General features: G+C 40.6%; 2 protein-coding genes and 1 long non-coding RNA gene across 4 annotated transcripts; all 3 read left to right on the forward strand.

Moving 5' to 3' along the window:
• Window positions 1-12,634: 12,634 nt before the first annotated feature.
• On the forward strand, window positions 12,635-116,370 carry HSD17B12 (hydroxysteroid 17-beta dehydrogenase 12). Of its 2 annotated transcripts, XM_054066730.1 has the most exons (12): window positions 12,635-12,684; window positions 14,316-14,384; window positions 64,743-64,789; window positions 67,911-67,986; window positions 81,567-81,677; window positions 85,657-85,721; window positions 86,756-86,800; window positions 97,637-97,671; window positions 102,422-102,503; window positions 108,389-108,454; window positions 114,122-114,271; window positions 114,466-116,369. In XM_054066730.1, the coding sequence occupies exons 1-12, from the start codon at window positions 12,657-12,659 to the stop codon at window positions 114,568-114,570; spliced, it is 879 nt and encodes a 292-aa protein (XP_053922705.1). In that variant the 5' UTR covers window positions 12,635-12,656; the 3' UTR covers window positions 114,571-116,369. The 2 variants fall into 2 exon arrangements, with proteins under 2 accessions (XP_053922705.1, XP_053922704.1); XM_054066729.1 differs by lacking the exons at window positions 12,635-12,684; window positions 14,316-14,384 and adding an exon at window positions 32,208-32,540 and having other exon boundaries at window positions 114,466-116,370.
• On the forward strand, window positions 17,307-31,179 carry LOC128852218 (uncharacterized). The gene is made up of 3 exons (XR_008449932.1): window positions 17,307-17,339; window positions 26,930-27,098; window positions 28,003-31,179. It is a non-coding gene; the product is annotated as an uncharacterized LOC128852218 (long non-coding RNA).
• Window positions 116,371-117,556: 1,186 nt separating the features above from the next.
• On the forward strand, window positions 117,557-141,552 carry ALKBH3 (alkB homolog 3, alpha-ketoglutarate dependent dioxygenase). Its single transcript, XM_054068849.1, has 9 exons — window positions 117,557-117,652; window positions 120,385-120,497; window positions 121,473-121,507; window positions 123,488-123,535; window positions 125,093-125,196; window positions 127,229-127,317; window positions 130,603-130,812; window positions 136,854-136,952; window positions 137,366-141,552. The coding sequence occupies exons 1-9, from the start codon at window positions 117,607-117,609 to the stop codon at window positions 137,456-137,458; spliced, it is 837 nt and encodes a 278-aa protein (XP_053924824.1). The 5' UTR covers window positions 117,557-117,606; the 3' UTR covers window positions 137,459-141,552.
• Window positions 141,553-144,179: the final 2,627 nt, after the last annotated feature.

Here is a 144,179-nt window from a genome sequence, read left to right on the forward strand (position 1 = left end):
AATTTTAGATGTCTTATTTTAATTTAGTGAGACAATTTTTGGCTCAAAGAAGGGTAATTGTGAATGGAAATCTTATAAAAGCTTTATTTTTGGCAACAGCTTTACAAAACGACACAAGGTGTAGTTTCCAGCACCTTGTGTAGTTTAAAGCTCTTGCTCTGCTGAAAGTGCTCCCGATTTCCTTGGATCAAGCCCATAACTATCTTTGTCACCTCAAATGGAGCCGCCAGTGTCTCTCTCCATAACAAAAACTCTGTTAACCCTTCCCTGCCTGGCACCTTCTCAAAGACTTTCTTTGATTCCAGCAACTGGAAGAACCAGCAGTGGAAAGCTTTGCTGTTTGGTTTGGCTAGTCTTTACCATACAATTCTGATTTAACTCCTTTTTTTTAGGAGAAAGTAAAGGAGTTTTCATCAATTCTACCTCTCTCCTCCCAGCTCAACAGTCTCTGAATTTCCTGGGAAAATTTCTTGCCAGTTTGCTTCTTTTTTAGGGGGGAGAGGGGAAGTCTATGGCTTAACACAATATAGATCAGAGACATCAGGATCACAGGTAAAATAGGAAGAACTACTGATTTTTCACTACTATGTACTAGCAAGAGCGTACTCCACGAAGGCCTGATCCTGACTAACCTTCTGCACCTTTCCGTTACCCTATCTGACACTTGCAGGGTTGGAAGCCGACTTTGAGCCTTGCTTTTGCTTGTGGTCCTCAGCCTCCAGGGGACTGGTGTGCCTGGGACCACACAGGGCTGGGGGGCTCCCCAGTGCCCCGCTCTGTCTCTGCAGTATAGCCCTCTTTTTTGGGTTCAGAGTAATTTTTACATGAGGCTAAACTGCACTGCTCACCGAAGGAGTTTATAGATCCTGGGAGCTAAATTTAAACAATTATTTTCAGATTATTTTGCCTTGTTAAAATAGCTTCTGTAAACACCAGAGCTAAAAATGCTTTCTGTTCTTTACTGAAAAAGTAAGGATTCTCTGCTGGCTACTTGGAGGTTAAATCCCACAACCTCTAGTGAATGTTCATTCATATTAATGAAAATAATCTCAATGAAGTCAGTAGGAACATTTCTGTGGGTCAGGATTATTTCTAGGAGCGATGTTAGCATAATACGGCCCTGGTAGAAACTCCAGTTGATGCTGCTGCAATGCTTCCTCTCTAAGTACCTGACTTTTAGAACTAAGTTTTGAAAGCAGTAAATCAAAAGTAAAAGTTAACAACTTTTAACTGTGTGTTTCCAAGTGCAGTATACATCAAACAACCTTAAGTATTTCAAATGAACTAAAAACCAAGTAATCAAAAAAGTCTTTTAGCTGTAGTTTTGTATGGGTTTCTTTTCTTGGACATTTGGGATCTGCTATAATCAGTTCTACAAAAATGAAAATCTCCAGGACAAGCAGCTTGAATCTTTTAACTAAATGAACAAAATGTTGCAAAGTACTGGAGTTTTTAAAGAAAGAAATTGGCAGTTGGATTTGTAACAATAATTTGCAAATTTAGCTAGGAAACCAGCTTTTTCTTCCAGATAAAGAAGAATCAGAAGTAGCCAGAACATTCAGGAAAGGTAACTATATAAGCTGTTAAAGCTGCTTTGATAACATACTATCTACCACAAATATTATTTTCACATAATCATAAAAAACTTCTTTTCAATATTAAGAAAAATTTCATACAGGTCTTTTGACATCCATAGCTAACATAGGCAAAATACCTATTACCCTTAAATGTTCTGCCTGAAATTATTTCTATCTGGGGGAAAAAAAAAGGGGCTGAGCTTTATATAGCCTTTGTTTATATATATTACATGTTGTGAAAAATTGACATACAGAGACAGATTCTCGGAATTATCTAGCATCCAGACTTGAAGGAAATTAAAAATTAGAATAGATTAAAATTTAGGGAAAACACTACAGTACTTCAGCCATCAGCCAGATAATTTCTGTGGGCAGCTTTTTTTAAAGTGAATATTTATACTAAATAGTATCCAGTTGAAAATTCATTTTCAGGGAAGATATTTTCTTATATTATATTCTGGGAAGTTAGACTCATAATAGCCAAAGTACTACGTGGTATGCAGCTAAATATAAAACAAAGTAAGCTCAGTTATCTCATATAGATATAAATGCAAGTATTTGTAAAATCTGTTTAGAGTTAGGAGGGGCAGGGGTTGTACCTTAATATACAGAGGGAAAAGCCTTAGTGGGAATATTGTATAAATTAGCTAAAATATCAGCTAAATATTTTTTCCTTTTGCTGGATTTATTTCCTAACTGTAATAAAAAAAATACAAATTACCAAATATGTCCAAAGACTAAGCATACCTAATTGTTACCAAATTCATATGGTAAAAGTTAGTAGACAGTTGGATTTTAAATTCCTACAGACTGATCCTGCTTTCCTGAAATCAGTGATAAAATTCCCTTTGGCTTCAAAGGATGCTGAATTTCATGTCAGCTTTTTAAATACAATTTATTAACTCTTCAGTATTTTACTAAAGAATAAAACTTCACTGTTTCTTTAAAATCAAAGTAACAAAATTTTACATTAAAGTCTAAGCAAACAGGGATAGCAAATACTGTAAAAAAAAGCTTTTAGGTGGTTGCTATTATTAACCTTTCAGCTGATAATTTGATAAAAAAAATTCAGTCTTATTTATCTACTGGTTTTTGGTGGTTTGTAGGACTTCGATATTTTATGTTCTCCATTTAACATACAAAGGATCTGAAACAAATAAAGCCCTGCCCTTGCAGAATAAAGGCAGAAATATGTTTTGGCAATTAGAAAAATCAGATCTAGCTGCTCAATCTAAAACTTAATTCCTTAAGTACTGACATTTTAATGTTAGCAATAGAAAATAAAGCAGAGACATGTTTGAATCAAGAATCTTCTTTTAATAAAATGTAGACACTAAAAAAATCTTTATTAGTGACTTTAAATTTGTAGTTTAGTAAATACATTGTTTAAACAGAAGACAGAGAGAAAGAGGTAATTGATAGGATTAAAACTTATAATTTGTACAAAGACAAAATACTTTGGTAAGGACAAAGAAAAGAAGTCAGTTTGGAGTTCATGACTATTGTATGGTTTCCTATTTTTCATACTTATTCATATGACTTAATGACTGAAATATGAGAACCATTACTTGCCTTTACTGAATATATTTCTTTTAAAAAGTTATGCTTTTTCCTCTTTTACGAAAATTGCTGTTGACTTTTCTACAGAGAACCAAAAAAATCAGTAAATTTGATCATAATTCACAAATACTCCTTCCCTTGAAGTAGATTTTTTACTTCAAAATTAATAATAGAAAATTACTTGAACAGATTTTTAAATTTACTGTATGTAAGAAGCTTTTTGAAAGTTACAATATTATCTTACTTGTAACTGACTGCAGCTAGAACACAGCCTTTTTTCAAATTGAATACTGTACATAATAATTAACAAAACATGTGGCTGTAGATACAGTTACAATTATTAGGAACATTAATTTGAATTGTTTAATCTTAGTGGGGAGTTTGTTCTTCCTTAAAGCTTTTAAGCAGTTAGTAATGAAAATAAATTGAGATTAGAAATATCTGTTTCAAATCTTCCTTAAAAACTTTAAAAATGTTTCTAAACCTTTAAGTGTGGTTTCATACATTTTTGCCTATTATGTATAGGTTATTTATAAATCTTCTTACGGTAAAAGATTTCTATTTATAGACAGTTCATATCTCATCAAACCGACTGAGCAGACAGCGTTGCATCGTACTTGTTTGTAAGTTTAACTGAGACTTATTTAATAGAACAATAAACTACATAAATTTTCTACATTAAGTTTTATGTGAATAAAAGCATTTGTAGTAGTTAATATATATATCAGCAGTCCCATACTGATCATGTGTCTGGAAGGTATCTTTTCAGTTCCTACTTAATATTCTTGGAGTTTTTTCCTTTTTTGGCTTCCAGAATTATAAACATGATATCCTTGGTTTTTTAAAATTTATAATAAAGAGTAGTTATTGATTTTGTTTTGACATTGAAAGAAATGACTGACAGAAGAAGATACAGAGCAATTTTGTACAAGCAACTTGAATAACTGAAGTTTTAAAGTCCTTGAAGTAAGGGAAGGACTTAAAAAAATAAAGCAAACAACTCCTCTCATGTTTGCATAAAAATGATTTTAAATATCAGCTACAATTTTTTTAAGAAGGAAAAACAGCTTTTTCTCTTTGGTAATGTATTAAAATTCAAAGAATGCCATTAAAACTCGTGATGAGAGTTCTACCACAGAACCTAGCCTTTCAAAAGATTGGTCAGCTCCTTAAATCCAATTGAAACTACAGTAAAAAATTATGTTTTCATGTACTAGGTAAATCTGAATGTTTACCTTGGAAAAGAATAACTGCACCTATCTGATCAATAGAGACATGAATGCCACCAAAGTGTTTTTTTCAAGGAAAATATTTCCATAAAAGTTTTAAATCAATGGACATCTATTTATAGTGATATTAGTGCTGTACTTAGTACAATAAGCTAGACTTTACAAACCAGATGGAAAGTAGATATAGTATCATATGAAGTGGGAGCGAGCTCAGAAGTGGCTCAGTGGAGTGGCAGCTCATAAATATAAATGTTAGCAACAAAGTCCAACTTCTTTAACTACAGTTTCCACACTACCTTAAATTAGTGTTTGTTAATTGTATGTGTTTCAATGAAATAACGTGCTTTAAAAAGATGTATTAACAAGTTTAAATATGATTATGTTATTAAATACCTCCTTCATTAGAAAGTGAGTTCTGTAAGCCATAGCATAAGCCCAATATGGAAACCAGAATTGATATATTAGTAATATGCTTCATTCTTTATTTATTAATGAACAGTTTTAGAGGTGAACTGTATATTCACCAGAAAAAAATACAAATGCAATTCACCTCTATAACTTTTTTTGAAAATGGTTTGTTCTTTTGTCACACAAATTTTGTGTTATTTTTGCTCTCTAGAAATTAATGACAAAGTTGCTAAAAGGGTCAAACATGCTACCAGTTTGATTTATGTCCGAAAAAAGTTTACCATGATTTTTATATGTCACATTAAAATAAGGCAGATATGGAAGATGGTTTAAAAATTCTCAATAGTGACAATTCAGGTATAAATTATTATAAGAGCAAACAATTATCATGGAATTTGGTATGAGTTTCTTCTGTAGGACACTATAAATATAAGACAAAGTCCTGCAGTTAAATCCTGAATGTAGTATAAGATTAGGCAAGGCAGATACTGCAAGATTTGGAATGGAGTATTTTTGTGGCTGTAATCTTAAAATCAGTGAGGTATCTATATTAGAGGTTTGAATTCTAGTACTTGTTTCTAGTACAGTTTTCTAGATTTCTGTTCTACTTAGTGCTGGTACTTTTGCCACAGTTTTCATTGTTAATGTATTTCAAATAGGAAGACCCAATTGCTTGGTGTCTGGTCTCTAAAAATCCATCCTGTCAGGATGAGAATTGAATTAATATAGCTGTAGTTAACTTTTAAGTTTTCCCTTTCCCCTTTTCTCCCTGGTTAATTTGTGAGAGGGAAAAATAGGACTCAGATTAGTGTAATTTTGAAACTCACGTCAAATCCTGTATTTCTGTAAGACAAATTCAGGGGGTAGTAATGACGTGCTGCTACTGGTACGCATTTTTAACCTAAAATATACCATTAATTAAAATTATTTCACTAAAATAAAATCCATGTAATTCGCCTCAATATTTATTAAAGGTTGCAAATCATTGTTTGAGTTAGTTACTAACTCCTAGTTTTAATGGTCATTATACTTAACGGTATAGAATGCTATTTAAACAATCAGGTCTCATGCTTTTATGATCTAAAGCAACCACTCAAGTGGTCTTCACCACTGTTCTGTTATAATGCAACAAATCTGCATTTTGTGCCATAGGGATCTCGTATTCCACTCTGTGCACAAGGGCATCTAATGGGAGCTGAAAAGAAAGTAGTCAAAATACAAGGATATCTGGATTTAAGTGAGTTAACACCAAACTTATTTGTAAATTGCTGAACTAAACATGTAAAATTTCAATTAATATAAAATCATAGGTGATAAAATGTGAAATTATATGGACTGTCTGATCTGCATAAATCCAGCCAAAAGCTTGTGACTAATAATATTATAGCAGTGACTGGTTGTACTGCAGTCTGACTCCGTATTTAAATGGAGTTTGGAGTAGAGATGTGGATGAATCGAAGGGACAGGTTAAGCTCCGTAGCCAGGAGACGGGTCGGCGTGCCCTCAGAGTTGCTCGATTCTGGGACGGGGACCATTACAGGTCTATTGATACCTGGCTGCATTTTCTCAGCCCTCCAGAAATGTTGGGTCAAGCTTGTTTTTGTAAAAATGATTTGGCTACATTCTCTTGCAGTCGGTTTTAATCAGGTTGTATTATCAGAGTATTTCTGTATATGGTTTTCTATATTTATGAGTTGGATTTCATGATTATTCTATCTGCTTGCTTAAATGGAACTGAAGCTTTAGGAATACAGAGTTATTTTTTTTTTTTCTCCAAGAAAAAAATATTTCTATGTAGAACAAACTCCATATAAAATAGGTGATATGTCACCTAGCTGCTGATGCATTTATTCCTTACCCATATGAGATGAAAGTAACATGAAGCTAAAAGGTATTAATGGCTGCCTTAAACTAACAACTGGTAAAAAGCTTGTGGTTGCTAATAGATTCACTTGCCATCTGTGGGGGCTCCACATGTGCCTCATTTTCAAAATTTTATTAAAATTAAGAATTTTTCTTTATATGAGGGTCATTCTCTGGAATTTAAGAGTTCACTAGTTACACACAGACATGCAACCATAGTGCTGTAAGGGTTGTATTCTTCAACTGTATGGTATACAAGTGATACAGAAGCTCTGAAGTTTCAAAGAAGAAAAAAATCTTAGGTAGGTTGTGTCAATTAAGAATGTTCTCCCTATGTTTAGTTTATTTGAGAAGAGTGACAGTGAAGTTTGAATTAATCTGCTTGAATCTCCTGTTTTGTTTGACTTCATACTCTGGCAGGTAGCTGAGCCCCTTTGTAGAACACAGTAAGACCAGCTTCAAAACCATTATTACGGAAGATACAAAACCTGAGCAGAAATACCTTACCATAACCTACATGAAGTGGCCACTTTGTACTGCTTTGATCAGGAATAAGCACTTGGGCCCACAACCCCTGTGTGCAGATGTGTCTTTAATTAATTGACAATGTGTGGATAAATATCAGGCCCAAAATTTCTTCTTTTGTGCCCTTGCCTTGTCTGATTCCTGATTATGTTAACTGTATTTGGGCAGCTGGAGAAGACTAAGTTGCTATTAGCCATGACTGGAAGTCCTACAGTATTTAGACAAATAATGTAAACCTTTTTTATGAAGTATTCGACCTTTAATGTTGAGGGGCTGCAAAGTCATATAGGACAGTAAGAAACATCCATGGGAAAGACTGACAGGGCCTTATTATTTATAAAAAAATCTGCAGGATCATTAGTGTAATTTTTATAAAGCACTTCAATTTTTTTGTGTGTGTATGAGAAAAGATGAAAGTCACACCCAGAATATTTCTGAAACCAGAACACTGCACTTTCTTTTAACGTAAGTCTATTGTATTTTGTTTTATTCAATTTAATTTGTTATGTCATGCTCGGCACTGCACTACAAGTGTTTGGTGCTAACAAGTGCGCTTTGCTATTTGGGAATGGCTAGACTTGGGTGTCCAGGAAAGAGGTGGCTGTACTGTACGCACAAGTTTAGTTGAACACAGCATGGTTTACAAACCATGAAAATGCATTCTTGAGGACTAGATGTAGTATGTTTTTGGATGGTCCTCCTGAGGATAAAATGGATGTTCTGATTATCCTCTGTTAGTAGATGCTTTCTGACTGTCGTTATGATACAAAGCAAAAATTTCTAGTGAACCGGTTTTGAGCAGAGATTGTCATCTATTATGCTAGCTTGTTAAAAGAGCATGAGAAATAAGGGGTATTTTATCTTTTGTAAGCAATTTAATTTATTATGGTGATTTGAATGTATCCCACTTGCCGAGGTGCTCTGGAATGTCAGATAAAATGTAGAAATAAGTAAAATATATTATTGTCAGATTTGCTGTAGGAGAAATAGCATACCATCTTCCCCAAGGTACAGCTGGGGAAGGACCTTGGGAGCGGGCAAAACTGGTCTAAGCACAGGAAAAGAGAAGGGCTGTTTGGCAGTAAGTTGTTTTCATAGCTGAAGCCCTTGAAAAAGGCAGAGGGAAATAGAGCAAGCTCATCAGCTGTCTCCTTACAAGAAAAAATAAATGACAGGTACCAAGGTCATGATACATTATGAGACAGTCAGGGTCCACAGGATTTTTAGACATGGCTGAGCCCTTCTTCCAGCTGGAGTGTAGTTCTTTCCATTTTCCACTAACTCATTCAGAAGGATGAATGCTTTTGGACTATGAGGATCATGCCCTGCTTTTTAATTGTAGAAGGGTACTGAATATATGGCAAAAAGGTAGTCACTAAATGAAGCCCTGTTTATTGATCAAGTCTGGTAATCTTCTATGAGTTAGCTCATCACTAGGAAAAGTTTTGTATTTCTTTTTTTTTTTAATGTCATAGAGATCGAGTGTTTGGTACCTGTGGTGTTGTTCCTTTTCCCATTAGCAGGCAGTATAGGTACTTCATTTTTTGTGATCTACTCTATGCAATGTCATTATGTCTATTAGTGTACTATGTATCAAACTTCACGAATCTGTGACCTCCTTTTGATTCTATCCCTCTTACTGTCTTCATTTCTTCCCTTTCTTGATAATAGAGACTAAAGCTCTGTAATTGCTGCCTGAAAACTCACTCAGTTTTCCGGGGAGACTGGACTTGCTGCCAGAAAGCCAAGGTAGTTAGCAGCCTAGTGGCTACCCTACATACCTGCAGGAACTTCTCAGTCCCCTGCAATCAGAAACTGAGCTACTGCTGACAAACTGTTTGTTCTAAGACCGCGCATATTGTTGTGTTCTTTTGCAATCCATAGTTTGAGAAACACTTCTTCAGCAGAGGTGACGTTCCCATCTAGCAATGAATTCCCTAGCAGTCCCTAGCAGCACAGTTTTAGAAAGGGACAAAACTAGGTTTGTTAAACCTAAAGGCAGTGAAGGTCTGTTGATAGTGGTAGATTGTATAATTCCATGACAGTGCAAAGTCCATATGATCATCTGAATTACAGCCATCTTTCTCTAATGTTCTTCTTCAAACAAAATTATTCTTGGCAAGAGATTTGGGATGATAGAAAGAGGTTTTGATGTTGTGTGTTTGCTTTGAATTTAAGGAAAAAAATGATTTTTTTTCTCTATGTTGTTTGTATACTGGTTTAGATCTCTTGATCAGCTGGTCTTTAGTTAGATGCTGCTAAAGACTGTACTGGAAATCTGTGGGGTTGCATTACATTGGTTGTTTAAAATAGGGCCAGATTACATTTATAATACCCGTGTTGCAATGTTTACTGTAGCTCTGTCTATCCCCTTGTGCAAACAGTAAGATGTTGTTGGCTCACCGACACAAGTAGGGGTCCTCAATGCAATCGGGATGCTCTCCACAGATCCACAGCCCCAGCAGCTAGCCTGGCTATTGCTGTGTTCCTCTTAGTCTCTGCTGCATGAATACCTCATTGAGTCAGGATCAGGGTAGTCCTTAAGAGATCAGGAAAAAGTAGAGACAGCTGAAGTCTGATGTATTTGAGACTGAACTACAGTGAAAAAGAAGTGAAAAGTTGGTGATCCTAGGCTATGCTCTTTACACCTGTCATAGACACTCTTTGACCTGTTCACATCTCTGGTACTCAATTTAACCTGTCATGACAGTTACTCTCTGGTACAATTATTATTAATAATGAGACTTTTACATAGCACCAGGGGTTATGCCTGATACCTTCCAAAACAGATACATTAATGAGTATTTGTTAATAGTTGCTCTGCACCTTGTTTCCAAGTGGGAAAAGGACAGAGGAGCAGGCTGTCCCATGATAACTTCTTGTACTGCAACAGGATCGGTCAGGAGAGGACTGTGGACCATTAGGAACCCCAAGAACAGACTGCAGAGTCATCCCAGACTGCTGGTGTGGCTAGGCAAGGCAGGTCATGAGGAGTTCCCTTCTTTGTATCTCAGGAATTAGTATAGCATATATATATATAAAGTACCTTTGAAAGAACACCAACCCTCTTTCCATTGTCTTTCTTGTGTAACTGTCTTGTGCCTCTCTGCCACACTAATATTTTGAAGGGTTCATTGATAATACTTCCTATGAGGCCTTAATATCGGAAGACAAGAGATAAATAGCAGTCATGCAGCTAAAATTATCTGGTTAGTTTAAGTAACACAAAAATGTATAGTAAATGTTTATTTAAAAGCCAGGTAAAATACAGGGCAGAATGTTCCAGAAAGAAATAATTTCTACAAGTGCAGCAAGAACAGCATTTAAGAGCAAGGCTAAGTTATGAAACATGTCCTTTAAAGGAACCATTTTGGAGCAGGCCATTATATTTCCCTGTAATTATTTCTCTCATTGGTAATGATCTACCAATATTAATTGATGGATTTCGTGAGTGTCCACTTAAGTTGTGCTTCATCATACTTTAAAGAAGTTCATACAATTCAGAGTTTTTGCCTTAAAAGCTAACACAGTGAAAGCTAGTGGTAGTGAAGTGTCTCTCCCAGGTCACTTCTATTACTGGGGTAGATTCAGCTGTTGGTGAAAGCCTGATGCAAAGTCTGTGGGATAGCTAACTCCTACCAAAACACTGTATCAGCAGCTCCGTTGTACATTACGAAATTAGGGACAAACAAGTCTCAGACACTGCAATTAAGAAAGAGTGAATTTTGGCACATAGGATGAATGTGGCTACCCTGGGACAAAGAGGTAGCATGTTGTGAGTCTGTGAAAGTCAGTGTTGTGGTCATGCTTTCCTATAAAAAGAGTTTTCTGTGACCCCAGTGGTTGTAGTGGCCTGTCTTGTATGGCACTGAAGGGCTTTAAAGGTGCAGCTGACCTAGGTGAGTGAAGAACCCCACTGAACACAGGGAGTATGTGTTTGTATGCTTGAAATTAAGTGTATGTGCATGTCTCATGTTGAATTGTCCTTGAAAACACAAAAGATGTCTTCTGGGAAAAGAGAGGAGGGGGGAGGAAGAGAAGGAAGGTGGAGAGAAATCCTTTGAGAGTGCAGTTACTTCTCTTCTGTGTAGTGGCATCCAGGAAAAGAGGATATAGGAACATGTGCTACAAAGTACTGTGAAAGCTGGTCATGTCTAGATGCATGATGTGATAATGTAAGTTAAGTACCACAGTCTAATCAGATAGAAAAGTGTGTGCCTCTGAAGCAGTCGGGTACATGATCACAGTGCTGTTCCCCATTTTTTATTCACGTTTCATATGGTGAAATAAAACAGTAGGGTAAATAAAACTGAGGTGTAGGTATTGTCGCAGGAGTTGTGTACGTAACCTTTTAAGGTTTAACTTCTGGCATGTGAACAGGACAACAGTTTCTGGAAGCAGGTAGTGACAGTTTCTGTGTATGCTTGTGAGACACCGTTTCTAGAAAGGAAGTTGAAAAAGTGAATGTAGTGCAGCTGCTATAAACTCTTTAAGTCTTTCCATTGAGTCTCAATGTCTTAGAAATCCTTATTGTCCACAAAGACATTAACTGCAGCGCTTTGGTAGCTAGAGGAAGATTTCATTATATGTATATGCACCTGCCTACACATATGTGTGAGTTCACAGCTGCGTCTTGGAGTCTGCACCATAGAGAGGGGAAAGTAATATGGAAGGGAAGATAAAGGTTTTGAAAATATAGACGGAAGCCGAGGTGTTTTTTTTTTTTGCTGTTGATAGTTCTAGTTACTGAAAGCATTGTGGTTTATCCTGAAAAAAAATGAGGGTTACACAAGTATATGCTTTGGAAACTTTGATTAAATGAGGTCCTCGTGCAAGACAGTAATGGTTCTACATTGGTTGGATTGTTTCATATAGCTTGCGCTAGAAATATTTTTTTGCAGTTGGTAGCAGGGAGATGCAGTGTTTCCCTCCCCATGTATACCAAAGTGGACAGATGCCTTCTAATTTCCTACGGCCTATGTTAAGAAGGGTGTTTATCAGTGGTTTAAAAGTATGCAGAAAAGTAAATGCAGGGGCTATTTTTTCCCCTTGAGTCTGCATAGGAAAATAATTGAAGGCAAACATTGTATGTTATAAGGAATATATTGGTCTACATATGGCATTCCTTTGTTGCAGATTACAAACCCAGAGGCCTGATCCTGCTGTCAGTAAAGTTAATGGCCCATTCCTATTGATTTCAGGGTAAGAAAGAGCAGACCACAACCTAGCCCGAGAAAGGTGAAAGCTGCTTCTTTAGAAGGAAGCTGCCCATTACATTTAGGCCCCCCAATTTTTTTTTTATTAGTGCCCTGGGGAAGAGGTGGACATGAATTGTTCATATTTTAAGTGTAATGAGGATTGTTTAAAAATGTAGATGTCTCTTTTAACATTGCTGAACTGAAAATGTAAGAGATTCTGCCAGTGCATGAAAGCGAAACTGGCTGAGAACAAAAGTGAAACCAACAGGCAACTTTCACTCCCCATTCTGAGTGAAATGCAGAAAAGTAAATCCTGTCAAACAGGTGATGCTCAGCAGTAAATTTGAATTTTAAAATTTTCTTTGCTTTTATTAGTGTAGAAAAGTGTTGCTAGTGAGCTAGATAAAGATATCGCTTAGTATATATGTTTTCTCTTGATGGTATCTCTTTAAAAAGTCAGAAGCAGTTAAAAATGTCTCTTTTCTTTCTTTATGATATTAAGGGGTATCTCTATATGTTACCCCCTTTCCCTTTTTCATTCTGTGCATCACAGGCTTGCAAGTCATTTATACTTAGTATGCTGACAGGAGCATGTACCAGAGCAGGACAGGTCTCACTTTGTCTGCAAAAGTATGGGTGACTGTAACCAGCAAGTCCTGAGAGAAGGAAAAAAAGTATGTTTAAAAATATGTGAAAATGATGGTAGAATGTGTTTAATTTGTAAAACACTAAAAAGAAGAGAGACAGTGTAACAAATGGGAGAGAGAGACAGTTATTCCTGCCGGGTCTAATAGGATCAGCAGGAGACAAAGGTACAGAAAAGTTGGCAAAGACCAAACAAAGCAACAGCAGAAGGTAAAAAACAACAAAAAAAAAAGCATAGGATGCCATTGAGAAAAAGAGAAAATGAAGGAAAGAACTGTTTTATGTAACTTAACATTGTGCAAAATGCTTGCTTCGTTCACAGTTGTCAGTGTCTAGGAAATTGGGTGGAAAAATACAGGTGCGGCAACAGTTTGCTAGCATCTAGGCATTATGAGGAGGGTAAAATATGTGGAAGGGGAAGGGTAAAACATGGAAGAAAAAATTTCGACAAAGGCAGATCCTTTTTTTTGAGGGGAGTGGGGAAAAAAAGGTAGTTTAGTCATAAAACTACACCCTACAGTGCTGAGACTTTCTGACCATGACTTACATTGATAATGCTTATTAAATGACAAACTGAAACACGGGGGTTTTTTTTAAATTAAGTAAACTCTGAATTTGTGCTCATTATCTTAATTTTTTCTGCTCTTGCACTTGTTTGAAAAAGTGTAGAGGTTGAAAAAGGGCATAAAAACGATATATAGACAGTGATTTTAGCTGGTATTTTCCTCGCAGATAAAGAGGGGAAGTAGAATTCTCAAAGCTACAGGCCTGTGTAAATTCTGCACTGTCACAAATAAGTACATAATAACACAAATCACAGAAAAATGCGTAAAGTAAACACCGGATTTATCTGACAAAGTATTCAGCTTTTAAAACAGGGGAGAGAAAAGTTGCTGTGGGAAGGAATATCTCAGGACTCTGTCCCTTATGTAAATGGCTTTGAAAAAAAAAAAATTTCAGTAAATGTAAAATAAATTATTTTTTTCTTTTTTAATATAAGATCATACCATTTACAGATTAAATGTTGCTAAAGAGGTGGAGCATGCAGCAGTATACAGGCCTCCAAGAAGTGAAAAGCAGGTCTGGAGAATCTGGTACTTTGATTGTCCATGTATGGAGGTGGATTTTGACATGTATGTATAGCTGGCTTACAAAAACCAGTTTTGAGGCCTCTAATTAGGATGTAATAGGAGTTTTAAAACGCTTTTCAGACAAAGAGATACAAAGCCTTGTGAGGGATGGATAATTTAACTGCTCAGAAATGGGTCTAAACATATAATAATTTAAATCTATTCTCTCTTATGTTATAGGGTGCACGGCACAGTCCCTGCTCTGGACAGAAGGATGGCCGTCCAAGGGAAGCGAGCATCACTTCTCAGGTAAGGTGCTGTTACTGATGGCTTTTGACATAGAGAGAAAATAACTTCTCGTTTTGGATTAAATAATACCTGACCTTTTGGCCTTTTCAGTTTTGGAGTTTATTGACATTTCAGACAAAGACAAATATTTTTGTTTTATTTTGAGAGAGGTGAGGAGGCAAAGTGTTGTGAGGGAGGGCAGTTAATGCTAAGTCCTTCTGAAGTACAGTTGGTTGCAGGAGAACAGCAGTGCTGACAGTGGTATACTGGATGTTCCCATTTAAAGATGTAAATGATAGGATGTTATAAAAAGATAGATGTATTTGTGAGCTGTGATGTGTGTTTCAGTTCACCTCGTATTCGAACGGCAAATAGATTGGAAGTGGATGCTATAATCGATGGCTGGTCAAAGACAGGGCTAAAAAAATAGTTCTTTCTAATTGTATGTGGCTTTATTGCATTGACAAATATATTTGAAGTGGTAGCAATTAAAAATAGTCTGTTTTGATTAAGTTGAAGGAATGATACTTGTTTTTAAAGCAGGCTGGTTAATTAAGCAAGAGTCAGTAAATGGCATGAAGGTATAGATAGGATGCTTTTTGAGAAAATGCAGTTCTTTGTGGTCAAATTAGTCAGAAAGTAAAATTTCCTGCTCAGGAAAGAGGCTATATTTCTGAGATATTGTGTACTTTGTGTAAGCTTATTATACACCAATGGAGAGAGGAGCTGTGTTAAAGTATTGGACTTGCTGTTGTATGACAGTACTTCACTTGTTCTTTCTGTTTTGAATTGTTGATTCAAATTTGATAATTTAGGCAAGAGACAAATGTAAATTCCATTCACCAAATGGGATGTTTGTAGCATTTAAGAAAGAGAGAAATTAAAAATGGTTAGAAGTCTCTAAAATCTATAATGTTGTTCTGTAGCTTTTTAAAAGTAAAAATGCAAATAATAATAATTTCACTGGCAAAATAATATACAATATATTATAACAATATAAACTGCTGTTAGAAGAGCTTTGAAATAAGCATTATGTGAAGATAGCTAGCTAGGATTTTGCAGTATTTTTCTTCCTCTAATCTCCCTCCTTTTTGTCAAGGAAAACTAAAAGATTTTTTTCAAATACAAAAGGAATAAACAAATAAAATTGGAATGGAACATTATGCTTGATATTTGGTGAAATTTGTTTTCTTTTAAATAGTTTTGTTTTTAAATGTAAGTGCTGTGAAATAGTTCAGATCTCAAAGTTTGTGGGGAGAAAATGTTTTAGCATCTTTGTTCATACCTGAGGAATTAATTTTAGAAGTCCATTTTCCCTGTTTGCAAAATAAATTTTTATTAGATCTGTGTATTTGGTTCAAGACTTTAAATTGCTTAATTAGGTTATACTGAAATTCTAAGTGATTTAAAAGAAGGATTATGGTAATATGACAAAACATAACACTATTTTCTTTGAAATCCTTAAATAAAGCCCTTTTAACATGTCAATGTAAAAAACCTATAAATTTAGGGTGTTAAAATTGTGCAAAATATAAAAAGGCCGAGTTGATAATGGAATGTATAATCTTGTACCAGTGAGCAGGGATTTTGTAGGTACGTCTGGAACATGGGAGGAGGTAATTTACACCTTCAGTTTGGTTTTGAGCATTTCTCTTGTGGTATTGTTCTTTTTAAGACTTTATTATATATATGTAAAATACTTCTAAAATGTTTGTGGTTGATTTGTAAAGAGAAAATTTAGAGAAAGAACTTACAGTGTAGGTGCGCTAAGCTAGATAGTAATTGATTGTGTTTTCCCAGGAAATTCTGAAAAATATTCCACAGTAAAAATTGCCACAGTAAGGAATAAATTCTGAATAATTGTATTTGTGCCATTTGGAATAGCGTGGCTGTGCATTGTCTTTAAAAACCTCCTGTAAGTGTCTGAAAAACAGTACAACATAAAAAGGCTTTCCAATTGTGTTTTCTCTAGATAAAGCTGTTGGCTTGCAGGCTGATTTAAGGGACAAGGTATTAAAAAATAAACTTAAAAAACCCCCAGCTATATATGTGCTTTTCTCGTCGATAAGTTTGTTCTTTTTTAAAAAAGGGAAATGTATATGTATTTCTTTCCTCTGTGTTGTTTATGGTCTGAAATAAATAATAAATCTGTAGTGATTTATATTCTAAAAAGAGATATTTGTATGAAAAATTCGGCAGCAGGTTTGCTTTACATAGTGTTTTTGTTTTGGAGAAATAGCAGAATGTTTCTGGATATTTGCATTTGTTTCAGAGGTTGGAGCATAAGCCAGGTTTCTGTGTAGTCTGTCAGGCAGTTACACGTCTGAGCATGTTACAGTTTGTGGCATTACAAATAGAGCCATTCGACTCGTATTTGCTGCACAGGGCTTTCATTAAAAATATTGCCAATAAACCAGCAGTGTTGGGGTGAGCCCCGGGGGCTACACTGAGCTGCCGAGGGGGTACGCTGAGACCCAGTGGGTTTTGCTCTGAGATGCTGCTTCTGCATGAGCCTGTGCTGCTTGCCCCGTCCCTCTCGATTACTTTAGGGATGGATTCTGAGTCGCAGAGGTGTTTTTTAGGTTGCAGCAGGTTTGCTGTGTGCTTATCACCTGCTGCGCAGTGCGGGGCAGGAGCTGAGACAGAGGCGCTGAGCACCTGTAGGAAGAAGCATGGGGAGGAGGACAGGACACGAGTGGGATGAGTTTTCCCCTCCACTGTCACTCGGGATAACCCAGCATTCCCTGGTAACTTTGTCCCAAAGTTTTCTGAAGGTTCTCAGGCTGCTTTGGAGTTGATTGACTTGCTGCAATTTCACTTTTGAAACAAAAACAATGATAATATTAGTAATACACACACACAAACGCACTCACACGCACACTCCCCCCAAGCAGTTGGAAGAAGTTATTTCTCGTGCTTTCTATGAGCTGGCATCACCACGGTGACAAACAGCAGCGCTCGGGATCACGGACACGGGTCAGAGATGCTCTTTGGGCCGGGCCGGGGCACTGGCTGTTGGGGGGGGGAGTGGCGCACAGAGGGTTAACGCGCCGTGGGGCACGCTGGGAGTTGTAGGCGGTGCGGCGCGGGGCACGCCGGGAGCTGTAGGCGGCGCCAGCAACCACGCCGGGCCTCCCCGAGCGGCCTGAGGCGGGGTTCGACCCTTCTTCCTACGGGGATCCCGGGGCGGAGACTGAGGCGAAAGTTTGGGCCGGTGCCTGCCGCCCCGCGCCTCGGGGCCGTGCGATTCGGACAGCCCCGAGGCGCGGGGCGACGGGAACAGGCCTACCGGGGCCTTCTCGTGGGAAGAGGACATCGTCCACCTTTCCTTTTGGGGCTTTTTTTGATGTGAAAGGGGAGGAATTGAGATGCACGAAGGTGCTGAAGGGATGGAGGGACAGGCTGTGGAGGTGAACAGGTAGTCTGCCTGATAGGAAGGTACTTTGTGCCCTCCCGGCTTCGTTCTCAGAGGGAAAATATTGTTAATTTAAAAATATTGTTAATTTAATTGATGCTAAAAGCGTGCCCAGAGTGCAAAACCAGCTTGTTGTTAAACGTGCTGATGTTTTAACATGCCTCCAGGCAATTAACAAATTCCTTTACTTCATGTGGGAAAGGAATGGCAAGTAGTAGTATGTGAAATAAATCATAGAATCGTAGAATCATAGGCTCATGGAGTTACAGAATCATAGAATAGTTTGAGTTGGACGGGTCCTTAAAGGTCACCCAGTTTTAACTCCCCTGCAATGGGCAGGGACACCTCCCACCAGATCAGGCTGCCCAAGGCCCCATCCAACCTGGCCTTGAACGCCTCCACAGATGGGGCATCCACAGCTTCCCTAGGCAACCTGTGCCCGTGCCTTACCACCTTATTCTTCCTTATAGCTCGTCACCATCCTCACTGTAAAGAAATTCTTCCTTATGTCTAGTCTAAATCAGTCTGAAGTGAGTTTTGTACATTTTGTTTGGTTTCTTTTCTGACTTCATTACTTTTTGAAGGCAAATCTTGAATGGTAGTGGTACCAAGCATCAGCAGCTGAACTCAGGTCTGAGTGTGCTTAACTTCTCATGGAAATGGAAGGATTTTTGTTGAGTAATATCTTCTTCTTGGTAGTAGTGATCCTCTTGAAATGTAAAAGAAAGCATTATTTGTTAACTGATAAATCAAGATGTGCAATAACACTATTGAGATCAAACAGAAAGGGGTAGTATGCCATAATAGATTTGATTTCTATTGCACATGTTGCAGTTTCTGAGAGGAGAGGTGTATGAGGAGCATCACAAACATTTTTGTATTTATGTCAGAAGGCACATTGGATCTTGCCAGTGATCATCACCTGAAATACAGTCTTTAAAGTACACACAGATGGGTGTAATTCTTGGAAGAGAGATAGCAAAGGAATGTTTTTTTGCTTTGTTTTGTTTTGTTTCAGGAAGATATTCTTCTAGTGCAGGAAAAAAGTTTTGCTTATAAAAGAAATTGTTGGGTAGAGACAAGAAAGGGATAAGTGTCAAAATGCCTACTGTATAACCCTTGGTGGTTTGGACTTGCAGGGTTAAGCTGTTGAAGATGAGTTGAGATACAGAATCAGCAAGTCCGGACAAAATAAAATATAAAAATTCAAGACAAGGAAAATGTGAATAATGTGCTGTAATGTGTTTCAAACTTATTAGCATGTGGCCTACTCTATTCCCATCTGAAAAGGACCATTGCTTTTCCATTTCTTCAACAAGGACTTAATTTTACTGTATTCTGTTTTCTTATTTCGGTGGCAATGGAAGTGAATTACCACAATTAATACAAATACCCCCTTCCTGAAAATATACAATCTAACTTCAAATGCAGTGGAAGCTACATCTAAAGAGGAATAAATAGTTGAGGGTACCCAATGGAGAGGTAGTATTTGTGATACGTATGATCTAATCTGATATCCATAGTACAGTCATCTGTAGAATGGTTTTTGAAGAACAAAATAAAACATGGAGAAAAAAGAAAGGTGTGATGAAGTGCAGCATGGTTTTAGCAAAATCATACTGTGCCAGACTAACTTGTTACCTTATTCTAGGACTTCCTACATGGAGGAAATACAGTAGATTTAATGCGTTTCATTGTCAGGAATGTATTTGATATTGTACCACGTGAGGAAATTATGTAAAACGTAATTAATCCAGATTTTCTCCATTGTAAGATGGCTTGGGAATGAACTGACAGATGACAGGTGAAAAGAGAGTGTGCTGATGGAAAGGAGGCTGTGAACTGGATTTTTCAACAACTTTTGGGAATACTTCAATTTTTTCCATAGTGACACTAGTGGAAAAGTAGAATTGCAATGATAAAATCTTGCAACACAAAACTGGTGGACTGTATCAGTAGAGGAGAATTGGAATATCCATATACCAAAAAGATGAATCAAAACTGAGATTAATAGGATTAGATGAGATTTGGTGATGCAAATAGAGGCTAATCACAGTTTGTCCTAGAAGAGCTCATCTCTTCACTGGTGAATTGATAGCCAATGTAGTTGTCAGCAGCAGAATGATGGCATACTGCTAAGTAATGTGGCTGAGAAAATTAAAAAGATGGTATCCTAGAATGTATTAGGGGAGGTATTTTCCGTATTTATAGAAAATATTAATGTCAAAGTATATGACATTAGTGAGACTTTATCTGGAGCCCAAAACATTCAGATAAATAGATTCAGACAGGTAGGTGGAACAGATGCAGAAAAGGACCACATGGATATTAAGAGGAATAGAGAGACTTTATGAAAAGATACAAAAGTAACGATTACACACTTTTTAGGCAGGGAAGGAAATAATTCTGTGAGCTCAAGATTAGAGTAAACAAGGAAAACAAATGCATATAAAGGGGGTAGTGAGCACAGTTTGTTGAGAACCATGGGAAGAGTTCTAACTGTTAGACCACTGATGTTCTGGAGTCGTTTCAGATGAGAAAGATGTTTACATTTATTTTAAAATGAAGTTTGATACATTCAGAAAAAAACATCAATGTTTGGTTCTGAGTAGTAGTGGGGAATTTGACTTGGGAATCCTGGATATCCCGTCCGTTACATCTGCATTCTTGTGTATTGGTAACACGGATTCTGAGATGGATATGTACATTTACAGTGGGTCCATTCTGAAAGTGCTGCTGGCTTTTGTCATCTTAATTTCCCTTTCCATTAGTAAAGTTCTTTTGTTTGGGCCCCTTTCTAGAAGCAGAGTAGTTTGGTCATATTCGCTATCAACTGCTTTGTCACTTGCACAGTCTGAATTGTGCTGGCGGAAGAGAAGCAATATTCTTTACCTCACTAGCTTTAACCTTGGGAGTACACAAACTGTATGCTTTGGATACCATGATTGAAAGTGTATTCACAAAGCACTGCCTGACTTCTTGTCCCTGAATAAACTATTTGTAGAAATCTTCATGGAACAATTTTTAGGAAAGTATTGAAATAAAAAAGTTAGTCATCTAGGGCAAGAGATTATTGCATTCTGAAATGTATGTATAATCAGCTCCCTTGGGATGTTACCTGAGACCTGTATCATTTTTTTTACCTTTTAGACTGTATAGTTTTTACATACAGCACTTGATGCAGCCCTGAAAAATTAACAGAAGAAGCTTAAAATTAAAGAACATTGCTTTTCTATGAGGCTGCCATACTCCAGGCAGACATTTGAGGTTTTTACTTGGCATTTTTGCTATTTAGGAAATCTCTGCAAAGCAGGGAGTTAAGTAATCATTGCTCAGCAATCCATTTTAATTTCATTTTTCAATCTGCAACTGTTGCAGGTTATTCAAAGAGAAAGAATTTGTTTTGAGGAGGTAACTTCCTATTCAGTGGTCAACAGAAAGTTAAGTGATGGAATCAATCTAATCATCAGTGTATACGTTAAATGCTACTGGTGGCACTTTCACTAGTTGCTGAAGCAGAGGAGTAAATGGGTTATAAGGATTAAACTTCCATCATCCTCCTAGATGTGAACAAGTCATGTGAAATGGAAGGCTCATTTGGTAGGAAGACTTGGAAGACAAAAGACTTGGAAGACAAAAAAAAGAAATATATATTATCTCCAAATGGTTTCTAGCACATTTTTTCTATAATAGTGGGATGTGAGCTACAGACAGAATCTCAAAGCTTATGGGACAGAAATGTAACCGTAAAGTGATTCTGTGAGTATGGAATGAAACACGCTTAGTCTTTATTTAACCTGGATTCCTGAAAAATGTTTTTCTCTTCCATCATAAGCCTGATTCTTCAAAGAAAATAATTCCTATTCATAGCAGATGCTTTATCTTATTCTTTATTTGACCTTTTTGAATTGGAAAGAAGTCCTGGACTTTCCCACTGGAATGGCGGGAAGACAGTGTTAGGACTACAGCAAAGGAAAATTTTCTGACCTGACCATGTCATCCTACAAGGCTTTCCACCGCAAAAAAGAGACACATCAACTAGTGTCACCATTTTTTTGTTTTCTTATGCCATATTATGCCTCTTGAAATACTGCTGATTCAGGGAGCCAATTTATGGAAGTGAGAAGCGTTCAGGTTGATAATTACATTTTCATGAATTACTAACAAGAGCAAACCAGCTAATATTTTAATAATAACATAAACAAGGTGTTAGTGCTGTTATTAAGGTGGACAAATTGATTCTTTTGCTGGTTTTATATAAACGAGTCTAGGAGTTTATATAATGTGTATTTCTATATACTCATGTGCATATGTATATATAAACACATACACCTTTGCTGCACATGCTGGCCGATGAGCATATGAAAGTACTGGGAACTTATACACTGAACAAAGTCAAAGTATGCCAAAGCTTGGTTTGGTGGCAGTAGTCTGGAAAAGGGATTGTTCACTGCACCCTGCAGCAACATTTCTGCGTTGTTTTTTTCTAAAGTGGTGGTGGTGTTTGGTTGGGTTTAATTATTATTATTAGGAATGCTTTGAAGATAGCTCACTGCTGCTTTAAATCTTCCAATTTTCATTGATGAGGGATAGTGAATTACACCCCTGAACAGATGGCCTTCTGGATGGAGACATAATTATGGTGTCTTTGGCCTTATATAATTTACTTCCTCTTATTCCCAGAAAACAAAACAATAAATGAACAACCAAACAGTCAAAGGAGAGGAAACCATAAACTCCTCAATAAGTTCCTCCCATAGTAAAAAAAAAACAAAAAAAACACCTTGTGCAAATCCTGCGATGGAAGGAAATGCCATCTCTTGTTTTCTGCATTGTCTTCATATACAGAAACTTCTCTCAAAATTTAATCAAAGCAGAATAACTAAGAAGTAAGTAGGATAAAACTATTGTTTGTACTTGTTTCAGAGTGGTGATTCTCATTTCTGTCTCAAGTGTTTCTGTGGAAGGAGAGTCCAAATGATTGCTTCTGTTCTTATTGCAGTATTCAGGTAGATGACAACTTGGTTTAAATTATGAGGATAAAATGAGTTTTGCTCTCCCACTATCAAGCGCAAAGAAACACCTAGTTAGAGAAGCCAGACCTCACCTCTTTGAGTAAAGCAATGTTTTGCTACCAGAAATTCTCCCAACATAATATCAACCTTTAATGCCTCTACCATCCAGAAAATCAAGTTTCCCTCTTGGCATCTAAAGATAAAGCTTAGGCTGTCCAAATCACCTGATGAGGTATCATCTAACTGTGAGAAGTTCTCAGTTCCTGCCCCTAAATTTCTCTGCCTGCCAAGGTCCTAGTGACCTCTGTGCTGGTGAGCAGTGTCTTTTCACTGGGCTGTACGAGTGTGGCACTCCCCCACCAGTGCTAGCGGGGGTCTTTCCTGCCAGGTCTCCCAAAGCAGATCTGCTGTGACTGGGCTGCACAGAGACACACTGTGCATCGGTGGTCTGGTGGTTGAAATGTGTGAGACATCGAAACCTGGAGTTCAAATCCCATGCCTGCCTCGGCAGATACATCTCGTAAGAGCTCATGCTTCATTCCACTCAGGACCACTGAGGTAGTTAGAGAAGACAGGTATGGAATAAGTGTGCATGTTGGAAGAACTGCTACTGTTTGCGCAGGAGAGAGTGCAGTGCCATATTGCTAAAGCTGATGGTTAGGACAACCATTTGCGATGATGGGTACTTGGGATCCAAGTCCTTGTTGTAGTGGGGTGCAATATGCAATTCTGGGAATGACTGAATCTTCCAAGGTGTTTTTAAAATGCCAGCTTTAATAGTTAAAACTTTAATGGTAGAACTCTTTAGGAAGTGTGGAAGCCAGGCATTTTAGAGAATGAGAATTTGAAGGAAAAAAAAAAAGAAACAGAAGCATAATTAGGTGCTAAAGATAGGAAACTGAGATTTTTTTACTCTCAACTTCTGTCCCTAGGTATGGATAGGTAAGGTCCTAGTTGAACTCTCTACCCTCAGATTTCCTCATATGCAAACTAGGCATGATATATCATAATAAATGGGCATTCTTCAAAGCATAATTCATGTTCACGAAATACCAGGAGTGGTCAAGACAAAGTCTTATAGAAGTACCAGGTTATGGCAGGGGCACTAGAAGTGACAAGTCGATCTTTAAGGAGACACTCGAAGAAGACAGATTTTTTTTAAAAAGGATATGGTGGCAGATCTAGTCCACTGTGATATGGAAGAGGTAAAGTAGTTATCTGGAAGAGAGGAAATGTTGCACGATTCCTGTCCCATGGATATGAACCAGCTTGGGCTAGGTGGACTGTCTCAGGAATGCATTGGAAGAGGATGGAGAGACGGTTATAGACACAGTCTCACATTCAATGTATTCTACAAAAAGCATGCAGTTGAAGGGGGTTGAGTGTATGTGGTGCAGTGCAGTGGATGAACAGTAGGTTATAGATGAGACTACAGAGGCTTATTCTCAAGTGTGGCCCATCATCTGCGTCTGAAAAGTAAACGCATTATGCAGGATGGCACTCAGTGTTGGCAGTGGCGTGAGGGACACGCATTCCTGAACTTTGTTCATTTTATGTGGACAAGTATCTGTATAGCTTATCTACGGTTATGAAACTAGGTAGCAGGGACATCAAGGATTAAACAATGAGAACACAGTATTGAACACAAGCTCAAAATCAATACATTTCAGTGGGCTGTAGGATTGAAGAAGGTCAATCTTCTGTTGCTATAGCCCATATTATGTCTCTCCCCTAAACACATGCTGCACTTGGATTAGAAATATTTTTTAAGAAGTACTTGATTTCCTGCATTGCTGTTAATTAAAAAGACTTTTTATACATGTCCTACTCAAGTCTTTCCTTGGTTTGTAAGATGAGAGGATCTGGAGCTCCCCATTGTAGTAATTTCTGATAATTCTAGTGGAGAATGGCAACAAAAGAGGAATTTTGAGATTTTAAAAGACAACACCTGTTATTCCACAGGAGATAAAAGTGAAAAATGCCTTTATAAAGTACTAGAAGTTTGTAGTGCCATTTGCATTGTTTGCTATTCTTCTTGAGGGGGGTTGAATGGAACTTCTCATAAAGAGCAGTGTGCATCTGCACAGCATGTTGATTTACAGCCTGTAGGCTCACGAGTTAATATGCCAACTACTGTCTTGCTTTAAGTTCTGTTTAGATTCCATTGCTACATTTGCCTTGTTGTTGAGAAATTTGGGACTTTAATCCCTGAAGCAGAAAGACAGATTGCTGACACCCAAGGTTTATTTGAGAAAAAAGGAGTTACAGAGTGTGGTAACCTATAATGCCTGGATGACACAGTTTGAAAGCTGAGACTTTTTTTTCAAAGCTGGCTTTTGTTTGCAGGTTCCTGTCCTGCAAATGTAGTTGTAGTTCTACATCCATAGAAACTATAGTCACAAGTGTGCAATTGCAGGACGAGAGACACAGAAATAAAAATTTGTGCTTTGCTTGCTTATTTATTATGGCACTTAATGGTATCAGCTCCATCCCTTTCTCTCGGCCTGCTGCTGTCTGGCTCACTTGCACCTGTGAGCTTTGCAGAGCAGGGATGATTTGCTCTCCTGTGGTTGTTCAGTACCTGGGTGAGTTGGGTACCCCTTCTTCATGGGTAGCGAGGTGCTTTGTGTCAGGCCCACAGAAGCACTAGAAGGGCTTACAGCCAGGTAGCTGCTGTTGTCAAGGCCCAAGCCTAAAACATAGATCCCCAAGTTCCTGCTTACTGGGGCACATGCCAGGACCAAGGAGGGTTACATAAATGCCTGCTTCCAGAGTTGTCCAAATACACTGCTTTAACATATGCTTAAGATTTATGCACAGGATGGGGCTGAGAATGCCTGCCACAGTGCCGCACCCCATCCAATTCAGCCAGCTTTTCCTCCCATCACTGGGAGAAAACCCAGTTATTCTGTGAGCTGTGCAATAGCTCCAAACAAGAACACCTCACCCAGCACGTCTGTGCCGTGCTGTTAAGACACTTTGCTGGTACAAGCCCTTTCAGGCAGAAGAGGGAAAGCTATTTTCCTGAGTTCCTGAGTGGGTGCCAGATAGTGTGTGAACTTGGAGAGGTACCATAACCCCTTCCAGAGGATGGAATAAGTGCCTAAGAAAATGCTTAGGATTGGGAATTTCACACAAGGTATCTTGCTTCATCCCAGTGTTAAGATCCAGTGCTGTTTGAGATGTCTTGAGAGATTTATTGGCACATCCATCTGGTTTCTGAAGAGTTCTTCACAGGACGGACAGGGTACTCTTAGGTACTCTGCTTTTTGCCTTCTCTGTGCGCCGAGGCAGGGTGTCTTAATTTGGGGCCATGCATTTAGGCAAAGACACACTGCAGTGCTCAGCACCGCAATAGCCAGGCCCTTTATTGAATCTGGCCTCACTGCAATAAATGTGAGTAATGCTAAGAGAGGCATGAGAGCAGAATGACTGTACAGGAGAGAGAGCTGCACTTGACTTGCTAGAATGAAAAACATATTTGTAAAGGGATAAAATTAGTGCTGGGTACAAGAATGCCATTTAATGAAACAAATGACTACACCTCTTCTCAGTGGCAGGAAAAGTGTGACACATCACAGATAACCAGCAGTCTCCCATCCTACTCAGGGCTGCTACAGAGTAAATGGTGCTGCTGGCTGAGCTAACCAGGCTGGAGGGAGGAGTTGATCCCATTGCTGAGGCGTCCTGAGTGCTGAGACCCCATGCCACACGCCTCACTGTTGGTGCAGTGAGTGACTGGCTTTGGTTCTGATCTGCGAGCTTTAAGGGGTGCTGGCAGAGCAGGGCAGCAGGGAGGATATATGCGTGACAGATGGGAATGTGGTCACGCTGAGATGTGTGATTGCTTGTGAGGTGCTTATGGCGGCAGAGTCACACAAAAACTTAGTAATAAAAATTGAATGTCTCTTATTGGATTCTCTTTTATCCCCTATTAGTTGAATTTTATTTCTCCTCTCTGCTGTATTTTTCATTTCTTTATGTTGCCTCTTCATGTCTTCACTGTAGTTCTATATTCTTATTTTTTTGTTCTTTTTTTCCCATGTTTACTGTTGCTTTTTCACTCCTGCATGTCTTTACTTCTTTAGCTTTCCTAAATACTTTCTCTTTTGTTTCTCTTGTGATCTGCCATACAGTTTGGCCACCTTCCACCTGATGGAGCAATGTAGCAGAGTGGTGTGTTGACTTAGCCTTGTGTCACCACCCTGCCTGAACCAGATTGCATCTGCAGTCTTCTGGAACTGACTACATGCCTAAACTCATAAAAGATGCTGTGGAAACGTGGATCTCTGGGGCCTTGGCAAGGTATCCTCATATACATGTGTGTGCATGTTAATGTGTGAGTACATTCCAAGTGCCTGTCTCTTCCATCAGCTCAACTGGGCTTTGCGGCAGCTAATGGGAAATAGAAACAGACCTGAAAAATCCATGGGAAGACTGGGATTAACCCTGAAAAGGGGGCTATGCCTGTTGCCTGGGAATGTGTGATGACCGTAAGTGAGAGATCCAAAACCCCTCACTTGACCTTTGTATAATTCTTTCTGTTCCAGTGAGAGTCCCTTTCCCTGCCTGTGACTCATCTTATTCTAAATGTAGACTATAAGCCTCTCAGAGGACTGCCTTTCTCTCTGAACAGAGTAGCATAAAGGATAGCAATGCTGTTGAATAACTAGTATTATTTTTTAACACAAAAAACTTGAGGACTGCCTTGCTGTATCTGTGCTTCTCTGTCAAGGGATTTATCAGTTCCCCAGGAGAACAATGGAGCAGATTCTGTCCTGACCTGCAACAAGAATGTTGTTCAGACAAGAGGTCTCAGGAGCAGCACAACTGCAGTACAGTGGGCAGTAGACATTATAAGAAAAGATAGGTAGGCTCTGACAAAGGCCCATGGATCTTCTATAGCACCCACATACTTCCCTCCCTATTTCTGATCCATTTGCAATTGGCAGCATCCTGTTCTAACTGCAGTGTGACTTATATGGACATCAAGTAGGATGCTGCCTGTTCCCTACAGCAGGTTACTCAACACCCTTCTTTACTCCAGCCTCTACATATTCTGTCCAGCAGCCCAGTCCACTTTTGTTCTTGACATTTAGTGATGCTGGTGATCATACCGTTGCCTTCCATCCCTCACTTCAGCTCTTGTTTTGTCTTTGACTTGCAGCAGATCTTACTAGAGCCAAATTGAATCATTTTCTCTTTTCAGATGCTTTTGCCATAGCCTGTCTCTATTGCCTGGTCCTCAGGAAGAAAAAGAAGTGAAAATCAGCCATGTGTCATTATCCTGCAAACAGTTTGAAAACCGCTTTGACAGCCAATAGAAGAAAATAGCGTAATGTAGCCACAGCAAACATGTCGTCTTTCTAACAGTTTGCAATCGCAGTATGATCCCAGTGAGGAGTGGTGCTCGAAGCTCCCTCTGATTACCTGTGTTCTTTTCTCTTACTGTAACAACATTGGTTTTTTCCAACACACAAGTGTTCATGCAAAAATGCCAAGATTCTCCATGAAGATTAATCAAGCAGGTTTACAAATTACAGAAAGACTGATATGGAACAAAAAGAAAAATTAAATATTGCAGGAATATTGCACTCCCTTGTAATCAAAGTCATGTCTTTGGCTGGTGTTATGTAGGATACACAAGCCTTGGTGAGGCTTACGAGTACTTTTCTAGTGCAAAGTTAGCCCTAGCAAATCACCCTATTCTAAAAATGGTGGCCAGTAAGCAATAGGCGAGCATGCTCTTGGGGGAGAAAACAGGAAGAAAACTTGGTGAAAGCTTGGTCTTCTACGGTCCTGCTTTTCACAATTGAGTGATTGATAAACAAAAGGGAAAAAAAAAAAAAGTTGAGCTAAATCACCACAAGGATGGATGCGTCCTGTTGTGAAACCAGTGACCTGCTCCTTCTCATTACATCTGATACAACTGCTCTATGACAAAGATTAATTTCTAAAAATGAACTATAAATCTATAGGCCAGCAGTGAGACAGTGACTTGAGAAATTTTTCGTTGTAAAGAGCCTGGTAGTTTGATGCCTTTAATCTGCATCACTGCAGACAGTGTATTGTTGAATCCAATGAGGTTTGAATCCCATGATGAATTTAATTGTTTTCCACAAGTAGGTTATGAACAGAAACCTTTGATTTCTATTAATGATGTATCTTCAAGTGAAAAGCTATTTTGTTTCTATATATGTATTTAATAAAAGGAAATGTATCAAACATTTATTTTTATTAAACTAATAAGACAGATAAAGCTGTCAAAGCATATTTTCATTTAATTTCTTTGGTCTTATTTCCCTTAGTATACATGAAAGATCATTAAGTGCAGTCTCATGTATCTCAGGACGCACAGTTCATTGCATCAGGTAGTTGATCTTATTCCTAAATAAGAGCTTTGAGGCTGCAATAGTCTTTGTAACTGCATCCACATGGCATCATAACTGGATTAAGACTTCAAGGTGCCACATTCGGAGCATGGCTTACCTGTTGCATTTAGGGTAGCACCTAATACAAGATCTTTCCAAGCTCCGAAAAATATAGTCCCGGTGTTGAGGAGCTCATGCCTAATGAAAGACAAGCAGGAAAAGGTTAGGGATCATGGAACAGGACAAGAAGAGAGAAATGAAATGGAGCTTATTTAGTAGTCTGCAGAAGTGGGATCTGTAGAAGGAAGCTGGATCTGAAGTGTGATAGGGTTTGGCAGGTGACTTCCTGGAGTCTGCATCCTGCATAAACATGGCACGTGGGAAATAGGCTAAAGGAGTGGGATGAGGGTAACTGGCCAATGACTGCAGCCTGTGGGCAGTGCTTTAGCAAAGGCAAAGAGAGCATGGAAATCTGGAGGGTCCTGAAAGCTGCCTTGTGGCAAAACTACATGTAGAGACTTGAACATGAGTGCCACCAGCTAGAATAGCTGTGGCTGCAGCTGGAGGGGCAGTGAGGGAAAGAGCAACGTAACAAACTTGGTGGACAAGGAAGATGAACTCTGTGACTGCTTAGGTTTTAGCTGGAATTGTTGGTGGATATCTGGGAAGGCTGAAGTAGGCTGTCCTAGGTGTCAGGGCATCATGGAGGGAGCATGAAGTCTGAAGCAGAGTGGAGCTTTGATGGAGATTGTAGCAGTAGTGTCTGGATTTGGGTAGAGTTTTGGGTATGACCTGGCTTCCAAGACAGGGGAGAAAGGAAAGCCAGAATATAAAACTACACTCTATGCTAGCCATCATTAAGGACTCAGATGTGGACCTCTGGAAATATTGATGTAGAGAAGGTTTCTTACTGCTCGTGAAGAGGTTATTGTCAAATAAATAGTGTAAAAGGCTTGCTTTCTAGAAAAAGATTTGGACTTTGAGAGTTGCAAAAGTCCGTCTTTAAGAACAAACTGTTTCGTCTTCCATGGCTGGTGGACTTTCCTGGTGTGCTGGTTGACCCACACACCGCACAAAGTCACTATTGATTTTCCGACTTCCTCAGCCACTCTGGGCCTTTCAGCTGCTTCAGGGAGTATTCACCTCTCTCAGGGCTTCAGCCTCCCACAGGCTCCAGGCTGGCATCCATGGAGAGGTGGAGGGAACCGTGGGGTGTTCAGTGGGGTGCAGCTGTCACAGCCCTTGCTGGTAGCTGGACGCAGCAGAGCTCTGTGCTCTTCTCTGGCACTGCAGGGGGATGTCTCCTACTCCCCGCAGGCCGAGGTATTTCTGCCTCATCAGGGGTGGGGCTGTGGAGTGGTGTCCAGCGGAGTGGCCACAGGCAGCGGGGCAGAGGATCCCTGGCGGGACAGCAGGTGGGCAGCTGAAGTGACAGGGCCTGATGGACAGGACTGAAATGATATGGGTGACCCATGGATGATTTGTTTTCCATTGCTGTGTGCATTGCTTGGTCTGTAACTTTCCACGTAGCTGTCATTAATAAAGCTGTGCTGTACTATTGCTAATACATAGATGCATGAGTGTTTCATTATAAGTAGAATTGCGCTGTGTGAAAGAGAGAGGAGCTGGACAGGAATGTTGAGTTTCTACCGCCCCTGAGCTTAAAGATAAGAAATATCTGGCTGCTTCCTCCTCTCCTCTCCTGGCACCTTGGCCATGTTCAGGGGAGTGTGTGGGGGGAGTAAACAGCTGGGGCCAGCCTCCACTTTTTGGGGCAATGTAATTTGTTTGTTCAATGGTATAAAGGCTAAGCCCCTCACAGAGAGGGTTTGGAGAACTCAGTCGGAGGTGGACACACTAAGTGGGTTTCCCAATTGCCTTTTTCTGAATCCTCACTGCAAAAAAGAAAGGGGTCCCCCGCAACTGCAGATCTGGATGATGTTAAAGCAGTTGGTGATGTATTTCTCTTAATCACTGCACTTATTCTCTTATGGTAATGATTGGACATGTTGCCTTTACAAGCTGTTACTGTCAATTCATGATCCATCACTAGTAATTGTTTATCTTCTTTCTTGCTGTAATAACTTGAGTAAAACTTGATTTCACAGAGTTTGGGCCTTTATGATGTTTTTTTGCTAAAGGCTCCTGAGTATTTGAGAGTTTGGGGCTCTCAGAACAGTTTATTTTTCTAAGAGCTCCTTGATTTCACAGAGTATTTGAGAGTTTGGGGGCTTTTATGTACTCTGATGTCATGGGATGTGTCCCTACCCATCACAGGAGGGTTGGAACTATATGATCATAGAATAGTTTGGTTTGGAAGGGACCTGAAAGATCATCCAGTTCCAACACCCTGTCATGGCCAGGGACACCTCCCACTAGATCAGGCTGCCCAAGGCACCATCTGGCCTGGCCTTGAACCCTTCAGGGATGGGGCATCTATAGCTTCCCTGGGCAACCTGTTCCAGTGCCTCACCACCCTCATCGTGAAGGAATTCTTCCTTATGCCTAGTATAAACCTGCCCCTCTCCAGTTTATACCCATTGCCCCTAGTGCTATCACTACATGCCTTTGTAAAAAGTCCCTCCCCAGCTTTCCTGTAGCCTCTTCAGGTACTGGAAGGTCGCTATAAGGTCTCGGAGCCTTCTCTTCTCCAGGCTGAACTACCCCAACTCTTTCAGCCTGTCAAATCAGCCTGATCTTTTAAGGTCCCTTCCAACCCAAACCATTCTACGAATCTGATTCCTGCTGAAAGCCCCCCTTGCGGTACAAAAACGGCTGGGACGGCCGGTGACCGCGGGGGGAGCCGAGGGACGCGCTCTCGGGCGGGAGGTGGAGCCCGAGCATTTTATGAATGGGCTCATATGACGTCAGCAGGGGGCGGGACGAGAGGCGCCTTGTCAGCGCGGCCAATCAGCGCGCAGGGGCCGCGCTCCGGCCAATTGGAGCGAGGCGGCGGAGCCCGGCCACGTGGGGCGCAGCCCGCAAGTAGTACGGGGGCGCGCGGCCGCCCGCTCCCGGCCCCGCCCCCCCTCCGCTCCCTCACGGCGTGGCGGGGCCGGGGGCGGGCGGGGCCGGGCGCGTTGCCGGGTTACGCGGAGGCCGAGCGGCCGCTCAGCCAATGGCGGCGTGGCGGGGGCCGGCGCAGTGACGGCTTGCGGGTCGGCGGTGGCCGGGAGGGCTCATTTCCGCCGCGGCCGCCTCCGCAGCATGGTAGCTCCCGCCGCGCTCCCGGCCGCCGGTCTCCTCTATTGGGTGGGCGCGCTGGGCGCCCTTTACGCGGCGGCCCTGACCTCGTACCGCCTGCTGGCCGGGCTCCGCGTTTGGGCGCTGGGGGGCGGTGGCGGCTCCGTGGGGCCGGCCTTGGGCGCCTGGGCAGGTGAGTGCGGCGGCCTCGGGAGCGCCGAAAGTTGAGGGGTGGGAGGGGGGCGCCGGTTTGAGCCCGCGGCGCGCGCGCGCCCCCTCAGGGAGGCCTCCGCGCGCGCCCCCGCGCTGCTGACGTCACGGCGCGGGGGTGGCGTGCGCGCGTCCTCTCCCCTCCCTCCCGTCCCGTCCCGAAGGGGCGCGCGATCCCGTCTGGGAATGGATACGTGGGTGATAATTGGGAGTTGCAGGAAGGTAGCGATACGTAATCCCACGTGCTTCGGGCAAGTTACATGTAAATGGGCAAGGTTTTCCAGCTAGAGAAGGGGTACGCCTGTTAAAAGACGTGGTTGGCAGAGGAAACCGAAAGGCTCTTGGACTTTCTGGTGTTGGTTTTGACTGTATTACTGCGTTATTGATTCCCTTCTGACCTGTGGTGCCTAACAGAAGCATAGTGTAATTAGGGCTGGAAGGATCCTTAAAGATCACCCAGTTCCAACCCCCCTGCCGTGGGCAGGGACACATCTCACTAGCTCAGGCTGCCCAAGGTGCCATCCAACCTGGCCTTGAACACCTCTAGGGATGGGGCATCCACAACTTCCCTGGGCAACCTGTGCCCGTGTCTCACCACTCTCATGGTGAAGAAATTCTTCCTTATATCAAGCTTAAATCTGTCCCTCTCCAGTTTATACCCGTCCCCCCGGTCCTATCTCCACAAGCCTTTATGAATAGTCCCTCTCCAGCTTTCTTGTAGGCCCCTTTCAGGTGCTGGAAGTCTTGGTGGCCACTTAAACTTCTTCTGCCTTGTTTCAAATATGGAAATTGCAGCGCTTGAGCCAAATGCCAGCTTATTACCTGGAACTGCAAACTATAGATGACAGATCTTCCCTCAGTCACATGCTCAAATGTCTTGTGAACAGGAAACTGCAGATGCCCTCTGTCACTGTTTCATACAAGTGCAGGCACTTATGTGTGGCACATGCTGCTCACGAAAATGCCTTTTTCTCTTTGCTATGGTCATGATCCTCAAGGCATGGAGGAAGAGGAGCGTTGGCAGTGCAGCTAAATTCCCTGTCTTTACTACTGCTGTGAGGTGAGAGCACTGCTGCAGTGTCAAGGAGGGTTAGAGAAATAGGATTGTGGTGCCTGCTGACTTGGACCTGAGCTGCCACTGTAGACAGACATGTGGCCATTGTCAGCTAGCTGTTGTACACCCTCTTTGTGCTACTAACGATGAAGAGATGCTGCTTTACTGCTGGAGCTGTAGTCTCCAGCTGAAATGGAGAGAGGTTTTCTCAGTCTGAATAAGCCCTGGTATGGTTTGCCCTGAAGTGCATTGTGGCACCAGCAATAGGCTTGGGAGGCTCTGTTTTCTCTCCTCCTGGAAAGGAGGATGAAGATGTGGCTGGGTCACTTTGAGAATTAGTCAATTACTAAGTCATACTGTGGGAACAAGTCTGTTTTCTTCTCTCCTGGTGTTTTAAAAACCAGCGGGCTTGATGCGGATAAGCTGCTGTGATTACTGTAGCAATGCATTCTTTCCACTGCACAACTAGAAAGCCCTTACAAGGCCATTTGTAAAGACTTCTTACTGTACTTTTCTGCCTGACTGAAATTGAGTTGCAGATTCTTCCCTTGTTTTCTTTATGTGTTTTTGCTTGCTTATATGCCATTCCTTCTGTCTATGCTTTGTTTAATTTGCTGGTATTTAGAAGAAGCAGATGTGAGGAGGAACAACTACACGAGCTGATAAAGTACTCTGAGAAAATTAAATTTGTGCTACTTTAAATAGCAGTCACTTTGACCAAGTTAATTTTTCTACAGTGACACTTATGTGTAAAGGTCTGTATGTGGCTTTTCTGGTTTTCTCTCCCAATAACTTGCATCTGGCTTCATTTTGGGTACTGTGTGGTGATGGACATTGAGTGGAAGTTGTCTCAATGTGGGTTTTCTGGGTGCATCTTGAGAGAGAAAACAGTGAAAATTCCTTGATCAACAGCTGTGTACTTTTAGTGTGCCTCACCAATTGGTAACAGAAAATAAACAGCCCCCTTGCTTGGAAAACAGTTTAGCTAAATAAACCACACACTTGACATGAGCAGAGCACCAAAGAGTTATTCTAAAATCACCAAGAATATACCAAAGATGTGGCTATTCCCCTGCCTTCCTCTAGATGGGCAAATCTGTTGGCAGCGCCTGTAGTTGTGATCCATAATGGTGTTTCTCCTTAGGTTGGATGAGAGTGTCCCTTTGATGGTGATGGCAGGCAGCCACTTCACTACCATTGACAGTTGGGTGTATTCTGGAGTGCAGAGTGTCTGGAGCAGGAAACTGCTGCTGTCACAGATCCCACTTGGAGAGTTGCCATATCTCCCGTTTTAGGAAGCCACCTCTTTTTCTGGAAAAGACAAAATCTTTTTTCTTCCTCTTCCCTTCAGTAACTTGGTGAAATGAAGTAAAAATTCTACAGTAATTCAGACTAGGAAGAACCTCAGGAGGCCTCTGGTTCAACCTCCTGCTCGGAGCAGGGTGGTCAGCTCTAAGATCAGACCAGTTTGATATATGAAAATAATCAACTTATATTCAAAATGCACTGGCTCTACAAGTTGAAATGATCTGATGCTCTAAAACTTCGAAGATCTCGATCATGCTAGATACTTAAATCTTTCTTTTTTCTGGGCTCAAAATTGCAAATATTATAACGAGAAATTTTTTTTTTTCCCCGATTTGCTGTAACTCAGGTGATGTGTTAACTGGAAACAAAGTTTATTTTGTGTAATTGGCCATGTGACACGCCAAGAAAAGTCATGTTTTCTTTCAAGCCTCACAGTAGCTTAGAAAAGGGTCCATTTCTTCCCCTAGTGTCTTTGATGCGTGGTTGAATAATCGCACATTTAGTGATTACAACATGTCTGATAGAGATGATGCTTTCTCATGTGGTGAATACAGCTGTACAGTTGTATTTGGGCCAACAAACGATTGTGAAGATGAGTTTGCCTTAATTAAGCTTCTTGGGAGTTTATTCATTAACATGCAAAAATAACTAAATGTGGGCAATTTGCTCTAGTTTTCTTAAAAAAGAAACTGTAAGCGGTTATTAATCAGGATAATGCTTTTGACTGCCTCTAACTTTCTGTAATTTGGTTTTAGACAAAACCCCTTTATTCAGTCTTAAACTTTTTCCTGTGTAAATGTTTAACAATAAATTCTTTCATCAGCAGCAAAGCTGGGTGAATGCTATGTGCCTGTTCTTGTTGGCTGTTTTTTTAACTTAACATGGGCCATGTTTGACTAGGCATAGTCCAGCACCTAAAAATAGTGATTTGTATACCAGAGCCACTAAGGGAGACATGGAAAATGTGTGTAACTGGGTATCCCAGCAGCGGAGTGGGTGCTTATTTGTGTCTTTACAATCATGTCTTTTAAAAACTAAGAATATGTTGGGTGATTCCCAAATTTTTCTTGGCCAGGAAGGCCAGCATAATAACAAAATCTAAATCGAACCTTAACAATTATTTATTGGATTAATAAGATGTGGTACTTGTACAAAGAGGAAGAAGTGACAAGCTGGGTTTTGTTTGTGAATAGGTTGAGTTAGATTCCATCTGTAAGATAACGCTTCCTGTGGTCCCTAGAAACAGCATCTTTAAAATACTCTCATCCTTATGAATTTCTTAGAACAACCTTAATGAAATAAGATGGATGATAAATTATTTTAGTGACAACTTAACTTCAGATAAAGGACTTTGACTTTAGGGCTGACCACGTGGTAGCTTGTTGGTAACTGAGCAGCTTTCACATGCAATATCAATTCTCAAGCTATTTAGCATCAAGTGAAATAGTTGTTACCTGAAGGCTTTTTTGTTCTCTGCAAAAAAAATTTCCATCCCTGTTGCAAAAATGAGTGCTATCTTGCTTTGCAGATGTTTGGCAATGTGCAGTGGTAGTTGACCACATCACAAATCACTGTTGCAGATCAAAAGAGTCCACCTAGTGCAGTCTTAGAATCATTTGTTTGGAAAAGACCTTTGAGATTGAGTCCAGCCATACCTCTCCACTACTAAACCATATGTCTGAGCACCTCATCTACCCATCTTTTAAATACCTCCAGGGGTGGTGACTCAACCACCTCCCTGGGCAGCCTCTTCCAGTGCCTGATAATCCTTTCCTTGAAGAAATTTTTCCTGATGTCTGATCTGAACCTTCCCTGGTGCAGATTGAGGCCATTTCCTCTCATCCTATCACTAGTTACTTGGGCCGACACCCACCTCACTACAATCTCCTTTCAGGCAGTTGTAGACAGTGATAAGATCTCCCCTCAGCCTACTTTTCTTCAGGTTGAACAACCCCAGTTCTCAGCCGCTCCTCATAAGACTTGTTCTCCAGCCCCTTCACCAGCTTCACTGCCCTTCTCTGGATGTGCTCCAGCACCTCGATATCTTTCTTGTAGTGAGTGGCACAAAGCTGGACACAGTATTAGAGGTGCAGCCTCACCAATGCCGAGTACAGTGTGTGATGAGGGTATAGTTAACTGGGCAGCAAAGGGAGTTCAACCTCTCTTTGTGCTGCTCACTCTGCAGGATGTGAGAGGGAGGCTCTGTGCAACTCCCTGTTTTCCAATGCACCTGAGTGCTTGGCTGGTGGGTGCAGAGATTTGGGAAGATATTTTGGTTATCTTTTATTCTTTATCAGAATCGCGTATTCAGGGATTTACTGTCTTTAGCACTTTAGATCCTTGGTGAGAGTTTTCTGGTCTTGTTCTCAGTTCTGGGTGCTACACAAACAGTTCTATCCTTGTATGAAATAAAGCATGACACTCAGAAAACCAAAAATTACCATTAAGAGCATGTGAAAATTTCTAGCTCTTGATCATGACAGCTCAAGTCAAACTTGCAGCCTGAACGTGGAGCATATATTGTTTTCTTCTATGACTGTTAGCAAAGTGCTTCTGAAGGGTTCCTGTCTGAACTTCCCAAAAGTGCTCTTCCTCCAGTGCGTACAGCTTTTTCTTTTCCTATATACCATGTAACATTTTCCAATATTCACCCTAATTTTTTTCTGGTAAAAAAATTAGCTGTCTTCCTTTAGTCAGCAATCCTATTTGTAGCATGTGGTTTGGGTGACAGTGTGTCCCTCCAGCCTGCTCTTTGTTGGATTAAGCAAGCCTTTTCTTCCAGAGCAACCTAGGAGAGCTGGGATCTCTGACCCATCCGCCCTAGGCTCTGCAGCTTGCACTGTGTGGTACTGTGGGCTGCAACTCCTTTTAAGATGTTGCAACTCTTACTAGAGAACCTCCCCGACTCTTTATTTTTTTACATAGGCTGCTGCTACTAGTGTATAAAATTAGTTTTGCTTCCTGAACGGTATAAAGAAGTGAACCACCCTCTACTCTGTTCTCTACAGTTTTGCTGTCTTTCTAGTTCTTGGTTGCTTCTTTCAGGTGTTTTCTTTTGCACGTGATATTACCGACTGTTTAAAATACCTGTTTAGTAGGATTGCTCAACACTTGTTGTTTTAAGTTCTCCTTGTGCTCTCTGTTCAGAAGAGGAGAGGGAGAGCAAATGCTTAAAGCCCAGAAGTCCAAAGTCCCATCTCTGATTCTGCTGTGTCTTTGCTGATGGGCTTCAGCATTTCAATTCTGGCATGTGTCAGCACCTGTTGAGACTAAATATGTATGTGTGGGCACCACCAACCTCAGTCAGGCTCATAGTCTTCAGCTTTAGAGTTTGATTTGGTGTGAACACTTCCATTCTCCTGTTTTTGAGAGGTGTTTAATTTCTCAAGAGAAATTCCAGGTGTGTTAGTTAGTAAGGCAGAGCTAATGTTACTGTGAAACTTGAATCTGAATATGAACAGGCCTTGCTGTGTTTAACCTGCATGTGAAGGAGAGTTAAATGCTGCAGTATGGTCTCTCCATCTCCAAACCAAAAGCTTATGGTGAGTGGAGGCCAGATGCTGTTTGCATTAAGGTGAAAGGAATACCCATCTCTGATAAACAGCATGAGACAGAAATACTTGAAAATTTATTAGCCCAGGAGATGAATAGCTCTGTTATTTTAAGCTAGCCCATTCTCTCAGCCTTCTGTGTATTTTAGAACAGGAATACTTGTAATGGAAACCAGTTACTTAAAATTACAGAATTTATGCAAAGATGTAATCTAGAGTCGTAACTTGCTCCAGTTTATTTCTGTCACTTTTTTTTGGCCAATGTATTTCCCTCACCTTTGGGAAGGTTCCTTGTGAAGTGTCCTGGTGAGTGCAAGGAAAGGCCTTGTGGTGGAATGAGGAGCACAGAAGTGTCTCCAGTAAAGAAGTCTAGCTGGCACTGTGGTGGGTGTTAGAGCCAGCTGGGCAAATGCATTCCTGTGTAAGACACAGGTGAGCTAGCAGGAGGGTCCTGCTGGTGTGAGGGCAGAGCTGAGAGTGGAGTTTGAGGAGAACTGCAGTAGTTCACCACCTGGAAACTATTTTTTGGTGGGTGGGGAAAACATGTGGCTGTTCGTGGTCTTACAAATATTTTCATTCCTAATCCCTAGTGTTGGGAAGAGCACCTTTGCTACAGAAGGGATGACAGTAAGAAAATATCGTAATTACTTTAACAGAAATGCCAAATGATTCTTGAGGCTTGTATATGAACACAAATGTAGGATAAACAGTGTAGCTAGTGGATAAAAGCATCACATGTTCCGTTGGGCTTGCATGGTTTAATCACTTGCCTGGCTAGACTAAGAGTTGCTGCTTGTAACTTCAGGTGACTTCTGTTGCTGACCTATATTGATAGGCTTTAGGAAACCTGTGTTCCTAGAGTAAAGCAAAATGTTTTTCAGATTGAGTACATTAATGTCTGAAAATGCTAGAATTATGGCTACTTGACTTTCTTCCCCTGTAGTACCATTAATTGCACAAAAGGGTTCTTCCTTAAGTCTGCTGGTTTTTGACTCCTGATTATTTAACCTTAATGTATTTTTTTTCCCAAAATTTGTGCAACTTCCCCGATTCCTGGAGTTGGAGTCTAGAGCAGTACACCATCACCGGCTGTGTGAGTCATCAGCAGAGCTGAAATTCTGATCCACAATATAAGCTTGCAATATATTTATTTTATATGCATATTATATAAACTGGAAAAGAGCTGTATGCAGTATTTCCTGCTGAGGTTCTAATTTACTCCCCTGCCCTCAGCAACAGATGGTGACACCTAAAATCCTGAGATTTAGTAGTAGGTTTTGAAAGAAAGCAGATTATGTCGCGATTATATAGCAGTTCTTAAAACTGGAGATGAGATGTCTAGAAGTAGAGCCTCAGGGAAACCAGTGCTTGTCCCTTTGTTTCTTGTGCTACTTTTTTTGTTTTTATGTCGCCCTCCCTTCTTCTTTGTCTTCTGAGGGTTCTCTCATGTACTTCTATGCTGACTCAGTTGCTTGTCCCAAAGAGGGTGGAAGACAGCTCTGTGGCTCAGGTTGAGGCATGTGTTGAGTCTGTGTATGTGCAGTACTTTCTCTTAGGTTGACTGTGCAGGATTTGGTTTTGTTTGATTGGGGTTTTTTTAACTATTTTTTTCCTGCCTCCTCCTAATTTTCTCCTCTTAAGTAATTGTGAGCCATGATGTCCTAAGAGGGTATATTACATCAGTCGTGCCAGTAGGGACAGTGGCATTTCTGATTCTTGAGGAGCCCTGTGCTTACTGGACAGGGCAGAGCAGAGGTGAAGAACTTGGCTCTAGGGATGTTAATAACAAGGAATTTCTAGACTGTTTTCAGGTTAGAAGACTACCACAGTAGCAGAAAGGGTAAAAACTGTAATGAGAAAAGGTGTCATGGTTTAGCCCCACCCAACTAAATTTTGGCAGCTTAAAAACCTTGCAGTTGAGCTTCCGAAATCCTTCTCCCCTCAACCCCTGATGAAATGGAAATGAGAGGAAAAAGGCTTACAGGTTGGAAACTAAAACTACAGCTTTAATGAAATGATAATGAAAATAATCAGAAAGTAATAAAATATATACAAATATATGAGATCGTGCTCCTAGCCCTCCCCTCGATGACTGTACATCACCAGAAATGCTGCAGAGCAGGAACAAGGGAATGGGTTCGTGGCTGGGAGGGAGCTGGACTTGGGAACTGGATTCATGAACACAGCGATCTGGGATGAGGAGCAACCAAACAGATGAGGTCCTCACTGGAAGTCAGCCATTGCAGAAGAGAGCGAGACCTTCATGATCTCTGTTTTATACTGAGTATGACGTATATGGGATGGAATACTGTCGGTCAGTTCAGGGTCACCTGCTCTATTTGCCCCTCCTCACAGGTGGGGCTCCTTTCTGCCAGCTTGAGGATGGCCTTGATTAAGTATAAGCATTGGCTTTTTTGCATACCAATGCTCTGTGATATCACTTCATAGAAGAATACTATCTCAAAAACATGCCCTTAGCTTTCAGAAAATGAAGTTACTTACAGCAACTGAGTTAGTCACAAAACTGACTCTTAATTTACCTCAAACTACTATAGAAGGTGAATGAGAGGCCTGGGATAAGCTCAATGGGGTAAAGGGTTTTGTTGTTGAGGGGAAGAAACTGTGGTGCATACCAGAGAGCCTGGTGTCCTTTCAACATCTCTAGTCCCTACTTTTAGATGAAGAGAATAGTGGAGATATGCAGCAGTATTCGTAGTTATGGAAAGCAGAAGGCAGAGGACTGCTGCTTCTCAGCCAACACTTGCTTATGGTTGTACACCACTCTTCTCCATACTGGGCCTCACTACTGGTTCCTTGTTCCAACAAGTTCCAGTTTCATGTTCCTTGTCTGTGTTAATCGAATCTGTTTCTCTAAATTTCTTCCCTCCTATCTCTTCTTAAGCCTGTGGTTGACCAATTTCTGTGGGCTTCAGCCTCTCTGCTTCCTTCTCCAGCATTCTAATCCTGCCAGTAAAGGCATTTGATCTATGAACTCATTATTCACTAAGTTTTCATATTTTTTTTTGTGAAAGAGTTTGTATGACCAGTATTCCTGGTGTCTGAATCCTATCTGCCACAGGAGCTTTCCATCTCTAGAGCGCAGTTGAGTAGAGGTGATTTAGAGCAGCCTGCTAAATGTTGAATAAGGTGAGAGTTAGGATGTTCTGGCATTTGTTCCTGCCCTCAGGTGTCCTGTATGTCCATGCCACGGTTTGTCTGGTGTGGCAGAAGGGGATGTGTGTTCCAATCAACTTGCAGTTGTGCTTGAAGGCAAGTTACCTGTCTTAATACAAACTCTTTATCTCGGTCTCTTTGTCCTGGTAGTCGCAATTCTGTTTTCAGATCTATGTAAAAACTTTTGGAGTTCCACAGCTTTGTGTTGGTTCCTAGATTCTGATATTAAGGTTGTCTATTTGCTTTACTGGTTCTTCACCTTTGCTATTTTTTTGCCAATTCTATATGTGGACTGAGTATTCACACTAACCTGCAGGGCCTCGTTCATGTTCCTTTGCACTGGAATCGGTTTACTGCCTCTCTCATGCAATGTCAGCTTATAAATGAGATACCATCAGAGAAGACAAGAAGACTGAGCGTGTGGTTTTACATCGTGGCTTTCTGATCTAATTGCTTGGTGTGGGGAGAAAAGAAGGTAGATGGAAAGCTTTTCTGCTCTGCAGCGATCCAGTTAAGGAGTCTGCCATGCAGAAAAATAGTCGCTTTTGACTCCTTATGCTCCTTAGTCTGCTTTGGTATGGGTCAAATGAGTTCCAGTGCTGGTGCAGCAGAAGGGAAACTCAAAGTATCATAGAATTGTTTAGGTTGGAATAGACCTGTAAGGTCATCAAGTCCAACCCTTAACCTAGCACTACCAAGCATGAAATTCTATGTTGAGGATACATTTAAGCCCAGTGGTCAGCTTGAGTTGCTCAGAAACCACGCTGCTGCCAAAATAATTTCTTCTACTCTAGTCGTTGGCTGTGGCCTCTCACTGTGTTGCGTCTAGTCAATGGATGATGGTGATGTGAGTGAGGTCTGCTCGCTGTCATGGCTGACAACTGACTTTGCAAGAAAGACCAGCTGCAGGGTTAGCTGCATGAGCTTACTGATTTGCCTGAAAAGCAGTTGGTGAACAGACACTGGGGATGCAGGTTGGGTGACATCCTGCAGCTACACTGGCTTAAACTAAAAGTCTGGTTTTGGTTCTGTTGCTTGAATCCGCCTTGATGGGCTATTCCAAAGTCTCGTTTTGCCTGGTTCTGCGTAGGTCATGGTGGGTGGCATGTACACAGTACTGTTGGGGGTGTGTTGAGACGCTTGATTGTGAGTTGCAGAGTACAGTTTTGGAGGTCCTTGCTAACAAGTTTTAACATGTGCCTTTCCTTTTCAAAGACAAGGATAATGGCCTTATATTGATTTCCTAGTTATGGAATTAATTTTAAGAATTAAAACTCTTCCTCTTTTACACAGTAGGTTTTAATACTCTGAACTTCCTGTGGACTTATCCCTGGGGACGGACCAATTGTATTTGGCTATATTTTAAACTGTAATTGTGGTAACTGAAATATCGATGTTTTACTCTGTTTGTAAACAGAGGGGTGGGTAGATGTAGAAATCTGTTAATGCAGAAGTCATTTTGAGTAAAATTTCCTGGCTTACGAAGAAGTGGATTTTCAAGCTGCCAGCTCTGCAGAATTGTGGTAGGGATCTCATCCCAGCTGTTTTCATTACTTCTATGCTGTCTCTGGTTGTGGTTATAATCAAAGTGTGGAAGTTCTGATATGAAACATTTCCTTTCCAACGTATGACAATATTGTATTTGTTCAGAGAAGTGTTTGTGTTACATACCAGGATAGACTAGCTTGTTTTGGGCACTGTTACTGTCTCCTTGCAGCTTTGCTTCCCCCCAACTTGCTTTCAGGACAAATTCTGTACAAATGGTGGAAGTAGATAGATATGAGTAAGAATATATCCAATTTAATAAATGCATACTGTTTTAACGTAGTCTTTACTGTAGAAGTTACTTTAAAAACTGAAAATATAAACCCGTATTTTTGGGAGAATTAGTAGTGACATGCATCTAAGCGAGGGGTGCTGATCATACTTTTAATGCTCAGTCTTGTCCTGCTCTTACTAGCAGTTGCCTGCTCTTACTAGCAGTTGCCTGCTCTTACTAGCAGTTGCCTGCCTTACTAGCTCTGGATTTTCTGCAGTCTGAAGTCTTACCCATATTTCTAAAATTTGGAGCAGTGATTATGATCTTAAGACCACTTGATTTCTTTTTTTCTCCTTAAGGTGTCTTTAGTACCTTTGCAGGCTACTTCCTCTAGCCACAATGGCCATTTTTAGTGTGAATGATGTTCCTAAATTCAGTAATGCATTTATTTGCAGGTGGGTGGATTGCTCTGCCTCCTAACAGTGACCAGACCAGCCTACACTGTGCCCCATCTGGCCAGTATTCAGAGTGTTAACACCCGTGTACATGTCCTGTTGCTTGTAGGAGAGCAGTATTTTGGCGAGGTGGCCCTGGCTTTCTGACCATATTGTAAGAAAGGTTTATGGGACCTGAAGGAGAGTGGCAGAGTTGCTGGAACAGCTCCTGTTGGCAGGGGAGACTTTGTGCTATTTTGAGGGGTCTCCTGAGAGGGAGGTTAGAAGGACCTCGTAATAAAGCTGTTTTGGCAGGCTGCTGGTCTAGAGCTGCCAAGATAAGTCTATGCAGAGGTGGTAAGAGCGATCTCCTTTGCTCTTCCTAGTGTCTGACTTCTAAAGGAAGGTTTTTTCTTGGACCAGAGAGAGAAGTTGAATAAGAAGTCCCCAGTACTGCTCAGAGGGGAGGTGAGGGAAGACTACTGGAAGTCTTTCTGTTGGTTGTTTGTCTAGTGGAAGCTGTAAAACTTTCTTAACCAGAAGTCCTTGAAGTTGAGGTGTGAGACCTGCAAGGATGGGATGTCAAAAAGGAAGGAAAGCAGCAAATAGTGAAGGAAGGGTGGGGCAGAAGGTTCATAAAGTCAAACCAGAGGAGCGTAGCCTATTGTGGGTGCTGCTCCCCAGAGCATCCAGGCTGTTGGTAGATGCTGTAAAGGGCCCGAAGAGAGCCGCGATACGTACGGGGCGAGGGCTGCCGGGGCAGGCGGGTCCCCTCGCGCGTGTGGGACCGACGCTGCCGCGGCGCCGCAGCTCCCCCTGCCGGCCGCTGCCCGCGGGCGCCGCTCCCCCGGCCCGCAGCGACCCGGCGGTTCGCCGCCCCCGCGCATCCCATCGATCGTAGCCGAAGCGTTTAAGGAGGCTTGGTGTGAGCCTCGCTTCCCTCGGAAAATCCGGGGAGTTTTCCACCGGGGAAGGTGCTGCGAGTTTTCGAGGGCTCAGAGCGGAGATGCAGAAGGCGTCAGTGGCTGTTTCTTTATTTAGAACCGGGAAGGGAAAGACGTTGCTGCCCGAGCTGTTCCTTCAATCTTTAATGCAAGCACCTATTGCAAAACAGTGCCGATACGAATAAAACAACCGAGGACTTCTAAATCGCTTTGGCAGAAGAGCCTCCCTAATGCTCAGTAATAATTCATTGAGGGCATTTCTCATGAGACAGCTGTAACCTTCCAAATTGATTAACTTGGGTGTGTTAACATCATTCACACACACACGCTTCTTCCCCCAGCCCCCCCTCCTGTTCTCTCCGGGTAGAATACCCAATTAAAGCAAATGTAATTAAAGAGTGTAGCATGGAAGGGACCTCTGTGGAACAATAATTACCAAATATGCTCATTTTAGCTAAAAAACCCTATCCAACTATGTGGTTTTTGAGGCCAAAAAATACAGACTAGTCTCCAGATGTGACCGGTTTCCAGCACTGCATCATTGTCTTTCAGCTCTAAGCGACCCTCTTTTTTATGAATGGTAGGTTTTGCTCAATTGAAGACGACGAGTCTGTTCTCTGTTCCTTCTTAAAGTCTGTGGGCTAGAGGGTGCTGCTGAGCACTTGAGTAATCTTCCAGACAATGCGGAGAAGGAGAAAGACTTTTCAAAAGGTGTGGTTTGAGCTTGTTTAAGCTTCTGTTTGAGAACTGCAGTGCACAAAAGAAAGTTAATTGGATGACTTCTAATTTAAACAAAATTGCACTTCTCTACGTGCTTCTAGTGCATGGGCTAGAACGTACGGTACAGACTTTAAACAAAATATTGCAGAGATGTATTGCATACTTGTTGTAGGTAGGATATCTTTTGAAGATAAAGTTTAATGCTTTTTCAGGAACTTTTGGCTTTGTCTTTTTTTTTGTATGAACAATCTATTTGAATAGATTGCTCCCCATCATAATTGGGTAACTTCCAAAGACTCTAAAATATTAATACTTCTTGTGTTACTCCTCTACACTTTTAAGAGTTGCCTTTATAACACCTCAGCAGCTGAATTAAGAATTGCCAGCTACATCAGCTTTTATCTGTGCTTGTCTTTGCATCTTTTTAACAGCGCATTGTCTACTAAATACACTCCTAAAGCCATCTTGTATCTGACAACACATAAGACACTATTTCTAGTTTGACTGAGAGGGCTCTACTTTTAACAGAAAGAACAGTCTTATTTAGAGTGAGAGGTTATAAAAGGTTTAGAACCATTCCTAGCATAGCGTAAACATGCTCGCTGGCTTCTCGTGGATCTTGGAGTGCGTGCAGTCGTGCTTGAACCTGTGAGAGGGGGCACCCTGGGGGTGTTTTCTTCTCTCCCCAGAAGTACTACTTTAACAGTTGGTTTGAGCAAGATTGTACAGATACTTCGTTTCAGACTAGTGAGGGAGAAACAGTCATATTTGATGTTGTTTTGCATCTTGTGTAGCAACAAGCAGCTTAAATGGTTTAGTCCATGGGTTTGTTTATTTTTTTGGAATTGGGAACTGAAGATTTGGATGACCTGAAGTTTTGGAGCTTTTCATTTGGTGGGAATAGAAGCATAACCTTTTACTGGAAGATACAGTAATGTCTCTGAGCATGAAGATATTGCCTCTCACTTAATGTTTGCTACTTTAAGAAGCAGTCTAGGCTAGTTAGTGCTCTAAACACTTCAATTTTATTATCTAATTTAAGTGCTGGAGACTCTTACCTGTAAGTGGTCATGTTGGTTATGTTAAAGACCCTGATCTTGCGTTCCACAGTTGTCATCCTGCCACCTTCACAGGGCCTTGTAAAATACTCTGTGTGACACTCGCTGTACTGCTGTTTTGGGGCTTCAGATATGAAGGTCTCTGTGCTTCAACTTTCCTACTTCTGTGCAGGTTGCAGGGTTTGGGCATGAGTCTTCTTGCTACTTCAGCTGTTCTGCAGGATCCTTATTTTCATACCTCTGTCCCTGTAGAGCAAATGCTAACTTCTCAGTATACAGCTTATTTTAATGTTATGTCTAGCTAAAATGAATAAACTGTCACGAGGTATCCCCTCAGCCTCCTTTTCTCCAGGTTGAACAACCCCAGTTCCCTCAGCTGCTCCTCATAAGGCTTGTTCTCCGGTCCCTTCACCAGCTTCATTGCCCTTCTCTGGACGCACTCCAGCATCTTGATGTCTGTCTGGTAGGAATGGGTTCAAAACTGAACACAACATTCGAGGTACAGCCTCACCAGTGCTGAGTACGAGGGTAAAATCCCATCTCAGGTCCTGCTGGCCATGCTATTTCTGATACAAGCCAAGATGCTATTGGCCTTCTTGGCCACCTGGGCACACTGCTGCCTCACGTTCAGTTTGCTCTCAACCAGCACCCCCAGGTCCTTCTCTGCCAGGCAACATTCTAGCCACTCTTCCCCAAGCCTGTAGTGTTGCACAGGGTTTTTGTGTCCCAAGTGCAGGGGTCTGCATTTGGCCTTGTTAAACCTCATCCCGTTGGCCTCAGCCCACTGATCTAGCCTGTTCAGATCCCTCTGTAGAGCCTCTCTGTCCTCAATCAGATCGACGCTTCTGCCCGGCTTTGTGTCATCTGTGAACTTGCTAAGGGTGCATTCAGTCCCCTCATCCAGATCATTAATAAAGATATTGAACAGAACTGGACCCAACACCGAGCTCTCCGTAACAGCAGTTGTGACTTGCCTCCAACTGGATTCAACTCTATTTACCACCACTAATTTAATTCCCCATTCTGTATGTAGCTTCTGAATGAATCTCTCCAAGTCTTGCTGCTTGTTGGCCAGATACTTTGTTCCCCAAATAACCTGCAGATGTTACAAATTCTATGTGTGTTGTTTTCCCCATGCTTATGTTTGAGGGGGAGGAGTAAGTATGTTGTGTGGATAGTAGGGAGGCAGAACTTGACTGCCTCAAATAAGTAATAAAGAGTTGTCAAGCTTTCTATTTCTTTCTGTCTTGCATGGTACGTGACATGATGAGAACTCATGAGGAAGACAAGATCTTGGAAATATCTTACGAAAAAGCAAATGTTTTTGCTGTGGTCACATCCGTCTTTACACCTGCTCTCTCCTGATCTATTATGCACTGTAGGAGCTGAGGTGTAAAACTTTGAATAAATGTTAATGCTGCTAATGCTAACTGCAGGCTTTAAGATGCCAGTTGACTTGTGCTTAAGTTGGTTTTTGTTTTTTTGACTGATTAAAAAAAAAAAATTAAGCCTGGAACATAATCAGGATGTTAATGCAGTATTTAAATAGATCATGAGAACAAAGGTTTGGAAATAGAAAAACAGTAAAACCTAACCCAAATGTGAGCTGTTATACTTACATAATACATGTAGGGGAATTCCTGAGCCCTAAAGGCTGGCCATGACTGATAAATGGATGATCTGAAATAGTAGGTAAAAGCTGCTATGTATACCCTGCATGCGTTAAGCAAAGGAATCAAACTCTGTACAGCAGCAGATTGGGCTCATGGATTTACCAATATATTGTGCCTGTCACCACACATTCGAAACAGTATGTGATATTGTTTCTTTAACGGCTCTTCCATGTCACCTTCTCCCATAGGCCTCTGGAGATCAGAAGTCAAAGGAAATAGTTTTGTTGCGTAGTTCTAACTTAAGGAATACCCCTGTTATTTTGGAGGAGAGAGTGGGTGGAATTTGAACCTATAAGGGGTCAGTGGAAAACTTAGTAGTAAGCTTGAATCTGCTATGTGGCAGTCCAGTTGGCCATTGTAAGACCTAAGGGGCTGAAAAATTCCGATACTGTTTTAAAAATAATTTGAAATAGCCCTAGGATCTCTGAAACTTCTAATTTTTAGCTGTTGAAACAGTCACATAACAGAAAGGCCTTAACAGTTGTCAGTTACATACAAGAACTTTTTAAAAGATCTCCAAGAATGGAAAGAACTTTGGGAAGGATGATATGTTGTGTTAGCTTTGTGGGCTTTTCAGTGTCTTCACAGATATTCAGCAAGGAAACCAAGCTGCTTTGTATTTCAATAGAAAATCAAGGGGTCAGAAAAGGCCTGTACAGTGTTGTTTAACTTTTTTTGTCATGCACAGTGCAGGGCAGATGTTTTTGCTGAAGGACATATATGTATTTTTTTTCTCTTCATGTGTGAAATCTGACTCTTTCTTGGAAGGTACAGCTTGAAAAAGGGTGACTTCTGTGGGTAATGTGCTGGTGCAGAGAATGGGAAGGTGACAATGCAGATATTAGGTACAAGATATTAGGTATCTTGTAACATGTTTTAATATGGCTTGAGCTCTTCATTGAAAGGTTCTGGGAGAGCCCTTGCAGCTATTGCATCACTTGCCAAAAATAGCATCTTTACTGCATAAGGCAGCCTGTCTGCAGTTTGGGTAGGCTTGAGAAATTAGTGCTTCTTGTGAATGATGTTCAGTCATTTTTGCTTCTCAGTTAAGCAGGTTTTTAGTCTAAATTTTGAGGCAGAATGAAGAAATAGTTTTATTTTTTGTCTCTGAGGGTGGGGTGAGTTTGAAAATAGCAGTGTCCACAGTTCTGTCTGCAGCGTGATTCTAAAAATATGTTTTAAAGGTTATTGAAATTACAATTTAAAGACACTGATATGTCTGTTCTTATATTGTAATTGTCTGGGGAATGGAAGAAAAAAAATTGCTTTGTTCAACATGAGATAGTCTGCTATTCTCATCAGTCATTTAATATTTAGGAGTGTTTTTTTTTTTTAAAAAAAAATTGCAGTTATACAATGCCAGTGAAGTATAACGCTAATCTGAATTCTTATTAAAAAAAAAAACCACAAGACCCAAATGTCTTCCCTTAAAAATATGTTTTACTGTGGGTTTTCCCCCCCTCTTCTCATTCTGAAATCTTAGTCAAGATGTACCAGCAAGGGAGTGTGTTTGTATTCCAGTGGTGTTGCTGAACCAGACAGGTCTGCAGCGCAGCATTTTATTTTTAGACTCTAGGTTGCCATTTTTATCTTGTAAAAAATATTCATCAGTGTCTGGGTGACAGGCCATCAGTTTTTATAAATGTGTCAGACCACGTTTTTTCCACCTCTGTCCCCTCCTTCTCCTTTTGTGTCCCGCTGTATACATTTCTTTTTTGGGGAGAGAGGGAATGAAGGTGTGGATTTTAATTCATGCATTAGATTTTTCCAATTCACAGATCTTTAGCATCGCACAGTTCATTCATCTTCTGTACTTGGCTGCTTAACGCAGCTTTGCTTATTGTCTGCAGTGGGTGAACTGTTCTGGTGCATAGAGCTGGAGGCACAGGAAGGGGCCAAATGCATTTGCTGCTGGACTGATTGCCTCACCTGCCCTTTCTCTGCTTACTTTCAAAATACCCTGTTGTGGCAGTGCCACTGAGAAATAGTTTGATGTATGATTTTGGGGTACGTGCAGGTATAAAATCTTTTCCCAGAGAAGGTATTGAAGACATCTTTGCAATAAATTTATATAGGTCAGCTGACTTCTAAAAATAGAAGTGGGGAAATCTCTTATGGTCTGAGATACTGAGAAGTGGCTCGTGCACGGTGGCAGGGGCTCCAAGCCCACGCAATGTTGGAATGATGAGGCAGTAACTCTCACTGAGTGTGAATCACAAAGCGTGAATCAGCAGCTGCCCTATATGTGTGTGGAAAGCCTGAGGGTTACTCCTGGAGCCCTTGGAGAGCCATCTAGATTGGCAGGGAACTCATCATGGACTACTGTCACCAGAATATTTGGTATTGCTGCTGGCCCCTTCCTTTTTCCCCTGAACCCAAACATGGCAATCGTGCTGTGGCGCTGATGGGAGCTTGCTTTTAAGTGACTCTTAGCTGCTTTTGCTGTTGTTGGAGAAGAGCTGTTGCTTGTGAGAGTTGACAAGCAGGAACAACTCACTGCTGGAGCAGAGTTTGCTCATGCCCAAGCAGACCTGCCTAGGAGGACGATGGGTTGCATAACAGTCTAGCTGTGGTCTAGCTCTGTGCTGAAGTTTTGCCTGGGTGGTGGGAGATGTAGCATCTCAAATGCTAAAAGAGGACAGAGGGAAACAAGTGCAAATGGTGCAAATGCTCTGTCAGTAGTTGAAGGTCTGGGTCAACTTGGTCCTAATCAGTTTTGATTTATTTATACTTCTAAAAACTTTCAAAGTCTTGGGAGCACTGGTGCCTGAGATCACTCACTGGGGCAGGCCCAGACTTAACTGCTATGATCAGTAATGATGGGTATTTGCAAATGTAAGAGCAATAAAATGATTAGGATGGTTGGTTACCAATACTTCTGGTTTACAAGTGCAGATTTGACATGCCTACACTGTATATACACGTGTTAAGCATTCTTTAAGGGGGGGGAAATTGAATTTTGATTTCATTTGGAGAGGCGCTGTAGATTGAGATCTTGCTAAAGAGGGTTCTCGGGTACAATCACGCACCTTTTGTGTATGGGAATACGATATACTGAGCATGTGGTGTGACTTCACTAGTATTTCCTATAACTTTTAAAAAATAGCTTATCGAAGATACACTTCATCAGTTGTGTATCTGCTGCAGGACATAATGTAACGCTATACCTTTCTTAGGGTTAAAACTTGTTTTTCCTTCTACACAGATGGGTAGCTGCCCTGATTTATAGTAGAACTCTTGCTTTTTTTTGAATATTAGGGTTTGTAAGCCCTAGGAAAGTGACCTTGTAGAAACAAGTACAGTGGTAGTTGGTATTCCAGAATCATAGAATCACTAGGTTGGAAAAGACCTCTTAGATCATTGAATCCAACCATTCCTATCTGCCACTAAACCATGTCCTTGAGTACCTCATCTACCTGTGTTTTAAATACCTCCAGGAATGGTGACTCAATGACCTCCCTGGGCAGCCTCTGCCAGTGCCCGATGACCCTTTCTGTGAAAATTTTTTTCCTCATATCCAGTCTGGACCTCCCCTGGTGCAGCTTGAGGGCACTCCCCCTTGTCCTATCACCTGTCACTTGGGAGAAGAGGCCAGCTCCCTCCTCTTTAAAACCTCCTTTCAGGTAATTGTAGAGTGTGATAAGGTCTCCCCTCAGCCTCCTCTTCTCCAGGCTAAAGAACCCCAGTTCCCTCAGCTGCTCCTCATAACACTTGTTCTCCAGCCCCTTCACCAGCCTTGTTGCTCTTCTCTGAGCATGCTCCAGAGCCTCAACATCCTTCTTGTAGTGAAGGGCCCAGAAGAAATTAACTCGAGTATTTCAGTTTTTTCATCTGTTTCGACTATGATGAGTTTTTGAAACCATTTTATAAATAAGAGGTTTAAGGATTGGTGGCTGGACCTAAAATGGCTTACTGTTGTGAAGGATGATGATATTTGGGTTAAATGAATGTTACAGGAGAAAGCAGATAACTCGGAAGTTGTGCTAGTGACTGCTTGAAGTGAGCACAGGCCTGGTGGGGCTGGTCTGAGCGAGAGTGAAAAGGCTTGTCCACATGTGGGGCTGCTCATGTGTGCCTTCAGTGGGAAGGTGCAACAGTGGCCAGGTTCATCCATGCAGACCTACGTTAGCTAGTAAACCCTGTTCTGGCCAATAAAAGGCCCAGGAGCTTGGTGCAGATCTGTGGTTCCAACGCAGCCAGACTATTCCTAGTTGGGGTATTTGTAGCAATTTGGCAGCAGGTAGGGTGGACCCAGCCTGGCTCCCACCTGGGACTAGGTTGGCTATCAGTTTTCCTTCCCAGGGGCTGTGCTGCAAGTTGGTTTATTGCTTGGATGCAGTGCTGTGTGAATTTGTGAGTCCAAGGCATTCCTTGCCTCTCCAGGAGGCTAAAAGGCTCCTTATAGAGACAGCTAGGGATTCTGTGGGAGATGAGTTGGGTCTGAATGGGCTCATGAGCTGAAAGCTGACAGGCTGTGTTATGTAAGAGTATACCCATGGGAGTATCCATAGCTCAATCTCTTCTCGGAGACTTACCTACCTGTCTTTCCAAGAGAATGTTTTATCTTGTATACAGTGATGCTTGTTGCAGATTTAGATGTTACAAATGTTTATTATCTTTGGCACAAGGCAGGGTGCTGATGAGGGTGGTGAAGAAATGTCTGAGCAGTTCTGTGGCTTGGGGTTCATTGGAGCTGGAAGTTACAAAGAAAAGTCAGTTTCCACCGTGTCAGTTTTCTTAGTCTTTCTGTGCTTTCCAGTTTGCCAGTTTTTGGTGTATTGTTGGTGCATTGAAATGCTATTCTGTAACTTGCATTCAAAATGAAGATTTTAATTCTGGACAAAGGGAAGGAGCATGATTTTTCTAGTAGGTGGAGTATATTTAGATATTTTTAGTATTTTAAATGTACTTAATTTTCTAATTCATTTGCTATCTGCAAACTTGTAGTCCAAAGAGATTCTGATAGAAGCTTTCATCAGAGAGTTGGCTGAATGTCTAATCTTACAAGTTTTGTTATATCTGTTAGACTTATGTATTTAATAAATATATAAAAAAACTCGAAAATCCACAATTTCAATTTAAAGGACAGAGAGAAAGTTAAGCAGCGTGATCAGAGTCATTGCTTACCATAATGAGGAGATGGTGGAGAAAGCACCAAATCCCAAACTAGAAGATCTGTTTCAAAAAGAACGGGAGGAGAGGGTAGTGTTCCATGCAAGATGCAGTTCTGCTGTGTAGCTTTCTGCTACAGTCTGTATGAGGTACTAAAGGCTTACATGGTTTAAAAAAAAATACTGTAAAAGATCTTGGTAGCTTTCTCTCCTGTGAGTTTGTCCAAAATAACTAGCTGTAGTCATCAAATTGTGGAGCTGCAAGCTGGAGACGGGAAGAGTATCTTGGAGAGGTATCTCAGTGTGCTTGACTTCTTAAGTTCTTCCCTCAGTACCTATTACTGATTGCTACCAGAGACTAACTCTTGTGTTAGCTGGATCTCTGTTCTTAGTTGGAAGGTCTAATCTTATGATAAAAATGTTAGACTAGGAAAGAGCTTGTCTACACTCTTTCCGCTTCTCTTCCAATATAGATAGTTGGATGTGTGCAAATGGGAAACAGGAGAGTGATGACAGGCTGTTTTAGTTAAGTTAGGTGTTTTTGTTTTTGTTTTTGTTTTTGTTTTTTTTTCCTCTAATGACCTGATGTGTTGGGATGTGCCATGCCCGTTCTGAGTGATGAGTTATGCTTGAAATGTACCCAAACCTTCATTTAAAAATTTCTTCAAGGCTTTGCTTTGTATAATTCTAAGTAGTTCATGTCCTGGTCATGAAGCTGTGAAAGGTCAATCAGTGTTTCAAAGGTGTAGAGAAAAGGTTGTGGTTAGCACTGCATCTTGGGTTCTCTTGACATGTATAACAAAAAAAATATGGACTTTCATGTCCATAGTCTGATCTTAAAAACCTGTCAGAAGGTGCTATTGCTGCTTTTTATGCCTCAAATGTCTTTGGAGATTGGTGTCCTCACTTTGAATATGGAAGTGCTTGAGTAAAATGATTTTATTATCAACACAATAGGGGATTCTAGAGGGAATCCCTTCCTGGTTCAGGTCGTCTTCATGGAACTGGAGTTGGAGTCTCTGTTCTGTTAGAACCACTGTTCCTTTGCGTATCATGTAATTTGTGTCTCATCTCTAGCTGCAACTAGCCTCTCTCTCCTGAAGAGATGAGCAGAGACACTCGGGAAATCAAGTTGTGTTGAGGTGGGGCGGGGGAAAAGGGAGAATTTCTCTGAAGCCCTCTGACAACCTGAGGAAGCCTAAGAAGCATGTGATCAATAGAATGTATCAAACCCAATCAACAAATTACATCAGGCTTATTGTATTTCTCATTTTCCTTCTGATTCATTAAATGGATAGTACTGAACAGATTCTTCTTGCAAGTTTGTGGTTCTGGTTCCAGAGTTATCTGTCTTGTCCTGCACTACTGTCTTTCATCTCAGAGCTCCTCCAGCAGGTCAGGTTCCTTACCTTTACTGTACTCTTGAAAGTCGGAAACAGATGTTTTTCTTCTTTGAAATATTCTAATTTCCAGTCTTAATTGTGACCAGCTTGTATTTTCTGCCCAGTGTTAATTCGAGTTTTTGCTTTTCTAGTGGTCACACTACATGAAGTTATGAGGAGCAAACAAAACCCTTTTAAACTCATGTCCCAAAACAGGTAACTCTTAATCCTTTTAGCAGTCTTTCTTTTGCAGCTGTTCCCATTTAAATTACTTAATGTAGTATTACTTTCTATTACTATGGGAAGCAACTCAGTGGATGCAAAGAGGTTATAAGATTGTCTTTATTGCTGCATTAGAATGGCATTTTATAGTCCATTTTATGTTCAGCCACTGTGCTGCAGGTACCTTTCTTTTTAATTCCTTACAATGGTCACCTCAACCTCAAGCAAAGTTGGTTTCAAGTGCATGTCTTGACATCTGGTACCACCATAATATCCAGCAATATTATGGTTTTATTACTCTGGTTTGTAAAACTATCTGATTCTTTGTGGTGTGATGCTGTGATCCTTTTCAGCAGCTAGGTTGTCTGAGGTTCATGAAGCATTCTGTCTTTGTGCAATTGTCACCTGTAACAATGCTGAACAGGTTTTATGCTGAGATCAGTTCCTGAGGAGTGTGACTAGTAATTTATTTTAACCTGATAAAGTTCCATTTTTTTGGTCTGAATGGCTGTAGATGCCTCCCCAGTGTCAGGCAGGTTTGGATGGTATTCTAAGATTCTTATGTTTTGTCCTGGTCACCTTCACGCTCATAGTTTCTTATGATCATAGAAAATGATTTTCATTTGCTTTTTAGGCCTGGAACATTATTCTTATGTAAACTGATCACACTTTTAAAAAAACTTGGCTCAGTTTCCCTTTTGATTAAAAATGGATCTAGTGCTGCTTCTTATCCCAGTCCTACCCCTTTTTTTTTCAGTGCTTGGGATTATTCTGACACTTTGCATAGCTTTGGCTTGAAAGGAACATGCCCATAGCTTGCCAATATCATTTGTTATCCTCTTCTAGTCACACGTTTTATGTTGACTTGATTTTATTTTTCTGTCTGTTGCCAGTATATAATGAAAGAGGGAAAAAAATCTGCATTTTCTTCTAGTGACTTCTTATATAGAGCTGCCTTTCAGCCTTGCAGGCTCCAAAACTAGAGGTCCTTCTAGTGGCTGTATAGTTCCTTCTCAGAAATGCAGCTTTACCTGCATGTGTTTCCAGTGGCAAACACACTAGAAGCCTTCAGATGATGCTAGTCCCAAGCTAGTACCTGAAGTACCTCAAGGGGCCTGCAAGAAAGCTGAGGAGTGACTTTTTACAAAGGCATGTAGTGATAGGACTAGGGGGAATTCCTTTAAATTGGAGAGGGGCAGATTTCAACTAGACATAAGGAGGAATTTCTTCACAATGAGGGTGGTGAGGCACTGGCACAGGTTGCCCAGGGAAGTTGTGGCTGCCTCATCCCTGGAGGTGTTCAAGGCCAGGTTGGATGGAGCCTTGGGCAGCCTGATCTAGTGGGATGTCCCCGCCCATGGCAGGGGGGTTGGAACTGGATGATCTTTAACCTCCCTTCCAGCTCAAAGTATTCTATGATTCTATCTGATCTTCAAAATTTTCCTGTTCATACTCACTCTCTCCTAAACGCAGGATGATTTGAATGACCTCTGTGCGTGTGCTCTCTTGGCCTGATCATGCTTGCAGTGACAGTCAGCATCTGTGATGTATTTCACAAATACTTGCAAATGAGAGCTTGGTTTTGCTGAATATTAATACTATGCAATAAGTTTTTTGGTGATTTCTTGCTAACCACAGGGCAGCTCTAGTTTTGCTTTATGCTAACTCAACTCTAAACAGATTTGGGCAGATCATCTGAACTACTTACTGGCTATTGCCGAAGTTAAGTTCAGAGCACTTTTGGGATCACTTGACACTTTCTGGATCAAAAGCCCAGAAAGCAGTAAAGTTCTTAAATTTGTAACAGGATGGTGGGGGCTTCTAAATGCAGGAGACAGTATGATGAAATTCCCCTTCTCCTCCCAGCCTATCTAGAACACAGCTGCCCTTGACTAATGGGAGAAAAAGACCTCAGGGGAAAGATTTGAGCATGAACGGGTTAAAGACGGCCACTCTGGAACTAGGAGAGCTCACATACAGCCGGTTGGAACTCATACTGATTAAGTGTTGCCTGTGATTTTCACAAAGTCTTCGGTATGGTTTTCTTGTTGATATTTCTAGACTGCCTGTAGCTCTCGCATCTGAAGAAACCTTGAGTGCACTGCCCAAAATCCTTTCTTGCTGTAGTTCTGGGTTTAATAGGAACTCGTCAGTGCTGTGATATTTATAGAATATTTTCCTACCCACAATTCTGGCTCCTAGGCACAAGCTGTGTTACCAAGTAAGTGTTTGGTTCTGGGAACTGAACCTTTTCCTGTAGCCTGTCTTTTCAAAGCCTGACCGTTAGGTGTTAGCTCCTTTGTGCAGGAAAAAAAAAACCCTCTATATGAAAGAAAATATGCAGGATTTCTAGGATTTCATCATGGGTACAGATGATCTTCCTGATGAGGCTTCATTTGTCAGCAAGTTAATTTGAGAATAGAAGTGGAGATTGTCTTATTTTTGCATAGAGTTTTCTTTTTTTATTTAATAAAAATGCAGGCAGTTACCGCTGTCTTATTAACTTGCAGCCTGCATGCTTATCTTCTTTGTTCTTTGTTAAATATGAGCTGGCATGTGTTAGACTGCGTTAGCGTTCACTCCTTGGGACTTCAGTGGTTTCTAAATTTGGCATTGCTAAGCCGGTGCCCTGTTAGCTTGAATCAATTTGGGCTGCTATTTTTAGCAACAAAAGGGAATTGAAATAGCAATTTTCTTTCCATGTAATAGATCCCCAAGAGGAATACTGATGTAAGCTCTCTGTCATCCCATATTCTCCCCCTCCCCAAAAGCACTCAGACGAAAGGCAGCTGTCACGGTTTGCGGCTGTATTAATCTTTAATCAATCGAGTGTTTTCTGCATTCAGGTGTTCAGGGAAAAAAAGGGTCACGATGAGGATCTGCCTAGAATAACTAAGCACTCGTGCATGGTTTGTGCAGTCAGAATGTGTGGGTAATGGCAGGGATATAGCAGCTAAAAATAGTGTTTGCTTCCAGTGGTTCTCCAGTCTATTTCTGATGCTTGATTTTGATAAGGTTGATTGGACTCTTACTAAAAATAGCCGTTCCTAGCAAGCTGAGGACAAAAAGTAGAATATTTTTAACTAGCACAGACTAAAGTACTTTTTGTTGGCTGGAGATAATCTAGAAGCCTGGTATTGGTCAAATGCCAGTGATTTATATAAAAATCTGTAATAAATGAAGCACTGCTTGGTGCCATACAGGGATTGTCTTCGCTTCCCTTGCCAGCTTTTGTTTTCTTCAGAAGCTGTCATATTCTTAATATAGCCTTTGCGTTTCGTAGCAGAAGAATCTCGAGTCTTCAGTTATTTATTTGTTGTACTTTAAACCTATGCTAAGATTAGCTCTGCTGTGAAGTTTCTCTTAACTGTATTGCTTTAAAAAAACTCCTAGTTTCTTCTTTCTATTGATGTCTGCTACAACTGGGCACTGTGCTGTGATGGACCCTCACTCCTATCTGGATTCTGTTTTGTGGGACAGAGATGGTTCTTCTGTGTGAATGGAGGATGTAGCTGAAAGGCTAGCCCTGCAGTGGCCATTTTGGCAACGAATTTGACAACCACTCAGGGGATCAGAAATGCACTTGAGCTGCCCTCCTTGAGATCTGCTTGTTAGCTTAATTCTTTTTTTTTTTTTTTTTTTTTGGCAGGAAGTGTATAGGTATTCCCAAATTGCTGGATACACATCTTTCTGGAAGGAATAACATTGTTAACAGCTTGAGTAGGTAGTGATGTGCATGGGTGCATCTGCAGTACTTTGAAGGATTGTCTAAAACCTGATAGTTTTCGTAATGAAAAGAGGAAAATAGCAGAACTTAAATGAATTTGTAGTTAGAAGAGGCTAGTAGAGAAAATGCATAATAGTTGTTAGCTTCGTTGCGCAGGTAGTCAGAGTAGTGCAAGGACTACGCCTGTTGCTGTTTGCTAGCAGCAACAGGGATAAAAGTATTTCGTGCTGTATCTCCATTAGGCATCTCAAAAGCTTATTTTGCCATGGCAAATATGTGTTTGTATCTGAAGGCAGGCTTGATCTTTGAGCTTTGTCTTCACTCTAGTCTAACCTTGAGCTGAAGAGTAGCAAATCTATAATCTTATTTCAATGTGATTGCTCTGCAGGACTGTGGTAGAATTTTCTATGCTTGCTGTTACTCCTTCTCCTTGTGTCAATTCCTGTCCTTGCTCCTGTCATGAGATTAGATGATTTCTACATTGTGCTTTACTGCACCATTCTTTTGTTTTAAGATGTCCTGGCTGCATAAGAAGCAGATAAAAATGTTCTTTCTGGGACTTGAATATTCAGTTCATTCACAAAATGGATTGCTGTGGTCTTCTGGGTGCTGCATTTGCCTGGCTGTAGAATGGTAGCCCCCTTTTTTGAGAGCAGGGGTGATGGGTATTTTCTAGGTGACCTCTTTATTTGGGAAGGTTGGTGGATGTTATTCTTATAAGCAGAAAGAACACGTGAGTTCCCTGCACTGCTGGTGGTATCTTATCCCATGCACATTTAGCCATGAGCTGTGGGATTTCTGAAGGATGCAGGTGCTAACGGAAGCATTTGCATATTCACCCCTCTGTAAGCCTTCTGGACAAGTGAGCCTCTAAAGTCATGTGCCTCTGGACATCTTAATCTTCTAGGCTAAAGTCTCCAGTTACACAATGTGGTTCATAGACTTTGTCTATGGCTTTTGTAATAACAGGAAAGCTGTTCACTTTTAGTGAAAAAACACACATCTCACTTACTGCTGAGTTCATTTAACTTCGCTCTGTGTTTGTCAGGGGTTGCCTTATGTTTGGTACTGGACAAGAAATTACATCAATCCTTATGAGCTGCACTGTATGCCAGGTGTATGTGACAAAAGCTGTGAAACAGTGTGAAACATAGGAGATAAAGTGGCTAGGTGGTGCATTAGTGAGCTGCATGTTTGAGTAACTAGTCCAGTAGTAGAGGCTGTGGTGGATTTCTGTGTATCTGTATATTAAATTGAAGAGGTCATTGTAAGAGGTCATAGATGTATAAGTAAACTTAAAGCAGGAGTTGAAACAGTGGGGTTTTTTCCTCTTTATTTTTCTTCCCTCCTCACACCATGTAGGAATAAAAGTTCTGGCACAGCCTTTAGGGCAAAGACACTATACTGCTCTAAGGTGGAGATTTTAGGGATTTATGGAAATGATTGCATGGTGCTTTAAGGATAGTAGTGTAGTTAAATATTTAAATGCTGATCTGAGTTCTTGTGCAGGTGACTTGTACATATGCAATGGCAGTTGAAATATCTATAGCCTACATATGGCATAACCTCCTCCAGCGATGTGAGCAGATGATGCCCCATACTGCTTCCTTTGTTTGAAGCCCTTAATTCTGCATTGGAAGTTTCTCTTTGCATGCTTACACTTTATTAAGGCTGTATCCAACGCACTGGTAGGTTATAAGTGACTTTGAACCTATCTGGTGTACGCTAGTGTCTAGCGTGAATGTTGATATTAAGTGTTTTACCAGCTTTCTTTCCCACTAATAGTCTGACATTTTGAACGGTATAGGATCATTTGGAATAAGACTGTTCTTACACAGCTGAAGTGAAAGCTGAGGTGAGAGGATAAAATACGTATACAATCCTTTATAGTAAAAATTATGCTAGTCTTAACCTATCAAGAAAGTGTTGTTACATACAGGAGCAGGAGATGCTCCTTTCAGTGTGCTGGACTTAATAGCGCCCCAGACTATGTGGACTCGGACTCGGAACGGGAGTCTTTGGGCAGGTTTTTCAGAACTGAGAAAAGATGTAGTCTTGCATGTGTTAGCTCTGTACTTACACATTTCCTAGTTTCAAAAAAATATGTCTTGAGATGGGCACCTTTTCTGGATGCACTCTAATTATTCTGTGAGATACTTTGTGTCCAGAGCTGCTGAACTCTGGCTACTGGTAACTTCTTGGGTTAGAATATCTGCAGCCCAATGTGAGTGCATATATTGATTTATTAAGAGTGAGCTGTCTTCAGAGTATGTCATGTTACTGGATGCCTTTCTGTGTTTTTCTTCTTTTCCTCTACAGCTCCAAAAGTCAGGGGAAGATGGATTTTGAATTCTATGCCTAAAATCAGTCAGTGCTTTGATACTGTCTTCCATTCAGGCAAACTTCTATTCAGTGGACTCGCATATGAGCTGCCTGGGTACTCTTCTCTGTTCTGTTCTGGAGACAGCAGATGGATGAAGTGGGAAGCTACTACAGTTAGTCTGACTACTGAGTAAATGTGTATAATCACACTTACTTCTTGTAGAAACAATAACTTATTCCTATCCTACTTGCTTTGCCTTCTTTACGCTCTGCCAACTGCAGTCACTTTGTAATTTTTGTTGGAAAGCAGTTTGTAGAAGAAATAGAATTTAAAAGCTTACTCCACGCTTGGAGTTAAACTAGCTTCAGCACATCAAGTTGATAGTAAAAACTTAGTTAAATTGGCACAGCTTTGGAGTGGTTAAAACTGCAACACTCGGCTCTGGAGTGTAAGCTAGAAATGAACCTAATCAATATGAAAATTGCAAGTGCCTTGCTAAGGCACAAGTCTTAGCAAAGCCTCTTTTTCTATCATTCTCCCCTTCCCCATAGCATATAGGCTTCAGGTGATCCAAAACGTGGAGGAAGATAGGGTGGTTGAATCTTGACTTTTGTGTTATTTATCCGATTAGTTCCTTTTACCTCACCTCTTTTCCTTGCTTTTACAACATAAGGTCTAAGTATTGCTCTCTGCTCTAGCAGGTATCTATCTGGGCAGCTTTCCTGACACACCAAAACTGTTCACTAGGATCCCATAAAAGGGCAGTAACCACAGCTCCCTGCTGAACTGGGTGCTACTGCTCAGCAGCAGGACAGATCTGCATTAGAGCATGTTTCCCATTGCAGTCTTCTGGTGCCAAACTCAATAGCCGTTGCACCGGTGCAGCCATTGATGGGAAGCCCATTTGCTTAGAATGGATGAGGGCTGAGCCAGGTGGCTTCTCTTGAAGGGCCTTGGGTAGATAAGTGTGAAAAAGATGTTTTTTAGGTTATATGTGGGGAAAGCAGTCCTTGCACTGTGTGGAGCACGGAGCAGGAGACATAGTTATCCTTCTCAAAGTGGAGCCACTAATAAAATGATGGTATTAGTGCCTTCTTGTGAGAATGGTATTTCCTTTCTTGCTAAGAAAAACTAGCTGTGTTCTCTATTCTGATAGCTATGCATTTACCTACAGCAGAGGCAAAACGATGGTGTATCAGCTAGGTGCTTGTTTATGTAGGTGATGGCTCAAGAACTTTTGTCTTGGTGGATTTTTGTTACGCTTTTCATCACTTACCTATATCAGATTTGTTTAAATCTCTCAAGTCTGTTATGGAGTGTACTTTAACCTCTGGGCTATGGGTTATTTTGATTTGAAGTAGGCCTGAAAAGGGAGGAACCATCCTGTTACTCATACTTCAGTTAAAGTCCCTGATCTTCAGCTTCTTAAGCCTCATGCTTCAGCCGCTTCTGTTACAATTTACCTAAGCACAGTGGATTCAATAAATGAGGTAAATACCCTTGACTGAAATTGTGCTTGTGCTTTACTAAGCCTTTAAAGTGCTACAGAGTCCCTGCCTTATGGAGCATTCACTCTCGGCTGTAGTTGTTAGAAGCTGAACGACTCACAGTGTCAGAAAACAGTATTTTGAAATGCTGAGCTTGTTATCTGAGAATAAAACCATTAAGTCCATGAATTTTGAGTTGGAAGGAGGAGAAATGATCTATAAGTGTTATAGGGAATGGCTGTTATTTAGGTTATAATGAAAGGAACAACCCCTTTCTCAGAGTCACTAGAGTTGAATATTTTCCAGATAGGGTCGATTTAGAACAAGTCCAGCTACTATGGTAAGCCTAACAGGGCGTGGTACTGGTACAGGTTTTTGCTTTGCTCTTGTTTGTTTCATTGTTTTGCTGAAGCAGTAATGAATTTTGTGATAACGCATAATGTGAAACCCAAGATCAGCAAGGCTGTAACTGAAGCTTCTTAGTCCTTGAACTGAAGGGATGACACCATCCTACAGGACTGTGATGCTGTCTGGCTAAATGTATTGGTACAAGCTTGATTACAGGCAAGTGTACTCTTGGGAATGTATTCTTGATTTCTTCCCCAAGGTCTCCTTTTTTTCATCCCTTGGACCCTGCTTGACCTTTCTATATGTGGACTTTTTTTGTTTTTTGTAAACTATTACTCAAACTTCCCTAATTGTGGCTGGATAGGAAATGGCAAAATGGTGTGACACAGACACCCGGTTTTCCCAGTAAAATTCACTGGAACAGCGCAGCATTTGGAACTCTAGCTGGAGCATCCTATATGTGCAGTATGTGTTAGTGTGCTGATGGTACCATCCTGCATATCCTTATCACACTGAAGCTAGGCACCTTGCAAATAAGCCTTGAAATCAGGGAAGGGATAAATGTGTATGTACCTTCATCTAACTGAATTCGGGTGCGTGACTGGATCTTTCATTCTTAGCCTGTTATTGGACTGTTGGCTGGCCATTTAAACTCAATTAGGACCTTTGCTGGTGGCTTCATAACTTATTATGTCCACTTATTTACAGGTAGCAGGCACAGAAACTGAAATGGTTACAGCATTTTCTAGCAGTTATTACTCAAACATAAATATTCTGGCTGCCGTTTGCATGCCAACTGGGTGGTCTGCAAGCAGTGACTAATCAAGTCATCTGCAAACACGTCTCCTTCTGGTGCCCTGAAGAGAAGTTATTGTTGAATCCCACTGCTGGACAATATCTCCATCTGCTGTTTCACTCAGGTAGAGATTGACCTGAGAGTTGAACCAATGCTCTGTTTGATTTCCTGAAACATTAAACAAGCCAAATTATTTGGACATGCCTACATTCAGGGATAAGCAGTGGAAATGCAAACTGAGCTGTTCTGACATAAGGCCAAAGAGAAAAATCTTGTGTATTGTGTAGCCGCTTGGAGGGTGAGAGCAGAGACTGATGAATGAGTGGAGAGCTAAATGAGTAAGGATTTTGAGGTGTAGGCATTGGGTTTGATGAGAAGAAAGAGCTGAGAGAAGGTGGTGCTCAATCTGCTTGCTTAAAACATTGTTGGAGAAGTAGATTCTGGGTGGAGAAATTGCTGTTTAGTGAGGAAACTGAGATGATCAGCTACTGGTGTTGTGAGAGCCCTGGAATAATCTGTCAAAGAAATGGCATATTGAGTCACTCAGAGATTCTCTGTGTGTGGAAAAGAATCCTAGAAAGGCTTGAGGCTTGACACATGTACCAGTCACCCACAGGTGAAGAATTTTAAGCTCTAGAAGCCCAGCTTGCAACTGATGGCTGCATCAGTTACTCATACCTGCTGCTAGTAAGAACAGTGGTCATGGGGATCTGAAGTCTGTTGGAGAGTTACTAGCAGAGGCTTGTCCTAAAATGTTTGTTTTATTGGATGCTCACAGGCATTAAGATATTTTTCTTTTTTTACCGTATACTGAAAACTAACTTGAGAGCTGGTTTACTTATCATAACTGAGCTGGTTTTATTTAAGTGAGTTAGAAATCTCTCTTAGTCTGCAAAGCTTCTGAAGAAGTGATGTGGGCCAGAGGACTGGTAGGAGAATGGATGCTGAACATGGTGCTTAAAATAACTGTTAGGCTCATAATTTCTTTTCTTCCTCTCCTTTCTTACACTTGGACACGTCTTTTGGCTGGAATAAGTACTTTCAAGGCCTACTAATGGACACTTATTGCAGTTATTTCTATGAAGCAACTAGTGTGTTTCTCTTTCTTTTACAGTGGTCACAGGAGCTACTGATGGGATTGGAAAAGCCTATGCAGAAGAGGTAAGAATTCTTATCACTTGGAAGTGTATCTCGATCCTTGGCAAGATGTCATGCTGTCTCAACTCTGTCAGGCAGCAGGTCATATCTCCTCATCTTAACACAGATATTTAAGGAGAAAGAGATCTCTTGCCTTGGCTCCCTCAGATGACCAGCCAAAAATCATACCCCTTTTTTAGTTTTCTGTATTTGGGAATTCTATTTTCAGCCCTTACAAATAAAAATGGAAGGACAGGGTAACTTTTGTAGTTACAACCGTTTTAACTTTCTCAACCCTTGGTATTTCATTTCAGCATTTCCAGGCTCTGCCTAAATGGCATTTCTAGCTGTCTGTCTTATGTTCCAGTTATTCCCTATAGTTCCTGAATTCTCTGAAGCTGGATTTTACCTCTATCTCTTTTACTATACTTTTGCTCTTAATGGATATGCGGGCTCCAAATATGGTAGTGAAATGTATTGCTTAAGATGGAAAGGGCCTGTTAATATGGGGCAATTTAGCCTTTAAGCCCAGAGAACATCATGACAAATAGTGCTGACTCCAACAATTTATAGCAAAAATAACTTTCCAGTATCAGTACCAAAATGAGCCTGTCTGTACTCATTTGTGTGTTCTCTGAAACACCATCATGACTTTGTGTGAGATGATCAGCAGTGAAAGCTTCCCCCCTTCTGGAATTTTTTGTTCTGCAGAGTTCACAGGAAGAACAGTGTTCATCTTTACAAGTAGTCTTTACACTTCAAATTTCCCTTCCATCTGTACACAATACCCTGTTACCTGCACCCGTAGCCCCCAAATCCCTGCTTTGCAGAAAGTAGCCCCTTGTCCTACTGGACCCAGGTAGGAGGAGCTGGCTGTAGGAGAAATTAAGCTTTATGCCAGCAGCTCCTGATTCTGATGGCGAGCTAACAGCTCATACATGCCAAATATCCCAGATCCACAGCACTGAAGCAAATGATACACCACTTAAATTTAACTGCCTAGAGCAAGTGGAAGGAGGTTATTGTGCCCAGGGCATACCCTTATCAGGAGGAAGTCCTCTGGTGTAGGAGATGCCTTCTGAACATCGTGGAAGATTACTTTCAGGGTCTGTATGTTAGGTTATCATGTAAGTGAAGCTATGGCTTGCTTTGTGTTCTCCAGGTGTCTCTGAGAACCAGGCTGCCTTCAAACACAGATGTGTGCTGCTGGCAGACCCCTGTATGCAAACTCCTGTTAGGAAAGCTGATCATAAACATGAAATCTTGACGGATCCTGTATCAGTTTCTCTGGTGTAGCTGCTGTAGGTGCAGAGCATCCCAAAAGCACCCTGGAGAGTACAAATACTCATTCCTGGGCTACAGAGTAAAACACATTCCTATTTCTTTTTTTTTTTTTTTTTTAAATGTTTATTTATTTAGAATAAAACACATATCCACCCTTTGACAGTTTATGTGGATGAAGTCAAGTATGAATGCAGGGTGAAATGACTGAAAAGACTTCACAGTCTTTCAATTACCTCTAGAGATGCCTTCGTAAGACCACCAGTGGAGGCTTGATGTTCTACAAGAAATTCCCATCAGGTTACTATAAATGCCACTGGCACACAGGTACTTGGGCAGTGATGGCTCTGATTATAATCACACAGATTAATTCCTCCTCTTTGGAGGAGTTTGTGAGAAATGCAACTGTGTTTTGGATCGCCTCTTTGAAAGTTTGACATGGTCACCAGTAAGTGAGGAAAGAACGCTACAAGTTAATAGATTCTCTGGTTGTACTTTGCTTTGTTGGTTACTTTCCCACCTTTCCAAGCAAAGAGCCATTCTTACACTTTTGACTCTGGCAGCATTAAGATCTTTATCAGTGTTGAACAAAGAATAGGCTTTTCATCACTAGACCACCCTGTCATGAAAGGTAGTATCATAGTAAATACAAATTTTCTTCTCTATCTGGGTAATGCTCAGCCACTCTTTGATTCTAGAGCTGCGCAATTTTTTCAGTTTTGTTTTTTTTTTTTCTTTTAAAGCCTATGATCAGGAATCGCTATTTGTCACCTCTCTCTTGCTGTCTGCTGTTTGCTTTTGCAAATCAGGAGTTAAACTTAATCTCAGGTATATCTGTATGCTACTGATAAACTAGAGGTGGTGATACTGCTGTATACTCTGCACATCTGCTTAGTGTTTCTTCTGCCTAGAGATCACGCATAGGAGTGAAGTATGGAGTTCACTGACAAGCTTTGTTATACTCTCTGAAGAAGTGTTCTTGATTTGCATACTTCTGCTAGAAAGGCAGATGAGATTAAGTCACTTTAAGTTGTCACTGTACTGTGGTTTTGGGATTTTTTTTTTTTATTTAAGACCCATTCTCATCTGCTTCCCAAGGCAGTGAACGGGTTTTATGGAAGCAATGAGAACTTAATGTGAGTGTTAAATGTCTGAAGGGTAGTGTCACTATCAACTGTGTATATACTGTTTTTACTTTTCATTGGAACAGGGCTCTGTAATAGTGACAAACTTTGTTTTTGTTGCAGAGTAATTCAGATATGTAGCTGTCTTTCTGCAGACACTTTTAAATGGTGTTGTTAGATCATGCTGCAAACTTGTAGTGATAGGTCCAATTTGTTGACCAGGATATGCTCTGGCCACAGCTTAAGTTGCACAACTTCCCTAAAAGAAATGCATGAGTAATTAATCCATGATTAATACAAAATGAGAGTTGAGCCTGACTACAGGAAGCAAGTATTGAGTGCTGGGGTAATTTTGCAACATGGTTATTTGTGACCATGTATATATCTTAATGAAGTTTAATGTGCCAAGTTATGGATAATAACTACGTTGCTCTGACTTGCAAAGGTGGTGTAAAAGTTCTGTAAAATATCTGCTCTTGGTTTTCTATTTTTTTAAGTGTGTCTACGCACCTGTATTGAATAACTGAGAAGATAATAAATTCATTGTGAGGGCAATTGAGTAAGAAACAGCATGGAAGTATTTGTCCTGGTTTACTGCTTCGTATCTCTATTTAAAATTGTAATTTTTTTCAAACTTATTAGTCATATTGTTGTGATGTTTGACTAATTATGCAATTCCTTTGGCTAAAACACTAACCTTAAAGTGATTTATGGTTGTCTCTGTTTTTGTTTTGTTGCAGTTAGCAAGACGTGGAATGAAGGTGGCTCTGATCAGTAGGTCAAAAGAAAAGCTGGACCAGGTTGCTAGTGAAATAAGTGAGTTGAAAACATTTTCCCTAAACTTCACAGGCATGCTTACAAATAAATGCAATTGCACGTGATTTTCATACATCCTAGTATATACAGCTTTAATTCTGTAAGAGATTTGTTCTTGTGCACCGTGCAAGTGTTACAGATACAAGTGGAAAAGATCTTACAGATTCACAGGTGTTCATATTTAACTTCTGACAACAGTAGAGCCTAGTTCTGGAATGAGCACTCAGACTGTTAGTCTTCCGTAAGAACAGCTTACCAGGTCAGACCAAAATAACACCTATTCTCATAGTAAGTATCTAAAATCAGAATTAGGATTAAAACATGTAGGCATTACTTCATCTGAATATTCCTTCAATTGAAGCAAGTTTGATTTCATGGGCTTCAGCCATAAGGGTGGTTTCTTTGTAACCTGAAGTTGTTGAAAACATTCTTTGTTACTCCTTGTATTACCCAGTGTGCAAATTTGTTCCAGGTAACTTCTTCCTCTCCCTCCTCCCCAGCTTTTTGGAGTGACAAGTGTGCATGGTCATAGGAATACAGAGAATGAGTTAATGTGTTTAAGTATGTCTATGAGGGATTGTTTCTTCAGTAAGTGCATAGTAAATGGCTGCAGTGCAAAAAGAAGAGAACAATTTAAGTATTCTGATCACAAATATAAAATGGATATCTGTGTGGGGTCAGTTAGGAGAAAGCTTCCTCAGGTCTCTTGCTGATAAATGATTTTCCAATCAGAGCAAAGTAGAACCGTAACACACAAGAATTCCTCTTATAATCTATATCTGCTTCATTAAGGCAGATTTAATGCAAGGTTATTATTTTATGCAGAGTATGTCAAGATAAAGCGAGAAATGTAGATGTGTGTAGGGGTTTTTGATAAGCAGGAGTGGGAGCTGCGTACTGTAAAGCAGGTTTCTCAGCACAATGATGTTGGGTAAAGACACCTTTAAAGACTGTTTCTAGTTTACCCCCCCCCCCTTGCTTTGTCTAGACTGTCCTAAGATGATTTGTGTATATAATGCAGATTTCTTTCAGAGGTCAGAAATGTATGATTTTGGCTTGAGTTTGTCAAAACTTTTAATAAATTTGTTAGTGCCACCACTTTATAGTAAAGCATAACCTATAACTCAAGCCTCATTGAACGGTCCTATACTAAGTTGTAAGGGGCTGCTTAGTGAATATAAACATGACTAAAAGACTCAAAGACTTATTGCAAAACAGAAGGCATACAATTCTGTTGATGTAAATGCCGCTGTCTCTGATTTTTGGTGTCTGATGTAAGATGCCACACAAAACTGTTCTCTAGATATAAAAGTCTTCTTTTCTATGTGTACATTTAGTTGGTAGAGAGCATTTCTTCGTAGAGCGAAGATGGCATCAAGTCCTGTCTTCTGCTTGTTTGGAAGTAATTGTCATTGTTTCCTAGTATGAAGCATGTAAGAATGTCGTGGTAGTGTCTGGACATGCCTGCAATACTCTAGTCAATACAGTCACATTGTAAATTAAACAGTGAAGGTGTCACTGCTCTGGTAACCTGTGTGAGTACTGAAGCTTACTGCAAAGATTTACAGCAGTTGCAACAAGGTGATCTTTTTGATGGTTCACTGCAGCGGCTGGATGGTAGTTTGCTGCATATGTGGGCGTATGCAATCGTGTTTCTTACTCTGCTGTATAAAGCTGTTAAGTAGAAGTGTAACTGATAGAAGTATCTTGTTCTGGAATCAAACGCGTAAGCATGAAGTGACAAGCTTCCTGAAAGTGGTCATAGTCCTTTCTGTACCAGTCTGGAAATATCTTCCTCCTTTGGAATTAAGCACGATGCTGACAAGGGAGATAAATCTACAGCTGTGAGCTTTCAGCACTTACACAGTAGCTGCTGGGGGAATTTTTTCAGATTAAAAAAATAAGTACTTGTACCTGTGCAGAGCAGCTTGTAATACCTAATTACCGTTAGGCCTCACCCAAACATTTTTCTGCTTTCTTTCCAAAATTGTTCTGAAATGAGGTGACTCATGCTGGATTTTCAGAACATTTCTTTTGACAACACTGAGATACCGAAATGAATACCTTGGTCATTGTGGCATATGCTGAAGGATTTAGAGTAGGCTTCATGTTCAAGCAAGCCTATGTTGCAATTTCAGATCCTGCTAGGCTTTAGCCAGACAGAATTCTCTTGTATTCAGGCTCTTATAGTCTCTTCTCTTTCTTCAGATGTTGTTCTAGATAAGATAGGTGATTTAGAGCTAAGGCTGTAACTACTTGGGCGTTTCCCTTGCGAGCTCCTAAGGTAGCTTTAAACTTCTTTATGGTAGTCCCGCAATTGTCCTTCATATTAAGATGAGCTTGCTTCTCTTGAGAAATGACCCTTAATCACTTTAAAGAAGAATGGCTATTTGACTATTTCCAGTTTTTTGAATTATATAAGCCCTGCATGTTTTCTGTTCCTCCCTCATTTTCACGGATCAGTCCTGCTCATCCTAGTGAATGGATAGATGCCCTCTGCCACAAATAATGAGAAGGCTTTTGGGGATTGGGTATGTTCATTCTGTTTCAGAAGAGTCTTTTCTTGTGCTCTTAGGATATACTTATACATAGATATCACTAAAAATATAAAATGCAAGTTGTGTAACTGTCATCTTCAGGGAGGTACTGATATGTCTTTCTGAATGTTAAATGCCAGCTGACCTGGATCTGATATTTTTGCCTTTCTGTGCACATTAAGCTGGCTGTGCTGATGTTACGGGAAGGCCGTATGTTCTGGACTTGTGGCTCAGTTTGAGCAACAAAAATTAGTAGATTAAATACAAGTAGTTAAAGACTCTAGAAGACTTTTTTGATGTGTCTTCAAGCATGTCGTAAAGCTGAACTTTTTGTCAGACTGCTTAGGCGTTGTGTAGGATTTGCCATGAAAGGGAAATTCTACTTTGTGCTCCCTAAGAAGCAGAGCATAGGCCACTGACTGAAGAAAGAAATTTGTATTTCCTCTTCAGCAGTCATGGACCACCTTTGCATGGAATAGGTTTTATGGAAACATATTTAATGCTTTAAGTTTTCATGCACAAATATTGACTACTAGGATCACTGTACGAAATCCCTTGTCTAGCTTAGCTCATACTGCATCGCTGTTCCAGTAACTTTTGAAAGTGTCTGTTGTATTACATTGTTAAATGCTTTCAAAGGTTCAGGGAGGATCAGAAAGAAAACTTCTCTGTAAATGGAGACAGTTATTTGAATGACATGTAACAAAGCTGTTCCCTGGTTTGCTTTATTTAATAATTAGTGTAGTCCAAGGCATCTCAGGTGCTCTATGCCAGCAGTTGGTTCAAGAGCCATGTATTTGCTAGCAGAAAAGATTCAGTTACTGCACTGCTGCCAATACATATGTTCTTCTCAAGACTGCTCAGAACTTTTGTGTAAAAACTTGTTTCCTAGGGCCTGCAATATGGAGAATGTAGTGAAAACCAGTCAAGCAGGGAAAACACTTTAAAAGAGAACTCGCCTGCAGGGAAATTGTCAAAAGAAAAATTCGGTATTGGTGTAAATTATTAGCTGGTGGTTTCACAGGACGGGTGATGGAGTTGTACATGAGCTGTAGGAGGCAAGAAAAAACAGTTGTAGCTAAGTAGCGTTCCTACTTGCAGGTGTAACTACCTAGTTACTTGCAGATAAGTGCATATAAAAGTGACGTGGGAGATTTTGTTTGTCATCAGTTACTATGTAATTTCAAAACATTTTAATAATAAGTTCCCCTTTACTGCTTTAAAGTTGGTGGTTGTTATTATTGCATACACCCAGGTGATAATATTCCTAAGAAACAGTTTGGACTGAAAAAAAATTTTTTTCTCAATGTTTTCTCACAAATGATCATTTAAGTGGAGTATGTTGTCTTTTAAGCCTGTAGTATTGTTTAAGAACTGGCATCCAAAACTTAAATTAAATTCTGCTACATGTGTTTCTTTAAGAAAATATAAGCTTTTGCAATTAAAATATGTATAGCAGACTACTTACTTCCAATAAGTTTCCTGAGCTTGGTGTGTTGTGTTCCTGAAGTTGTGTGGTCACTGTAGTTTCATCTTGAGCTACTCTCTAACCCTTAGATTTTTAGATAACATCATAAACTAAGAGCTGTCATGTTAGGCTTGGACTCTATCCTGTTCTCACTACTCTGGCTTGATTTGTGAGTACAAGAAAGAAATGGGCTGTGGTGCCAAAATCAGAAATGTTCCTTCTCCATTTCCTGGGCAGGTGCGTTTTGCAGCTTTCTCCTGCTTTCTTGGTAACAAGGTAGTGAGGAGCATTTTGAAGCAGATCTGATGCTGACCACTGTGCTCCTGCTTCAGCTGTTACCATGACCTACTGCTACAATTGGCAAATGCACGCCAGGATCTGTCTCCTGCAGATGCTCAGCCACACCTTCCTGGGAGCACTTTGCCCTATAATCTCTGCCCTGTCATTTGCATTTCCTCCTCCCTACTCCCCGATAAATCCTCCTTGCATTTTGAATTTGGCAGGTTAGAATATTTGCTTTTAGTAGAGGAGGTGGAAATGCAGACAAACTTGGTGAGGACGAATACTTCGTCTTCTTACTTGTCTTACATAGAAATGACAGGGTTCCCTTTCCTGAGCTTAACTTGAAGGCTAACTGAACCAAGCAGTTCCTTTGACCTTTTATGATCTATTTCGAGGTAAATTAATGTTTGCAGCCTTCCATCATCTGAGCCAGGTTCAGCTTGACATACTTGAACTCCCTCTATATGTCTTGGACTTGACGAAGTGACTTCAAATATTTTGGACTTGTTTTGATGCACCTGAAGTCATGTTTCACATAAAGAAGTAGAATAAGGATCTTTGATTCAAAATGAGCTCTCATTTTTCTTCTCTGAAGAAAGTTTTCCTTGGATGAAGTGAAGAAATATCTCGTGGTTTTGCATGGAATGGTGTTGCTGCTGACTAAAGGAGCAGTTGTCAGACACTGTAGAGAGCTGATGGAGGATTCAAGGCGAATTGATTTTTATTGATTTGTCAATAAATTAAATAGATGAACCCTGAACACAATCAACAGAGAATGTAATAAACATAAAGTAGTTGGGAAGGTAGTTTATTTTAAACTTTTTTTTCCTTAAGAAACATCCTGCGTTTGTGGTTTGGGTTCTGCCCTCCATCCCCCCTTAATCCCTCTGTTTTATCTTCTTCTCTTGCATTTTCTCAGAAAAAATTTGCCCAGATTAATTTGAAGAAACTGAGAAAATGCCTAGAGAGAAACACTTGACAGATATCCTGTAAGCTGCAGGCTGCAGTCTTAGGACTATCTTACCCTTTAGGAGAATTTTGAGGCAGTAACAAGGTAGGATGAGCCACGAGTGAAATGTTCTGCAGGTGACTATTGACATCCTTGCAAAAAGAATTCATTTACCTATCAACACAGACCACGTGATCGTAGTTGCTTTTAAGGGTGAAAATCAGTTTAAGAAAGTTTAGTGGTCACTGCTATGAGTAGCAGTAAGCGATCTAGCAAGTTCTAGCAGTGTTTTTTCACACCTGGCAAGACGGAGTTATCCTCTTCCAGAAGGAAGGATTGGAAGCATGTTTGCTGAGAGCCTCACTGCCAGAGTGTTTCTATGCAGTATTTGTTATGTTGTGTTGGTAATTTGTAAATGTAAAAAGTCCAGGAGAAGAAATGTAAAGGTTATTTAAATGTGAATTAGGTGCTCTGGGTTTCCTTTTCTGAATATAAATGACAGCAGAATTAGCCACTGCTCAGACACTGTGTATTGTGTCTGTAGGTTCAAGACTAACTTTGGGGCCTAATGGTTTCCTGAATCTTCATATTTTACAGGCTAGACAATTGGATCAATGGCACAGATGACTTACGCTCTACTTTTGCAGACACAGACTGAAGGACCAGGAATTGTTATTCCTCCAAACATTCAGGGTCACTGCTACCTCCACCTGGCAGTAGTTGGGTGGGAGAATAGATTGCATTTTCTTTAATAAACAATAACTTAATGCTTGTCTCTGCTAACAACCTGTTTGTAACATGAGCTTTTGTGGATACCAAAAACCAAGAACCTTTGTGCTAGTCTCCGGGCCATTACACATCTTTTGTTAACATCAAAGCTGCAGTATATTGCTGTCCACTTTCAATATAAAATAAACTTGAGTACTACGTGAAAAATGAGTATTTGCTTGTTTTCACCGAGTGAAAGTCCATTTTGCAAATGTAGTTTAAGGCAATTGTTAGAAGCTCAATAGGCCAGAGACTTAAAGCCGGGCCTTTAAAGAGGCTGTGCAAGGAGTAGGGTCTCTCTGACACAAGAAAAGGACTGGATGATGCAGATGGTGCTGTCGTCCTGCTCCAACTTCATTCTATGAATGTATATTTTACTATCTTGTCACTTACTTAGCAAAATGAGTTCCATTACACTAGGCCCTTTCTATCTGTCAAAGCTGCGAAAATCCCCAATAGACTCCTCTGCTGAGGAAATGGTTATAATCACTTTTATGTTTTTTCAGGAGTATGTTATAGTAAGGAAAATAATTGATGGTAGTTAGTAACTCTTCATAGAGAAAGGAAACTCAATTGATCTGTTTTTTCACAACAAATTCTTCAAAAAAAGATCCACGAATATGAAAATCATTTAAAAAATGGTGCAACGACTGGATACAAGTGTGTTTGTGTAACTCCTCAGGACTGAACTGGATACTATACTACATTATGCATTAGATATGGACTAATTAACAATGTGTTTTTCCTTACAAGTAACACTTTGGAGAACCCTGAAAAGTGTCATCTTCTGACTACAGCAAACACTTTTCTGTTGAGGCTGGATGCAGGTGAAACTCAAGGGTAGAAAAAAATAGTGCCGAATTAACCTGGGAGCTCGTTTGACTTTGTTTTAATTCATGTACAGTAACTTACTTAAATGTCTTGAAATTTACTTGAGAGCAAGGGCGCAATTTTTTTATTGATCCATACATACTGTGATATCTTTAAGTTTCTGTAAGTGACTCTTAAATTCTAGCCATTCTGGAATTCAGTCTGTTGAATTTAAATCTGAAAAAAAGTTTGTCGTTTGCTTTCTTTCTTTTTTTTTTTTTAGATTACTATTATAATAGTTATAGGGTTGAAGCATTTAGACTTCTGTTTGCAAAAAGTGATGAAAAATTAATGTTTACATATATATACATATCATGTGTACACATTGTCACAGTCGGGCAATAATAATGACATTAGGGAAAACTAAATATTACAGGAAGTATTGGAAATAGTCCATATGCCCTTTGTAAAATGAGTTAGTGAACTAAAAATAGCTTTTTTTCACACTGTGTGAAGGCTGGTACCAATGATGAATATCAAAAAAAAAGCCTTGGGGAAGGTTGCAAATAGCATCAGGGAAAGAGAAAAGAAGGAGTGAGAGTTTGCAATGCTGCCTGTCACACAATACTAACCTTCTCACACTTCATGTTGTACTCATCTCAAACAGCTCGGGATGGCATCCTAACAAATCCTTTGTGCAGCTTCAGTCATGGTGGATATTTTGAGGTAGCAATGAGGAAAACCACACAAGGGCAAAACAATGTTATTCTTGAAAGGCAGGACTCCTGACTTGCATGGAGTGGGTTGCACGTGCACTGTCTGTTGATGTCTCTCCTGTCTAGCACTGATGTGGCGTTCTGGAGTTGGGGGGGTGTGTGGTGAGCATCAAAGCTGTGCTTGCCTTACTGCCTGAAATAATGTCAACGTTTGAAAACACTGCAGTGACTCTGTGCAGCACCCCTGTCTGCGAGGCTCTGCAGCTGTCTTTACAGGCTGCTTCATTTTGTGTTTTTAGTTAGTGTTGTAATTAGGACAAGCTTGATTTAGGAAAGCTTCCAATGTTGAGCATAATATTTGGGTGAATGGGCTTATTGATTGATCCTGTGTGTTGCTAAGAATGTTTTTCTGACTTGGTAAGTGTATCTTAGAAGCTGTGATATATTTTGGCTTAATGAGAGTCGGAGAGGAGCAAATGGAGGCAAGTATTAATAAAGCTAAAGCGTGTTTTCTTCCTATGTTTTGTAGTAGCAGTACTGCCTGTACACATTAAAAACTTAAATGTACCCTGCAGTTCAAAGATTTGTGGTCCTGGGCTTAGAGATCCATCTTCTGCTGTGTTATTTTTGAAAGCTGAGAATTGAGGCATTGACTTGTGTATGTGTGTGTATATTAAAATTTAAAGCTGTTTAACAGAATTGTAACATTTTTAATTAGATCTGGCCTTTTTTACCCATTCTATACTTCTGTGATTAGATTTTTCACTATTTTTAAGGAAATTGTAGCTATGAAATTACATGTACAGCTAGTGTAGTATATAAGGAATTCCCTGGCAGTGTTGCATATGTAGTTGAATGGAAGGAATCGGAACCTAATCATTAGTGCTTCATCAAATTTGCATACGCATGTGCTTTTAAAAAAGTGTTGAAACATAGCAAGTTCTGTTAAATTGTAGGCAGGCATCTTGTTATGCTATGCAGAAACAGACACAGTTGTAGCATTCCTACCTTCCAGGGTTTGGAACAGAGTTTTCTTTTAGCTACAACTTCAACTTTTGTTATTCCTTAGGTTACCAGTAGTGCAATTCAGAGCATTATAGAAATGCCTAAAACTTACTTATGGTAAAAATCCTGTTGTATCTGTTGCTGCTGCTTCCTTTCTGAATACTCATATTCTCCTGCATGGGGTCTCTGCCATGCAGCATCCTTCTGTTTGAGGGTTCAACACTGACCCTCCCTGATTGCCTGTGCTGCCCTCCAGGCCCTGGTCCTCCCTTGTTCTCTCTTCAACAGAAATAAGAAGTGTGAAATAATAAGTGAATCTGTCATTCAGGACAAGGACTGATACAGCGATACAAATGGGAACTCTCACCCCCTCAGAAAGCCTTTTAAGTATTGTGTTTGGATGTTGGAATTAAAATATAAATAAAACACGTGTGCTAAGAAGAGTCCAGGTGTTTTGCTTGTTTGCCTTTTCTCCTTCTGTTACCTGTGTTACTGGAATCTGATTCCTGAAGAGTATTGCAGGTTGTTCCTTAGGGTTTCTGCTTTTTCCTAATAATTATCTATATGCTACTCTGGTGATTCTGTATTTCACTGTCACTGATTCAGGGGAGAAAAGGTTTCCATCTCATTTTACATTTCTTTCTCAATATCTTGGACTTCATTGAGTAACTTAGAACTGTAATTAACAGCTGGTCTCTATTCTGCTGAAAGGCAAAGCTTATTCCCAGGTGCTTAAGCCCCTACGAAATTATCAGAAAAAGCTAGCTCTTGTTATACCCGGCTGACTTTAACATGCTTCTATATGGTGAACATGATAAGTGCATAATAACAATCTGCTGTCACCAGTCTGAAAATATTTAGTCCTTCTGGAAAACAGATTCCAGTGATGACACTCGATGTGCTGACTCTGAACTCTGAAAGTCCCAATTTGGAGAAGTTCCCAAAATGGTTGTCTCTCCCTTGAAAGAATCCTAAGACTTTGCAGAGCTATCTGCAGCCACTCTGTCGTCTTAAATTTTGCTTCATCTCTGCCCTGCATAGATACAGTACTAAAAGCAGGAGGTTTTCATGTTTTGCTTTCATCTCTCAGCTTCTTACCCTTTATTGAAAGGTTACAAACTCTTTCTGGAGGCTGGTTGATGGATTAGGGTGAGTTTTGCCACTGCAGCGACACTGGAAAGTTGACATCTTTATTTGTGGATGTATCCAAATCTGCTTTTTTAAACAATTTTTTTTCCCCCCTGTGTGATGAGGAATGGAAAGGTTTTTTTTCTACTGGTTCACTTGCACTTCTGGCCATGCTGAGGCTAAAGACCAAGCAAGACAACTTTTTTTTTTTTGTTTTTCTAAGCAGTTACTTTATACCACATCACTGTGGTGGTGATATTTATGTGAGGCTTGGAACGTGAAGTGATGGAATGCTTCAGTTTTAGCAAGAGGTTTTAGATTTACTCTCCCTGAGCATGAAGTAACTGTTCCCAGTGCCTGCTTACAGTGTGGGCCTTGTGTCCTGAACCTCTGTGTTGCAAAGGTGACTGGATTTGTTTCAACATGCATGGTGCAAATTCAAGCTGTTTTAGCCAACTACTTTCAAATGAGTGGTGCAAGTACTAATATTTTTTTTTTTATTATGGATGGTGATCATCTAGTTTTCCTGTTCCCCAGCAAGATTTTGTACCAAAGACCACTTTAACACTGACACTGCTTCTGTCAGGTAAACCAAGCTACTTATGCTGACCATGTGTTTGTTTGCTTTCACATCTAAGAACCTATCTCTGGGGTAACCTTCTTCTTAGCCCAATTTATCAAAGTCTGGAAACTTCACTTCTGTAGCATTTTCTTAGCCTGCCAACCAAGATTTCGGTTTAGGAGGGCTGCTGCTTTGAATTACTTGAAAGTTTCCAGAAAACTAAATTTGAAGGTGCTTAACTCTTAGCCACTTCACAGTTCTTTATTAGTCTTTATTTATGGTGTAGCTCACTGTAGTTTCTGACTTCCCGCTATTATTATTATTTTTTTTTAAATTCTAATTTCATCCTTTTTTCTGGTATTCTAGGTAATGCAGTCCCGTTTTACACCTGAATCTTTTTAGTAGCAAGATGTGTCCTGGTTTGCCTATTCATTCAGACTGGTGTTTTCTTTGTGTAACAAGACACCGCATACGTTTCCTATAAGTCAGACATCTCTGTGGCCTTTGGAGTTTATTAAGTGTTTGCTTTACCTAGTGAGGTGATAAGTAACCATCTTGTAGATGAGAAATCAGGTAAGTGTTGTGTTTCTTTGGCTGTTGCTTGGGATGGTGCTGATGTGCTTTCTGCTGCTGATTTGTCCTTTTTCAACCTTTGTCTTCAGTTCTCTGCTGCTCCACAGCTGCCTGCTTGCTGAAGTGCATGATTTCCAGCTCCACAAGTCTCTCTTCCTTGAGGATTACTTCCTTGCCCAGACACCCCCTTACTTACTGTGGCTGAAGCATCTTTTATGATTTTGCTGGCTTGAAATTAACTTAATTTGGCATCTGGAGGTACTGTGTGGTAGAACTGGGAGTCTCCTTTGGGTCTCTTGGGCTTAATCTATTCTTTAGCAGCCTTTGTGCTTGCATTTGTAAGTAAGCACTAGTGTCACATCCATGTAAGAGTAGATATTCTTTTCCTGCAAGCTGTTGATGACTTAATTCGTGTATGAATGCACAAGTATCCTTTTGATAAACTTCCTGAACTTGACAGTTCAGTTCCTAATTTTTAAAATGTTAAACTGAGTTGCTAATAAAGTTTATTTGCAAGAGCTTCCATGAACTTAAACGATGTCTGTATGAAAATTAAAAACCAGGGTTTAGGAACACTATTGGGATCTGGACATACAGTATAATACGTAATTTTATTTTGAAGTGCGAGAATATGTAAAAGTTTATCTTAGTGGAGACCCATTAGAAAGGAAGGTGTAGGATAGATGTGGCTTTTCCTGTCTCCATTCCACATTCCTTGTGCTTGTGAAATTCAATGAGGTAAGATTTGTAAAGTTGAAAGCGGCAGGTTCAAATTCTGAAAAATCTAGAAGATACTTGAGATCTCTGACATGCAGAGGAAACTGGAAAGATGGACGTGAGAACAAGTAAATGTTAACATCTTAATGTGCTGTGGCTCAAAACTGAGAAGTAAGGAAAGCAAGTTACCTCTTCAATCTTAGCGACCGAATATCAGTGCAGTATCAACCAGCGCATAATGACAGGAATGGGAAAGAAAAAAATATTGTTATGAGATATGACTGAGGAGGAAGAGACGGCAGTTCAAAAACCTTGTATTAGGCAGAATAATCAGAATAGATCTAGGTACACCAATTTGAAATCTGGTGAGTTCTACTCTTGGCAGGTACAAAAGCAAAAAATGTGGCAGTGACAAGGTGGTGTGGGTGCTGGAAATGTGTAAAGGTTTGTAGTGATTGTGCTCATTCTTTCCGTATCCCTGTCGTGGTTTCAAAAGCCTTCAGAGATAAACAGTAACAAACCTCATGAAGAATGTTTCTTATAAAAGGGCCAGTACCAACTGAGAAAATTTGTGAGAAGTGTTAGTCTTTTGAACAGCTCATGTTTTGTGAAGCATCGAAGTGGCAGTGAAGACAGCTGCAGATCCCGTAAACCAGTTAAAAATGGCATGTGTGTAGAAGTGTGCAGCTTGGGCTTTGCCCACCTAGTCCACTTGCACATATTAGATGTGCCTCTAATGCTGTCTTTAGTTCAGTGTCCTGTAAGACCTCAAACATGAATGCTAAATATTAGAACAGCTGTGTTCGAAAATAGACTGTTTCTATCCCCACAATGTGGAACTTGATTTTCTTCTGACGCGATCACAAGACTGCCGCTGCAGTAGGGGCTTAATGCTATTTACGTCGTCATTTGACATAGCAACATCTCTCGGGGGATTTTTAAACAATGCAGCTGTTCAGGAGAGATGGAGAGGTTGAGGGTGGGGAGAGGGAAAAGGAGGAGAAATAATTTCATCTGCCATTAGGGAAGGTGGGGGAGGGGAGGCAGCCAGCAAACCAGTGAGTTCAGTAGATTCATGATTCTGCATGAATGGACGGCAGGATCATGGGACTTGCAGCTTTCTCTTGAATGGGAAAGAGCATCATGGGAATCTGGCTGCTTCTAATCTTTTTGTGAATGATTCTTTAACATGGCACTGCTTTTATGAATGGTTCTGGGGTCAAAGTGCTGTAAAACCCTTGTCAAGCTGTATAGAGGTTCCTTAAAGAATAAGGAATGCTTGGATGGGAATTGGATGCAGCAAAACACAGCAGTGCTGTAATGTTAAGCTACTGTTGTACTCTTTTGAAGTCTGAGAGGACGTTGTACAGTTTTTAATTCAGTGTAATTAATTTAGCTTGATGGAAGCAGAATTGCTTTTTATATGAAGTACTTTTAATACTTCCTTTCTTTTTCTATTTCAAAATGTACCTGGCTACATGTATTTTTCCTGTTCTGTTAAGGGTGGAGATGGTAGCATGTAAGAACAGTTCTGAAATTACTAAACTTGAAGTTCTGCTCCTCTTGCTCACCCATGTGTTCCTGTTTTGATTTAAATTCAAATTACTAAATATTCTAAAGGTTTTATGGCACTAGAAGTGAGAATAGAAAGAAAGGCCAGTAAAGAATCTTTTTTTTTGGTCTGAAGCAACTCAATTACGATTTGACTTAAGTTGGAAAAAAGTGTTCTACTTGAATACTTTTGTGTATGTACATTCTCAGATTTTGGCATTGTTTTGATTCTGTGCAAACCTATATGACTTGTTTTCTTGCCATCATCATCCCTTACAAACAAAATGCTGAATCATTTGAGAATTTCGTCTTGACACAAGTAGTTTAATGTCACAGACTTCTTGTACAGGTGATGTTAAAATATAAGCATTCCTGTTGCAGAGACGAAAATGTTCATGTGTAATGTTCTCTACTTAACATAATGTTTTGTAAAACCATAATAACTTATGTATTCTTAATATCTGAATGATAATTCAACTATTTCAAACTTAAACTTTTAAATTTTTTTTTCTAGATGAGAAATACAAAGTCGAAACAAAAGTCATTGTGGCAGACTTTGGAGAGAGAGAAGATATCTACAGTAGAATCAAAGCAGGATTGGAAGGCCTGGAGATCGGTGTTTTAGGTTTGTATCTGATATTTCTAAGTCTTTCCTAGTGATGTTTCATCTTGACATGCCTGCTAACTTTTTCGCATAGGGAGGTGTATTGAAACCAGTTCACAGAATTTTGTTTGCCTGACTATGTCACTGCCTGCTGGATATGTTTCTTTAGCCTCCTGATATGCTATCTGAGATGATGCTTGCACGTGTGTCTAGGCTGCAGGAACTGTGATGCTTATTGATTTTTTTTTTTTTGATGTGTTATTCTGTGATTGTTAAAGGCTTTTTGTCTTGTGACTGAATGCACGGTGACTTGACCTAAGCAAGCTCCACATACTTAGGCTCAGCTTAGCAGCAGAGCCCTCTGGGAGAAATGATAAATTTTAATTACAGATATGTTAAAATTTTATAATTACAATATAGCACCAGGTAAGTGGCTCCTGCTTCAAAATTCTTAAGCGTCTTCTGGTCATGTTGGTAAGCTGCAGTTCTTTTGCTGATAGCAGCACCATGTGTTCAAAGTATGGTTTGTGATATTACAGAAGTGACAGTGGTGTAGTAGTCCTTGAAAAGGCAAGGTGGTCCATCGAGTTACTTTGTCTAATGTAGAACTAAGGTGATTTCAAGGTGCACAAGCTAAGAGTTTAAAGATAACAGCAATTTTCCTGAATAATTTCTGAACAGTGGGGTAAAGGCAGTTTCTTATCAGTTTTCTAGTTCTTTCTTGAAAAGCACATATACCTCTGCTTATATTCTGTGTTTCTACAGTTTCTTAATATGGGGATGAGAACCTGTGATGGTTAAACATAACGCATGAAGCTATTAAAGTTGCATGGCTTGGGCATCTACTGGTATACATCATGTGATAAAGCACTTCTCACTACAAAACTCATTAGATTAAACTGATGTGCAGTATTAGGAGCTAGAACTGTTTTTTAAAAGCGTATTTCAAAAGAAATTCATTATACACATGATATAGTATATGAGCTTTGTTTCAAGTAGATGAATCTTGTTTTATGTCTGCCAGTAATGCCTAAGAAAATAGCGTATATCAAAACTCAATTGAAAAATAACATTAAAAGATAAATCCCAGAATGTTCCCTAATACTTCTGACAGATTTGAGTACATGCAGCTCACAACATCCACTATTTAATTGCTATAAAAACTCAAATCCATTGGAGTAACTGCAACTGCCAAGAATGTTTTGTGTAAAGAGTAGTTGTGACAAAACTGTGGATGTCTTGCTTTTTTTTTTTTTTGAAGGAAACAAGTTCCAAAGAAACTTTGAAGATTAAAATTAACATCTGCTCTAATCTGTACTGTCAAAATCAACTCAAGGATTGTAAGGCTTGCAAGCTGTCTGTCATATAGCAATTATTGCAGAATAGTACATCACTTAAATGTCTCAAACTAGAAAACCTTTTATTGCTTGAGATACATAGCCACACTGTAAGGGGTTTTGTTGTTTCTTACACTGGTTATGGTGGTGCATGAGATAACAGAAATCTGACTCTCTGTAGTCCTGCTTGGGATGGGCATTAAATGCCATGTGAATGTTTCACACTTTCTGTAAGCTTATTACAGGAAAACAGGCGCTTTCCTCAAACAGAGCTTTGGCATGAGTACCTTAACTAAAAAATAGCGACTGAGTTCTCTAGCTGAGTTCCTTCACTTTTTTTTCTCGCAGGTATTGCCAGTGCAGGTTTACAGGCATCTCTTTTCTAAATGATCACTAGTAGTTTTAGTAGATCTTGTGCTGGAGATCATCAGATTACATGATACATAGTTTTTTTTCTTTTCCACAGGTATAGCTGTATAAATAGAATATTTGCCAATGTAATTTTTCAATACACAGGATGGCCACTCCAGATAGACAATATCTTAATTTTTTAATGACAATTAATTTTATGCTTTAGTGCCTTGTATTTTAAATTATGTGTAAGTTGTTGCAAACTGGGATATAGCTGTTGCTGATCTGCGTTTTTCATGTATGTGAGAGGGGAAATGCTGGGTTTAAATGAGAACATTCTTAAGGGATAAGTTCTCAGGTTCCAGTATCATCTTCTTTCAGGTGTCATCTGGAACAATAGGTGTGAGAAGGGCTGGTAGTGCAGCGTAGTTGTTAGTAATTGATCCTGCTTAATTTTTTACTTCATACTTATGGACACAGGGGTCTTCACACGTTCTGCTCAGGATTGAGCTTCTGATTACATAGCTGCACAGATTCTAACTGAAGTACTTACAGATTGAAATCCTTGTAAACTTACTTGGAAGCTTCTTCTCACCCACATATGAAGGCTAAAAGAGTTTGCATAATGTTTTGCTGTGTGTTCAAAACAGCGTCTGTCAGTGACTTTGAACATGTGCTAGCTACAGCAATATGCTAAACAAGCAGAGGTGGGAAATCTTTCTTTTACCATTCTTAAATGGAGTTTGATCTTAAAAGGAGTTTGATCTGGACAGTGTGTGTACCTGTTATCCAGAATTCTCTAGGTAAAATATGCCTGTGCAAACTGGAAACTGATTTTTTTTTTTTTTTTTTTTTTTTTTTTTAGTATTCTGTTCCAAAATGCTGCAAAGTATGATCTGGTATAAAATGATTGCTGGAAGTGCAAGTGTACGAACCCAGTGTAAGGGATGTGCTTTTTGTGTGACTGTTTCTGGAGCATGAATCACATAAATATTTGAAATTTGGGCAGAGTAACCAAGGTTTGTTCCCAAACCATGCCATAGTTTGTAGCCACAATCCTTTCCAGAGAGATGGATTGAAATAGCTTATTTTAGGATGAAAAGAAGGGAAAAATCTGGCTCCCTCTGGCAATAGCATGACTGGACCTTCTTCCTTTTAAAAAAACTTATCTCTTTCTAAATATAGCAAATGTCTGCTCAGAATTTGCCAGATCCATGTTCTCTTCAATTCCTGTATTTTTAAAGGTTACCTAAAAGTTAAAAAACTTGAAACACATAGCAAAACTAATGAACTAGGGGTTTCTATAACTACACAAAGATCTGGACTTTAGAGCTGTTATTCCAGGGAATCTCTGAATGAAGTCTGTGTGCACTTTGCCAGACTCTCTCCTGCGTGTTTCCTGCATGTCCTGCATCCCTGTTGATGCTCAAATATATTTCAGGTTGGGTGTTAAAATGGTAGCTTTTGGTATGGGTGTAAGAGCTATTTTTTTTATGGGTTTTTAAGGCATTAGTACCTTCAGAGGGTGCGATACCCCCATAGACTCCTGCCCTGGAGGTGTGCTGTGCCGTAAAGCACACGGAGCACTTGGGGATTCTCTGGAGTGTAAGCTGCTATATAAATATAAAATGTTGCCACAGCAACCAAATGTCACACGATTCGCTTGCGTAAGATGAACAACAGATCCTTAGGAAACGGAGATCCCATTTGCTTTCCGTGAGATACGCTTTATTGAGTTGGAGGCAATGGAGGCTGCAGGGCAGCGCTGTTTTCTGATGCTATTAGAAGTTTTCCCCTACTTTGTGCTGAGATTTGAGAATGGGTGAGAGGATAAAACCTTGCTGGTCCGAAGTGTAGGAAAAAAACGTTTAATTAATCCATTGGCATGGTTAATTATAGATGCGGGGAGGGTTTGGCGGCTGTCGGAGCTGGGGGCCGGCCCGCTGCTGCCCCCTGCCGGCCGCCTCCTGTCGGAGCTCGGGTGTCCATTCCGTTTCTGCGGCGCCGCAGCGATGTGGCACGGGGTGCGCTGACATTCGTAAAGGAGGGAGTGTGCTTCCCTCGCGCTGCGAAAAACGGTGGAAGTTGGGTAATACGTGCTAAATGTGCCTGGCTTTTAGCAAATGGAGAATTGACAACATTTACTTGTGTGGCCAAGTCCAGTTGTGTGTGTGTCCAGGTGTATTTACAGCTACAGAAACTTGGCTAAAGGGGTCAGAATAATGTAACGTTTCATGAGAATTGCTTGAAAACTGTCATTAATCAGAGCGTGAGAAATTGCATCTAATTAAAGCTTCGTGCTTTTGTTTCAGTCAACAATGTGGGAATTTCATATGTTTATCCTGAATATTTTCTTGATGTCCCAGACCTGGATAAAGTAAGTGCTTTGGTGATACTTCCTAGTGTTCTCATTTTTACCACTAAATGCTTAATGGATACGGCAAAAGTATTTAGGCTGGTTAAGGTACTCGCCTAACGAGTTTTCCTGATTACAATTATGGGTTAAAAAAACCAAAAAATCTACATAAGCAACATAACTCAATTCAGATGTTAGCCTAATTTTTGTGGTTGTTTGTACTTAGTCTTCCCTGTTTCTTCATTTTGCATTTCTATTTCGGACAGATGCTCTGTGGTCAATATCTAAATTGCAGTCCTATCTGTGGTTGCATCTGGTGGCTGTTCTTGAGCTGCTTTAGCTTGTGGGAAGGTTCTTACGTGACTGAAGGGAAAGGAAAGGAAGCAAGCAACTTCATGAATGGAAGCTGCATGTTCCATAACACTGTTATGAAACTTAAATATGACAGTTCTAGACAGTTTGTAATGTAAGGACAGTCTTGGTTGCATTGAGCACTTTAAAAACTGACTATGAACGCTTTCACTAATGCATTATTTTGTTTCCAAAATCCCTGTAGCTAACTGTATTCACTGTGGGTTATGCTTTCCGCTTAAGTATTGATAAATGTATCTGGGGTTTGGTTGACCTTCAATAAAGCCTCACAGTATTTGGCAAAACCCATCATTTTTTACCTGATAAATAAGCTTTAAGTCACAAAAACACTGTTATGAAATGGTGAAGAGGAAAATACAGACATTAATAAATTCTGATCTTTTAGACATATTCATAAACTGAAGTTTATAAATATTGCAAATTATGTACAGTGTCAACATGATACATCTGTGGTGTTTTTTATTGGTACTAGTCCTTAATCAGAGGCAAAACTTCACCAAAAGGAAGTCACAGACTTTGCTTTGAAATTCTGTCACTGCTTCTGATACTTCAGCAGGAAGACATGGGGTTAAGGTGGATGTATAAATGTAAGGCTTAATTTATCCTGGCACTTGTAATCCAGAGGGTGTGTAAATACTGATCACAGAACTTGAAACAAAACTCAAAACTTTGTTTTCTTGTAGACAATCGACAAAATGGTCAACATTAACGTCATGGCTGTTTGTAAGGTAAGTTCCTCCAACACTTGTTCCTAGTCTTAATTCAAAACCACTAAACAATTAAGTTGTCTGAAGGAATTACTTTCACCTACTGGACGACAGGTTCATTCTTCATCTTGGAGTAACACAGAGGTTATGATTGTTGTGTGAAATACCATTTGTTGTAAAGATACCTGTTAGTTAGAAGACGAAGGTATGTATGCAAAACAATTTAAGGCTTCTTTATGCTTGTCTTTCTAGTCCTTCTTGTAAATTCATTCTTCTCCCTGTTATCTGTGTTGGAGTAGGCAAGAAACTTGTCTTTAAATACGTAAGGGTTTTTTTTTTTGTACACTGATGAGAAGACATGTAATGATTTTCTCCAAAATATATAAGCAAGAAAGAAAACCAAGCTCACAGAACAGTGCATTAACTTTTGAGGTCAAGTTATCTTCTGTTTTTGATATTTAAACTGAAGTATTTATTGTGAAGAAATTAACCTGACTTCAGGCTAAAACATATGGTTGTTCCACTGTTTGTTAACATCAGACCCATTCAAAAATCAGATATCCTTCATAGTATTTCAAAGCTTAAAAGGGGCAGAGGGAATAGCAGCTGCTTACAACATACAGGAAGTCAATTAGTGCATTAGCAGTGAGTGCTGAGGAGACTTGTTGCGATTATTCACTGCCAAACCTTAACTTTCTCTTCTCGTGCATAAAACACCCCCTTGGATCTCTACTAGCTGAGTGTTAACCTTTTGCCACAAAGCCAGAATATTAGGTGCTTCAAAGATGGCTTGAAAGATTTTACTTTCTTGCAGTTGTTCTGATTAGCTTAAGTATTAAATTAATCTGCTACAGTGCTCTCTGTAGGTGTTTTGTTTCCGTATGAGGAGGCACAGAGCACCTTAGAACAATGCTTCTGTAAGATTTTCACACCTTATCAAAACATAGGTTAACAGTGAAAATGCAACCTTTGTGTGACTCAGTGGGATTTTTAATGTCAGCTTGCTGCTTCCTGCTCTCACTTTCATGTGTGTTTTATTTAACATTTTAGAAATACTTGCTGCAATGTTAGAAATGCTACAACAGTGGGTTTTCAGAAACTTTTCACCTTGAAAATGACTGCTAACCTGACAAACACTGATTTTTAGTTGACCTAGGATTATGGTGCGTGGTGTCTTGTTGCATTCCTGCAAGGTCTTCATCAGAGAAGCCAGTTATTAATGGGAACCTTTGAAAGTTTCTCTTATGGAAGTCATTTAACAGCCTTTTTTTTTTTTTTTTCTAATACTAGCACAGCTACTGCAAGTGTAAAAGTGGAGAAGTATTTTAATGCATAGACCTTTTAGCTAGAAATTGGTGTAATTGGAAGAATGCCTTTTTGAAGATGTCACATCTGTGCTATGCCAGCAGAGGGAGTGCACTATTCAGTGATTAAAAAATTTGGGAGTTAGTCTTTCTGGAAGCATTTTGTTAGAATAGAAGTTACAGGTGAACTACTTTAACACGTATTGCTGAAGATGTAGGCTAGAATAATAATTGAGGTCTAGTTTAACTTGGTATACACCTAAAATTCCAGAGATGCATCCAGATTATATTGACTTCTGAAATAAATGAGTACTGTTTTGTCACTTGATTATTCTTGTTTATAATCAGTGGTGGTCAACAATTTAACAAAATAGTCATAGAATTTCATGTAAAATCTGCATTATGTCACCTTCTTCACTAATGTGGTTCTTCTAATGTGATTGCTTTTCATGTGTAAAAATTTACTGAATGTCTACTGTCGGTGTGTTAATAATAGTTTTCTTTCTGTTTGAAAGTTTGGTTTTTTTCTTGACTGTTAAAAGCTCCTGTTACTGGGTGTAATCAATTTGAGTATAAGCTTCCAGGCTTGAAATGTTTCCTCCTGCAGGATCCAGTTTTTCAACAGTGAGCATGCCAGATACTTACCGTTTTGGGGAGAGCAACCTCCTCTAGTGAAAGATATCTCTGCCCATGGCAAGTGGGGTGGAACTAGATAATCTTCCAACTCAAACCATTTTATGAGAGGATTTCATCACAAGTAGTTTTTCAGGAGAACCCATTAGAATGAGACACTCATGTTAGGAAAGAATAATTTTAAGAAAAGTCTATGTCCTTTCACTTAAATTTTTGGTATGTAATTAAATTTTTGGTATGTAAGGTATGAATATTTAGTTCAGTGTTTCAGGCTGATAAGAACTTTTATCCAGGGGTATAAGTTAATTTAGAAAAATAATAATATTCTCTCTTCTTACCTGATAAAAAAAAAACCCATGAAGTTTAGGATGGAAGAGAGCACCAAGTCCTTAAGCAAGGAGATGAAGGTCTGCTGAAATGGTGAAGGTACAGGAGAGACAAAGCAGGTTTTGCTGGTATCCATTCAGGCTCTGCCCACAGTGTCTCCAAGTCCTTGTCAGAAGTGTTTCATAACCATTCTAGTGTTACATTCTGGAGCATTGCCATCCACTTCCTTGCCTTTGGGACAAAACGTCCTCAATGCTCAAAAGGTAGTGATATCTCTTGTCTTATTGGTAATCTGTACTATGTGCCATCAGCAACACCTCTGTTGGACACCGTAACTCTTCTGGCACATGTGTTAAATAACTCCACATCAGTTCTGGCTGAAACATTCCTTAGGCTTGAAGTAGGAAAGTCAAAATATTCAGCACAGTTTGATTCTGCAGGACCATTGAGGTCTCTTTTGTTGCCACAAGTACAGGCATTTTTGAAGGGTAATGCTCATCTCTTACCTTTTGATCCATCTTTTTCTTTGTCGGGCAGCTCATTGGATTTCTTAGGGGATATGCAGCATGTGAGAAGGAGTATGCTGAGAGATAAGACCCCATCTTCACCTCACAGGATAAGTTTGGCCTGCTTAGTCCTGCTGTTCAATACTTTTCCAAACCATGAAGAATCTAACACTACAAAATTTTCTATAATTACAAAATTTTCTCTAATGTTTGAGAGCTTGTTTCCTGTCAGAGCTTTTAAACATGTTTTTTTTTTTTCCCAAATCCTATTCCATCTGACTACCTCCATCCTGTCCTTATAGCAATGCTGGTTTAGGTCACCCGTGAACCTCACAGTGGTGCAATTTTGGAGCTCGATCAGTTTGTCATAGTGTTGTGATTACAGTGATGTGCCTTCAAAGCAGCCTGTACACTGCTGAAGACAAGCTACATCGGACTATGCAAAACATGTTGGAAGTCTCACATATTGTAAAATACTGAAACCCAAGCAAACACTGCTCTCCGCTCCCTAAAGACAGTAGGTTAGTTTCAAACACTGGAAAATGTCACATTTTTATGGTGATATGCAGTGCAGACTTATTCTGTTCTTCATGTAATATACAAAACAAGAAGTGCCTTGGGTCATGATGATGCCATGAACAGAATAAAGACTTTTTGTTTGCGACATTTTCTCAGGAAAGCTTCACTTAATGCAGCCTTATACAAAGATTGAATTGACAGATACATGAGGAGGAAGATGGAGTAGTATGCAAAGTTCCATGGTTCCTCTCATAACCTCATCTCAAGATTCTGGAGGTATTTAAAAAGCAGAACTTTTCTTTAATTATTGTTAAAGAGTTTAGGGGGAAAAAAACCTCAACAACAAAACTCATACCTGATACAAAATTGAAAGGGTAAGAAGAAGCTAGTGTGTTTGAGAAGGAAGGGAAATAAGTCTTTTGCAGACCTGTGTGTAGAAAGAAGAAAAGCCGGGAAGCAGTAGTCCTGCAAGACAGTAGTAAATGACATCTCTCTCTTCTGAGTGTTCAGATGGGCTGGTGCAGCCTAATACCACCTCTGTAGAGGTACCTTACCAGAAGTCAGTTGATGGTTGCTTGTGCCCTGCTAGAACCATATGTGAATTTTTGCTTTTGCTGTTTATTGGAGAGAATCATAGTAAGTAGCCCATAATTCTGAGCAAAGTGGCAACACTGACTTGTGAGAGGGTATCAGTCTGTGTGTGTATTCCAGTCTAGTCAAGAGGTTTCTTTGCACTTTTATTCAAAGTCATAATCAAAGGAAGGGATGACTTCTTAGCTAAGTCCATAATATAAGTTTATAACAGAGAGGGACAGTTGCCAATGCTTGGAAGAGGAGTAAGTGTTCCATGAAGCTGGTCATGAACATCATTCAGATGGTTCAGAGGGAGAAATTAGATGCTGATTTTCCCACGTTGAGCCTGAAAATATGATAAATAGGAAGCTGAAATACAGGAAATGTAGCTGTGATAAATATTTTTCAGCAATAGTCAGGGTAGTGTGTGTGATTTTTCTTCAAAGTACAAGCAACTTGGGGAAATTTAAGGAATCCTGGAGTTTTGTGGCTTTTTGTGTATTTGGGGTTGAAACAAATACATATTCCACATCTTGAAAAGAAAGTTCAGCCTTATTATTTGAGTAGTCTTTTTCCTACTTAAAGTTGGGGCAGAAGGATGTTTATTTTGAGAGCTTTTTCCTTGGGATCTGGACTCTTAAATTTGTTGCTCTAAATAGGGAAAACTTTCTCTCCTAAAAATGTTGCTCAGAGGGAAGTCACTGGCAAGGAACAGGGCTTGCAACATGTTAAGTTTGTAGTTCCCATTTTATGTCTCGTGCCTCTTTCTGGTTACTGACCTTGCCACATGGGTTATTGCAGGATTTTCTGTTGAATTGTTCTCAGATTTACTTGCTTGTTTCCACAAATATGAATAATTCTTGTTCATCTTGTGGTATGAGCTTCTTTAAGAACTTAGTGTTTGAAAAGAGATACGTTACAGAAACTTAATAGTAGATGCTGAGGAGAGGTTTCTTGGTGAATTTTACAACCGATGCATGAGTACAGTTCCTTAGTTCTTTCAGTACCAGGTTTGAAGATGAGTTGCATAGGCACAGTATTAGTTAACTATTTGTTAAACAGCTAGTGCATTTGTGAACTTGTGTGAACCCTCTGCCCAGGCATTACGAATTATCTTATGGTATCAGTGATAGCTTTTACATGCATGTGTGCACGACAGGGAACTGCCAATCTTGAAAAAGGTATGCTGATTTGAGTTTCTTGTTTCCTCCCAGATTGGGGAGTGAGATCTGAAGGAAGCTTCTTGGCTGCATAACAAATTAGAAATTTTGTCCAAGTTCTCTAGCTTCAGCCTTTATTGTACTTGCATAGGCTTAATTACAGATCATTATACTTTTTGGAAGCAGAAAAGAGTGACTTGTAGTCATCACATCTTGCCATAGAATGATTTCTCTTTGAATATATAACTGTAGTATTAAGTCTCTGGCTTTGGATAATTGTAGCCCGTGATTTGTGAAGAATGACCTTGAATGCCTCAGCTTTTCCTACTGTATTTTAGCAATCTGAGTGCATATCACTTGAAAAGTATTCAAAATTTTACAAATTATTATTTCACTAAGCTCTACTCCTGAGCTATTGCTTGGGTTGGACTGAGAAAAGACTACAACTCAGTGATCACTAAGAATGGGAGACTTTTCTGAAGAAAAAAACTCTGGAAGTGCATGGTTATAACTTCTACTACATTTGTTAGTCCTCTAATAGGAGCTTTTAAGTGCAGTGCCTTTTTTAGAACAAGTCTTCCCATATGGCTGTGCATTTTTTTATATGCAAGTAGAAATCTCTGCTTCTTTAGGCTAAAACTGGTGCTCTTTTTTCCAAATATTAGAAAGTAGAAGACAGATCTGGTAAGGAAGAGTGTGCAATGCAACCAATACTTGCCAATCATGTAATAAATGCATTGGTAGCTATATGGACATCAATAAATGCCAACTGCCTGTAAAAGATTAATGGAATAGTCTGTAATGAGTCTCTACCTTAAGTTAACAATTTGCCGTGAGCATAGAATCATAAAGGTTGGAAAATACCTCTAACATCATCAATTCCAACTGTCAGCCCAACACTGTCATGCCTACTAAACTGTCCTGTAGTGCCACATCTACAAGTTTTTTGCAAACCTCCCCCGGGATGGTGGCTCCACCACTTGCCTGGGCAGCCTGTTCCAATGCTTCACCACTCTTTCAGTAAAGAAATTTTTCGTAATACACAATCTAAACCTCCCTTGATGCATCTTGAGGCCATATTATTTTGTCCTATCACCTATTATTTGATTGAAGAGACCAGCACCTACCCCACTACAATCTACTTTCAGGTAGTTTTAGAAAGCCTTAAGGTGATTCCTCAGCCTCCTCTTCTCCAGGCTAAACAGTCCTTGAACTTAGGAGCTGGGGGGTTAGGTGTAAAAGAAGTGAACTTGAAAATAATGCAGTTCTCAAAGCCAAAGGTACTATACCCCAAACTCAGTGGTAACGTTATATGTATATATAAAACCATTCCAAACCAAACAACCGAAAAACCTCATTGACTTCAGTTTCATGATTCTGTGCTAAATGTAACTTTTTGCCAGACTACCTAAAATACAAAGGATTAACAGCTTATGAAGTCAAGGAGGCTGCTCTGAGCAAGTTTCTCAGATACAGGCAGACATACATGTTCTTACTCTGCTGTAATGCAAATTTTTAGAAAGAAGAAACAGTTTGCTTTGGATGAACTGGCAGTTTTAGAATCATAGAATGGAATCATAGAATGGTTTGACTTGGAAGGGACCTTAAAGATCATCCAGCTCCAGCCTCCCACTAGATCCGGCTGCCTAAGGCCCCATCCAGCCTGGCCTCGAACACCTCCAAGGATGGGGAATCCACGACTTTCCTGGGCAACCTGTTCCAGTGCCTCGCCACTCTCATAGTGAAGCAATTCTTCCTCATGTCTAGTCTAAATCTGCCCCTCTCCAGTTTATACCCATTGCCCCCAGTCCTATCACTACAAGCATCTGTAAACAGCCCCTCCCCAGCTTTACTGTAGCCCTTTCAGGTACTGGAAGATCGCTATAAGATCTCCTCGGAGCCTTCTCTTCTCCAAGCTGAACAAGTCTCAGCCTGTCCTCGTATGGGAGATGCTCCAGCCCTCTGATCATCTTTGTAGCCCTCCTCTGGACCTGTTCCAACAGCTCCATATCCTTCTTATGCTTAGGATTCCAGAACTGGACACAGTATTCCAGATGATGTCTTCCAAGAGAGGAATAGAGGGGCAGAATCGCTTCCCTTGACCTGCTGGCCACACTTCTTTTGATGCAGCTGGCCTTCTGGGCTGCAAGGTTGCCTTCAGAGAAAGAAACACTACCATAGAGCGCTCTAACATCCTACATACCATTCCTATAAACCCAGAGTTGCAATGCTTTGGCCTTTATACACACTACAGAACTGGCTATCTCTAAATAAGACCTAGCTAAAATTCAGATTATCTTGGAGATATTTATTCAATTCTAGATGTTTATAGAACTGCCTTTTTTATAGTGGCATGTCTGAGATTATAGCTGTTGAAGACGAGAGTGTTAACAAGTTTCGCTTTTTTGGATAAAGATCAGCACATACGGACGCTGTTATTAGTGGCAAAACTGTATAGGTTGTTTTATTTGAATTAATGTTGGGAATATTTTACAGGTGTGTACAATGTATAAATTTGCCAGGCCTGAATACGGTAGCAGAATGCCCTGTGACCATTTTTTAAATTGTGCTCTTGTACTGCTAGAACAGTCTGACAGTGGACTTGGCTAGGTACGGTGATGCTGAGTCAGAGAGTTGCCTTCTGTTGCTTTATTTTTTAAGAAAAACAGTATTTTTTTCTGTACATAAAGATACCGACTGTTTCTCTTTTGCACATCACAAGATGTAAAGATGAGATAGGAAAAGCAGTTTTCCCCTATTTCACAGATTTGAAGTGCCCTCCAATTATTAATTTTAATGGAAACAAATAGAAGCAATGTAGAGTATGAAATCCAGTTTTGTCATCAGTGTATTTTGGGGGCAGGCAGAGGCAAATTGACTACCTGTCCAGCTGAGCTTGAGAAACACTGTTTAACACAGCTGGTGGGGAGGGACTTCTTGATTTCTACCTAAATTGTGTACTTGTTACATCTCAGCTGTCAATGACTTCATAGGTTTTTATTAAATTTATTTAAGTCAAACAAATATTGAAACACATTTTTGTGTGCTCCTGTTTTGGGTATCAGTTGTAACCAGCAGGTTTGTTATATGCTGTTAGAGCTGCATGTACATTGCAATTAGGGTTTAGACCATGACTGCATTTGTGTGGATTTATGACAAAGTTTTAACATGGGATACCCTCTCCATTGCAAAGGGAGATCCTGTACTGTTTTTTCAGACCATTTATGGGTTGCCTAAGGGAAGGCAATTTCAATCCACATCCATGTCTCAGTGAGATGACGTACAGATGACACTGCCCTGAGAGACAAATGGTATGCTGCTTTTTGCCAAGGGATCAGTGGCAGAGATCATAAAGCTTGCACCGCATAAAAGATCTGCCAGTCTTGAACTAGTCTTAAAATCAGCCCAAATCAGTCTCTATTCTTGAACAGAGGAAAAAAATAGCTTCTACATGGCTATTAGTGTATGAAAAAGCTCACGTATACTTAGACTTAATGTTAGAGGGTTTTTTTGAAGTTGCATCATATCTGTTTAGCTCAGTGATGTTTACCAAATCTGAATATTTAGTTTGACTCCTGGGGCAGTGCTGAGAGTTAAATATGTCAACTGCTGACTTCATGAAAGTAAGGTCTTTTCAGCTCTTGCTTGTACGGTTCCATATTGGAGCTGTCATGCAGCATAGCTGATGGCAGGATCTATTCTAAGTGAGAAATGCCAATAAAATACGAAACACAGCCCTTCTCTACCACTTTCTTTGTGTGTCAACTGCGATCAACTGAAATTTTTCCTTTTGTGATTTTTCTCCTTTATTCCTGAAAGTGTATGATTTGTACTGTAAAAATGAAAATAAAAAACCACAAACCACAATTCAGCCACATGTAAGGGCTAATGCATGGTAATATGAATAGCTTGCTACAATAAGATTTGTTTCTTTGTGATAAAAGTGCATACAGGTGTTGTGCTCCTGTGTATGCTGATTTCTTTGTGTGTGTGTGTGTGTGAACACATGAAACTACTCACACTACTCAAACGTTTCCTGTTTTAAGCTGTAAAGGTAATTTGGTATCATTGGAAGTGCCGTTGCACTTTGGTGCCATTAATATTTTATTATTTCTCATTGTTCTCAAGAACTTTGTTGGCACACCTTTTAAAGATGTGAAAAGTGGTAACAATTTCTGTTCCTTGCTTGATCTGTCTCTGGTGTCAGTGAGGTGACATTTATTAACAGAGTTGATTGGGGTCTGGTTGGGTAGTTTCTGGTACAAGCTGAACTTCGATGACATTACTTCTTAAAGGCAGAAATTTTGGATTTAAATTGTATTTTAGGATGATAGTAATTAGCATTAGGAAAATATACTGTTTCACACTAAATAAAAATTTGTCAAAGTTTGGATCAAAGCTTGATTTGTTTCCCTCATCAGAACTGCTCTATGTGCAATTGGGAAGCTTATTTTAGGATTATTGCTTTGGAGAATCCTTCAACCAGGTTGCAAATAGATTGCTCAGTGTCATAATGAAGGCAGGAGGTTTGCCAGGCTACTTTCCTTGTGAGGGTGTAGGCTCTGCAGCATGAAAACATCTGTGTAATTAGCAAAAAGTGTTTCAGGGTCCTAAATGTTTTTTGTAGGAAACTTTTCTTCACTGGTTCTGTCCAGTGCTCTTGCTGTTCCACAATTTATTTTAACTTAAAATCTGAAGTTCCATAAGCCTAGCTCAAATGAGCTAGGGAAGAATGGCTGGAGAGCTGCACAGAAGAGAAGGACCTGGGGGTGCTGGTTGACAGCCGACTGAACATGAGCCAGCAGTGTGCCCAGGTGGCCAAGAAGGCCAATGGCATCTTGGCTTGTATCAGAAATGGGGTCACCAGCAGGTCCAGGGAGGTTATTCTCCCTCTGTACTCGGCACTGGTGAGACCGCACCTCGAATACTGTGTTCAGTTCTGGGCCCCTCACCACAAGAAGGATGTTGAGGCTCTGGAGCGTGTCCAGAGAAGAGCAACAAAGCTGGTGAGGGGGCTGGAGAACAAGTCTTATGAGGAGCGGCTGAGAGAGCTGCGGTTGTTTAGCCTTGAGAAGAGGAGGCTGAGGGGAGACCTTATTACTCTCTACAACTACCTGAAAGGAGGTTGTGGAGAGGAGGGAGCTGGCCTCTTCTCCCAAGTGACAGGGGACAGGACTAGAGGGAATGGCCTGAAGCTCCGTCAGGGGAGGTTCAGGTTGGATATCAGAAAAAAATTCTTCACAGTAAGAGTCATTGGGTACTGGAACAGGCTGCCCAGGGAGGTGGTCGAGTCGCCTTCCCTGGAGGTGTTTAAGGAACGGGTGGATGAAGTACTTAGGGACATGGTTTAGGGAGTGTTAGGAACGGTTGGACTCGATGATCCAATGGGTCCTTTCCAACCTTGTGATTCTGTGATTCTGTGATTCTGTGAAATGCATTGGATATTGTCTTGAGTCTTGGCACAGGTGGTAAATTTAGTCAATCTCGAGTGAGATAGATGCTCTTTGTGAGGAAAGATCATACATGTACCGTAGTACTCTGGTGTTTTAATGTTCTGCAGAGGCTGTGAATGCTGCAGAGTGGATTTTTGCTCACTCTTATTGTACTTATGCTACTAGCTGGACAGGTTCACCAGATTCTGTGCGCACACTACTTGACAAGTTATCCAGGTAGAACAAAAACAAACTGCCTACGCAAAGTATGGTCTCCGCTTTCCCAAACTGTAACTGGGGTGGAGGGGGTGGCAGCTGCTTCTGGGGGGAAGGGAGGCTTCCCTCGGTCTCTGGCTGTCTGGTGTCTGCATTCTCAGCCATCATGAATGTTTTCCTTTTGCAGATGACACGATTGGTGTTGCCCGGCATGCTGGAAAGGTGAGTCACGCTAACACTATCCAGACAAAGTCGTCATTATTTATAGGGGAGAATCCTTTCTTGAAAAATTCATTACTGTGACTAATCGGCCTAGACTCCATGTTTTAATGGCAGAGTAATGCTGGGTGAGTCACGCTGATGGTGCATGAATCATCAGATGGTGGAAGCCTTTTCTACTTGATTCCCTTTTTATTTTTCCTCTCCTTTCTCCACTGTTGTGGTGATTCCTTTTAGAACAGAATTAAAAAGCCCGTCTGACTCATCAGCACTAACTCAACAACCTGCTATTCTGAGGGGGTGGTTACAGTTCCTGGGAATAACCTTCTTAAGGCTATTTCTCTAAATCATTGTAAGTAAAATGGATGCAAAGAATATGTTCTCATTATACAGTAGGAGGTATATTCAGGAAAGTCTGTAATCATTTGGGGAAGTAGAATTGGAGACCAGCTCTTTAAATAAGAGTTAATGCACACCACTATTGCTGCGAAGACATGTACTGACTTCCTAGCTAGCTCCTAGGTGAAAATAAAATGTGCACAGTTTCCATGTAGTCTCTGCAGGCTGCTTTCTAGCTGATGTTGATTGTCCAAGGCTGTCTGCCATCTCTGTGGTACTAACCCTGGCTTGCTGGGGATTGCCCTACATCAGGTCTGAGCTACGCTCATAATACGGAGGAAAGCTGTAGAACCATGCATGACAGTCACTGTGGTATTGCCTCTAGACAAATCCTGTAGGAGGAGTGCATATACATGGTAAACTTTCAAATCTGACAGATTAAGAAAAAAATGGGTATTTCAGATATCATCCCACTATCAGGGAGTCTTCATTGCTGATCAGGATTCAATTATTCAAGTGTTGCACAGATGCAGAGCAAATGTTTTGCATCTAAATCAAAGTTTAGTGGGTACAAACTGTCAGAGCTAGTGGTCAATATGACAGTCTGTGTCTAGCACATGAGGGTTATGGTGAGATTTGATTTTTAGTTAAATAGGAGATAAGGAGTTGTTTATTTAAAGTAAAGAAACTTGAATTGGAAAAGAAGACCCAAGACGGAGCTCTGGGGTCAGGGCATAATATTTCCCAATTATGCTGGCGTAGAGGATGAGCATTATAGCACAGTGATGGTAACTACTTAGGGTTTGTAAATCAAAAGTTACTCTTTGCTCATTTACTGTTATTGAAGATAAAGCCTCTTGTGAACCACCACCCTCTGAAGATGCCAATATGACCAAAGCCATTGTGCTTTCTAAGAATTTAATATTGTTTTGTTATCAATGTTTGGAACTTCGAAGCTCTAACAATTTCTTGCCTCCGTTTATTTGTCTAAAGAGATGTTGTAGTTATCCATTTGGCAGAATTGATCTCTTCAGCTTCTTACAACAGAATGTTATATGCTTTATTCATAGAATAGCCTGTGTATGTTTTTCTGTTATGTATGAACCTGGGTAAGATGATTTGAATGAAAGACAGCAAACCAGGATTCTGCTGACTTCTGTTTCTGACTGTCCTTGAGTGCACTATGTCATGCTTCTTCTCACTTTTCATAACTACATGGTTACCTCAGGAATCTCAAAGATAAATCTTCGGGAAGAAGCTTGGCAAGAAAAAGTTATAGTGGTTGAAAAAAAAAAAAAGTACACATATTGAACTCCTGTGTGTGAGCAGCCACATTGTATGACTCTTCGTATGAATAAAGGCCTTGGTTTCTGTCCCAGGAAAAATATTTTAAAAAGCTTCCATTTTCTGTTTGGTTTTTTGAAGTCAGGTGCATTTCCAGTGCACTGAAGCAATGTCTGCAGCCGCTGACTCCTGCAAAATCATAGCTCACAGGCCATTAACACTGCTAAGAGTCTGTAATCACAGGAGGACATGACTGTCCAGCAAATCCAAGAGCATGAATGCATAATAGCTGTACTTGGCTGTTCTTTGGGCCAACCATAAATTTTTCATACGGAATTGCGAGTTAGGGAAAAGGGCTCCAGGCTCTAAGAATAAAACAAGAATAGGGATCCCATCATTATTTCTCACTTGTTCAAGAAGACTAGCATGTTGAGTGGATAGATGCGACATAGAATGCTGTAACGTCTTGCAGATATATTATGTACTTTTGTGCATTTGAGTGTTGTTTTTATAGCAATATATTACAAGACAAATACAGAAATAGAGCAGAGTTTGTATGCTTTGCATCCAGGTCTGCAAGGAGAAAACACAACCACATCTTGACATGTCTGTTATTTTTTTATTTATAATAAACATAGCAGCATTAGATGAATGCTTTTTCGTGAACCCTGCTGCGGCTCCTCTCCCATGCTCTGTACACTTAGTGACGATTTATAATCTGTGGCTTCCTACTACACTTCGATGAGCAGTTCCTCTGTAAATTTTCAGGTTACCCTCTAATGTGGAAGACTCATAGAACTGAAAATCAAGGCCTGATATCTTCGAGAACAAAACAAATAATAACATCAAGAATCAGTTGACTGTTTCTAGACAAATATCAAACTATGGTATTTATTGCCAGGGAAGTAGCAAGTGCATAATTACATTACAGAGGAAGCTTGCTCTTTCCACTTGGTGTGCAGCTGGAGCAGGCACTGGTTGCCACAGCAACAGGGAGATGGCTAAATATAGCCTCCTCAGCACTGGACCACTTAAGGTAGAATGATGGGGAGGTGTGAGGGTGTAGGCCTGGCTCTCTTCATCTTGGCCAACTTTTTTTTTTTTTTCATAAGTGCACAGTTGAGTTGGATGGACCCAAAATTTCTTTTTGCTGCACTGGTGCTTGTGTAGTTCTTCAGATCCCTCCTTAAAAATATTACTTCTCCAATTCTTCTAAGTAGCAGTATTGTAATTGGAGTAATTGGAATTGTTCCCCTTACATGCGTGCGAATATTTCTTTTGTGTTCTGAGGGGATAAATCAAGATCTTGATCTCTGTCATTCAGTAGTCTGTATACTCTTATTGTGGCTGCTCTTAATAGTCTTATAAATTGAACCAGTCTTTTCACCTTATTGGTGTATCGAGGTGGTTTTTTTCCTCCTTTTCCTCCTTACTTAAATCATCAGGTTCTTAATGTTTCTGCCCTATGCTTGGAGGGATAAGTGTTCCGTAGACTGTAATACAAGGTTTTGGTGGGGGTAGATCTGTCTCTGCTGTTCCCACCATCTTGTGATTCGGCTGGTTTTGGTGATGGCTGCACAAATGAGAAGTCCTCGTGGACTTGGCTCAGGTTTTCCAGGGAGTGGGTAGTTTCCAGTCCTGCAAGGTTTGTGATTAATTCATGTTATTTTCTTTAGTATGCATTGTTGGTTTAGTTAATATTGATTTTTTTTTTATCTGCCATTCTGTAGTCTGTTCATATAAGTCTGAGGTCTTTAAAAAGTTCCTCCTAGCATTCTCCAATCTGATAATCTCTTAAAAACTGCACTAATACTCATTTCACCGTTAATCCCCATTTGACCTCGTGAATAAATGTCACAAGCACCACCTGTCTTGATATGAAAAACTTCTGGCAGCCACTGTTAACCTTTTGCTGTCGCAAAAATTCTTGATTAATTTGTGGTCTTCTTTTCATACTGCATATTTTGATCTTCATTACTACTTTATTTCACCAACCAAGCCTTGCAGATAACTCCTGAAAAATACAACAGACTTTGGCAAAGGTGTTTGAAATCCTGAATGACTGGAATGATTCTTTTTTTGTCGTGTTAGCCATCTCATTTCCAGAGGTGAATCAATCACAGATCTAATTTACACTTTGTATCACGGCAGAAGCCATGTTGGTTTGAATCTGTTGTCACAATTTTCAGAGTTATGTAATTTTAATTTTTAAGGGTCATTTAAGCTCAGCTGTTTGTTTTCAAGAGGAAGACTTAAATCATTGTGGTAGCAGCAGCATAGGGTATATGTGAATCTGCAGGAGCTGAGCTGCATGTTGCCTACCTGTGTGCATGTTCTCGTACTGCACTAAACACCACATACTTTGTGGTACGCTCAGGTAAACTGGCTTCTCTTTACTACAGGGTAAGAAGAAACAGAGGCGCATCTTTCATTGTGTTGGACTGCCTGATAGCACCTTCTAACAGTGTACTTGCCCTGATTTGCCTGAAGCTTTTGGAACTACTTCTTCTTTCTGCCTAGCACTAAATAATATGTCCATTTTTGTAGATAAAGCTAGTCACAGAAATGGACATACTCAAAATCGGTCAAGGAGTTTTACTTTTTGTGCTACCTGTATATGCTTTAGAAGTGCTTGTCAGAGCAGGTGGTAGCTAATTTCAGACTAGTACCCTTATCTAAATATTGTTGTAGAATGCTTTCACTGTTACTGCTACACAAATGCAAAACAACTCTTATTTTCAGTAGTCATCCACTGAATGTCTCCCATACTATTTTAAAAGACTTCTGTATTTGAGCAGTAGATTCAGATATTTTCTATCTTGAAGATCCATCATGAAGTAATATTCAGAAGATGAAAGGGAAGATCAAAGTGTAAACTATGTATATGTATAGAGCATTCTCGTGCTGTATTGACCTCGTTCCTGCTCTATACTAGCTGTTTGAATACTTATATTGTGCTTAAGTTCATATTTGTAAATTTTAATTTAGGACTTGGTTGGTTATTTTAAATATATCTTAATCTCACTCAGTTGCATCCTAAAGGTTTTCTTTAGGCTTGCTTGCAGTAATTTTCTGAAACATGAAAGACCTTTCCTTTATTTCATAATAACATATCTTCACTGCCTTTCAGATCAAAGGGGGTAATCCTGAATATTTCCTCAGCTGCTGGAATGTATCCAACCCCATTGCTGACTCTTTACTCCGCAACCAAGGCAAGTGCTCTTTTCCACACTGAAATCAAGTGTCAAACATAAGCCAGCACTACAGGAATAAATGTTTTTGTGTCCATCTAGTGGTGCTTTCATGAACTGAGTTTCTAACTTAAATTTTTCCAATACTCGAAGCTGGAAGGTAGAGAAAAAAATTAATGCAAGGCGTTTACTGGCATGGAAACTACTATTCTATGTATTTCATCCTGCATTTTACTTGGAAAAGGATGCTAGTGTACCAGGCAAGCTTAGCATGAAGTTGAGAAAGGACATTGACTTAATTTAACAGACTTTCTTATCTTGACTTTGAAACTTTTTTTCCCTAATCTTACTGAAGATGTGTATCTTCAATATATATGTATATGTATGTATTTAAGTAGGACTCTCCTGGTGCTTGCTGGAAACAAACATTTGCCCTCCTTTTGTATTAGTTGCCTTAAGTTTAGCATTTCAGATAAGAGAAATGATAGAGCTCTAGGGTCTCATCATCACCAAATAGTCGATTTCCCTTGATCTGCTAACCATACATTCTGCTAATCATAGAATAGTTTAGGTTGGAAAGGACCTTAAAGATCATCTAGTTTCAACCTCCCTGCCATGGACACCTCCCACTAGATCAGGCTGCCCAAGGCCCCACCCAGCTTAGCCTTGAACACCTCTAAGGATGGGGAATCCACAACTTCCCTGGGCAACCTGTTCCAGTACCTCACCACTCTCATGGTGAAGAAATTCTTCCTGATGTCTAGTCTAAATCTGCCCCTCTCTAGTTTATACCCATTGCCCCTAGTCCTATCACTGCAAGCCTCTGTGAACAGTTCCTCCCCAGCTTTCTTGTAGGTCCCCTTCAGGTACTGGAATGTTGCTATAAGATCTCCTCGGAGCCATCTCTTTTCCAGGCTGAACAACCCCAACTTTCTCAGCCTGTCCTCATATGGGAGGTGCTCCAGCCCTGTGATTATCTTTGTAGTCCTCCTCTGGACCCATTCCAGTAGTTCCATATCCTTATGTTGAAGATTCCAGAACTGGACACAGTACTCCAGATGAAATGCTAATGTGGCCAACTATGTCATTTGATGCTCTTGTAGTGAGTGGATTATCAGCTTATTTCTCCCTGACAGCCACCACAAATTCCAGGTTCTTTGCAGCAGGGCTGCTACTTGACCAAAATTAAGGCATGTCATTATCCCACTCTCTATGCAGAACTTTGCACTTCACTCTGTGCCAGTCAAGAAATCTCATGATGTTTAACAATAATCAAACAGTAACAGTTTATCGGAGTCTCTCTGGACTGAAGCTCTGGCATGTCAGTCACTCCATCTAATGTCATCTGCAAATTTGCTGAGGGTGTGCTCTGTGTCACTATCTACATTATTGATAGGACGTACTGAAGAATAAGGGCTGGATTGATCCCATGGGTTTCTCTGCTTGTTACCAATCAGCTGTCAAGCTTTTGATCATGGCCCTTTGAGCCTGGTGGTCCAGCCAGGTTTCTGGCCAGCTCTTGTCTGGCCAACAGTTTGTTCTTTCAGCATGTATCTGTTTGGCTTCCAAATGAGAATGCTGCAGAAGATCGTGTCAAAAGCTTTACTGAAGTGAAAAATATATGCACACACATATAGTTAAATGCATTAAAAATTTGTTTCTGTCATCTACAATGCTACTCCACTCCATTGTAGAAAGCAGTTTTGTTGGTCAAACATGATTTGCTCTTGGTAAATCTGCTGATTGTTTCTGATGTATCTTCTTGTCCTTTATGTGCTTGGAAATTAACTCTCTGATCTTTCCACAAACTGAGTTAAAGCTGATGGGATCATTCTTGCCTTTTTGAGGAGGCATGTATTAACCCTCTTACAGTTGTCCCCCAGTTTCCATAGTTTCTCAGGTACTATAGGTAGTAGACTGGTACATATACAGACTAGTTCTTTCATCTGTCTTGAGTGACTCTGTGGTGGCTCCATAGATTTGAATACATCAGGCTTCTCTGAGTAGTTCCTGAGTTGTTGCTGCCTCTGCTTATCTCTTTCATTAAACAAGTCTCGTGTATTGCAGGGGCATCCGAGCAGGCTTTAACTGTGCAAAAGCAAGAGAAATGTTGAATACTTTCCTCTGTCCTTTATCTATAGGTTGTCTCCCTCATCTATCAACACTGTCATTTCTGTGAAGTTCCTCTTGAAACTAGCGTACCTTTAGTACCCTTTACTGCTATCCTTAATGTCCTCTGCTAGCGTTTCCCTAGCTCCGTTTTTGTTCCTAAGTACCCAATAATATTATATGTTTCTCTTTTGTTACTTATCCTTATTTCTGTCTCTCATGTGATCATCTTTAGTTCATCAAGAAGCTCCCCACTTAGCCAAACACTCCTTTTACTGAAGTTTCCTGTTCTCTTCCACAATAGGCTGTTTATTTTACCAGTTAGTAAGTTACTAGTCTAGATCTACATTTCGTGTTAAATTTATCTGCTCTGGTTTCTCTTTGTGTTACTGGGACAGTTTTGTCTTTCTGCAGCTGGTCATGTTTTTTTTCCTGAAGATACTTACAGAGGCTTCTAAAATTTTCACGTAAAATGTCTCCAGTTAACGCTGTAAAGACAGGACATGGGTACGCAGTATGAAACCAAAGTATACGGGATCAAACTAAATGCATGACACCTTTACACTGGGATTAAAGCACTATGACGCTACAGCTTTTTCAGGTGCACCTGGTAATTACCCTAAATATTTCAAGAATTTCACAGTCTAGGCAGAACCTTAACAGGATGGAGAAACCTTCAGTAGTGTCATTCATGTCAGAATGTCCTTCCTCTAGACTCTCGGTAATGACTTCATATTTCCTGAAAGGAATTGATGTATGGTATTTTATTCATACCAAAGGAGGGGATATTTAAGTTAAGAAATCATGACAGCATGAATTAGTTTTATCTGCTAAAACTTGCTCATGAAATATCTGTTTTCTCAGGACACAGTTCTTTGTTTTAATACAAAAGGTCACTTTTGTATTGGCAGTGCCATCAGCTTTATGTAATAAATTGAGTTTCTGATTTTAGGGATAATATGTCTTGCACTGCTTCAGTTAGTCATTTTTTTTTCTATGAGAATCTCAACTATTTCCAGCTCTCCCCCTACAAAACTCAATTACAGGTTAAGTAATCTGCCTCTTCTCAGCACTGCTCATTTTCTACCACAGCAAGATTAGTAAGCATGAAAGTAAGTCCCCTGATGTAGCTATAGAAAGACTGTATCTGCAATTTCTAGGGATTTTCTTTATAGAGGGGGTTTAAAGCATAGTATCCTTCAGGTCTAAGTCAATGGCTTTCGCTAATTACCAGGAACAAATGCAGTCCAAGTCTTTAACCTTCCCATGGAGAATTCTCTATTTTACAATGAAACAAGACATTTTAATGGAATCATAGCCCTATTTTTGACAGGCTTACCTATCTACCTGCATTAATACTAATTAGAAGTGAAATACAATTACCCTCCCGTCTCTGGCATTTAACTTCGTCACTGAATATTCAAGAAGTTGTTTTCTTAATGCCATGTTTATCTGTTTATATAGGGGATGCTTAATTAGATTATATTCTTAAGACTGTCTGAGGTTAGAGGCTACTGGGGTGCTTGAGGATTTGGAAGTTTGGAATAAATTCTTTAAGACGAAAAACTTCAAAGTTTATCTGTATAGTGAAAGTTGTTTTTTCTTGTTGTGTGTAATGAACACACTCTTTATTGCAAGCTTTTTGCAACCAATAGAGGTGACAATCTCTACAGACTGTCTCTCCATATTTGGAGTAGTAACTGATTTTAGGACTCTGACACGTGGAAGTATTTATAAATTTCAATGATCAAAGCCCTTTGATTAAGACAAAATAGGTGGTAATTTATTTTTAATAGATTATTGACATACTCTGTGCAGTTATCTCACCTACATCTGACAGCTGTGTTCAGGGACTGCACTGAACTGCATCTCTATGTAAGTGCTTTAGTGTTGCAATAGCACAACTAGCTGCCTTGAATCATTGCTGATAGGCCTGATTTTCAGAGACGTGTTGGGTATTGGATTTCATTATGATCTTGGAGAAAAGGGAGAAGGAAAGAACAGTTGGGCAGAAGATAAGCTTTTTTGGTTTAATGAGCCTCCTTATACCTTGCACATACAACTTGACGATGGAGAATAAAAGGACCCATCTGCTACACGGCAAACTAGTTTTCTTGCAGACCTTGTGTGTGCTCAGAAAAGTATCTATAGGAGGTCTGGCACAAAAAAGACTGTGTCTGTAAGTCTTTTTATTTAACAAACTAAGAAAATCAACGATGATTGCCTTTAAAATAGTTCCCTTCTGAGTTGACACAGAGTTGCGTACGGTGCTACCAACATTCAAAGCAATTCCACAAATCCGTTTATGAAAGGCTGTTGAGGATCTCCCAGTTTTGCTTTCACATTTTCTACCAACAACAAGTAAGTTTTTTGAGCACTAACTTGATCTTTGGGATCTCTTCACTGTAAGCCTCAGTCAATAATTGAAAAGTTTCTGTCATGGATTTCTTCAGTTTCACAGGAAGCTTGATGTTAACTCGCTGCTCACTCTTGCACACTGATATTTTCTCACTGAGGGTAAGAAAACGTCTGTATTTGAACACACGTCCACTCATAGTGAGGGAAGTAATTGGTTTGAGCCTTGTCTTGCTGTGACAGGTTAGAACATATTCTATAACCATTCCTTCGCCTCTCCCCTCCCACTCTTGTTTTCCAAGCTATAGGGTTTGTTTCAAGCTTTTTGTGGCAGACCTCATAGTATATACTCCAGTAGCATGGGAGTGTTTCTTTTGCTTCTAGTTTAGACTGAATTCAGCAGGATGACCTTAGTAGGAAAAAACACTGAGCACTGAAAGCTTTAAGCTCTGATTTTAGTTAGGACTTAGGTTAATCAGTGACGTGGTCAGCAAAGGAAAGCTATAAAGCAGGTACAGTACTAGAGCTTTGCTGGTTGTTTTGAAACTGGTCTGAAGCAATTGCTTCCTAAATACTTGAATTTATTTAGTATTTATTTTAGCTTCAAGCATGGATAAGATAGTTTGAAGGTATTCAGTTCATCCTACTGAGCTGTATTGTTTCACTGAAACAAGAAACCATAGGCGAACCTGACATTGTTTCTCACTGAACTACAGGAAGAAAAAGTGGAAAGGTGGTTTAGAAGAACTCTGTGAGCGGGAATGTATGCTGGTTTGAACTGCTGAGTAGCCTTGGGCTGTTAGTACAATACTTTGGCATAGTTATGGAGGCAGCTGTGTCAGATGTGAGGACACCTTGAAGGCAGGTACAAGCATCCACCTTTTAAGCCCTTCTACTTCTTCCTGTAAACTTTTAGTCTTGCAATTTCTAAAACTTCCAAAGTTTAGAAGAGCAGCTGTGGAGGTGGACTTTATGACTAGGAAGAAGTATTGCCATAGGGTAGAATTTTTTAAAAATGTAAAGGCAGACGGCAAAGTATTCAAACGCTATGTTTAAAAAACCATGCAGAAGAGAAACCTACTTAAATCACTTGTAAAAAAAAGAAGTCTAAGGAGATGACGTAAGTAGTACACAATGTGAACATACGAAGTCTTATTTTCCTTTTTTAACTAAGTTTTATTTAAGAAATCTGGTTTCTTCTACGTTAAAAAGACTATTATTCAGTTAGATTGAGCCTCACTTCTGTAAAAATGCTTTGTAAGCATAGGATTTCTGTTCAGATGGCATTGCTCTAATATGCAAAGTTTCTTTGAAAAATCTAAGTTTTTTCACTTTGAAAGCAGAGACTATAAAGAGTAATTCAAATATGCTTACAAACCCCTCAAAATTATAGTGTCCATTTTAATGTGTAGCATGCTGCATGTTTCCCTTCTTTTCTCTAGGCTTTTGTGGATTACTTCTCCCGAGGCCTTCATGCAGAATACAAGAGCAAGGGCATCATTGTGCAGGTGAGTAGAGTTTGTTTCATGTAAGTGTGGTTACCACAGCAACACTGGTGTCTTGGCAACAAAAGGGAATCGGCGTATTCTCTTATTCATGAATACATGACGCAGATTGAGGATTTCCTTTGATCCCATTAGCAGCTTTCTTAAGTTACTCTGAAACAATGCATCTTGAAGCAAAAAAAAACATGGAGAGGTGGGCGGGGAAGGGTACCGGCTTTCCATATTACTAATGAGTCTTGCTTTTCCCCCTATTTGTTTACCTACCATAGTTTTAATTATTTTTGATGGGGCATAAAAGCAAACTAAGCCAGTTTCTCGCTGGCTATGTGATTTTGCTGTAATATCTCTTCTCACATACTTTTAGTGTTTGCTTCTGAAACATAGCTGGAATTTCCAGCTTTCATTGTAAACAGAGCTTTGCTTATTACACTTGCTCTCCAGAGCAATAGTCTGTTTGATAAAAGTGGTACAAGATCTTACAATGCTCTCTTCACAGTACAGGGTTGGGTTTTTTTTACATTCAGTTAGGGATCTTACAAACAGGACTAGCCTGACATGCCTGTCACCTCCTTATTTCGAATGGTGATTCTCAAAACGATCTGAGCTGCTGAGGCCTTATGAGGAGTAAGGCACAAAACTGACTGCCTTATTTGTTTAATCATTAAGCCTGAAAACACAACTTTTGGTACTGGCTAAAACCAGAGAAATTGTTGCCAACTTAGAGCTGTGTTACCTTTTTGACACGTTAGATTCCGCCACCTGCCCTTTTTAAGCATATTTAGTAAAACAAGAACTTATCACCAGGAAATATCCTGCAGTTACTAGTATCATGTCCTGTCTCAGTTCCTGATATAAGATTGTGTTAAGAAAAAAGGCAGTTGCTGGGTGAGCTATTCCCATGTAGTCACTGACCCTTTAATAGGAACCCTATTTAAACCTTACTCTAAACACCTTAAGGTATGCTGTTTATCTTGGAGTCTGTTGGCAGTGGAGAAGAAGCTAGCAAAGGGGGTCCACTGAAAGCATTGTAACTGCTGTTGTTATACACCTTCTTGAGGATGGAGTAGATGACATTAGTTTCACACTAGTAACAGATTAAAACTTGCTGTACAGCTCCCAAAGCATAACTTCTCGGAGTGCTCAATGCTGTGCCCTAGCACTCTGGGATGTACCTTCCGCTACACCAATGTGCAGCAAGGAAAGATGCATAAAAAAGTAGCACACAGGTACATGTTCAGGGTGGTTTTGTGTATGCTTTCAGTTCCTGAAGTGGATTAAGCTGGAGTAATGTTATTTTTTTATGTCTCCTCCCAGGGGTTTCCAACCCTTTCTCTGGGTTCAGCCCCAAACTGTCCTTCAATGGGTCAATTTTTACCACACTGCAAGTTCCTCAATCCTTCCTTTTCACTTTTACCCTTCTATAATACTTCTGTCTACCCAGTGCTTCTGAAATCGTATTACTTGCAGATGTATCTTCATTATCAGACAGCTGTTCTTCCAATCCATTTCATCCATGTGCAGTGTGGCGCTCTTTATTCTATGCTTACACTCTCCAAATGAGACTGAAGGAACTGGTGCAGTATTTCTTTCTTACATGAGTAGTACGAAGTCTTCTGATGGGATTTCTTTCCTGCTCAAGCCTATCTACAAACTGCAAAGCATGGGGTCCTTCAACACACAGCTTCACTGGCAACAGAGCTGGGTCTGGTATTTGTGTGTGTGTTCCAATACAATGTCTAAGCTCTTGCTCTGTTTTCTGGTGCTCACTCAGTTGAAGTTGCTGGTAAGTTACCTGTAACAAGAGGTGGAAGGACGAGTGTCAGGGGTCAGGTGTTAGGGAGGCTACTTCTCCAGAACACTTTATAGGTAATAAAGGGTCCACTGGGAAGGTGATGCAACCAGCAGCCCAGATGAAGTGCCTCTACACTAACACGCGAAGCTTGGGTAACAAGCGGGAGGAGCTGGAAGCTACCATGCTACTAGAAAGCTATAATCAAGTTGCCATCACAGAAACATGGTGGGATGAATCCCATGAGTGGAATGCGGCTATTGATGGCTACAGAAGGGACAGACCAGAAAGGAGGGGTGGAGGCGTTGCCCTCTAACTCAGGAAAGGGATAGAATGTGAAGAGCTGTCACTGAAGCGTAGCCACAAACAGGTTTGAAAGCTTGTGGGTCAAAATTAAAGACAGAAGAACTAATGAGAACCTTGTGGTTGGTGTATACCACAGGCCACCCCATTAGGGAAAGACAACTGATGAAGTCTTCTTCCTCCAGCTACAGGAGGCTTCACGCTCGTAAGCTCTCATCCTGCTTGGGGACTTCAACCACCCTGACATACGCTGGAGAGGTAGCACAGCAAGCTGTAGGCAATTCAGGAGAGTCCTGGAGTGCATCAAAGATAATTTCTTAGTCCCGCTGATAGAGACCCCCACACAAGGAGAAGCAATACTGGACCTTATGGTCACCAGTACAAGCAAACTTATCACTGACATTAGGATTGGAGGCAGCCTGGGCTGCAGTGAGCATGCACTGGTGGAGTTCAAGGTCCGGAGGGATATCGGACAGGTGACGAGTATAGTCAGGACACTAGATTTCAGGAAAGCAGACTTCCAGCTCTTCAAGGAATTACTCAGTAAGACCCCCTGGGACATGGTCCTCTGAGACAAGGGAGCAGAACAGAGCTGGAAAATATTTAAGGAAGCTTTCCACAGGGCAGAAGAGCACTCAGTTCCCATATATAGAAGATGAGGCAGGAAAGGGAAGAGACTGGCATGGCTGAGTTGAGACCTGCTGGTTAAACCAAAAAAAGAAGGAGAAACTGCACAGGCAGTGTAAGCAGGGACAGGCAACCTGGGACGTGTATAGAGACGCTGCCTGGTTGTGTAGGGATGAAGTCCGGAAGGCCAAGGCGCAGCTGGAGCTGAACTTGGCAAGGGAAGTAAAGACTAAAGAGGAGGGCTTTTACAGGTACATCAATCTAAAGAGGAAGATCAAAGAGAACATACCCCCACTGATGGTTGGAAATGGAGATCACATATCAGTGGATGAAGAGAAGACTGAGGTACTTAACAACTGTTTTTGCCTCAGTCTTCACCGATAACTGCTCTCCTTGCCCCTCCTGGGTCATGGGACAGCAAGATGGTGACCGGAGGGTAAAACCTCTCCCACAGTAGAGGAGGATCTGGTTCGTGACCACCTGAGGAACCTAAACATATATATGGGACCTGATGTGATGCATCCCAAAGTCCTGAGGAAACTGGCAGATGTGGTTGCCAAGCCGCTCAATGTTATTTGAAAAGTCATGGCAGTCAGGAAAATGTTATCTATCTAGAGTTCTGTAAAGCCTTTGAGGTCGTCTCCCACAAAATCCTTCTCTCTAAATTGGAGAGATATGGATTTGATGGGTGGACAGTAAGGTGGATAAGAAACTGGTTGGATGGTCGGATTCAAAGAGTAGCGGTCAGTGGCTCAAAGTCCAGATGGAGATCCGTGATGAGTGGTGTCCCTCAGGTCCGTACTGGGACCGGTGCTGTTCAATATCTTGAATTGCTGAGAGAGTTGGGGTTGTCCAGCCTGGAGAAGGCTCCGAGGAGACCTTGTAGTGACCTTCCAGTACCTGAAGAGGGCTACAGAAAGCTGGAGAGGGACTGTTTACAAAGGCTTGTTGTGTTGCTTGCAGGCAAAAGAAGTGTTACATCTTTGAGATGTGGTGTTCCTACGTGCATTTGTAACCAGGCAGTTTCTTACTCCCCAAAGTTTACTTAAATAGTAAAGAGAGGAAAACTGAGGAGGAGGGGGTACTGCTCATTTATATAGAGTACCTGTTGAAACAGCAAAGGTAAATAGCCTAGTAACTCGTGCTTGGCTAAGGGCATTAAACAGTATGAATGTAGATAGGATGCAGAAGATGTTCTAGCTTTTGGTTATGGAAAGTGTCTTACTTTTTTAACATTATAAACAAATGAAGAATTAAATCTGTCTTTCTGTATCAACAATTATATTTTCCTGTATGAAACTTAACAGGTTGTGGAAGCTGTCTTTTTGTAACTGCCATGTTGGCTAGGTGTGCTGAATTCCTGACAGCACTGCGGTTTTGTCCCTAAATGTAGACAGTGAATTGCCATTCTGAGTTATGTGGGCCTGATGCCCAACAGCTGTTACAGCTTCAGTTTGTTATGCTAATTTTATTGCAGTCCATGTCCTTGTTTTGTTCCAGTTGAAGTCATTATAAACCACTAATGAATTTTACAAGCATCTTCCTGTGAATACTAGCTGACGAATCTTCTTCAAGCCCTTAGGAAGACTGCATCTCCTTTAGACTCTTTGAAGTTCATCTCTCTGACCTTCAGAAATGTAGCACTTTTAATTCCAGATTTGCAGTTCAAGTTGAGATCACAATTTAAACCAGTTAACTTTTACAGTGCCAATACCTGCAGAGCAGCACTGAGTGAAAAGCAGAAGCACAGTACCAGTGATATTTTACCTATTTCTGAAGTTCAGCTTAAGGTATATTAGCTTTGCTCAAGTGGATTGCCTTCTCCATGGGAAGCTTAGTTTCAATAGTGCACAGTGCTTTTATTGCAATGCAGACATCTTTAGATTAAAAATACATTCTTTCTGGCTGACAGACCTGGTTAATTTTACAGAAGCAGCACAGTAATAACATAGATTAAAATTTTGTGTGTGTTTAAACAGAGAGAAGGAGATAGGCAAAAAGAAAAGGAAAGAGAAGGAAAACAAGAAGGATTTATCTCAAGACTTTTTTGGAAAAATCTCTCCCTGAAAGGTTTCTGCAGACTTTTGTGAAACTTTTCCTCTTAGAATATATGTCTAAAAATGTTTCTTCATTCTTTACCCCTTTTTTAACTTCAGTCACTATTGACTTTTTCGCTATATAATTAATTACAATTTGTAGTAAAAGTAGAGCAGTGAAAAATTCCAGTACCTTTTTCTTCTTCCATATCCACTATAAAAAAATATCAGGTCACAGGATCATGGAAGTGTTTGTCTGAAGGGATCTCTAGAACTAGTTTTGTAGTCTAACGTTGAGTTGTCCTAGTGTTAGCAGTGAGAATGCTGCTAACACAAAGTCACAGGCTAGTGGTGGCTTTATCCAGCCAAATGTTGAAAACCTTCAAGGACAGGGTTGCCGTGACCTCTGTGGACAACCTGTTGCACTGTTCTTCTAGCAAATGAATAAGCTTGGAATTACTTTTGTTTTTTTAAAATGCCAAACTAGAGATTCAGTTTAGTAATGTATTCGGAAAAATGGATGAGGAGCTGGAGCAGAAACTAGGTACTTATGGTGTTATAGTCACAGAATGAGTAGTTTTCTTATCTAAGCATTTATAGCTTTTGGCAACTTCAAAAGCAATGGTAACCACTTATGAAATTTAGGTCTTCATAGTTTTCCTTTTCATTTGAAAGTGGACTCATGCAATAGGTTTTTGAAAGTCCTATTTGAAAGTCCTACCCTTCAAATCCAAATATAGCCCACAGGATATATGATTGAAAATGTGTTCGGTATTGCACAGTGTGGTCTTATAACCAGAATCAAAGGAGGGTAGCTTAGGCTAGAATTCAGTATACAGTTTGTGATTTCCAGTGATGCATCTGTAAGTTAATCTGAAAGTGTTCTCCACTTAACATGATCTTTTGTACTTACAGAGTGTTCTGCCTTACTATGTGGCAACTAAAATGTCCAAAATCCGCAAGGCAACCTTTGATAAGCCCAGTCCTGAAACGTATGTCCGAGCCGCCTTAGGCACGGTAGGCCTGCAGTCCCAGACCAACGGGTGCTTACCCCATGCACTCATGGTAAGTCACCTTGGAAAAGGTGGAGTGTCCTGTGTATATATGTTTATGGAAGAAGAATAATGAATAATTTAGAATATGAAATATCTTTATTCTTTACCTTCTAATCATAACTTGGTAGTATGTGCGTGTGTGCTGGTAACTGTTCGATTTCACATAGTACAGGGTATATGTTATACATATTTTTTCTTTTATAGGGATGGATCTTCTCTCTTCTGCCTACACCTGCTGTCATTAATTTACTCATGAAAACAAACAAACAAATACGGGCTCGTTATTTGAAAAAAATGAAGGAGAAGTAAGTTGGAGGCAACTCGATCTTGGAGCCTGGGACTCCTGCAAGTTCCATGCCCGCTCTGCAGCACTGAGTAGACCTAATGTTTTAAACATCTCCAGTCATAGGTGTACTTTCTAACAAGCAAAACAGTCTTGTTTTGAGTATACAGGTGAAACGGGACTGTTGACTTCTAGTACTGATTTTAAAATAGGCTTTATTTGTTTATAGCTATTATGAGGGAGGAAATGCTTTGGACTAAAATTGCACTGTGCTTTAAGGAATGCTTACATGGACTTGATCAGATACCATGCTGTTGAGGAACAGCTTGGTTATATAGCGTCCATCACATCTGTGTATTGTGTGCGTGGGTGACAGGCAGAAAAATTGTAGTTCTCACTGGAGAACTGGACTTTCTCACTGGAGTTTCTGGATAGGTGGGGAGGAGAGGGAGCATATTTATTTAAAAAGGTAGCCTAGGGCTATTGGAGAATATAATTTTTCCCCAGCTCAGGTTTTGATACTTGCAAGGATTCTGCATTGTCAATCAGCTCATGCGTGCTCCCCTGCTTTACATGGTCCAGTGTGATTTTTGGTTATGAATTTGAGGGACATGGGCCAAAATCCCAAATGAGTGTCATTGCTTATCTATAAATATATACATAAAATGACATTGCAGAAAGCATTTAAATTCTTGGTACTTCAATATGGGTTCTAACTTTTCAGTAATATGTAATCTATAAGATTTGTAATAACATTTTTAAAAGTTCAGTGCCTGATCTTTGTAATAGGTGGTGATAACACAATGTAGATAAATGTCACAAGTTGTGTTATGTGCTAGTTGCGATGTAAAAGATAATGGACGCTTTAAATGCAGAGCTTGAAATGATTTACTCTCCTTGTTAGCAATGATAGTTAAATTCTTTTCAAAGTATGTATTTGTCTTTTTGGCGAGGCCCTTTGAAATGTAGATACTGAAGATTCTGAGACGGCTTTAAAAATGAGAACCAGTAAACTTGTTAAAAGTAGAATATTTTAAATTTAATTGTGTTTAAGTGATTCATTTTGTGGTTCTGTTGCAAAATGGGAGTGTTCCAGTGAGGCTGAAGTTGCCCAACTTCAGGAGACAGTGATCAGAGTATATGAAAAGTCTGCACTGCTGTTGTCTGTATTTACCTACTCTTTATTTAAAAGATTTTTGGATTCTAACATTCCTTTTATAAATGTAGAATGTACTGAAACTTACAAGGCAAATCAAATTGCAAGCAGCTACCAATTGTTTTCTGTGGTAACTGCCTGTGGTTGAAGAGTGGAGGCTCTTTTCTGTCCTTGAAAGAGTAATTTCAAGCTCTGATTTTGAAGTAAAATATGCTGTACTGAGACATGGTTTGGGGCTAACATTTCTGTACATTGAAAAATCCTGAATACCGATGCAATGGTGCTGATCAAATCTGAGAATGCAGATCCTATCCCATAGTTTTCTTAATTTTTGGAACAGGGGTGGTGAACTCGGTGGTGTTAGTTCTCTAAGAGCACGTGACTTGGTTTACTCTGGATCTGATGTGGAAGCATTGGACTAAACAATATGTATAGTTTTGACTTTGTAAAACAAATTAAATTGAATTTACTCTGAATCTTTACTGTGTTGGGGTTTTTCCTTAATGTTTGCCTGTACACTCAAATGCTTGATTGTCCTTTCTCGTATATAATAATGCAGTGGAAATTACTGTATTTTTACATGCCAAAACCAAAGCTTTTATTAATGTGTTTTCCTGGCTGTTCTCTCTTTTACTGTGCTGATATTTCAAATCACTGGAACACAAAATAAACTCCTAATTAGAACTATAAAGCTATTAAGAAGAAATAGTTCTTTCCAAATAACTGTTTTCTAACTATTGAAGGTGGTTGGAAGAACATGCCTGAGCAGAATTCCATACCGGCTGCGTTCTGCTCCTGAAGTGATGATAGGGTAGGGTGGCTCCTGGGAGCCTGCAGTCCCTTGGCCCAGGTGTGGGGCTGGGGTGCCCCTCACACACTGCGTGGTTGGACTCGATCATGGTTGGACTCGGTGATCTCGGAGGTCTTTTCCAACCTGGTGATTCTATGATTCTCCAAGGTCTTTGTTATTTTCCAAACCGCACCAAGGGGATCCCTTTTAAACCTTGATTGCCGTGGCATTTTGAATGCCTATGCATCTGGGCAGTGGGGACGCTGCGTATTCTGTAGCTTCTGCTGTGCTTTGAAATAGAATAATAGAATCATAGGATAGCTTGGGTTGGAAGGGACCTGAAAGATCCATCGCATTCTAACCCCCTGCCATGGGCAGGGACATCCCACTAGATCAGGCTGCCCAAGGCCACATCCAACCTGGCCTTGAACACCTCCAGGGATGGGCCAGCCAGAACCTCCTTGGGCAACCTGTGCCAGTGTCTCACAACTCTCATGGTGAAGAAATTCTTCCTTATGTCTAGTCTAAATCTGCCCCTCTCCAGCTTATAGCCATTGCCCTTGGTCCTATCCTCACAAGCCTGTGTGAACAGTCCCTCCACAGCTTTACTGTAGCCCTTTCAGGTACTGGAAGGTCGCCATAAGGTCTCCTCAGAGCCTTCTCCAGGCTGGACAACCCCAACTCTCTCAGCCTGTCCTCATAAGGAAGGTCCTCCAGCCCTCTGATCATCTTTGTAGCCCTCCTCTGGACCCGTTCCAACAGTTCCATGTCCTTCTTATGTTGAGGATTCCAGAAGTGGACACAGTATTCCAGATGATGTCTCCCAAGAGAGGAACAGAGGGGCAGTATCCCGTCCCTCGACCTGCTGGCCACGCAGCCCAAGATACGGTTGGCCTTCTGGGCTGCGAGCGCACATTGCCAGCTCATGTCGAGCTTCTCATCCACCAGGACCCCCGAGTCCTTCTCCGCTATGGAAAACCGGATGAGTTAGTGCCGCTGCTGCAGGCATCGAGGACCACGCCTGCCGCTGTCGGAGCAGGGTCGGGGTGGGACGCGCCCTCCCTCCCCTCCCCTCGCTGTCGCGGGCCAGCAGAGAGGCTCCGCCCCGCAGTGGCCATGGCGGAGCGCCGGCGGCGCGCGCGCGTGCAGGGCGGCTGGGCAGGTACGGGGGGGTTGGGGGCGGCGCAGGCGGCGCGGCGGAGGGTTCCTTCTTGGTCACAGAACTCGGCGCGCGGTCGGCTTTTCGCTGTGAAATACAGAGTGTGGGCCAGGGTTAGCGCCGCTCTGTGTCCCATTAGACCCCCAACCTGGCCTTGAACACCTCCAGGGATGGGGCAGCCACAGCTTCCCTGGTCCAGTACACCTCTCCAGTGCTTCACCACTCTCAGAGTGAAGAAATTCCTCATGTTTAGTCTAAATCTGCCCCTCTCCAGTTTATACCCATTGCCCCCAGTCCTATCACTACAAGCCGTTGTGAACAGCCCCTCCCCAGCTTTACTGTAGCCCCTTCGGGTACTGGAAGGTCGCTCTAAGTTCTCCTTGGAGCCTTCTTCAGGCTGAACAGGCCCAACTCTCTCAGCCTGTCCTCGTATGGGAGGTCCTCCAGCCCTCGGATCATCTTTGTAGCCCTCCTCTGGACCTGTTCCAACAGCTCCATATCCTTCTTATGTTGAAGATTCCAGAAGTGGACACAATGCTCCAGGTGGGGTCTGTCAAGAGAGGAATAGAGGGGCAGAATTACCTCCCTTGACCTGCTGGCTATGCAAGCCAATAAATAGTAATCTGTGAAGGGTTCAGTGGTTTGATTCAGGAAAGCATGGTTTTATTTGATGCCGAAAATTTGATAGTGAAAAATAAAAGATCATACTAATATAAATGTGTGTCAAATTAGACCTGTTTATACAAACAAAGCATGAAGGTGGATCAAACTGTCAAATCTGTACATTTTGAGCTTCTAATGCATTTTAATACTCTTTATCACCCTCACACGCCCTTCCCCACTTGCTTTGCACTTGAACTCATTTCTTGAGTGTTCAAAGTTTTATGGATGATGTTCTTGGTCAAGGCTTGCTGGGATCGGTCTGGTTTGTGAGTGGGGTTGGGATAACCTCTTGCCCTTGCCCAGCATAGCATCCATCAAAAACCGCCGTGTCCCTGCAGGCTGAGCACCTTGGGCAGCTGACGGGTTTGTAATCCCCAAAAAAATGAGCCAGCTCGTTTGACCTGAGTGAGTGGCCTGTGAATTCTCTGGCACAGGAACGTTTCATTTTGTCTGTTACTTTTCTGATCTGGCAGCCAGCATGGCTTCACCAGGGACGAATCCTGTATGATCAGCATAGTGGATTTCTGTGATGGTGTAACCACAGCAGTGGACACGGGAAAACCAACAGATATGATCTCCGTGGACTTCTGTAAGGCCTTTGACACGGTCTCCCACAACATCCTTCTCTGTAAATTGGAAAGACTTGGATTTGGTGGGTGGACTGTTCTGTGGATAAGAAACTGGTTGGATGGTTGTATTCAGAGAGTAGTGGTCAAAGGCTTGATGTCCAACTGGAGATCCGTGATGAGTAGTGTCCCTCAGGGGTCTGTACTGGGACCAGTGCTGTTTAATATCTTCAGTAATGATACAGACAGCGAGATTGAGTGCACCCTCAGCAAGTTTGCAGATGACAGCAAGCTGAGTGGTGCGGTTGGCACACCAGAAGGACAGGATGTCATCCAGAGGAGACTGGACAGACTGGAGAAGTGGGCCTCTGCGAACCTTCAACAAGGCCAAGTGCAAGGTCCTACACGTGGGTCGGGGCAATCTGTGGCTTCAAGACAGGATGGGGATGATGTGCTTGAGAGCAGCCCTGCAGGGAAGGACTTGGGGTTGCTGGTCGGTGAGAACCTCAGCATAAGCCAGCAATGTGTGCTTGCAGCCCAGAAGGCCAACCGTATCCTGGGCCGCATCAAAAGAAGTGTGGCCAGCAGGGCGAGGGACGGAATTCTGCCCCTCTATTCCTCTCTTGTGAGACCCCATCTGGAGTAGTGCGTCCACTTCTGGAATCCTCAACGTAAGGATATGGAGCTGTTGGAATGGGTCCAGAGGAGGGCTACAAAGATGATCAGAGGGCTGGAGCACCTCCCATACAAGGACAGGCTGAGAGAGCACCTCCATCCCTGGAGGTGTTCAAGGCCAGGTTGGATGGGGCCTTGGGCAGCCTGATCCGGTGGGAGATGTCCCTGCCCATGGCAGGAGGGGTGGAACTGGATGATCTTTCAGGTCCCTTCCCACCCAAACTATTCTATGGTTCTATGGTTTTATGATCTTTTAAATTACCTAGACTGAAGACTTTCACTTTTTTATATTTGGGGCCCGTCTTTAAGCCTTTCTTCACATGTAAGTTAAATATGTGAAGTGGCATGCCTCAGTTGCTCTTCCGTACTTTCTCCCTAGTTTCAAAATCTTGTTTTAATATGAGTATTTTTCTCAAAGAAACGTTTGTTTCCTACAACAAAAAAATTGCAGAGGGGAAGCAGTTTAGCTGCTTGGGAAAATTTCTGCTGGCATGGGATAGGTGTTTGTGGTAGAACTGAAAGTTTTTAGATGTTATTCTTTCTGATAGAAGTATGTTTTCATTGTTGTTTGTTTATGAATAACATATATATTAAAAAACAAATCCAGTTTCCTTGTAGTCACCTACACTGAGCACACCAAGAGGAAGATGGTTACTTCATGGACAATTCTAGTTTAAACTCTTGTGTAATGTAGGTTTGGTTGTTCCCTGGAGTCTCTGCCAAGTGGAGGAGAATGCTTCAAAAAGTGATTCCATAAGTTCTTCCAAATTATTTTTTGTATGTCGAAATTTTATTTCATGTGACCTTTTTTTTTCGCTTTCTTTGCTTTAGCACCTCAGGCACCTGTGGGAAGCAGCCTTGCCCCTGCAGGCACCAGACCCGTATGGATGAGGAAAGATCAGCCTCACACTCAAAAGCAATTTGTCTTTGAAAAGCCAACAGAGGTAAAGATTACATGATAACTAGCAGAATCTCATCTTTTATTAAACTTCAAATGATAAAAATTATCAGGTTTGCGATTATAGTCTCATGTTTAAAAACTAATTAAAAACTCAGCTGAGGTGAGCTTTGTGCTTTTACCAAGCAGAGCTTGCAACTCTGCTGCATGTATGGCAAACAGAAAGTTGTGGTCCCTCTGTTGAGCCTCAGACTTTTATTATATACCCATTTGTAACTACTTTTTTTTTTTCGAAGAGCCAAGAGAATATGTCCTCCTAAATATTCAGAATAATGCAATGTCTGAAGCATGATTTGAGCTCTGTTTTCTCCCTCAGGTGGAGTATCTGTCTTACTTGTTAAGACAAATAAAGGGAGGAGCATGGGGTTTGTTTTGTAGACTTTGCTTTATATCCTGTCAGCAGATGAAGGATGTTTTGTTCTGTGCAGTGGGAGGGCAGTTCCTTGATTGGGGAGAAAAAGTACTGAACACTTCTTTCTAAGCCAGAAGTGTTTGAAAGACTGTTGTCTTGGCTTGGAAGGATTGAAGATGGTCTGGGAAGATTCTGTTTTCTCTGTGGCGGAGACCCAGTAGCTATACAGTACTATATTTTGACCCTTTCACTCGCTCAACTCAGTACCCCCTTGCATCTCAGCACTTCACTAAGCTCAGAGAAGAGAAGCATAAATCCCTGAGACAATCAGAATGATAATCCAGGCTGGACCAGAATTTATGTCCTTTAGGGGGCAGTTGATGGTTAAGAACCGTCTGCAGTGGTGGCTGTATTTGAGAGTTTCTGAGACATGGGGAAAGTGGATGGGTTGTTCTGCTTACTAATTCTCCAGAGGTATGTTTTTCTCACCGACGTATCAGTATGCAGCTATATCAAGTCACTAGAGATAGCAGTAAGTTCTGTTTGACTAAGGCATGTCAGTTACTTCAATGTTTAATATTCACCATGTATTATCTTATTACCTTCCAGGTGGAACGCAAAGTTCCTGAGGCAGATGTGATAGAGTGAGTATACTGCTGAATTAACTGTTCTTCATGCAGTTTTTCTGTCTTGTTGGTCAGTGAGTATTTGCTGAAAAACAGTTCCTTACTCATTTACAATTGCCATGCCTTTGGAAGAAATTTCAGTGCAAAATGTAGACTTTCAGTCCTTTTATCCTGAACTGAATTTAAAATCGGGAGAGTCCAAGTCTATGTTAATGACTTTTTGTAGCTTTGGTGCAGCTCTGTAAGACAGGAGGAACTAACAACTGGACATTCTGCATCAAAGAACTGCAAATACATCTTGTTTCATTAGCAATGTGTGTTTCCTACAGCAGTCCCTGTGTCAACTGTGTTGGAAATTACTTACCATTATCCACAAATATAGTTGGTATGGCAACTCAAGCAGTGCTTCCTTAGAAGATTTAGAAAAGTAGCTGCTAATAAGTGTCATACTGAACCTAGATATTCATACAGCCTAGGCCACTTGCTCTTTGTGTGGAAATGGGGATCTTTTCAGTATAACCTTGGCATGAAATGTGAGAAGATATGGTAGTGTATGGTGAAGTTACAGATCTTGAAAATTAAATTTTCTTCAGTTTGGTCATCTTGGTAGAATTTTCTTACTAAGTGGTTACTAAAACGGAAATTACAGATTCAGCTTTTGACTTGCTGTACCTTGTTTTTACTATGAGGGATCTGAGGTTAGTTTACTGTCACAACTTCAGATTTGATGCCAGGTGGGTATTTGTGCAGAGCAGGCATAATTCAGTAGAGATGTTCAGCGATCCCCTCACTGCTAGAGTGGTAGACAGCAGTTCATTAAGTAGAACTACCTTGTAAGAGGTGTTTCTGTCAAAAGTAATGAGAAATATTGCTGGAAAGAGTTACGGAATTTCCCAGAAGCATTTACAGATTGTAACACATTTGCTTATGTTTTAACTTTCCATCTCAGTATGAATGGTACAGCCATATGTTCTTTAGGTATTGTTTTAGGTTTTGTTTTAGGTATTGATTAGTAGTAATAACATAGCATCTAGGATAACATAGTATCTAAGTATCATATAAATTCAGTGCACCCAAAGTGTTCTAAAGGTTCACTGACCTTTCATTTGTTACACTTATTTACAAATCAAATAAAAAATACAGGAGAAACAGAACTGAGATGCTATTCTCATCACAACAACAATCTGTAGGTAATATAGTATGGTTTGTGTTCTGCTTGTGCAGTAATGGAAGAGATCAGAGGTTTCTGTTTATTTAACTTTCTTAAATACAGCACAGCACAAAGCACAGCGTATGATCATTTTGTGAGCTAGTGAACTCTTTTGAGGAGGAAGTAGTACTGGGGAGTGGTTAACTCCTGCAATGTTCTAGGCAAAAAGAACAGTGTAAAGTTTGGAGTTAACTTAGAAGAAAATGAGAAAATAGATGAAGCAAGCAGTTCATACAAGAGTAAATAATGCCTAATGGCAATGCAATGTTTAACAGGGAAGAACTCTCTGTACCAGCTGCAATAGTTAAAATACTGCTTATGTACTACCTGTAACTTGTTTTCACCATGTCATTGCTATTAGCAGAATGGTGGTATCAGTCACCTGACTGAAGACTGGATTTTGCATTTTCAGTTACACTCATATTCTTTGTATACCTATAAATGCAAATGTAAGAGCCAGGGTGCAGTCTTGTGTGGTTGTCTCATCTAGATTCCCCGTGGCATCCCTTGTTTACCTATCTCTAGAGCCTTCAAACTCTATATTGAGCCTTTGGTGAATCGAGAGCGAGAGGCAGGAAGTACACACAAACTCATTTGCTCTGCAACACCGCTTCCAGCCTTATCGTGTTCTCTGTCTCCAGAACATTGCTGCTTCCCTTGGTAGTGCAAAGCTTTTTTACTTTTCATTTTAAAAGAATACTCTCTATAGTCCTTGTTGTTTCTTGTTGTTTCTTGTAGTTTCTTGTTGTTTGTCCATCTGATGGCTCTTTCCTTTCTTATCTCATCAGCAAGCCTGGTGTGTATGAGCTCAGCAAAGAACCCACTGGCACTTCTAGGTAAGTGAATTGCATGTTTCTGAAACTTGCAATTTGCTGTTGCAGAACAACACAGCACTAATCAACTTTCTGAGGTCTGGACTTTGCAGAGTGTTTTGACTATATCAGGTGCCTGTTGTCCTTCCTGTGTATCTTCTGTTTATAGTACTTTTGGAAGTGTTTGAGTGTCAGGTAGCAGAGACTTAGACAGTTCCAAGCAGCACTGAAAAGAAGAAAAATGAGCCTCTTCACATCTAGTGCTTAATGCATCTAGTGTTCTTGTCTGGAGTAATGAGAAGGGGTAATCTCCATTTGTTTAATGATCCAAAGTAAGTTGCTGCTTGAAATTTGGATCAGTATGTCTGTGTTAGCAAGTGCATGATGTCTTCATTGTATAGCTAAGCACTACCAAAAACCTTTAGCTTTAAATTGGAGTTGGTTTAAATTAATCTAAAAAAAAACTTTTAACTTTAGGCAGATTTGGTAACTTTAGGGTCGTCCCTTTTGCTTACGTGCTATGCCTTAATTATTTCAGGTCCGGGACACTTCAAAACAAAACCTGCTTGTTCTGTGATTCCTGCTAACTGAAATGCATTTTGGTTTACCTTGCTGACTTAGCTACAATATCGCTATTAATCCTTTTCTTCTGAATTTGGTGGATTTTATTAATAGTGGAAAAAATAGCAAGGATATAGGAACTTTTTGTGCATTTACTTCAAAGCTTTCATCTTGGTTTCTTCAAAAAGTGCAAATAAAGTTTTATACTGATTTGAAAAGTAAAAGCTTTGACCAGCTGGAAAGAGAAAAGATACGCAGCCAGCTGGGTTATTCTGGCATTTTCTGGAGTTTGTTTTCATAATATGTTGCTGGAATATATACAATTCTGTAAAATTGGAATTTGGAGCTGTCTTAGTACCTTTGCTATATATTCGTATTGTGACATCTTTGGAACATTGAATTCTCGTGAGAGTAACCTCTTTTGAACAGCGTTCCTACTTTGCACCCCACCACAGTGGCCAGAATCTTTGAATGTTGTTATTACTGTCAAATTAAAAATTGTACAGATGAAAATATAATAATAGGAGAGGTTAAATACTCTAGGGTTCTTCTGCTTGGAAAACAGAGGATAGGATAACAGTAGTGATAAAGGGCTTAGCAAATTCTGAGTAGCATGGAGATCATGAATAAAGGGCAATTATTTACCTATGTTGATTGTAGTACCATAACCAGGGCTATCTGATTATCAAATAGGATGTTAATAATAAGCAGAAGGGTGCCATTTTTTACACATTATGTGGCTGATAGTGGGACTTGAAGTTGGTGTCATATGTTTTTATAGGTTTTAAAAAGCAGTTAAATGTGTTTGGTGAGGGGAATATTCATCTCCTGTTGCCTGTTGTTCTTTCCTTCACACCTGCTTTTGGCTTTGGACAGAAATAGGATAATTGGCTTAGACTTTTGGTCTGATTCATTACAGCTATTCTTATCTTCTTTAGAAGTCCTGGAAATTAGAATATTTTATCAAAGCATGTGTATAAATCTATAATACTTCAATTTTTTCTTTCTCTTCTTCCTTAGGATTCATTTGATTCCTGGCTTTATTGACTCAGAACAAGCAGACTGGATGCTTGAACAACTCCTCCAAGACATACCCTGGGGTCAGCGAACTCACATCAGACAGGGTAAGGGGTGTGTAGACCCACTTTTCAGGTCATTCCCAGATAATTTCTATGCCAAAATCCATTGATTGTTTATCATTGTTTTTAATTTTACTTATTACCGCTTCTTCTGGCCTGGCTCCAATAGACCTACTTGGCAGGACTGGAGGGATAGGATTATTTTGAATGTTTACATGGCAGTCCAAAGTGACAGCAGTCACTCCAAGGGTCTACTCAAAATTCTATTATTTACTTTGAACACAGCCAAAGTCATAGCTCTTTTCTTTGAGTCCAGTCAGTTTACAACACGGATTTGGATACAGCCAAATTCACCCAGAAGTGCTAAGAAAAAAGCGAGGTAGATTTAATGAGAGGATAAGGACACAAAAACTAAAAATAGTAGGGGAACAAAGGGAGTATAACACAAAAATAGTTGCCTGATGACATCCAGTGGAGCTTTCAGCAGGAAAACGTGGTCTGTGGGGCAGAGGGCATGCATACGTGCTTCTTGGCATAGCTTATATATAGAAGAGCTCTGTCCCCTATTAGCATATGAGAAGGGATCTCACTGCACCTGTGCTGTATCTCTGCTTGGAGAGTTCTCCAACTGGGGCATGTGCAAAAGTTACTTTGTGAAAGTTCTCAAGTTAGGGCTGAGTGCTCCTTGGGTCACTGGTAGTTCAAAGGACCCTCGCCAGAATAATGACCCCTTGAACCCTTTTGGCGTGCATGTGCAATCAGGGGCACTCCTGCCTCTTCAGGATACACAAATCCCTCAGCCACAGCAGTACAGGCAGCGTAGTGAACAGCAGCGGCCCAGCCGCAGGCAGAGGAGTGGAGGGCAGTGCCTGGTCCTGCGCCAAACTGCACAAAACCCCAGGCACACATAATCTTGCACCCAGATGGATGTTTAAGACATGCAGACAAATACAAATAAAGAAGTTGATTTTTACACCACTCCTTCACATATTTCTTTTCAGGCTTTCCATGTGTATATGAAGAGAACTGCTGCTTGTTTTTCAATCTCTGTCACCATGCTCCTATTGGCAATTCAATGAAATTGCTCCAGATTAAAATTCCCCTTATTTGAATTTTACTGCCTCCTCTGTCATCCCCAGTTCTTTTTCGCACTCCTTTTTTTGGGTTAATTCTGCATTCCGTCTCTTCATACTGTCTCCCAGCGATGCTACAAAAATTGGTGTTCTTTGAGGTTTCTGTCACCAGGAATATTTTTTGCCTCTCACTTAAAATCCCAGGAGAGCATGTTTCTTTTCCCTTGTCTTTGCTTATTAGTTTCAGTATGCAGTAAGTGAGGAAACTGCTATTCTGGATTTGTTCACTAAGGGGCACCTGTTCTAGCTAAATATTCTGTTCAGTCAGGAACGGATATAAGATAATGCATCAGAATAGTTACTGGACAGGGCTGGAAAACATCTTCAACATCTGTGTTTATCAGCTTGCAATACAGTGTAATGGAGAATGTTACCTGTCAAGCATGAGAAATTGTTACCAAGATAGTTTTTTCAGAAGCTGGAAGTACTTTTAACTTGATGTTTATACTACATCAGGGAGCACACATGTATCCGACAATACATTAGTTGTCCAGCTTTGCTACATTCTGCTTCTGTAATGTCCCATTAACACTGCAGTCCTTTCCACTTCATCCTTTCCTGCGAATATGTGTTCCAACTTTTGCCAATATATTGGTCACTGGAACAAGGAGAATACATATATACCAGAATTATAAATAGAATTTCAGTTTCATTTTGCTATCTTTGACTTGTGTGACCTGTCTGGAATAGGAATGAGAAAATTGATGTTGTTCCAAGATTCTGGCAAGGTAATTCCTCTTGCAGAGTCAGGCATGCTTTTGAATAATGTAATTCCTTCACTTGAGTTCATTGTGTAAGGCTGAGGATTTTAAGGGGCTGCTTTTTAACTTCAGGTGAGTGGACAGTCCCTTTTTGATCAAGTGTCTTGGCAGAATTGCATCATCTTTCCATTTTCAAGCCCTTTGATAAGGCTGAAAAAGTCTTTGTGGTTTTCTTTTTTCTAGAAGTATCTTTTGAGGAACCAAGGCTTACCTCCTGGTATGGGGAGCTTCCTTACACATACTCCAGGATAACAATGCAGCCAAACCCAAATGTATGTATATGTTTGCAGTTTTCTTTTATCATGTACAAAGACATTCTTTGCAGGACTGAAACACAGAAATTCCCTCTATCCTCTTTTTTTTTTTTAAATCTAGAATATGTTTCAACATCTCTGCAGGTATTTAAAAGACAGGTAGACAAGGTGCTCAGGGACATGGTTTGGTGGCAGATAGGAATGGTTGGACTCAATGATCTGGGAGGTCTTTGCCAACCTGGTGATTCTATGATTCTGTGATCTTGTTTGTGCTCAGCAACTTATTCTAGTGTAGTGTTTCATAAAACAAACGTTATGAGTGGATTGACTGAGAGGAACATGATTTAGTGGGTAGATTTTGGCAAAAGGAAACTCCAGTGTTTAACGTTCTGGTTTTGGGTTACTGTAGCTTTGGACAAAAAGCTAAATTGTTCATTGTGACTTACTCTGTGCATCTTTATATTGGAGATTGTACTCAGTCATACTGAGATTTTTGTTGTAAAGATATAGTAATATCAATTACTGAAGTAGTTACTTTCAGAAACACCTGGAATCAATCCTGCTTAAATAAGAATTCAGGCATATTGTTGATTCCTATGCAAATACTATGAAATTCACATACGCAGCCTGCCTGCTCAGCACCTCCAGATTGTATGATGCAATATCCTATGCTATTTTGGAAAGGTTAAAAACCTCCTGAGTGACTCGATATTTTGTCCATGTTCCCTCTTTCTCTCTCTCTCTCTGGCTGCCAGCCTGTTGTCCCATCAGCCTGTCTCTTGTTATTGCTTTGTTTGAAATTTCCATGGCAGTAGGCTGCAATGTTCTGAACCGTAAATTGTGTGACTGTTGAAGGCTGGACAGCATGAGAGAGAAGTGTCCCAAGTCCCCGCACTGCTGCCAAACAGGGTTACCTCGTAGCAAAGTTCAGTCCGGGAAAAGTGGAAAGGCGTTATTTAACAAGATGAGTTGTGAAGGTTTTGTAGTCTCAGAAGTACCATAGTTCAAAAATTCCATAACCTGTGGAATTTATGATGGAAAAATAGGCATTTGTTTTTTTACTCATTTGTGCTATACTATTTTGAATGGACTTTTCTAGAAGCTGAATGGCTTTAGGGATTGGAAGTGCCCCTCCAAAATAGTTCTGCTGTACACTAATGATCTAAAACCAGTTCAGAATGGCCTGCTTGGGAAGCCATTACTTCTCAGAGGTTGGATAGAGCCTATATACCCTGAATTGACAGTTTCAGTTCAGTCTGCATGAAGTTCAGAGTTAGCAGTCATTGGGCCACTGGTTTATTTTTCTCCAAGAGGTACAAGGCCTAAATCAATCATGCATGTGGATCCAGTCTTTTATCCCTGAATAATTCTCTTTTTCACTCAGAGGAAGAAACTCTAGCAGAATGTGAGATGCACTGGCAAACTTGCATTGCTGGAAGCCATCCCTGCCACTGACTGGGAAGTGCCAATAGGCAGATATGTGGGCACCTGGACACTCAGACTTTTTACGTGGGAGTTCCCACAGTCCAGAAGCAGCAGTGGATGGTGTAAAAAGCACAGTCTTTACTTGTAGAATAGGGTTTATATCCCAAAAATATCCTGCGTAAAATGTAATTTAGTGCCCAGCTTGGCCAAACCCAGTTACCTGCCTTGAACGCCTGATCTGCAGGAGTAATTAGCTTTGTGCCGCTCCTTTTTTTGTTTGTTAAGATTGGGCAGGATTGCAACACCGATAGTATAATCCAATGCCTAAATTAATTTTGGTATTAGAAAAATGTTTCTTTGTAAACAGTGATGAAGTTGGTGACACAGTAACGCTTCAACAGTATTACTTCCACTGCTGCAGGTTTGTACTGCAGCTTCCACTGAATTGTAAAATTGACCTTATTGTAACATTTTTTAATAATAAATATTTTTGTGATAGGAGTTGAAGGAATCCAGTCCTAGCTGGTGACTGAAAAATGCTTTCAGTAGTTCTTGTTGGAGTCTTCTGTCATTGCATTGCATGGTCTGTACGTAACTGTATATTCAGGCAGCCTAATTACAAGCTATAGCTTTTTCTAGGTGGTATTACCGATTTCCCTACATGTCCTATAGCTGCAAGCTATGTTTATGTATAATTAATTATTCACATGAAGCTTAGTCATTGAAGGGGTGACTTAGCTAGAAGTAATGTGTTAGGGATTAGAGAAGGATGGTATGTCGGGGCTCCTGCAGTGTAGCTAATAGGTTAAAAACCCCTTGGATAAACATGAAAAGAAGCTGGTTCTGACTTGATTATTACATGTGGATATTAAGAACTAATTCCTGCTGTCTGTTCTTCTTTCTGTCAGTGATACACTGGAAGGTCTGGAATCAGTTTATCCTCTCTTGATTTGTATTTCTGCTTATGTAATAGGCAAGAATTCTGGCTTATGTTGCTTTGACTTTTTTTTTAAAAGTTATATAATACTTAAAAGCTCTCTGACATATGAAAGTCATGATGCAAATTCATAACGTTAGATAATGATTCACTGGACTGAGTTGTAATGGAATGTGCAGAGCTGTGGTGGGCTATGGGCTCAGCAAGGTGTTAGCAAAGGGAAGGATTAAATTCAGGTCCCGTGACACTTTTTGCGATCCACTGAGAAGTTACATTGTCAAGGTCCCAAGAGGTGATTAGTTGGGCTCAACAAGCTGTGCTAACAGAGCAGGGGCAGAGGGCCACGTCGTGACAGTACTGAGCCAACCATTGTCTCTTGTTCTGTGTCAACAGCTGCAGGCAATTGAGAGTGTGTCATCTAGTCAGTGACTGCAATTTTGTGGATGCATTATGCCCATCAGAAAGGCCAAGTAACTCAGATATTATCAGAGCCCTGTGTTAAACTCCTCTAGCTTGGCTAGGAGGTTAAAAAAAAACAGGTATGCATGGGAGAAGTTGCAGACTTATTGTCTTATTTAAGAACTCCCAATGTTTATCCATGGTGAGTTGAAGCAAATTTCACTCTGCCTACATTCTCACCTTTCAGATAATTGCATTGGCTGGCTACATTAGTATGAAAGGCAAACTGGCTTTGGAGGTTTTAGGAGATGGTTTCGTATAGAGTGATAGGTAACATATGCATATTTTTCAGAAAGCCTGTTCCTCAGCTTTACTAAATTGTATTTAGAATTGTCTCAAGACATTTGTTTGACTTCAAATTTATTGTGATTTCAGCGCAGTATATATTTTATTTCGTACTACCTTTCCCCTTGTGTCTTGATGTTGTTTGCTGCTGGCCTGCTTTCATTGGTTTTACCCTACTCCTGCTGTGCTGATTACAGTGGCATCCTTTGCTGACTATGCTAAAGAAGCGCATTGAAGAGTTCACTGGCTATACCTTCAACTCTCTTCTTTGCAACCTCTACCGAAATGAGAAGGATAGTGTAGACTGGCACAGTGACGATGAACCATCACTGGGAAAAAATCCTGTCATTGCCTCGCTCAGCTTTGGTGCTACCCGGACCTTTGAGATGAGGAAGAAACCCTCCCCTGTAAGTATTTGTATCACATTGAGAGAGTTCTGTAGTTAATGATATGTTTAGTATTTTCCCTCTGTTTAGAGAACTTAATTGCTAAAAGCATTTAATAGTAGCTAATGAAAGCACAGCTCGTAAAGTTCTGTGGAATAAATTAGAGATCAAGAAATCTGTCACGTGGAAGACAACATCTTGAGAATGGGAATGGAACCACTCTAATCTGTCACACCACCCAAATATGAGCCTTCCCCGTTACTTAAAATGAAATCAGTAGTGGTAGAAGGGCACTTGCACTGTGTAAATGAACCAAGGAGCTGATACCATTTTCTTAAACTCAGGCAAAAATTATGTATTGTGTAATGTATGTGGGTTTAAGAGTAGCTCTGACTGCTCTTGTAAGTAAAAATCCTCTCAGTGTTTGCATTTTGACTTGCGTGTGTTCAGATTGAGGGACAGTGAAGAGAGGGAAGGAGCTGATTTCTTCTCTATAAACTACCAAACCATCACATCATTCTTCACAGACTAAACAGATCTTTACTTTGATAAGGAGCATATGTGGAACATCCTTTTGGAAATTAATTGGTGATTCAGAGGTGAATACTCTTTCTAATAAAATGCTGTGCTTGTGAATGCTGTGTTTACAAGCCAACTTAAAGTTTGCAATTTGCATTATCCAAGTAGAGGAATTACACATTCCTGTGTTGAGAATACAGGCCTCATTTCAGGGTATCCTGCTTTAAATGTCTTTTCTGCATGTGTAGTCTTTGAGAACTTTGGGAAGAAGTTTGCTGTCTGCTTATGTTGCTTTTTATTCTGAATAAGTAATAGAGAAAGCAAAATGGTGATTGTCAACCTAATAGAAAACTGTATGCTGTTGTACTGAAGTCTGCCCTTCAACAGTCACGTTGGGTCACCTTGTCGTGAGCAGCAAAAGTCAGGATTTGAAGCAGAAAAAAAATAATTTGAATTTTTCATCAGTTCTCTACTTTGTGAATTCTTTGCTGTTTGAAGTGATGTTAATCCTGGTCCCTGAGTGTGAGATCACATAACCAGTGCATTATATCAGTGGACATAGCATGAGTATCTTTGATGTTGTGATGATAATAAAATGTCAGCTGGAAAGTTCATTTCTGTGGGAAACTGTAAGTGGTGCTTGGAATAATTTCTAGAAGTGCATATGTTCCCCTTTCATGGATGAGAATCAAAGCCACTTAGATTTCAGTATAAACTTTACAGTTTCCCTCTTAAAAATCAATCCCAGTTCTTGAGCACGATGTCTCCTTTTTCTGTTTTCTGAAGAGACACCTAGTATGAACAACAGAGAAAATTCCATCTGTGCCATTTATAATTGACCACCTTCTTTATCTGTACTGCATGATTTCTTCCCTTTTCTTCCTGAAATGGATGATTTTCTGTAGATGTATCCCTCAAGCTCTTCTCATTTTTTTTCTTCAGTACCTCTAACCTGGTACTTTGGCTAGCTGAATCTTGTTACCTGTGAAGTGTATTCCTTTTGCAGGTGTGACATACCTGTTTCTAAGTTATGATCCCTTTGTGCAGAGTGAGCTTTGAACAAGTTGCTATAAACTGCATCCTTTGCCTAGGGGAAGTCATACTTAATAATTATATGGCACACATTACGTATTCTTTGCACATTCCTAAAGCCTGCAATTTTCTGAGAGCATCCTATGACACTAGATGCTTTGCCAAGTGGGAATTAAAAGAGACTCTGATGGAAATTACAACCTTTCAGGCTGTACCACCAAAGAAGTAATTTTCATACTCTATTCTAAAGTAGCTTTCTCTCTTTCATTAAGAGAAAGTCAGAGCTGATTGTAGATACTTGAAGTTTGATCATTACTTTATTGAAAAGCAAGTTACAGGAAGAGAAATGTAGTCTAGGGAAAAGGGATTCAGATTAACAGTCATTACTGGCATTCAGGCTCTCCCTGGTTAGTAATCTGCCGTAGCAGTACATCAGGTTTTCCAGAGTTAGTCTTCATTGACAAGAAAAGAGGATGCCATCAATCCCACTGTCCACATCTGCAACAAAGACATTAACCACCACTGCTCCCAGTAGTGACATTTGCAGAACACCACTCATCACCAGTCTCTGCTTGGACATTGAGCCACATTCTCCCTAGTCTTTCTTTTATCACAGATGTCCCTATAGAAGATTTTCTTGTTATTCTTGACGTCCTTGGCCGGATTTAATTCTGTCAGGGCTTTAGCTTTTCTAACTTGATTCCTGGCTGCTCAGACAGTTTCTCTGTGTTCCTCCCAGACTACCTGCCCTTGCTTCTACTCTCTGCAGGCTTTCTTTTTGTGTTTAAGTTTGTCCAGGAGTTCCTTGTTCATCCATGCAGGCCTCCTGGTGTTTTTGCCTGACTTCCTCTTTGCTGGGAGGCATCACTGCTGAGCTTGGAGGAGGTGGTCCTTGAATATTAATAAGGTTTCCTGGGCCCCTCTCCCCTCCAGGGCTTTATTGCATGATACCCTACCAAGGAGATCCCTGAAGAGGCCAAAGTCTGCTCTCCTGAAGTCTAGGGTAGTGAGCTTGCTATGTGTGCCTTCCTTGCTGTCCTAAGGATCTTGAACTCCACTGTTTCATGATCACTGCAGCCAAGGCTTCCCTTGAGTTTCACATTCCCCACCAGCCCTTCCTTGTTGGCAAGATCAAGGTCCAGCATATCACCTCTCCTCGTTAGCCCTTCTGTGACTTGGAGAAGGAAGTTATCATCAACGCATCACAGGAACCTCCTGGATTGCTTGTATCCTGCTGTGTTGTCCCTCCACAAGAGGTATTGGGGTGATTGAAGTACACCACTAGGACCAGGGCTTGCGAACATGAGGCTGTGCCTGTCTGTCTATAGAGGGCCTCATCCACTTGCTTTTCCTGGTCCCGTGGCCTGTAGCACACCCCCACTAAATGTCACCTGTCCCTTCCCTCCCTTTAATCCTGACCCATGGGCTCCTCCTCCATCCCTAGGTGGAGCTCCATGCGCTCCAGCTGGTCATTGACATAGAGAGTGACACTCCTCCTTGTCTCTCTTCCTGTTCCTTGCGTGTTCTTCCTACAGAGCCATTGCTTTTAATGGTTTCTAGAATTTTTGGGTGCCTACTTGGTAGTTCAAAGTCTACAGGGAAGTGATCTGGTTTATTTTATTTTCTGCTTCTAGTTCCATTAAGTTACTGAAACTTTTTGTTGCCTCCTTGTTTCCCCCTCATCATTATACCTCCTGCCTACGCTGAAACCAAGAGATAATTTTTTTGCTTTAGAGCTGTGATTCATGCACAAGTGGCACACAAAATCTATTAGTTTAGTCAGCAGGTCCTCTTGTGCTTTGTCCACCGCATAACTGTCACCACTGCACCACTGTGACCTCCTCCTGTTCTCCATGCAGCCTCAAGGGCCCTCTTCCACTTGTACATGACTTAATTGTCCTCCTCCAGAGGAACTGATTTCACTGTGTTAGATGAGTCTTTCTGAGACAGTCGTGCTACCATTTATACTGTTGCTTATCACTGCTCAACCCAGTGAGGCAATACCAGGCTGTCTGATTACATCTTTGTGGAAGCTGAGAGTGAAATGTTATTTCAAGGGTGAAGGGTCATATTTAATGTTCCACTATTCTCCCACGTCCCACTGGGAGATGCTCTATAGCAGAGGTCTGGGTGCCATAAGGATCATTTGGGTGTACTTGTCCAACAAACAGCCATGTGAAGCATGGAAGGAGTTAGAAAGCAAGCTCTCAGATTGCTCTTCTTCCATCTGTAACCAAGGAAACTGATTGGTGCTGGGAAGGGAGGGAGCTTCGTGTGTGTGTGTGTGTGTGTGTGTGTGTGTGTGTGGTAGATAATAGCAGGATGTCGCTGGTGTTCTCTATCAGCCTTCAGGTGGGTGTGTCCTTCAAGTGAAATACAGAACAGTCTTTTTGGACTGTCCTTGAGTAGCTGTTCTAGCAGAAGTTAAAAATCTCCCAGTACTTTTGAAAAAAGCAGAAAAATAACCCTTTGTGTCCTAAGAGGCCTAATTGAAGACAAATGCGGGACTACGTGGAGCACAGTAGAAACAGAGACTTGGATCAGGATGATGAGCGTTGAACTTTCAGATTGGCATGAAGGAGACTTAGAGACAGCAGTGGCTGCAGAGGAGGAGGTGTTGTCAACCAGTACTGGCACAACTTAAGCAGTTACAGACAAGCAGAGAGGAAGAAGTGAGTGCTTTAGAGCTACCTCACTTGCCGTCTACTAGGTCACCTGCAGAAAGACTAAGGGAGTATAAAGATAGTCCTATGTAGGCGGGCAAATGGATTACAAGAGGAAAGAGCAATGTAACTGATATTCATTCTTGCTGATTCTGTAAAGAAAAGAGCCACAGTGAGGATTTTGTCAGATATAGTGAGACTAAACAGGTTAAAATGCAGACGTACTGATAGACAAGACCACTTTGTTATGAAAGAGGCTGTTGCCACAGCTGATGGTAGAAGAGTAAAATGGAGAAGAGGGGTAGAAGCAAGAATAAAGTCTGAAAACCACAAGATTAGAAATTTTGTAAGGATAATTCTCTTGGTAATAGGTAAATATGTAACACAGAAGACTAGAAGCCATCAATCTGCATGAAGCCTTTGAAAATAATTTTGCTCATTTGCCTGTATAACTTTATTATTAGGCCCATGAAGATGATCAGAGGGCTGGAGCACCTCCCATATGAGGACATGCTGAGACCGTTGGGCTTGTTTAGCTTAGAGAAGAGAAGGCTCCTGGGAGACATTATAGCAGCCTTCCAGTACTTAGTGAAGGAGGCTTACAGGAAAGATGAGGAGGGGCTCTTTATCAGAGAGTAGCATGATAGGATGAGAGGTAATGGTTTTAAGCTGAATGAGGGCAGAAATTAGATATTAGGAAGAATTTTTTTGCTGTGAGGGTGGTGAGGCATTGGAACAAGTTGCCCAGAGAAGTCATGGATGTCCCATCCTTGGAGGCATTCCAGGTCAGGTTGGATGAGTCTAAGCAACCTGATCCAGTGGAAGGTGTCCCTACCCATGGCATGGTGGTTGGAACTAGATGATCTTTAAGGTCCTTTCCAACCCAAACCATTCTCTGATTCTATGGTTATTATTTATACGTTCTTCTACAGGATGTTTTAATTTACTTTTCTTTATAATAGAAGATACTTCCACACTTCCAGAACCTAATTCCTGCTACTATCTAAATAAACCTGCCTGAGACATAAGAAACAAACTTAGGTGATTTATATAGTTTTATATATTTTTATACTAGTTCTTTTCTCTTTCTTACCGTTTGATTTTGATACCATCTTAAGAAAAAAACCTTGATGGAGTCCAGGAATATTTAAAGATTTTATATGCACAGCTTCCCATCAACTTGTGTGGAGCTTTCCTCACTTATTAGCTAGGATAGTTAATATTAAGGATAAGAAAAGTTTTAGCCACTCTAATCGGCTGGCTCTGCTAAACCAATTGACATAAAAATATCTTTTTCTAAGTAAAACTAAGCTCAGAGATGTCCAGTTTAAAACAGAAAGTAACTGGTGCTTCCACATACTGATCTTGCTGACTTTTCTAGGCCTAAAAGATGTTTTTGCCTAAAAAAATTGTTATAGAAGAATCCCTTTTTAATCAAGATAAACAAGAGATAAAAATAAGTCCACTGTTTTCCATCCATGAGGTCAAATAATGTAATCCTGTGAAATAGAAAACAGCCATGCAATGATATTTCTCTGCTTTTCATCAGCAGTCATGTGTATAATACCTATTTTTGAAATTTTTTCCTTATTTCCTCTGACATTTAAGGGAACTTTTTTGGCATCATACCTTACTTTAATAGAGCAAGATAAATGGCTAATAATTTTAGAATCTTAAAAATATGTTTTGCATTGTCCTTACAAAGAATACTTATTATAGGTGATTCTGAGTGCCCTCAGCACTCTCTGATTCCAGAGGTTTAGTGAGCTTAAGTAAACACTGGCACAGCCTTGGCCCCTTAGATATCCCCAAGAAATGCATTCTTCATTGTCTAATGATTCTTTTTAGGAAGAAAATGGAGACTATACTTATGTGCAAAGACTGAGAATCCCACTTGATCACGGGACTTTGCTGCTGATGGAAGGAGCTACCCAGGAGGACTGGCAGGTAAGAACTCCTTGACACCATTCATGTGCTTTACTTGCAAAGCAGTTTTCTAAATATGCATGAGGCACTCCCATAATGGTATAGAACATTTTGCTTCCAGTGACACAATTGATTCCCAGTGCATTAATATCGCTCTCTGCCTCCAAATTTCAAAGCACCCACAGAAACAATGGATGTTCTAAGTGATGTCATAGGAATCAGCTCAGGTGTGCCAGCAATGTGCAAAGACCTTTTGTTTTCATTGGCCCTGAGCAGTCGGAACATTAATTTTTTTGCCTTACCTAAATGTTTAGAAATATTAATAAAAAAAGTCACAGTAAAGGAAGTTTTTTGACATTGTTTGAATACCTGTATTTTAAATTTACAAGCTTATGCTTTTTTTTTTTCCCACCCCCCACCCCACCACTTTACAGCATCGAGTGCCTAAAGAGTATCATTCCAGAGATGCACGGATAAACTTGACCTTTAGGATCATTTATCCAGAACGTGATGGAATTCGGAAGTGAAGAGGCACTTTGGGCATTGTTGGATATAAACCCACAGCAGATCCAGAGCCTCAGGTTGCTACAGATTTAAAGGAAGCCTTACGGGAACAGAGCTCTGTGAAATCTCTGATGGGAAAAAGAATCAATGTCATGAACATCTTTGACAATCAGAAGCTGCGTGTGTTATGTGGACAGTGCTGTTTTGTTTTGAGAAATTATATGCTGTGAGATGATACTAAATCATAGGGTTTAAGTTTGTAAGAAAAAAATACAGTCCTTCTTAAAAGAACACAAAGCACATGAAAGATCTGAGAGGCACTGGCTGGAGCAGAAAGGTCCAGGGAGCCATTAGTTTTGCACTTTCTCTTGTCTCCGCTTCCCCCCAAGTAGCAATCTATGTTCTAAGTGATGACAAGACAGGATTCTTTTATGTATGGATGTACAGAAATGAGAAAGCTGTACTTCATGATCATCTCTAAGTATTACTTCACCAAGGTGTACTGCATAGCTTTTTATTTCTAAATTGCAAAATCTTTTCCAATAAAGCAATCAGTTTCATTATTTATATAACTACTTGAATTATACTATTGTCTAATAAAACAGGGTCAAGGCTCCTTTTTGCTATGCTCTCTCTAGTCAGACTTTATCACTGTGTATCCATGTAGACAAGACAAAGGCAAGCAGAAGAGACACCTTAGCCATGACGCTTGTCAGCCAGGTTGAAGCTGCCCGTTGCTTGAGTATTAATAGTCCTCCATTCCTGCTGCCCTAAAACTATTACCTCTGTGTCATAGGTAGGAAAATAGACACAAAGAGATGAAAAACATTACTTTCAGAACTTGCTAATAAATTCTTAGTTTCTTTTTTGTGTTTCTTTTTAGCACACGTAAGTTGTGGCTTCCAGTGATTTCAAGTGGGATGGGAAATGACAACATCTCTAAAAATTAGGCTTATGCTGCCAAATTTCATACCCAAAAAAAGCTAGTACAATGATTTGGACCCAAAATCTTATAATCACAGTTGCAAAGCTACACTAAGAAGAGTGTAGTAGCACCAAGTGCAGCACTCACTCTGGTGCTGCTGCTTCTAGGTCAATGCATATTGCATTAAAGAATATTGTGTGGAGTGTTCTCTCTCGAGCCTCTGCTGTTACAGAGGAGCAGTCAGCAGCTCAGATGTGATTCTAGGTGGACTTGCTGGAGTGGATAGAGAGTTTGCCTTCCCTAGCTATATCTTGCCCGTTGGTAGGAACCGGTGCTGTCTGGATGTTATGTCAGGTATGCTGTTTGTGTGGTTAAGTTCACACCGCAGCTAAATGACATCCTTTATACTGGATCAAAACAGGTTTGGTACCTCTTCACTTTCTGCCTGAAGGAGATCTAAGCATGGGTAAACATTCTATGCCTTGTAATGTGTTAACACCATTAAGCAAGCTAGCATCCCTCTTCAGTGCAAGAATAAGTTGGTGTTTAGAAAATGTCTATCTCTTCATAGCCAGCATTTACTGTAGTTTAAAATTCTTATTTTATGAGGGTAATGAAGTTAAAATATTAATACTCAGTTATGCCTATGTTTTAATGTTATTGATGACCTAAAGGACAGACTGTTGAGCCATTTCAGTCCCTGTGTCCTGAAATTGGGCAGAATAATGTGTATACCAAACAACTCTAGAAGCAGCTTCTCTCTGTAAAGCACTACACAGGTTTTGAAATGGCTTATTCTTCTGAAATGAATGAATGTTATTAGAAAACTTACTTTGTTATCTAATAATGTCTTCGCTTTCGTCACAGTTTGTACAGAAGTATGTCTATTTTTGGACTATATTTAATGTTAATTCCCTGCCTCTAAGATCTGGGCTCTTGAGAATTAGCGTTGAAGGAGGCAGATGCTTACTTTCGTGTTTATTTTCTTTGGGTATCTGGAGCTCTGTGCACATCTCTGTATTTGTGCATAGGTTTGGCTGTCTTGACAGAGTGGTTTTCCTTTGCAAAGGGGCAGTGCTGATTTCTCAGGGTATTCTGACAAGGCAACACTTTAGCCTTTACCAGTTCCCACAAGCTACATCTATTTACACTGTGTTAAGAGCAGTCATGCTGCAAGAGAGAGTAGGAGTTGGACACTAAAGGGGAAATTTTAAACCCCTAAACCTCAGCTTATGGAAATTGCAATTCATTTGAATTCAGTGAAGCTGTTCCCACAGAACTCTCCTGGGGCAATACCTTTTTATTGCTGGTGCCTACTATGTTCTGCTCTCTCGTGTCAACTGTACTGCTTCTTATATCCAAATCTAGTTGACAGCTGGGAGAAGGTGTGTGTCCTGCCCCCCTCCTGGGTGCCCTAGCTGCAAGGGAACAGTTGGCAGAGAGGTCAGGTTTCTTTTTCAGCTGGGACCTTGTGGGTCGTTCCTTCCTCCCCCACCTCCTCCCAAAAAAGTCACCTAGCCAGGTGGCAGGCGGATTGCAACCTCCTGCCTGCCAGGATGGCAGGAAATGGCTCACAGCAGAGATTGCAGCCCACATCAGGAGATCTTTCTGCAGGGACATTTTTCCTGTAGGTAGAAATTTGTTCCTGAATGCTTCAAGCACTCTTACATTTCTCAAAATGCATGTGCACAAAAGAGAGAATTGAGAAGTCTTAAGCCCTGTGGTGTTCTCGCGGCCCCTATAGATTTTTGACTAGAGAACAAGGCAACTTGAAGCTTTCTAGTGCTACAATTCGGCTGCTTCTGCTGTTGGAGTCAAGTGCAGAGGATAACATATTTAGTGGTGAAGATGTAAAGTTCCATTCTTTAACTTACAAATAGCTGGAGAAACCTTTCCCGTACCTGGAGAAACCTCTTCCGTAGTTGTATGGATTTGGAAACAATATTTCTAAAAATACTACCCAAACTATATTTTTTCCAGTTATAAGGCTGGAATATAGTCCTTCCCAGGACTATTTTGACAGTACAATTTTTGAAAAAAGGTTTGAACTCAGAATACATTACATGAATTTAAAGTAAAATGTATTTGTTTTCCTGAAAACAAAGGTCTATACCTACACAGAGGATTCGGGAGTGGGGAGGTGCCTGGGATTGCTGAGTGCTAGGCTCGCTAACCTAAGCATGGAGTACTCTATTTGTATGAGGTAGTGGAGCAGGCACTAAGAACTGCTTTGTCTACAGAGAACATCTGGATTGTATTTTTCGTATTCCCTGTATTCTTTCTGCGTTTCCCAAACTGCCTCTCTTAACCTTATACTTTCCCCCTCTCGCTCCCTTTGTCATTTATTCATATATATATTGTTACATCTTGTATGCTCCCTGCTGCATGTGTGATGATGCTTTTTATTTAGAAGATAAAAACTTTGGGATTACTTCTTTCCTGTTTCTTCATTCATAAATGTTATTTTTCAGCAGAGTATGTGTGTGTCTTCCAAAAAAAAGCTGAAAAATTGCATTCCTCAAAACTGTTTGTTGTCTGTGGCTTTCAACAGATGGACTCTACTAGTTACCCCCATTAAGATTCCCTTTTCCAAAAGAGCCATCACCTTTCTTGACATATAATGGCCCTCAGTCTTGATGATAAGGAGGAGATGAATGGAAGCTGTCTTTTTCAAGGATGGACAGTGTCCTGTCACCCCGAAGGAACATGCAGGAGCTGTTCTGAAAAAAGAATGACTGGTTCCATCAATGTGGTTCCAGATGTGACCATTCATTTACTTCACACCTATATAAACAATATATAGGTGTTATATAACCTATATAACATTATTAATTAACCATGCTGGTGTCAGGAATCACTGTCTCCACGTTACTTGCAATAATCATTTAATCACAGAATACTTGAATATTCAAGCACGAACTCTTGATGAGGTTAGAGAATCTCTGATAGAATGCCATGCTGCTGATCCACACCAAGTCGATCTGAGCACACACCATATGAAATCAATAGCAAAAGTCCATAATTTTTCTGCTGTATTTGTTTCTTTTCATTTTTTACGGGGGGAAAAAAAACTTTAGGATTTTCAGCTTTGATTATCTTTAGGGCCGTAGATAATTTTATTCCTCCCATGTCAGATTAATTCTTGCTATATATTTTCCACTTGTCATGACTGATGGCCTTCATATAACTACATAAAGTAATTTATAGCTACAACAGTTATTTGTGGGGAGAAGTGGTGCCTGAAAGATGTTAAGAAACTGTAATTTTCATAGCGTAGTATTGGCAGAGTATAGAAGACTGTTGTTCTGGTGCTTGGGATAGAAGATGTATGACAAGTGCTGCGAATTCCAGATACCTCCTTCTCAAGTCCTGCTACTATTGACTTAGCTAAAAAGCATTTAATACTTACTTTGCCTTTTCTGGTCATAAACCTTTTCACGGTGGATACGAAATCTGCCTCACTATGCTTTGTTTTCAGTGTGCTTCTTTCCCATCGTTGAGGTTTCCATAGCAACCTGGGCCATTTGTTTAAATTGGTGCTCACTGGCCCATCCTCTCTGCACCTAACTTCTGGTGACATCTTGCAGGTATCATCTCCTCTTCTTGGCGTGCCTGAGGGTGACTTGTAAGGTTATACAGGGCTCAGCAGCTGTTGGCTATAAGAGCACTGGCCCTTCCCCAAGGGCGATTCACTCTGCAGGATGACAGATGTGTGCTTTCTCCTCTATTGCCCTATTTGATTTACCTCATACTTCTGTGTAATGTTTGATACAGCTTTGTGGAGTTAAGTTACTACAAGCTCCCTTGAAGAACAGATTAGCTGGCAGGTCCTTGGCAGCTCACACGAGGAAGGCAGGTCTCGGGAGAGTTAGGGGGCTTTGTTTTAAGCAAAGAAAGCAGAGACCATATTGGAGAAATTTAATCAGAATTAGGGGCAAGGTCTGTCACATCGTCTCCATTGTTTGGTTTAGGTTCCCCAGTGTTCTGATCACTCAGGGGGTTTTGGTGGCTGAGCAAAACTTAAAGATCCTGTGTTCACATCATAGGATCATCCAGACAGATGGTGCTCAGGTGCAACTGCTTTGCTGTTCTTATGAGGGTGTTGTTTAGTCTCTCTGTAGTCTCATGGTGGAGACACCACACAGACCTGCACTGAAGAGTGGGTTAACATTACAGCTGATCTCTCAGTTAGCAGTCCCAGTCTTCTGCCCTGCGGCATGCGTTTGCAGCAATGCCCTTGCGCCAGGGCAGGCTGCCATGCAACCCCACACTGGCTGACCCTGGGAGACAAGCTGGCCAAGCATGGGCCCTTAAAGCGGAAAAGGGCAGAGAACAGGCCATGTGACAGAAGATACAGTCTACAAAGAGCCACAGCGTTAGGTGGGACATGGCAGGGGGCTTGGAACTAGATCTTTAAGGTCCCTTCCAACCCAAACTATTCTATGATTCTACAACATGGCTGTGACTTGTTGCAGGTCCTTGTCATTGTTAGGGAGGACTTCCTGCCCTGAAAAGCTTCTGATGCATAGAGCAGAAGATAGAGCAGGAGCAAAGAGAGACATGACTTGCCAGACGGCATACTGGCCTGGACTTAAAACCTGCAATCCCAGTTGGGTACCGTGTTTGTTAGGCTGCACAGTTTACATGGCTCCTGGTATCCCTCTCCACATCCTGCTCTCTGGGAGTCCACCTGTGCAAGGTTTCTGCCCTGTGCTGAGGAGGAGACAGCCTGGCCAACCAGATGGCATGCCTTTAGCTTGAAATAACTGGGGGAACTAGGAAGTGAGGGGAGGCCACAAGACGCAGTCTCCTCAATTATTTGGAAGAAGCAAACGGGAATGATGGAAGAGGGATTTATGATTGCCCAGTGGTGGTGTTTTCTGTGGGAAAGGGTGGGTGGCACTGGTTACAGGAGGTGGCACTGGTACCCACCCTGTCACCCCAGCACAGAGGATGGGAGGTGGCAGGCATGTCAGTGGGAAAGTTTCTGACAAACTTGTGTGTAAGTCATAACTGGCCAATATCTGCACTGCCCCAGCAGTGACGAAGACATAACAGCTCGTGCTAGAGAAGAGAATGCTTTCCTGGGATGGGCTGACAAGCCACCATGAAGAAATCCGCCCAGGCCACAGAGCAAGGAGAGCAATGGAACAAGGCACTGTGTGCTAGACACAGGGCACAGTATCTTTGTGCTGCAGCAGCCACAGGTAGAATAAAATGGTCCGAGTGTTGCCTTCTCTGTGACAACTCTGTATTTTGCACTGATCAGTCTTTTCCTTGGTTGCCTCATCAATTAACTCCTGGATTCACTTCCCTTGCAGAGACCAAAGTGGCTCAATTTTATCTTAGAAGATCTTCTTTCCAGTGTTACAAAGATCATTTCTCAGCTTTGGGCTTTGGTCTGACAGGGGTGAGGTCAGGGGTTTTTTTCTTTCTCTTTGTCAGCATTACCACCACAATGGGTCCCCTCCATAAGGCAGGGCTTCGGTTACTGGAACCAGTGTCACTCACCTGTTTACTGATATGGTTATAGTAATTCTCATTAAAGTCACCAAAACCATCTAGAGACTGAGGAAGAAACAATCTGCAGGTTTTGGTTACTTGATAGTCTGATAGTTCATTGTCAAGAAACTTCCATTTAAATCTCTAGACCACAGTTGGTTGATTTCTTGATTACTTACAAACAGGCTTAAAAAGAGAGCAAAAAAAGGAAATTTATTCTGCTGAAATACTTGGATGCTCGGCAATGTTTTTAGCTGCAGAAGAAAGTGGAAGATAAAATCCTCCACAAGTGCCAATATCCTGTTTGTAGCACTAAC

Source organism: Cuculus canorus, chromosome 5, assembly GCF_017976375.1.
Source record: "Cuculus canorus isolate bCucCan1 chromosome 5, bCucCan1.pri, whole genome shotgun sequence".
NCBI lineage: Eukaryota > Metazoa > Chordata > Aves > Cuculiformes > Cuculidae > Cuculus > Cuculus canorus.

Bases quoted from the DNA above. Each gene is read 5' to 3' on its own strand.
- ALKBH3 (XM_054068849.1), top strand. From the start codon at position 117,607: ATGGCGGAGCGCCGGCGGCGCGCGCGCGTGCAGGGCGGCTGGGCAG. The intron at 120,498-121,472 runs GTAAAGATTACA...ATTACCTTCCAG, and splicing joins TCTTTGAAAAGCCAACAGAG to GTGGAACGCAAAGTTCCTGA. The intron at 125,197-127,228 runs GTAAGGGGTGTG...TCTTTTTTCTAG, and splicing joins GCGAACTCACATCAGACAGG to AAGTATCTTTTGAGGAACCA.
- HSD17B12 (XM_054066729.1), top strand. From the start codon at position 32,372: ATGGTAGCTCCCGCCGCGCTCCCGGCCGCCGGTCTCCTCTATTGGGTG. The intron at 86,801-97,636 runs GTAAGTTCCTCC...TTCCTTTTGCAG, and splicing joins ACGTCATGGCTGTTTGTAAG to ATGACACGATTGGTGTTGCC. The intron at 97,672-102,421 runs GTGAGTCACGCT...ACTGCCTTTCAG, and splicing joins TTGCCCGGCATGCTGGAAAG to ATCAAAGGGGGTAATCCTGA.